Source organism: Nyctibius grandis, chromosome 3 (assembly GCF_013368605.1).
Source record: "Nyctibius grandis isolate bNycGra1 chromosome 3, bNycGra1.pri, whole genome shotgun sequence".
NCBI classification, from domain to species: domain Eukaryota; kingdom Metazoa; phylum Chordata; class Aves; order Nyctibiiformes; family Nyctibiidae; genus Nyctibius; species Nyctibius grandis.
Window position 1 is genome coordinate 101,409,546 of NC_090660.1, and position 102,585 is coordinate 101,512,130.

General features: G+C 43.2%; 1 protein-coding gene across 1 annotated transcript; it reads right to left on the bottom strand.

Moving 5' to 3' along the window:
* Window positions 1-63,144: 63,144 nt before the first annotated feature.
* Window positions 63,145-88,986, bottom strand: CDH17 (cadherin 17). The gene is made up of 17 exons (XM_068396922.1): window positions 88,942-88,986; window positions 86,088-86,186; window positions 85,300-85,437; window positions 83,647-83,785; window positions 82,751-82,909; window positions 81,878-82,077; window positions 80,002-80,133; window positions 78,989-79,139; window positions 78,042-78,257; window positions 76,688-76,764; window positions 74,751-74,942; window positions 73,263-73,507; window positions 71,189-71,319; window positions 69,789-70,025; window positions 67,731-67,847; window positions 67,517-67,633; window positions 63,145-63,254 (listed from the first exon to the last, which is right to left on the bottom strand). The coding sequence occupies exons 1-17, from the start codon at window positions 88,984-88,986 to the stop codon at window positions 63,145-63,147; spliced, it is 2,505 nt and encodes an 834-aa protein (XP_068253023.1).
* Window positions 88,987-102,585: the final 13,599 nt, after the last annotated feature.

Here is a 102,585-nt window from a genome sequence, read left to right on the forward strand (position 1 = left end):
ACACAAGCAGTGATATTTCTGAGAAGTGTGTGACTTTCTAAGTACGGCTGTGACCAGACATGCATCCGTACCTGTGAATGTGGGCAGCCACAAGTGCAAGGTCTGGCTTGCAAGCTCCATACACTGCAGATTTGTGTGCATATTTGTCAGCAGCTATGAGCTTGTTTGGCCACAAGAACATGGTCCAGGGACTTCTCCTGTCCCTTTCCCCAGTGAGCTTGGTCTCCCATGGGGATTTAACTGCGTGTGTCCTTGGGACATGATGATGATCCCAGTCCTGTTGTGATTTTCCTAATCTCAAATAGCTAAGCTTGATTTTTCATTGAGATTAGAGTTATAACAACAATAGAGATATGCTATGAAAATAATAATTAAAAAACCTAGCTAAGTGATCTGACTGCTAGTGGGTGCAGAAAAAAATGTATGCAAATACGGGAAGCTCTTTCTGTACAAGTCACTAAGTAAATGAGCCAATTTGTTTGCTCTTTTTTTCTGAGAGAATAGCGATGAAAGGAAATAAAAGTAAGAATTATAAAATAAAGGTTTTCTTAGAGTCAACCTGTTGATTGTCTTGTCGAGAAGGAATGAATTAGTCATTGTCATTGTCTCTGTGTTTGTGTCACAGAGATAATGAGGGCATGAACAGCTGAAGTACTTGCAGGATTTTATAAATGCATTTGGAGATTGGAATGACTTCCATACCTTTAAGATAAAAGCTATTTTGATCACACTAGGGAGTAAGTTGTTTTAGTAGCAAGTTATTTTTTGACTGCATACTATGGGTTTCTTGTAGCTCTCTCTAAAGCTTATGGTGTTGGCTGTGGAAATGGTACAGAAGCTAGAGAATGATGGAATATGGGAAGAATGGTGCAGTAAATATATAAATATGGTGTATAGATTCATTGGCAATTGTATTCCTGGCTCAGACAATAATCCAAACAAACCTTTCCTGCAGAAGTTTATGTCCCTGTATTGTAATTAATGTAAATTTCTCTTCTTGAAACACTGGCAGAAAGACACCTTATAAAACTCAATACGCATACTGTTCCTCAAAGGAAGAATAAACTACTCTGACCAGTTTGAAAAGAACTAACAAGATAAAGATTTGGAAAATATGTGAGCTGACAGATCTGATTTAGGAGATAAATATTGATATTTGAATGGATAAGCATGAAATTAGGACCATCCTGCCCATCTCTCTGTTTAGGGGATGAACAGGCACTTTGTGACAAGGCATGCATAGGTGTTCTTTTCTTTCAGTTTAAGTTTTGTCTCCATTATTAGTCCTGTGTTTTATGAGAGCTTAATCCTGACACTTTTGAGACATTAACTCCATAATTGTTCTGAAAATAATAGAACTGCTGGTGCTAAATTCAGTCAGAGCTGCTCAGGCAAATGGTGCAGTCTGTAACCCTGATCTCAGCCTAGAAAGAAATCCTGCTCCTCTGCGAGAGAGGCTGATTTTTGAAAGGGAATTTATTGAGATGGCTACAACTGGTCAGAGGCACTTTTAGTGCCTCTGGTAAATCAGATACTGATGGTTATCCTTGTGTTTTGCACTAAATGGACTTCTGACCTCAGCTATCTAAAAATTATTACGTTGCTAAATATGGTCAGCAAAAGTCAGTCTTCCTCTGGGTACCTTATAGGAATCAGGTTCACCTGTAAGGAAGCCAAATAATTTGTTTAATTTACTGATAGTATCCTCTACTGCCTGCCAGAATACCGACAGGGAATTGAGTTCCTGGTGGGTGGGTGCTTTTCAGGTTTTATTTGGCAGGTTTCAGCTTGTTCATCCAACAGCAGAGCCTGGCTCTGAAAGTTGAGGTGGTTGTAGCCTAGGAGATTCAATTATTTCAAGACTGAAAGAATCTCAAATCCTCTGAATTATACATGTGTTCACAAATTTGGAAATAAGCCAGCGCTTCACGAATTTTTCTAAACCTTAATTTTGCTGGTGTTTACATTGCTAAAAAAAAACAGCCACATATCAATAACCATCGTTTTAGCAGAGGTACCACAGCTTTTCCTTAGACGTACACTAGGTGCTAAATGTAGAGTCAGAGAGGAGCACTTTGTTCCCTCTTACTGGCAGCATTGCTACCCTATCTGTGTACCTTTGAAGAGAGACCTAGCCTCAGTTCAGCCTCTTGCTGGTGCTGAAATGCACATCATCATCCTCTCAAACAAAAAATACATTTGCATGATGCCTGGTGTTCTGCCCTTCAGGTCCTTGGCTCCTGGAAGGAAGGAGAAGGGGCTGAGCTGCTGAAGTTACAGGGTAGCCCTGTTGTAGCCGTTGAATTCTGCTTTGAATTTTGAAAAGGTATCTGCGATGTTTGAATTTACCCCATGTCACTGCTTGAAAGCAGCATCTGAACCGCATTTATGTGTATTATTTTTTACATCTGTCATAACGTTTGGCCCAGCTGCTAGCAGGGACTATCTGGAAAAGCTTACCCGGCTCGCAAGCCTAAGTGTGGATGGGCTCTGGCTGGCACGAGCCGAATGACTCAAGTGTCAAGAACGCCTCTCTCCAGACTCAGCCCCGCTTTATAGCATGAGATTGCTTGGCCTTTGCTTTTCAGCTGACATCAAAGGGTGTTAAAATAGATGGGGTTTTGTCTCCAGGTGTTTTCCTTGGTTTAAACTGGAATTCTCAATTGTTTCCATTTCACAGAGCAACAAATACAATATTTTGTGCCCCAAAATTTTTTCCTTACATGGTGCACATTGAGCAGCCATGTCCTTCTCAAGTCCCTACTTTCATCAATTGGCCTTTGCTCTCTTTACTTAATCATGCAAATACTCTTAAAAATATGAACTCTCTGTTACGTTTAAAAACTTCTTTCTGAAGGGAATTATTGGAAACCTCATTACTCAATATTAAATGTAAATATTGTCAATTTTGCTAGAACCAAGACCCATGTCTTTATGGGTGAGGGCTTAATTTTGTTCTCATTTTCTACCTCCCTAGCAGCTTAGGCAGGCAGCAGGTCTCACAGGTGCTGACAGCTCTGATGATAGCTCACGTTAGTTTGTTGGTCCTTCTCGGCACATGAAAAGTTCAAAACAAATTCTAAATTAGTTTTTCATTTATAGTAGGGAAATCATAGAATCATAGAATCATTTTGGTTGGAAAGGACATTTAAGATCAAGTCCAGCCGTCAACCTAGCACTGCCAAGTCCACCACTAAACCATGTCCCTAAGCACCACATCTACACGTCTTTTAAATACCTCCAGGGATGGTGACTCCACCACTTCCCCGGGCAGCCTGTTCCAATGTTTGCTAACCTTTTTGGTGAACAAGTTTTTCCTGATATCCAATCTAAACCTCCCCTGGCACAACTTGAGTCCGTTTCCTCTCATCCTATCATTTGTTACTTGGGAGAAGAGACCAACACCCTCTTCGCTACAACCTCCTTTCAGGTAGTTGTAGACAGTGATAGGGTCTCCCCTCAGCCTCCTTTTCTCCAGGCTAAACAACCCCAGTTCCCTCAGCCGCTCCTCGTAAGACTTGTGCTCTAGACCCTTAAATCCCGATAAGTCTATCAGCTAGCAGCTAGGATGGACAGGTGTCAATCTCCAATAGCGTTTTCTTTCTCTATAGGGAAAACAGTTACAAAGGACAAAAAAAAAGTAGTGAAGGAAAATAAAATAAAGAACAAAAAATAACATAAGCTATGGCAAAAAGCAAAGGGTGGGAGAAGAATGAAATGTATGCCAAAATGAAAACTGCAAGGTTTGGATTAGGAAATTTATTTCAAATAGGCCATTTTTTATACCCAAAACAAAGCACCTGTGTGATACACTCATATATTCCACATGTCTTTTGGTGTGGTACCAATATAGCCTTAATAATTTTAAATTAACACTCATAAAGGGAAGAGTCCTCTCAAGAAATGTTTTTCTTCTGTTTTTAACTATGCGTTTTCTTAAGATTTGTTTGAAGGGCCATTTGTTTCCAGCAGTTTTAAGATAATACTATTATAATGTTCAAAGGCTAATACAAGGATTGGTCTAGGAAAAAGCTATCTATTCAAAACCAAACTGCTTGGTTGCTTACCCACCATTTTGACAAAGATTTTACCTGGAATCATTATGTGAACAGGCTAAAACCATCAGCAGAACCATTAATTTCAAGATCTACATCTCATAGAGAAAGGCAGGATGTAACAGTGATAGAGCTGCTCAGAAGTTTACCAGCATAATCACTTTGCACTGGAAAGTGCTAATTTCTCAAACTGTATATTAGAAAAGGACAATTTCAATCAATTGAAAGCCTCTTTAAAAATGCCTTAAAGTTGTTCACATATCCTACTTCAACTCTTCTGAGTGAGGTTTTTTAAAAGCCTCATTTTAAATTTTAAATTAAGTTTTAGTAAAGTTGAAGCCAAATTGAAACAAGTATTTTGATCATAAAAAGAAAAAAAATGATATGTCCTATCTAAAGTTATTCTTTTGCAGGCTTTCAGTGTCTAAGCATACTTGATACTCTGACTTTTGTTCCTGTTTTGGATGGATGTGATTGTTTAGAAATTTCAACATTTTTTATGGAAGAGGAAATAATTTTCAAATCACCTCTAAATGACCACTTTGTTGCATGAATTTGAACAAATCATCCAGAATGCCCATCTTACAAAATGGGATAATTATGTTTTTGACTGAAGACAGCTGATCAAATCTTGACTCATTGGGGAAGGCAATGACAAAATGCCTGGCTCTTTGATGGTGTCGGGATTTTACCTCCTGCCTCTAAATAAAATGTTTTCCTACTCTTTTTAAACCATTAAGATGTCTTTATATGCCTGTATAATTATACATAGAAGTTAGGTTCTTTTAGTTCCTCTGGGATGTTGCTTGTTTTGTCAGTGCAATGGGAAAAATAAGTTTGAGAGCATTCTTGTCCTACAGTGGCAAGGTGACAACAACTCTCTGAGCCACAAGACGATGCTTTGGTGCAGCCATTTGCTGGGGGAGCTGAGTTTTTCCAGGTATTTTCTGATTTTTTTGTCTTTTGGCTGCATGGTTAGATGGTCCTCACTTTCCTCTCCGTTATCAAACCTTCAGTTACCCTCCCTTGGTCCAGAAATGGGTGACAAATCTCCTCAGTCCTTCAAACTGCTCATACTTCTCTCAGTTTCCCTTCTCCAGTCCTCAGCTTTTGTCCACATGGAAGCTGAAATTTCAGTCTCTAGCAGAGATACCTAGGTATGCAAATTCATGTGTAAGCATGAACAAACCTGGGAGGTAACCATGGTGTCTACAGGTATCAGCAGCTGTAGAGCTGGTTGTCGGCTTCCTCCTGTTCCTTGCAGGAAGCATCCAAATTATGCTCCATGCTTATTCAGCATTAGCTAATACTGTTTCTGCCCACAAAATTTTACTGAAGAAACTCCTCTGGGACAGAGTTTGGGCAATGCCTAATAAAATGGGGCTTGGATCCATAAAGGAGCCACTGGTTGCCACTGCAGTGTAAATACTCAATGCTACTAATAGCAATCAATGTGATCAGAGTCCTACACTGCAAACAAACAGTAATCCTTCCTCATTTTTTAAAGCGAAAATATCCAAAATCAGTACAGGGTACTGCTAGAAGCCTTGAAGAAGTGTTTAAAAAAATGAGGATTGTACAACCTGCTTGGAATATATATTTCATCAGGATGCACAGAGTAGCTTTGATTGCTGTGGAGATAATCACAGCACTCCCTAGAAACACTTTTAACTAAACACAGGAGCAGGTGTCATGTTGGGAAGTTTCTCCTCTGGAGTGCCCTGACATCTCTGGCAGAGTTCAGTGATGCAGAATGGATTTTTATAGGAAATTATTTAATGTAGAAAAATTAAAACACATACACAAGCATTCCTGATTGTCAAAGGTCTGTCTACATCACTTAAGATTGACTTTGACTGGAGTTTTTGGAAAAGAGGCCTTATTCCTTTTGGAAATTTAGCAGTCCCTGGAAGGAAACCAGTGGGATTTGCAGTGTTGGTTTTTACAGCTGGAAGGAGCAAAGCAGCGAAGGAACTGCATTGCAGCTCATCTACCTTGGGTACAGTTTCTCCCACAAGCTGCAGGCTCCAGTAATGAGCATCACAGGGCATTACAGACTTTAAAGGTTGTCATTCAAAATAGTACACATAAGAAATGATTTAAGTATCATGAAGTTACTGTAGTGCAGCCCCAAAAAAATCTGGCGTAATTTGAAGTTATCAGTGTCTTGTGGCATGGATTTAGGTCCTTCCTCTCCCTTTTAAGTGAAGCTGAGCAATTTGGACAACTGTTTACTCAAAGTGGCTATCTGGTGCCTATGGAAATTATTTTCCCCGGGGAAATAACTATTTTTTTTTCCACTCCTTCAGCGCTAGCTTATTGCTGCAGGTCCTCCTGTGGCATACCTGCCAGCTTGGGGCCGGGTTGTGATCATGCCGGGAGAGGGGGAAAAAAACTGTGAGCCATTTCCCTCGCCTTGACTAGAGCTAAGCAGGGGCCGGGAAAAGAGAAGTCTGACAGGGGGCAGCATCTGCTCAGCCAGCGGCCAACGGCCGGGCTCCGGCTGCGCTCCCGGCCGCGCTCCGGCTGCGCTCTGGCCACGCTCCCGCCGCGCTCCGGCTGCGCTCCCTCCGGGCTCCAGCTGCCCTCCGGCTGCGGTGAGGGGAACCTGCAGAGGTAAAAATCCAGCTGTGGTTGCTTGGGTGCAGTCACTTGGATAGTTTGCGAGCACAGGAAAGTTTTGATTCTTTTCCATAAGCTGCAGTAGCTTCTGCGATGGCGGCGGATCAAAGTAACAGCAGCCCCACTGGTGAAGTTGTTATATAGCTATCAAAGCGTTGCGTGGAAGGAAAGCGACTGCTGCATAATTGGTTTTAGCATTCATGGCTGGAAAACTGGATGCTAAAAAAAGAAGTGGGGACAATACATGGAACATCTGACTGTGGACTTTGTAGTATCAGGTATTATCTGGAGCACTGATTTCAGTTAAAGCAGATCAAAAAGTGACAACTAGTCCAGTTTACTGCTAATCCAACAGTTACTTCTTCTCATATACATATAGGCCTTTGTTTGCTGGTGATAGACAGGGTTGTCTATGTAAGGACACAAAGCTGCAGACTGCTGTGACAATTTGAATAACAGAATGCATGTACAGTTATTTTCTTCTGCTGATGATACTGAAAGCCACGGATTAAGGTTTGAATTGCACAAAGAATTGAGTCAATTCCTGAGTCTCCTATAATAGGTACTATACAAAAAGGAACAGCGACAGCTCCTTTCTAGACCATGAGTACCTAAAAATTAGCATCTAACAGCCAGTATCACCAATCCCAAGTACCTTTGTGGAGTTGCGCCTGTGCCAAGCAATTAACACCTATCGTGTAGTTTGTTCTTTCTTTCATCTTATTTCTAAGAACCGTGTAAGCAATGAAGTGTTTGTGGGATGTTTGGTCCTTGAGAGTGCCAGGCTTTGATCACCTCCACCCACCAGAGACAGCAGTCTCCATCACAAGGCAGGCCTCTGCGCTAAGGCCCCAGCTCTCCTTACTGGTGAGTTACAGGTGCTGGATATGTCTGCTGCAGCCTTTTGACTGGGGTGAAGTTAGAGAGTAGCTCTGCAACAGGCTGCATCTTCCTGGAAGAGGGACTATGGCAGAGCCAAGCACTGAGACCCAGAGTCTTGAGCCCAGGTGAGCTTTCCACCCTCCCTCACCAGCCCCTGGGGCTTTGGGCACCCCTTTATCCAACTAGCTGCCAGGTGTTAAGAACCCTGGCAGGTTGCTGCCTGCAGCATTTAAGCAATCGCCAGCTGCGGAGAGGTCTGCTCTGTGCCAAAAGGAAGAGAAGTGTCAGCCGCAGTCTCCATCTTTATGTGGTCTGTTGTGGTCCTGGTCTACGCCATGGAGACCTTCAGAAGTAGGGACAGGAGATTCCCAGGAAGCCAGGGCAGGCTGCTAGGCTGGCACTGATGGGTTTGCAGCAGGGACGGTGCAGTGCTCTCCGGCAGTTTTTTAAGAGGTGATGGCCTTGTGCCGCTCCTCCCCTGTGTTAGCACACTGGGATTCATAATGCAATACACCATTAGAGCCCAGCTGCTTCCTCTGCCAGGACTGGACAACTGATACTGTCCCTTCCACAGCCTGCTGGAGTGCAGGGGAGGTTTGTCATTAACTTGAAATTGGAACAAGATTTGTCCTTGAGGGCTATATTCAGAAATTAATTTAGACAGACTGGAGGTATCTAGTCCAGAAGTAATTTAGTACTTACTCTTCCTAGACATTCCGCTTGAGTTCTTATGCTGCCTGCTGAGATATTCTCAGTCCAGGACAGCAGGTACAGCGTTTCCCTCACAGCCAGGTCAGATTAGGGAAATCAGTGGTGCCGAGTTCACTGAGGCACCCAGTCCAGAAGACACAGAATATACATGTTCGTGGCAAAGGAGATGACAGCACAAAGTGCCAACAGGGCTGCCGCCTTCTTCCCACTGCTTGCAGGACTGTTTCTGCCTCTTGTCTGTGACTGCTTAATAAAAACGACCGTCCATCAATAAACTCCACCTGGAGTACTGCATCCAGCTCTGGGGCCCCCAATAGAAGAAGGACATGTAAAGCAGGGCCATGAAGGTGATGGGAGGGCTGGAACACCTCTCCTATGAAGACAGGCTGAAAGAGTTGGGACTGTTCAGCCTGGAGAAGAGAAGGCTCCAGGGAGACCTCATAGCAGCCTTCCAATACCTGAAGGGAGCTTACAGGAAAGCTGAAGAGGGGCTTTTTACAAGGGCATGTAGTGACAGGTCGAGGGGGAATGATTTTAAACTGCAATAGGGTAGATTTAGATTAGATATTAGGAAGAAACTCTTTCCTGTGAGGGTGGTGAGACACTGGAACAGGTTGCCCAGAGAAGCTGTGGCTGCCCCCTCCCTGGCAGTGTTCAAGGCCAGGTTGGATGGGCTTTGAGCAAGCTGGTCTAGTGGAAACGTGTCCCTGCCTGTGGCGGGGGGGTTGGAACTAGATGATCTTTAAGGTCCCTTCAAACCCAAACCATTCCATGATTCTATGATAATCTCACAAGAGGGAGCCAGTGTTCCCTCATCCTTGTCAAACGCCCTTACCAAAACCATCACTGTTTCTCTAAGTCTTCTCAGTCTCTCTCTCAAGTCCCACATCTCTCCCATCTGACCCTGAAATAGGACGCGGTTTTGACAGAAGGAGGGTTTGTGTCTCTCTCTCTCCTCCCTTCCCGTCACCTGCTTTTGCAGTTATTGCAGCTTCCTGGGAGCTAGAAGATATTTTGAGCTCTGGTCTCTTGCTTCCCAAAGGAGTACTAATCACAAGTCAAACAGCTAAAAAGTGGGTGCTACTTCAAAAGAATACAGTGAATCTTGCTCTGTTCTTTGAAAGAAATGATATAGGTACCTTTTTCTGTGAGGGATTCCTGGCTTTGGGTCCCTCAGGGGTGCAAGCACCTACCTGCAGCCTTGAATTAATCCCCTCAGATCCTCAGAACTGCAGCCTCCTTCCTCTACCTTGATTTTTATTAATAAAAAGTTAGATGCCATACACTTTGTGGGAAGGGGTCAGACATCTCCAAAGAAAGATCCAGAAACCCACTACTCAGAGATGCCTGACCCCATCCCACATGGTGTATGGACATCCAATTTGTAACAGGGAATTCTGTGTTCTGCTCAACAGGTTCAATATTGCCTAAATTCCTTACTGGTTTCCTAGAGTTTTGGGTGTTAGTATTTATATATGCTTTATTTTTTTCCATAGGCTGTTTTAAACTGTTTGTTGGTTGTAGACCCAGTCTACAGCTGTTCTGAACATCTTACCGGGTTAAGCCAAGGGAAGCTAATGGTTTTGTACCAGGCATGAAATGACTCAGTTTCTCCAGCCATCCTCATGGCCCATAACCTATCTCTAGCTTTTTAGTGGCCTCCAGTTAGTCCATCCTCATGTTCAAATAGAAAGAAAAATGCATTACATTACAAAGAAATATCTCTTTCCAGTTCTTTTCCTTGCATAGATTTGAAAACGTGCATAGTAGTGCTGAGAGCAGCCAAAGTGGGACCCAAAGCAGCGTTATTTATGACTTAGGGCTGATGTTTTTGTACATTAGATGCTTATCTATTCCAGTAATGGGGGCACGATGAAATTCTCAAATAGATTTTTTTTCCAATAAGTTAACAAGCCACTGTAAGTAAGCATTTCTAAGATCATATGCTTGTATCATTCTCTACAAAGTTAATTCAAGTAGCTTACACTGCATGACTAGGATCCTAAACTTCAACTGCATGTGCTTAATTTTTTCACATATGGGCCAGGTTGACATAATTCATAAATACCCAATATTATCCTAGCAAACTGCAAGCATGTTTGTTTTTGCATTCAATTTTAATTAGAACAAGACCACTGTGAATCATTTGAAAGGTTCTTGGGGCCCGTTTTAATGACATCCTTTTGTCTGTTTTTCCATGCAAACTTTAGCTGGTGTACTCATGGGAAAGATAATTAGCAATATACAAATATACTCCTCAGAAAGCAAAGTTGTCTTTGTTACTTAGTAAAACAGACAAACAAACACATGGCTCTCATTCAGGCATCGCAATTTTCTAGCTAGCAGGTACGTAAGTGAACAACTGAAGTGAAATGTTTGGTATCTCTCTTTCTGATTTCTTACTCAGGTGTGACATGGGGATCTAGACAAAAAAAAAAAAGACAGGGAGGACTCTTCCCTTCCCGTGAAAGTGCATGGAGGACTCTTCCCTTCCCGTGAAAGTGCATGCTGGAAGAAGACTGCCACTTCCCACCCACAGCTGCTAAAAGGGAAGCAACGACCCCTAGTTAGCTCTGGGGCTGTCTCCATCGGACAGTAGGTACCCACTGTCGCACACCTGTCTGCCCAGAGGAATGTCATCAGCCATTGCCCAACACGGGTTCTTAAATCAGAATTTCTTCTATCCACATTCCTAAAGTGGTCACACGCATGATATACAATGCTGCTTTGCATTAAAAAAAAGTGTGTATGTCGGTATGAGTTGAAACTGGAAAGGACAGACTGCCTTCACCATGCTCTCTGGTACGGTCGTTGACCCGTGCAGTGGAGTGAGGTGCTGGATTATCTTTTACTCCAGTACTTATGGAAGTGTTTTATTGCCAACCTAAGGCAGTAATGTATGGCTTTTCTTCATCTTCTTTAAGAGAATTTACAGAATTTATGCATTTTTCTAAGCATGCACTGGAAGAAGATGTTAACGATTCCAGAGAACAGAGCACAGTCCTGTGTCTTTCTACATTGAGCTCTTGTTCTTTATTAATCACTGCCAGAGTCCTCTGCTCTGGAATAATTCCTTGCTACCATGATGGTTGTTATCTTTTCCCAGTTCATTTACAAATTGGACTATTACCATGGTAAAAGTTAAGTTAAACACTTCACTGTAAACTGCTTCACCAGCAGATCTGTTCTATTTTTCTCAATTAATCTTGTGCACAGGGCTATCTAGATGGCTCGTCTTCCTTGGTTGCTGCTGATAGACTGTACTGTTTTGCAAGCTAACTCCCCTCGTTAATTCTGCCAGGTTGTTTTTGCCAGCAGGACTTGCTAGAGTGCAGACAGTGCCAAAGTTTGCAAAAATTTCCATGTGGCCAAGGGGTATTCTGCAGGGAGGAGGAGGAGATGCGAGAGAAATCACCGTTTATTAGTGCGAGTGTCTTGAATGCAACATACAGAAAAAAGTGCCGTAAGTGGCAGCTACTTTAGTTTCTGATTTTTCTGCAAGGGTGAGCCCTTTATCAAGGAGTCAAAGTGAGTTTCTGGCAAATTTATAGAAAGTCTTTAACTCTTGGAGTGCTAGAAATGTCCTGTCAGATGCATAAAAAACTTTCCTTTCTGAGATTTTGTATTTCAATAGGTGGCCTCCTATATTTACATATGCCACATCTAATACGTCAGCCCTTTTCTCCAGGCCTTTGAAGGGAGCTTCTGATGGAACCTCCTCCACCGTGCAAGCTGACCGTCTGCGCAGGGTGGAGCCTTTAAACTTGTTGTCAGTCGTATAGGAGCCATGGTGGGATGGGTGGGAACGCTCCTCCTAATCCCACTGAAGTCAGAGGAAGGACTCCCATTAACTTCAACAGGCCTTGGATCAGTGCCTGTGGGAAGCTATTTTATAAATCCCAGCTTGCCTTGAGCTGCCTAATAATGCCGACAGTACTTAAAATTTACTAAGACATGTTTTGATACAAAGCCATTCTTTACTTCAGTTTTTCTAGGATTACTTGGAAGAACAAGGTCACCCTGTTGAGCTAAAATTTGGGGTCTTGGAGGTTAGAAGAAACTGGTGGTGGGTCCAGTATTTTCTTTGATGCAGCCCTTTTTCTTTGTGAAGAATGTAAATAGCTCTTTTTTCCCAGAGCACAGCTGGGATCAAGAAGGTTACAACTCTTTTGCTTCTAGCACCAAAGTCTTCTTGCAAAGTCATCTCTCTGTCTTTTAACAAATGCACTCTTATGCCTGTCCACAACGCTGCCGTTGTCTGAGCATGTAGCACTCTCTTGTGCAGTCTGCTTGCTTTCTCTTACAGTACAAATTAGATCCTCACTCACAGAACCTCCCATGGGTGACTATTTCCCTGCTTATCACCTCCTGTTCAGACTCCATTTATGCTGAATATTTATATTTACAGTGCAAGCTTCTGAGGGAAGTGACTATTTTGTGTTCTGGGTTTATACATCAGTGGTCTCTTGGTCCATCATAATGGCAACAGCAATAATAATAAAAATTAAAACATGGTGCTCCCAGTTTCCTGCTACTCTGCCCACCACCCCCTCCACCTGGTCCTGCTCCGGTAACCCTGTCTCAGGTGGTTTTCCTGCTGCAAAAGAGCTAATGGGGTGGCTGTTCCCAGCATCGTATGTTCCAAAGAAGGAGTTAATAGGAAAGTGTCAAAGGGGTAAGGAAAGTTGACAGCAGAAGCGGAAGGGCCTGTAATGGTGTATCTGGCTGTTTCTTTCCCAACTGAAGCCCCTGAAAGGCTGAGCCAATTGATTTAGGTCTGGGGGCAGGAATTCAAGATTCCTGAGAGGAAGGAGGGAAAGGTCCTGGCCAGGACCAGCAGAGCTGTCCCTGTGCATGTGGGCAGCTTGTTTTGAACAGCCAAGTAGTTTCTGAGAAGGATCGAGTTATTAATGTGAGTATATGTAAAAGAAACGCTTGTCAAGCCTGGTGCTGACAGGATTTCCCATCTTAAAGCTTTGTAAGTAACGGGGGGAGACTTTCTGGAAACTTTTTTCCTTGAAGCATGACTGGGCACCAAGGAAAGAATTCACTGTGTTTGCACCGACCTGTCAGAAGGTGAATTTGGACTCATTGCTCTTGCTTATCCTGCTGGAGCGTGGGGTTGATTTGTGAATGTACAGTGTTTACACAGGGGAACGTGAGCCAGGCACATCCAAAGAGGATAGTTACGGTTTGTCAGCATAGTTTCTCTAAAAGGAAGATTATATGCAAACATTTGTAACGTAACTTGGGTGCCAGCCTAACTCAGGGAGTCTGTGGCGTTCATTACAATCACACATTGCATTCCCTAGTGCTGGGAGATCATTTTATCACAGTATTTGAAGTATAAACTGAAGTCAAAGTAGAAACCAGCTTTTTTATTGCTGATGGGAAGGTCATAATGTATCCTGCTGAACAAGAGTTCAGGACACAGCAGAAGGCACCATTAAACAGAGGTACCGATCCGGCCCTCTGATACGGCTGTGCAGGCAGCAAAATTTAACTTCAGCTGGGCAATTGCACTGATGCTTCTCGTACAATCACTGTGCTGCCCAGGGCTCTTGCTCCCCTTGGCTCTTCTCATGGTGGGATTACATGACATGGGGTGGTGCTGTGCTGAGACACCAGCTCTGAAGGAGCTGCCTTGGCTGCTAGGAGCAGTTATAATCGTGTTGATGCAACGCTTGACCTGCGTTAATTGGCCTTTCTGAGAAACTCCATGCAGTTGTCCAACAGGCTCCGTGTTGACATGCCTATTTTGTTTGTACCTTTTGAACTACCTTATCTTCTGCTGAGCCATAGAAACATATTCCTGTACCTACTGTACCCAAGCCATCCTCCATGGCCCTGGGTACTGTGAAAGATGGCCAGTGTCACCGTCTTGCAGATATGAATTAAAAATCATTCACCTTCTCTGTTTATTTCAGAGCGCTTTTGGCCCGCTGATGTTTTGGCCCATGTTCTTCTAGAATATTTGAAACCCTTAACAGTGTGTGTAGGAAAGAATAAGGTTACGCTGAAAACACAGGCCACTGGAGAACAGCTGTATTGTGCCTATCTATCATTAAATAAAGAATAGAGCTCTAAAAGTGTTTACAGATTGTAAAACAAAAGCAGATTGAATATGTTTTAAATTCTAGGAACTAACCTAAAATTTGCTATAAAACAAATATATGGCTTACAGCTGGAAACCTGTCAAAACACCCAAATGATTGCTCTGCACTGTCTGGAAAGAGTTTCTGTGCCCAAAGACTTCAGAACAGCAACAGATGTACTATTGCATAAGAGAGACATCCCTGTTTTGAATTTCAGTTTACAGTACAGAGAGGCATACAGGAGAAGTAAAGTTCTTTTCATCTTACCCAGGTCCCTCTGCTGCCTTCTTAACATCTTGCTCCATGTACTTCTCCTGTGTTAAAGCGATTAGCAGAGATACAGAAAGATGAGAACATACATCGTTATAAGAAGAGAAAAAGCCATCTGGCTCAGTGTTTGTGGCTGTCTCTTAATTCAACCATGTTGGATTTTTCCATGCCCCTCAAGCCCCTCCTTTTCCAGAAACAATCTATGTGATCCCACATCTCTTCTTCAGTAACATGTTCCAGATGGTCAGCTTTGTGCAGAACGGATTTGCCTTAGCTTCTCAGTTTTTCCCTCATTTCTTTGTTTTCAGATTGCTTCCGCTTTCTTTGAAACCCCTTTACCCAATCATCTAGCTCTCTCTGGGGTTTTTCCCTAGTTTTTATAGTATAATCATAAGATATTTGTGTCACACAGACATTTTTATCAAAAACACAGTCCCTACCATGCAAGGATAATGAGGCTTTTCTTGTCTTTAAATGAAGATGTGGAAGAAAGGTTGTGGGAAGCTGTGCGAATAGGCAGTTTTATAAAGATAATTCAATTAATCAGTATGAATTCATCACTTTCATTGAATATTCTATTCAATGGATTAAATAATATTACTAATATCAGTCAGCAGTGTCTCCTCTTGCCCTTTAGGATGGCATCTACACTTCAAAGAGCTTAGCTCTGCAATTCACCTCTATCTCCGTGTTTCCTGGCTGCCCACATGGCACCAGTTTGAGTTCACCCCTAACCCCCCTGGTGCCCTCTGAAACAGTGTGCATGTGGGTCTGGAGGTCTCTTCTCCTTCCTGAGACCCCTCCCAGCAGCCGGGAAGAATGATGCTCACCCAGTTTGGCTGCCTCCCCTTGCACAGCCCTCTGGCAGTATCCTGGCAGCCTCTGCATGCTCAAGCAGCCTCACTTGCTCTCCTGTGCAGCCCAGGACATGCTACATCTACCCTTCATTACATGCTGTAAAAGCCCTCAGCATATTGCTGGGCTGCAGCACAGCCCTCAGAGTTTTTTGGACATTTTAAACTGAAATAACAAATGCCATAAAAGATAATTTCATCACTGGGCACCACACTGGGCTCAATGGGCTGTGTCTGCACTGATGAACAAAATCCCTTGGCGTTGCCCTTCCAGCCCAAGGGCAGGCTGAACATCATGGCAGGCATGGCCAAAGCCCTCACAGCTCAGCTGTCCCTCTTGAGCGGAGCAGTGTTATCCATGCATGTTATCCTGGGTCCCCCAAAGGTACCCAGGCATTGCCCATGAGGGGACCTGATGGCTGGGGCCAACATCGCGCCGGGCAGCTGAGCTGGGCAGGGAGAACAGATGTGTGCCAGTTGTGCATCAGCGTTCAAGCCCTGTTTAGTCTGTTCATATCGGTGGGGCTGAGGAGACTCTATTTACAAGAAATTTTAGAAACTGGAAGTAATTATGAAAACATCCCGAGGCCTCATGGGAGTTCAAGAAGTCTGACGATGGAAAAAAATGGTCTTTTATAATTGGAGTGTTATACCCTCAGTCCTCCCTGCGAAGAAACAGCCTGCTTTCCTGGACAAGAAGTGAGACGAGGATCATTAGGTTAGGAAGATTTCCCACATTTTCCATCTGTTGGTGCAAATTTTTGAGGCAACAAATGTGTGACATTTCACAAAGTTAAGAGACTCTCTCAATCTATAGCTGAGGGCTATTCCTGCTCAATGAAAGCTCAGGCTTTAATGTACAGATTTCCAGGAGAGAAGCGGTCTGCGGCACCACAACAGAACAGCTGGAGACAGACACCCATGCAGGGCCTGTCTCCAGCCCTGCCGTGGCTCGGAGGTCTGCGTGGGAACGGGCTTGTCACCTACCCGACACCCTTCAGCACAAATCCCCCTCTGAGTTGCTGCTTCTCCCTGCCTACAGCCACAGGAGTGCATCAATTAAAATTAGAGGCATAGTAAAATGCAAAATAAGAAAATGCCTTCTATAAATACACCTTGAAACAAATAGACTTTTTTTAACATGGAAAAAAATATTAGCCAAAACAGTGGATATCTCACAGCTCTTATTGTTTAGAAAAAGGGATTTTATTTTTCCAGTCTGCTCTTAATTTTTCCATTCTCTCTTGATTTGGAGTGCAGTGCAAATACAGTACAGCTACATTTCTGTTTTCCATCCTACACCTTGCAGACCACATTGACAACAATTTAAGCAAAAGGATTGCTCGGAGTTACAAGGATCATCTGATTTACGGAAACTCTTAGGCTGGAGACATACCATGCTCTCCTGCAGGAGACCAGAAAAGGAAGAATGTTGTGTGGATTATGTTGCATATTTTTATTAATATCTTTATTGTCTCTCTGAGTTCATACCTGTTATGAAGGAGAAAAAATTTCAGTGTGAAATCTTGCTTTATCAAAGTTGTTAAGTAAGCTCAGTTCCGCATCTTTAAACTCAATGACAAGAACAATCAATCAAACCATCTTTTTAATATTTTTCATCTTCCATGGTGGGAAAGTCTTCCAAAAATTAGTTGTATTTGTGTTCAATACAGGCATTAATAAGACTGAGAGAGCTGCAAATATGAAGATTATTCATAGCAATTTTGTACTGTAGAGTATTCCATGGGCAACTATATCAAGATAAATGCATTGTATACACATGTACTTTTTGAAGGATTATCTCTGCTTTTTTCTAGATTAGTAATTGAGCAAGCACTGCAAGCATGTTCATCTGATTTGAAATAGGACATAAACTGAACCATATTTACAACTGTTTAATTTAATTTACAACATCTTTTGAGCATCTGAGCTTACCTAGCCCAAATACCCAGAAAGTGTTAATGTTAACCTTACCTGTTAAAACAAAAATCCAACTTCAAAATGTATTTTCGGTTGTGATAACGAGCTTTTTCACCATATTGTTGCTGATGAAGATGCCTCCAGCCTCTAATAGAAACCGTGTAACTTTGCCCTCTGTTTCTCTCCCTCTACTTTCCTCTGAGAATGCAACTGAATTGGGAAAATCCATGACTTGGTAACACCCAGATTACATTTACAGTGCTGCAGGATCAGGGCTGCCATTTTGTATACTGGGTGTCTAAGCACTGCTTTCCACAACCTAAGCCACAGCTGTGTTCTTCTTGTGGTTAAATACCCTGATCCACTGTATGATCACCCCCAGGTTCAGACAGTCCCAGATTATGTCTTTTGCAAAATTTTGCCTCCTACACAATGAAGCATGATGGACTTTGCAGCCTGTAAGATGCCCAGAGCTAAGCTGCTGTCTGCTTAGTTTTTGATCTGCAATCAGGGACATGCCTTTGCTCTGAGGTGTTTGCCTTGTGACACACCGTCGTTTTAAAGATTACTTTCTCTATGTTTTCTGACAAAAGAAAGATTTGTTCTTTAATCTGGCAGTTATGCCAAAGCCATAGGGGTCACTCTGATCTGTTAGGAACATGCTCCCTCCATTCAGGAGGACCAGGAGGCTGTGGCAGGTAGATAGGGCAGCTTCTGTGCTCCAGGGAGCAGGGAACAGTGTGTAGGCATTTCCTCTTTTCCCTACATCTGTACATGTCTTGTGCTAGCTTAAGGGTTTGTAACCCTTGTAAAGGTCTTTAACGTCTCTTATAGAGGTGTTTAGGGAGTTGCTGTGGGTGGGCTGACTCTCAATGGGTCGGTTCAGGACTGAACACAGCCTATGTCCAAGGTCTGGGGACCCTGACAGCAGTGGCAGGTGGTGACAACAAGGTCTCACAAGAGACAGAGAAAGTGGCTTCGCAGCAGAGGTGGGGAGCAACAGAAAGGCCAGGAGAAGACACCGTGCTGCAGCCCCTGTGCTCTCACAGCACGGGTCTCCTCTGGTGGGAGCCGTCACAGCAGCCTGGTGACTGCTCCAGCAGCTTTACCAGATCCATGTGACATTAAGTCTTTTGGCAGGGAAAACTTTGTGGAAAAGGCAAAAGTTGCACTGGATCTTGTTTTGATTATTTGTTTCTAACCTCCCTACAAATGGAAAAAATTTCTCTGGCGAGCATCTGCTTGTTATTTTCCTATTGTGTTATCATCCGCCCAGCTCTCAGTAGGGATTAATGATCCCCAAATGCCATCCCAAAGGCTGATGCTTAGGCCAGGTTATAGAGATGGAGCACTAGGGATGGATCTTTTCCTTCTCTTTTATTTATTTCCCTTCACTTTATTCTGCTTCTGCTCCATTCTCTCCTTCTCCTCTTTCTGCGTTTCCAATGACTAAGTGCAACCAGTGGTCCCTTCAGCAAACAACCCCTTCCTCTTCCTCCCAGTTCTGTTTGGAGCTGAGACATACAGTGTGGTTGTGATAAACATGAACATTTCCATAATCAGGACAAGTAAGGTGTACGCAGCTCATCTGTACATAGGCAAGCAATATAAAGTAGGACATTTAGTGAGTATTTTTAAAAAAAAAAAACCCCAACAGGTTTTTAGGAGTAGCAATATAATTTGTAGTAAATTTGCAGCTCCTGAATCAAACTAAGCCAAAGATTATGTTTGAATTGGCCTTTCTTAAATGCATTTGGCCTTTTGAATTTCAGAGACTGAGCAGAAATCTCAGGTAACTGTGGGCTCTACACAAGGAAAAAATTTGCTGTCAAAGAACTGAAATATGGATTTGCTGCTTGAAGGTCAAAGTCTGACATAGGAGGAGATGGGTAATGAGGAGATGAAGGGAAAAGGAACAAGTAAGCTTTTCTGCAACATCAGTGACAGTGCAATTGGATGTCTTATGTCACTGGGCAGATACATTGAGTTTTTTATTAGAGCGGGAGTGTGTTTTTTTAAAGGCAAAGATGTTATTTCAAATCCATAGGATTTTCCATTGGGTAGTAGTTAAAGCCAAGTAAACAGTAACCTCTAAGAAATATTCTTGACATTACGCTGAGAAGTAAATTTATTTCAGGATTGCTTTAGGTTCATAGGATTTCTGTTACAGATGATAGATAAGAGAGACATTACAGTGCCTAAGTCATGTAGGGGGGGATTATGCAATACTTAGCTATATCTAGATCTAAACTTAGGCCTTTTCTCCCTCCCAGTTTAATGTCTTCATTTCAGTAAAAATGTTTGTTACTCTACTTGAAAATACAGAAACATTGAAAACACACTTCTGTTTGTTTTTAGGATTAAAGCACAATTCTTCTTGTTAAAGCTCAGTTTGAAAAATTCATTTATAACATAACATAAACATGAAGAACATAGTAATGCTGCTTCTAATCCCAGCTGCCTCCACCTGTTCTCTGCCTGTCTGAAACAGAAAATAAGCATCCGACGATGGAAGAAAATAGCGCTTGTACCTGATTATTGCTAGCTTTCAAAGCATCTTACAACACATGTGACTGTTGTTGCAAATAGCAACACAAGGTCATGATATCCCAAGTCTCCCAGCTTGCCTGTCTGCTGGACCACACTCTCAGCTCTGTGTCAAGATGCAGACAGTTAGAGAAGTCGAAGGTTAGTTACGGTGCTTTTCCAGATGCGCTCCCCCATCCCACCCCTAAAACCTAAAGGCTGAGCAGTCCCTCAGCTGCCTGCTATTACAGCAAAACAATTCCATTTTGAGGCTGTATCAGCCAACTCTCTTAAAGAGAAGGAGATCTTGGGCGTGTTTCAAAAACTCTACTAGTCAATCAAAATATTTTCAGCCAGATCATAAATTCTGAATTGCCTCTGCTTAATGCCCACCAGACAGAGCAGGACCCTTGCTTCTCCATCCCATTCCTCCCATGGGCAGAGTCCCTTGCCGTATCTCATCTCGCACGATGAGGTACGTCTCCCCTTGCTGAGCTCTCTGGTGCATTCAGGGTGATGTCCTGTGATGAAGAAGTCCAGCCCACAGAGGAGCCTGAATGGAAAACAGCTGAATTTCAACTCCTGCAACTAATGGAATATTGTAACGATATTTCAAAATAGAAAATATTTATGGTCAAAATGTGTTTTTGTTTTTTGTTTGAAGGCATGAACATTTTCCATGGTGGCTACCTATTTTTTGGTGAAGAAATTTGTTTACTCAAAACCCTAATATTCTCAGTAATTTTTTGGGGGTGGGAGACCAATTCCAAACCATGCTGTATTTGTTTACTATGGACTGCATTAGTTCTCTCTGTTAAATTTAAGGATGAGACGTTTGGCCATCAAATTTTGAATTTAATTCCTTGGTTGGGAGAGGGCTGCCATATTCCCACCAGGTTTCTCCAGCCACATCCACTCAGCGCAAATGCTGTGCCGGAGTAGACCACGCGCTGCTGGTTAGACCCAGTTACTCTCTAGGTCTATCACAGAGCTATCAGCCAGTCTGCCCCAGTGTGCATCCATGGGCCAAGACCTCATGTCCTGACTATAAAAAGGCATTTTTAGATGCAAAGTTTGAGTATGGACCTTTCCGTATTTGCTAAGCACCACAGAAAACTGAAACACATTTTACATAAAAGATCTTAACATCACAGAAGAATGCAAATGTCTGAATGGTACTAAAAATCTTTTCTCCTCTGGGAACAAAATATCCCTCTCCCAGTATGCCTCTAGACCTCCTGTTTTGCCAGTCTGATTGCAGGAACTTTAATAGAATAGAATTCTTTTTTTTTAAGCAATTCCTTTCTTTAAAAAGCAAACCACTCTTTTTTTAACTTTTGCTGAACACTAATCTTGGTAAAATCTAGTGCTCATAAAACTACAGCACTGCCCTAGGAATTTTTTGCAAGACTGAGTTATTTCTTCCTGCTGAACTTTCATATTACAAGAAAAATATACTACCCTTTTCTAAAAATATATTCTGCCAGTTACACTCACAAATAAATCTGTCAGCAGGTATCTGACAGATGCAGACTTTACTATTACTAGTTAATAAACAATGAGTTTGTCTTTCCAAATTTTCTTACAGTAACTTATAAATGGTCTGTTTATTTTATCCTTACCTGAGGTTCATTGTTGTGATGTTAGATAAGGAATTATAACTTCCGTTTATTTTCCCTTGTAGTATATTGATTTTTGATACCTTACTGAGGGCACCCTAGCATACGCTTCTAGAAAAAAAATTGATTGAAGTGATATAATATATATATATAAAATACATATTGCTTGTTCAATTTACTGTTGGAAATTGCAATTATGGAATTTCCACTTAAAATATTGTGACCTTCCCAACACCACAGGACTGTCAACACTGCCTGGCTTTATTCCACTTGGGAATTACCAGCAGGGAAATCTGCTTTCCATTTAAGGTAATTTATCTTCTTTTTACAGTAACTACTTTGTGTTTTTTCTCATGATATGAGGGGCAGAGTCAAGCTAAGAGACACATCTTGTGTGAGGTACACATAAAATAGCACATTTTCATTTCCATATGTTTTTCATCTAGAAAAACAACCGTGTGGCGTTTTTTTTTGTTTTGTGATGATAATTAACCCACACAACTTCATCGATTTGCTTCAGATAGTTTTTCTCCTAAAGGTTTCTCTGGATTTCATAAACTGCACAATGTTTCCCAGTGACATAGGAGGTAGCTAGAAAAAAACAGCTCGCAGTAAAACTGGGCGAGCATGAACACACAGGGAAGGTTTAGCCTTCCAAGGGGGAGACACCTCCTTGGATCCAGTGAGTCTCCAGAAACGCAAAGAGGCGTAAGGCAGCCTCCTGAGATCCAACCCACCCTCTTCCAGCTGATTTAGTGATATGCCCTTTGCTTAGAGATATCAAGCAATACTCTCAATTTTAGTTTAAGACTTCCCTTTCAGTCCTTTATACCTTTGATTAAGATAATTGAATATGCCTCAGAGAGAAAATGCCTTTTTGTTTAAATAGCTAAGGGATTATTTTTTTCTTTACAACTGTTTTTTTTGGGAGACCTTTTGGACAAGATTTCATTAAAAGTGATTTTCTTATGAGGTATATGGCAGCAAAAATAAATACCCTGTTTGTAATTTGTTTGCTGCTTCAATCTGTCGGTATGGCTCAAAAGTACAACTTCTTATAGAATTAGATATTAAAAGGAAAAGCATCAGAAATAGCTGTAGACACAGACAGTTTTTATACAGACCAAATAAGAGAGATTCTAGTTTTCAAGGGTGAAAGCTGGCACTCGAAAACTGTATCCTTTCTCAGTTTTGCCTTCGTTCTCTTGCAGAGCCACTGTCAAGATCAAAATTCATGGTTTCCCCCATGGCTGCACAGGAAAACACTATATTTTTCATCATCTGATAAAGCTCATTAAAATGTTGTCTGCAGCACTTTTCTTAGGTTATTTGTTCTCAGTGGCATGTTACACCATTTTAAATTATTCCCAGGGGAAATAAGGGTCCCATTTTTCATCTGTTGGGATGAGAGACAATCTATTGCATTCCAAATGAAAGGAGATATATTAATAAGAAAACAATGAAAGAGTGGTCTGATTTTCACTGATCTAAGGCCCCTTTCCCTTGTTCTTCTTGGGTATAGTATTTAAGGACTGCAAGATTCAGTCCAGTGAACTTCTATTTAATGAATGGTCTCACAGAAAGTGAAATCTGCTCAAATCTGTATTTCTGACTATATCAAATCATGGATGTAACCAGTCAATGGGAGGAATAGCCCAGTGTTACATGGCTGCTCTGATAGGGATCCAAACAGCCCATATGTTCTAGCTCCAGACGGTCATTAAGTCAGCACATTATACCAGGAAGTGTTGCTGCAGCAGAGTCCTACACAACCATCAATATATTAGTGATAAAGGATAAATCACAGAAGCATTTTTGAGTTATCAGTCACAAAAGCATTTCGGAACAGCGCAGTAACCAGGTCCCATTAGTTTCTAAATGAGAATACACGTTTCTGGATGAGGAGAAAGAAGTATGAGAAACAAATGACCTTTTGTCCAGGTTAATTGGGGTCTGTGACTGTTTATTATTGTTGATCATTTGTCAAAAAACCCTTGAAAGCTACAAAAGAATAAGAAACATTTTATTCTTGGTCTTTTAGCCATTTTTACCTGCTTGACACCAATTCAGATTCAAGGGACCCTGACAACTTGGACAGAAGCAGACTCCAAATGGGATGGGAGAGAGAGTGGGAGGGAGGGTTCCTCATGCAATACCATTTGTGTTTGTTGGGTTTTTTCCTAGATAATTAAATGGTGTCTCTCTAAAGTGGTGCCTTCATTAACATAAGTTGCTGCAGAAATAAACCATGAGCCAGAAAGCTTGCATCTCAGGTGGCTTCTTAAAAAACATGCAAGACCGAGGGGTGAAATGTCATTAGGTCTGCAGCCATGGCCTTTAAACTGTAGGGCTTTGTCACTGCAAGGACTGGCAAACGTAAAGTTGCACCTGGAGCCCCCATCGAGGAGTTGAGGCCAGGGATGGACAGCGCTGGCACTCAGCCTAGCTCCAGCAAGCCAAGGGCACGTGAAATTTCACACATGGGTCTTATTGCAACTGTCCTTGAGAGCCTGAGGAGAAGGAAAGGCGGGGCTCGACCAGATCTCTGACAAGAGGTTTGTTCATTCGAGTTTGATTTAATGCTGATGTCTACCAATGTTGTGGTTTTCATCTGCAAGTGTGTCTCAACCTTGGAATACATTTGTATTGTCAAGTTTTAATGTCAAATTAACTTGCCCGAAGTTGAAGCCAGGCTCTTGTGGTATCTAGGCAACTGTTCCAAAACAGTGGTTAACGGGAGGCTGGGATGAGCTGAGCTGGAGGCAGCGAGCGCGGGTAGCTGCACATCCACTGTCTCTAGCTGTTTTGAGCGAGGTCATTTGTACACGTGCACCTGAGGGACTGTGTGACCATCTTTGGACTGGAGTCAGCATCCCGCTCACCGTGGGGCTTTTTTTATTCCAGCTTCCCGTAACAGCCTTTTCTTGACAAAGCAGATTTGAAATATGGTGCTTTCACGGACAACAAGCCTCTGAATCCAGGATCAGAAGCTATAAACCAGGAGTGAGGCAAGTTTTCTTACCCACACTCTACTCAATTCCTTTGCCCTTTTGCCTGGAGCCTCTCCTGATCCTACTTGCCTTTTAGTTGAACCAGAGGAGACAGAAAATACCTATAAACTGTCTCTGACCTTGAAAAGTCTCTTTTTACCCTGGTGACCTGGCAGCAGACACAGCGTGTCAATGTATGTTTCTGCTGTTCTGCGGATCCCTGTTCTCTTCAGAGGCAACCAAACTGCCTGCATTTCAGTTCCTAACTAAGGCTCCAGAGAGGAGAGCTGTTTTTCTTGAGGAGAACTAAAACTCTTTGTGTTTAGTTGATAGAGAAAGATGACACTTGCAGAGGGTAATTTGGGATGCCTATGGCAGGCTCTGGTGCTGAATTCCCCTCTGAAGGTGACCATCTCTCTACACATTACCTGTGTGGGAAACCTGTTGTGCAAGGTTTCCGCTGGTCAGTTGGGTTTCCCAGAGTTGCAAATCCCTGTTGACTTGGTGCTAGCTCCCAGTTTTACCTTGCTGACTTGTCCTGCAAATGTTCTCATTCCCTGAAATGGGTGCATGGATTTATTGTTTCATTTAATCTACACATTAAGTTAGAAATGGGATTTTGGTCTATGCGCAAGGAGAGAGAAAGCACTAGCTAGATGTCAGCTTGCAGCCACAACAGCAAGCATTGTTTAGTTCAAGTAGTCCACCTTCACAAATCATGCGCAATTGTGAAATGTTATGATATTGCCGAATGCATACCATGACACCTCATCACAAGCAATTCAGAGCTCAGCCTAAATGGAGGGAGTAGCTTACATCAACAACAATCTTTGAGGATCATTTAGGAAGAGAACAGTACTGAAAGCTGCAGGCTATTTTGCTTTCTGCCTAGCCCGCAATAACTCTCAAATAAGAATATTGAACTGAACTAGATTGACTTGTATCCTGTACTGTGCTCAATACACTGCTTTCCTGCCTGGCATTTAAGTGGAAATGTCGCTGTTCTACAGCATGGCATGAAGGCTGAACATGACGATGTTCTTACAAATGCTTATATTCAAGTCACCCACCTGGATGATGTGTTGGTGAGTATTAAACCACAGACACCCCCAGCAGTAATTCCCAGTGATGTGGCTCACTGGTGATTATCAAGGCCACAGTAAATGGTCCATGAATCATAAGGGCCTCGTGTTTGGGGGGGGCAGTGCCTGCAGAGCCACGTGGCTGCCTCTCCACTGCTGCAGGAACCCAGGGCCAGCAGCCCTGCAGAATGGGTCCTGGAAAACAAAAAACTGAGAATAATGTGTTTCTCTAGCATATACACACCTGGCACAGAGACTGATCACAAAAGAAGGTAGTCGAAGCATACTACCATCCCAGCCCACAGCATTACTGTCCCTAGGTACATGACTAAGTACTGCTCTTTCTTCCAGACACGAGAGCTCAGATTTGTTTTGTATCTGATTCATCCAAAATAGCTGACAAGGGCAGTAAATCCTGCGTTTGTTTTTTTCTGATGTGATCCCAATGCTTCTGAGTAATTCCCTTTTATAGAGCTGTCTTGTTGAGATACATGTCTCACTCTTAATTTCCACTTCTTCCTACTTCTCCATCTATTTTCTTGCAGAAGATACCAGTGAAGAAGGGAAGAAGCGAGGCGGCTGGGGACATGACATGCAGGCACAGGTTCACTGCAAAACCCTCCCCTACTTGTTCTGCCTGAAGATAACTGAAAGAAAAGACACAAAGCTGGATTTTACACAGTATTTATCAAATGTTGTTAAACTCCCACTTGATACAGTTTATGGCTGCATTCTTTCTTCTGCTCTGAGTTTAAACGATTTTCAGTGGGAGTCCTTTATAGTGGATACTTCAGAGCTGTTGGCACTGACTTTTAAGTAAGTTTCTCATACTTATGGGAAAACACTATGTCCTCGAAAAATGTCTGTGCCAATCTAGATATCTCCAATTTTGACACAAATTAGTATCATATTCGTATCTCCTTCTCTCCTGTATTCTTTTCAGAATTTTGTTTCTGAGATCTGAGTCTTGCCAGCCCCTAAACTGTGCATGCCTGAAGTTAGGGATATGAGTAACTCCATGGAAATGCTATTGCTCACAGACCTAGGCCCTTGCTTTTTAAATTGAAACTTGGAGCATCAGCCTTAAGTTATCTTTCTGTGTGTGAGTCTTGTAAGACATTCTCTTTAGTGATCTTAGTTATTACATCCGGGGCTGTAACAGTATTATAACTTGTTATGTCTGTAACTGGCATGACACAAGCCAGCCTAACAGCCTAACATGTTACCAGCGGGACAGGGATTGCATCTCAGCCATCAGAAAGCAGAGTTCAGCTGCGGGAGGCCATCTTTAATATGATAATTGCATTACCACATGTTGATGACTCAAAACCGCAAAGAGAATGATGGGGCAATTCAAACCCCTGCATCTGGGAGGGTGTCTGTGACCAGCCACCTCCAAACACTCCAGTTCATTGGCAATAATTTTTTTTTCAGTGAAAATGCCCTGAGCCCATTTTGCAAGTGGACTTACAGCTCTGAGTAGAATAATAATACTTTGGGGGCTGAACCCCATGGAAACAACTCAGGCAAGTAGCTTTGATCCACAAGTTACTACTTTGTCTTGAGTACCAGCATCATCCTCATTTTTTTTTGTCTGAGCTTGTCTATCTGGTGTCTCTTTAGCTTTGCCCTGTGTTTTGAACACCAATGATCAGATATTAGTGGTGTATATCCCTGAAGGCATTCTTCTGATCGTTTTTCACCCTTTCCTCAGAGGACAAAGAGTTGTGCTAGGCACAATAAATGATGTCAGTAACCAAACCTTCATAGAAAATGTGGGACATGAGAGAAAAAAGTACAAAACCTACCAAGGACTGAGACTGAGCCCATCCTTGCTAAGGAGAGGTGCCTCCCAGAAATGTAAATCCACACCCCTCCCTGCCCAGTCTTTTCAGATGATGTTAGAAAAGGTCTAATAAAATGTTCTTGTTTTAGTTAATCATTCCTTCAAGCTCTCCCAGCCAAGCTGAGTTGTACTCCATGAGGTCAGCATGCTCCTTGTACTCACAACCAATGTTCCCTTTTTTTATTAGTATATCGACAGTGCAGTTTACTCCAGTACTGCAACAGTATCAGGGCCTCATTTTCCATGGCATGAAACTATTCCCACTTCACATGCTAGCAAACAGAGCTCTGTTTTTTTTTCTGAGTAGACAGACTGTTCCTACCTTGTATGCCTTGACTTTGTCTCGAAAGCTTCTTCAGACAATGTACAGGCCGATTAGTGACTTATTACCCAGTCCCCCAAACTAGCTGATTGTTTTTCCCATGGTGAAGAAGATAATTTAGAAAAAATGTTCTCAAAGGCATCTCGGTTGTGACTGATTTATTATCTACAAACCTTATTACTAGATTGTCATATATGGATACTGCAAAGCTAACAGCAAACTGGGAGGCATGAGTTTAAAATATGTAAGTACCATCAGTGTCTAATGAGTTTTAAAATATCAGGATGATTTTGAAAGTTTTGTGACCCTCTCAGGCTGGAAGAAATGTGCTAATTAAGAAATCAAATAAAACTGCATATTCAGAGAAGCCCACGAGGTGAGGGGAGCAATCGCCCTCTCCCCAGCTGTCAGCGATGGGAAGAAACTCTAAAAATAAGAAGGGATTTTAAGAGTGAAACAAATAAATGAGGCAGAGCAGTTCCACCTTTAACAGAGGAAGGAAAAGGACATAAAAAAAGACGGGAGCTCTAAGTAACCCTGGAAATTGTAGGGGAAAAGAGAGGTTTGAGCCTAGGCTCAGGAAGCTAAATAAAGCACCAGAGCAACTAAGGAGGAGCCTTGCGGATAGACAGGATCTGTAAACGCATTTTCTTATTTGCTGCTTTTCTTTCGCAACAGTGCTTGCAATTGCGATGACTAAAGCGTCATTCTTAGCTTGTTGATGTAGAATAAAATGTGCTCATTTCTTCTGAAATTCATCCAGCATTAAAAACAACTCCAGAGAAATCTGGTGCACCCTAAGATTCCTGGAGATGATGTACCCGAAACGCCATTTTTAGCAGCACTCAGAAAGCAAGACACATTTGAGGCTCCCCAATCTGCAATGTGCTTTCCCTTGAAATTGTGTTTGTGAACTGAAGTAATCAGATGTTGTAGTGAAGGAGAGAAGAGAAGCCTCCCTCACTGGTTGTCACTCATTCCTTCTCCAGCTCGGGAAAGGCAGAGGCACAGCAACCAAAAACTTTGCAAATAAAACTCCTATTGTCACACAATATTACAAAGGAAGAAAAAGGCTAATTTTTTTTTTCCTCCCTTGGTCTTTGGGTGTTGGTTACACACACAGCTGCTATGGTTCTCATTTTGTGGCATTCAGCATTCCCCTTGCACTGGGCTTTGTTTTGGAAGATAAAGCAGAGCGAGCTGGGCTGGCACTGCCACCAGCAGCTGATGGCAGAAAGTAGGGTCAGAAGTAAGAGCACCTGCAAATGGTAAATGCAGAAAAAAATGCAGAGAAAAATGCAGACACTGAGCTGAAATGGAGATGAGTGTAAAAGTCAGGAGATTCAAATGGTCCAGAGAGTTTACAAAGCTGATAAAAGCAATGGCCAAAAAAGGTGATCAAAATAATGAAACTTAAAAAGTAGGATCTGTGGGGAAATCTGAAATCAAAGAGATTGTTAAGTTTTTTTGATCACAATTCCTAATCAGGCAGGAAACTGCCTGAGAGAGACCTCAGAGACCTCTTCAGCCAAACACCCCCAAAGGAGAAAGATTTTATGATTCTACCAGGCAAATGCAGAGATTTAAGAGCATGGAAAATATGCAGGTCCTGCAAAAAGGTGTGGAAATGTTACCTCAGAGCAGCTTTGCTTTTACGTCTTTTTTTTTAATTTAGTAATGGAATTTAAAGAGCCAATAAATATTGGGAGGAGAAAACGAAGTATTCTTAGATTTCCAGAAGACACAGAGCTAACAAGAACTCCACAGCAACCTTTTTCCTAAACTAAGCGAGTGGTGTTGAGCATTTTTCACATGTTAGAATTCAATGAATCTTGAAATAAAGGATAATTCACAGAGTAGGTTTCTGAGCAACCAGTGGGAGGATGGTTGGCTGTTTATGCTGTTTATGTTCAAGTTCTTTGTATGCGTTAAACACATCTCCTTCAGTCCAGTTTCTGCCTGTAGGGGAGCTCAGAGCAGAATATTCTACTGTCAGTTCTTCTGGGACTGTGTTTTCAGCATTGGCAATGCTCTGTTTAGGGAAAGAAGTTACAAAAGGGTGGCAAAACTTAGCAAGATGTTAAATCTGCAGTTGCATAGTTTTTTTCGTCTCTCTTTTTAACACAAAATGCAAAATAACACGTCAGGAATTCTTCAAGCTTGTAAGGACTTATCTTTTTATGCTGAGAGAGTCCCACTGGTGAATATGGAAGTCCCCTGGGTCTTCCCAAGGTGAGTGAAGTGCCGTCAGCTTTGCATTTCCTGGGATGCTTGCACAGGAAAGAAAGAGGTGAACGGTTTTGAGGCAGGATAGCAGCCGGACGTGCGGGTGGCTATGGAAGGAGCTGACCCTGTTCTGGCATGGTTGATACTAAGCTGGGGCTGAAAAGCACTGGGGAGCTGAGCTCTGCCTTGCTGGGTGGTGGCAGGTATTTGCACCCAGAGGACATGTTCCTCAGACTGCTTTGCTGTACTGGTGCCTGCTGACCCAGAGTGGCTGGTGTCTGTGCTACCGATCCCTTTTGTCTCCAACATCCAGGTTGCCTGACCCTGGGAACGGCCCCTAACCACACCATCTCCCAACTTGCCTGGTGTCCCCTGGCAGGATTATTCATCCAAGCCCCGGGGTGCAGGGCATTCACTCAGCTGTACAACAGCTCAGCTAATCTGGTCCTGTTCAATCTACATGTATAGCCAGAGCTGACATATCTCACTCAAAAATACATGGAAAATAGTGTGAGCTGGACAGGGAGCTGTGCTTTAAAGTGGTGTTAAATACATGTCCAAAGTGGTGCTTGCATGACTGCCCCCTTCAAGCTCAGATCAAATTGGTTGTGTGCTTACGGTGGCAGGTCACTAGTTTCCATTGAGATTTCATTGTTGATCACTGAATGTACAGACTAGCCACAGGGTAATTTCTTCTCCCTACTTAATCAAATGGAAACTTTCAATCCATTTTTGCATTCACAGTACAGCCATTGCAGTTTGTTTAAGTAGGTTAAATATAAATCAGCACCAAAAAAACAACCCAGCAGCATAACGATGTCTTCCCCTTCCTTTGCAATATTATCTTTATATTCCTTGGTCTTGTGACTTCTCAGAAGTGTTTCCTTTAGTGCCCATTGGCATTTGTTTGCTAGTGCACAGAGCCCTCTGATTAAAGGCTTCGACTTAGTGCTGGGGCTTCAAGGGCAGCAGTGCAGCAGTCACAGCTCCAGCACGGGGAGGAAGAAGTGGCAGTGTCCTTTCCATGTTAAAATCAGCAGCAAAGCTCTCCATGGACTTTAAATGGAGCACAATGAGGACGATTTTATTTTTTCACTAAATATAGGCAGCACATTCTGGCCTCCAGGTGACTAGAAACAGGCAAAAAGAAGATGTAGGTTTTATACAGTTGGACTCACTTGAGCATGGTGTGATGGAAGGAGGGTGGGGGTGGCTTTTCCAAAGGCACTAGGGAACTCCCCATGTGGGTCATGGCCATGGTGTGCACCTCACAGGAGCACAGGTCAGGGACACTGTAACCACCTGAGGATTTTACCAGTAAAATTGACTGACTGGCTCTGTGGATGGTACAGGGCTGCAGGTCCACCAGGGCCCCGCAGATCTGCACTAGGTGTGGCTGGTGGTTTGGAAAAATTTCTCTTCAGCCAGCGAGGTTGGGGTTGGGGATTTGACATCGTTTCTCGTTTTCATATTCCCTGTTACAGCTCTACACAACATGGAAAATCGAGAGGTGAAAGTGAGGGAGCTGGAGAGATGTCATTTGCGTGAGGAGGTCTGGAGAAGGTTTCTGTCACCACCTGACATGACTTGGCTTCTTGGGTTCTGTAAAACAGAAGAGATGGGAGTAAACTCTTCCCAGCTAGTGAACACTGAGCCATTACAGAATTAAAAGAATGTCAAACAGCTCTCAGGAAGATGTGATTGTTTGATAAACAAGAACATTTTATGGTAATCTCTGTATTTACAAACACAAGGATGGGTCAAATATCTGCTCCTTGGAAATTTCTTTTTTTTCCTAACAGAAATTTCCTTTAAAGCCCAGCAATTAGAAAATGCTTGTGGTAAAAATAACTTATAAAAGGCCTATATCCATGCATTCTCTTTCTCTCACAAAATCCAGTATTTTGCAAGTATTGCTGTTTTTTAGAGCACTCAATATTTTTGCAAGGTAATGTAGACTCCTTATCATTAGATCATAGAGACTGTAAATCTCGGACAACACTTAACTTTAGGCACATCCAGGAAAGATTGCTAATGTAGCATCTGATGCTGTAAACTCAAAGGCATCAAAACAGGAGAGGATGTCAAAGACATCTACCTGTGCAACTTTGGTGACAATATGACCAAGTACTCATACACAGCTGGATATATGTTGACTATTTACAATGTTTTCCTTGAATACACAATTTTAGCTAACAAAATGTCACTTATGAATGTAGGAAAAATTTATAAAGCCATTGAACATATTGTTGAAATTTATTGACAGAATTCAACGCTACATCTGTAGTCTGTGATTATTTAGTCGTATTTTGCAGATCAAACTATAAGAAAGCAGAATTTAAAAATCAATCCTGATTGCTAGGAAAAGATATTTACATTTAAGACATCCTGCCTATGAAATGTTGCATGCTGCTTGGTGTTTTCCATCATTTTAGAAAAACAGAGAGAGATGAAAGACATGATTAAAAGGCCAAGCGATATTCCTCTGATTACCATGGTCCACATCCCATAGTCTCATTTCACTCAAAATTCTGATTGTCTTCAATTCTGCAGTGGAAATTTCATGGAATTATAGGGAATTCTGCCTATTAGGACTGTGTAAAACCCAAGCCACATCTGTAGTGCTTGCCTGGCTTTTTTTGCAGTATGTATTTTGGAAAGTTAATGTTATTGATCTAAAAGATCTTTACAGAAGTTACCACTGTAACTAAATGCTTTTGAGTCCAGCTCTGAATCTGAAATGCACAATAGCCCATGACAATTAGAATTTAATATCCTCAAAGACTTGACAATTTCTGTAGCACATTGAAAAAGTCCATTAATACAGAAAAGCACTGAACAAGATTAGACATAATGATCTCCTCAAATTTGACACTACACTTTTTAGCTAGGAAAAAGTTATTTTGGATTACCCTGCCCTTTCACAATATTTTCTTCATCCAACTGCTTAGATAGTTATTGTTAGCTCTGAGATTTTGTAATGAGGATTCTGTGTATATTTCTAGTAGTTTTGCTGTTAATTTGCTATTGAAACAAATTATGTCATTAAAATTTATATTATTGAAATAACTGTATCACAACTTGATATATGTTAAATAATTTGATTTATTAAAATACCTAATGTATGAACAAGTTTAGAAGTTAAATGTCTTGCTAGAGAGATCCACACAATAAGATTAATGGGACAAGTAAGACAAATGATAATTCCAAAATCGCAACCTGCAAGCTGTGATGCAGCTGATGACTTGAGAATATTACCACTCATTTTAATGTCATGTGTAGGCAAAATTAATTATTTTTCCAAACATAGAGACCTCAGGAAAATATAACTCATTTGAAAAGTGACCTGCTGTATGAGAAGATAGACGATCTATGTTTCCTCTCAGTGTTTTTCTATCGCAACACTACCATCATCTAGAGACACATGTAGAATACTCCCTGTTTTGACAACATCAGAAGGAAGGGAGGGCTCATAAAGAGGAGACTTTTCATGTTAGTTTGTGAATCCATGGTGAGAAGAACATTTTAAGGGGCTTTGTAATTCATCAGGTAACTGAGTAGCCATGTGTGTATAACTCAGCTGGGAGGAAAAGATGAACCCACCTCAGTTAAGCTTGGATTTAGGGAACTGAAGCCAATCTATGATTGCTAGAGCGATGCCTCTGTCTATTCCCTGCCTCAGTCGTTCGTGAGCACTTTTGGGACGTCAGCACATGTGTATGACTACGTACGTGACAGGGCATGAGACAGTGGGCTGTCTTCCATAGAGGACACATGTGATTTCACAGAATCACAGAATCACACAGAATCACAGAATCACAGAATGTTAGGGATTGGAAGGGACCTCGAAAGATCATCTAGTCCAATCCCCCTGCCGGAGCAGGATTGCCTAGACCATATCACATAGGAACGCGTCCAGGCGGGTTTTGAATGTCTCCAGAGAAGGAGACTCCACAACCTCTCTGGGCAGCCTGTTCCAGTGTTCGGTCACCCTCACTGTAAAGAAGTTTTTCCTCATATTTAAGTGGAACCTCCTGTGTTCCAGCTTGCACCCATTGCCCCTTGTCCTGTCAAGGGATGTCACTGAGAAGAGCCTGGCTCCATCCTCATGACACTTGCCCTTTACATATTTATAAACATTAATGAGGTCACCCCTCAGTCTCCTCTTCTCCAAGCTAAAGAGACCCAGCTCCCTCAGCCTCTCCTCATAAGGGAGATGTTCCACCCCCTTAATCATCTTCGTGGCTCTGCGCTGGACTCTCTCTAGCAGTTCCCTGTCCTTCTTGAACTGAGGGGCCCAGAACTGGACACAATACTCCAGATGCGGCCTCACCAGGGCAGAGTAGAGGGGGAGGAGAACCTCTCTCGACCTGCTAACCACACCCCTTCTAATACACCCCAGGATGCCATTGGCCTTCTTGGCCACAAGGGCCCATTGCTGGCTCATGGTCATCCTGCTGTCCACTAGGACCCCCAGGTCCCTTTCCCCTACGCTGGTCTCCAACAGCTCTGCCCCCAACTTGTACTGGTACGTGGGGTTGTTCTTGCCCAGATGCAGGACTCTACACTTGCCCTTGTTATATTTCATTAAATTTCTCCCCGCCCAACTCTCCAGCCTGTCTAGGTCTCTCTGAATGGCTGCGCAGCCTTCCAGCGCGTCAGCCACTCCTCCCAGTTTTGTGTCATCAGCGAACTTGCTGACAGTGCACTCTAATCCCTCATCCAAGTCATTAATGACTATATTGAATAGTACTGGTCCCAGTATCGACCCTTGAGGGACTCCACTAGACACAGGCCTCCAACTGAACTCTGCCCCATTGACCACCACTCTCTGGCTTCTTTCCTTCAGCCAGTTCACAATCCACCTCACTACCCGATCATCCAGACCACACTTCCTCAGTTTAGCTGCGAGGATGCTGTGGGAGACCGTGTCAAACGCTTTACTGAAATCGAGATAGACCACATCCACAGCTTTACCATCATCTATCCACTGGGTTACGTCCTCATAAAAGGCTATCAAGTTGGTTAAGCATGACTTCCCCTTGGTGAAGCCATGCTGAGTGCCCCTAATGATCCCCCTGTCCTTGATGTGCCTAGAGACAGCATCAAGAACAAGTTGTTCCATCACCTTTCCGGGGATGGAGGTGAGGCTGACCGGTCTATAGTTACCCGGGTCCTCCTTCTTCCCCTTTTTGAAGACTGGAGTGACATTCGCTTTCCTCCAGTCCTCAGGCACCTCTCCTGTTGCCCACGACTTAGTAAAGATGATGGAGAGTGGCCTAGCAATGACTTCCGCCAGCTCCCTCAGCACCCGCGGGTGCATCCCATCAGGGCCCATGGATTTATGGACGTCCAGATTGCTTAATTGGTCCCTGACCCAGCCCTCATCTACCAAGACAGATTCCTCCTCTATCCTGACTTCTTCTGGGGCCTCAGGGGTCCGGGGCTCCTCAGGACAGCCTCCAACAGTATAGACAGAGGCAAAGAAGGCATTCAGTAACTCCGCCTTCTTTTTATCCTCTGTCTCCAGGGCCCCCACCTCATTCATCAGTGGGCCTACATTGCCTCTAGTGTTGGCTTTACCTGCAATGTATTTGAAGAAGCCCTTTCTGTTGTCCTTGACCTCTCTTGCAAGGTTTAATTCCAAGGAGGCCTTAGCTTTCCTAGTTGCCTCCCTACATCCTCCGACAACAGACTTATATTCCTCCCAAGTGGCCAGACCCTCCTTCCATGATCTGTACACCCTCTTCTTCCACTTGAGTTTGCCCAGCAGTTCCCTGTTTAACCATGCAGGTCTCCTGGTACCCTTCCTTGACTTCCTACTTGTTGGGATGCTCTGGTCTTGAGCTCGGAAGAAGCAGTCCTTGAATGCTAACCAACTATCTTGGGCCCCCTTACCTTCTAGTACCCTGTCCCATGGGATTTCCCCTAGCAATTGCTTGAAAAGGCCAAAGTTGGCCCTCCTGAAGTCCAGGGTTGTGATTTTGCTAGCTATTCTGTTCCTGCCACATGAGATCCTGAACTCTACCATCTCATGGTCACTACAACCAAGGCTGCCCTCAACCTTCACCTCTTCAACTAGACCCTCCTTGTTAGTGAGGATAAGATCCAGCAGCGCTCCTCTCCTAGTTGGCTCATCCACCATTTGCATCAGAAAGTTATCATCAACGCACTGGAGGAACCTCCTGGACTGAGGATGGCTGGCTGAGTAGGCCTCCCAGCAAATATCAGGGTAGTTGAAATCCCCCATGACAACCAGGCCTTGTAATTGCGAGACTGCTCTCAGCTGCCTGTAGAAGGCCTCATCACCCTCCTCATCCTGATCCGGTGGCCTATAATAGACACCCACAACAGTATCACCCATGCCAGCCTGCCCCTTAGTTTTCACCCACAAACTCTCAACTCGCTCCTGATCCGCCCCTGGACTGAACTCAATACATTCTAGCTGCTCACTCACATAAAGAGCAACTCCACCACCTCTCCTTAGCGGCCTGTCTTTCCTGAACAGGACATAGCCATCCATGACCACATTCCAGTCATGCGAGGCATCCCACCAAGTCTCTGTGATTGCCACTAAATCATAGCCCCCTGACCGAACACGGATTTCTAACTCCTCTTGTTTATTCCCCATGCTGCGTGCATTGGTGTACAGGCATTTCAGGGAGCGAGCTGAGCACACCAATTTCACCCCAGGGGGATGGGAGGCCTCCTGGTCTACCTCAACACTAGAGCGTTGCCCCAGTGGTGCAAGCCCAGCTGCTACCCCATCCCCCTTCGAATCTAGTTTAAAGCTCTCCGAATGAGCCCTGCTAATTCCTGTCCCAGAACCCTTTTGCCCCTACGACATAAACCTTTCCCGTGTATTACAGTCACGCCAGGTGTCTTATAAAACCAGCCATTATCAAAGAACCCAAAGCCCTGCCTGTAGCACCAGTCTCGTAGCCAGGCATTAATAGAGACAATCCTACTATTCCATCCCACGTCATCACCTGAAAATGGAAGGAGGGAGGAGAAAACAACTTGTGCCCCAGACCCTTTCACCAACCGTCCTAGGGCCTTGAAGTCTTTCTTCATCCCCTTTAAGTCATCTTACAAAAAATCTGTGTTCAACCAGTCAGGCAAAGGAAGCAAATCTGAACCTGTGATGGGATGGAGCCCCCTAATACCTTTGTAATAGACTGCATGATCTGCTTTGTTAGAAAGATTGGGCTTGTCTGCCTGAGGTCACCTAATCCATCTTCCTCGTACTTCAAGCAGCCATACTGTAAAGTCTCTTTCCTCATCTCACCACACTTCATCCTGGCACCAACATGCACTATTTGCTCAAACACCATCAAGGGCACAATGAGGCATTTCCCAATACTAGCAAGCTGAAAATCTCTAGCTGGGGAACTCTATCTTTTTTTTACACCGTTCAGAAGAAAGGAGAGTGTCACTGAAAGGACTTCTGCCATGCCAAGTGGCTAATGCACACTGAATATAGAACGCTGGATTGCCAGTTTCTAAAGACTTGTCAGTTGGCAGCAGCTGCAATAAGGGATGCTTGTTGCTACCTTGATTAATTTATAGCAATACTTTATTGCCCATTTTTTCTTGTCAAACTGGGGGCACTGGAAAGATATGCCTCACTGGATTTGGAGAGAGCAGAGAGACACATTAATTGTCAAAGAGCACTGAGAACCTCCTTGCATTTACAGATGTAGGACAACAGTGCTCATTTCCCTGATGTTAATAGCGAGCAGGTAATGCACCTTCACATGCTATGTTCCTCTCCACTCCACCTGTCAAATCACCATTGAAAATTATGATCAATAAAAAACTAACAAGCTATTTCTCATAGTTGGTGTGATGCTCATGAGATGCTGATTTTGGGAAGATTACAAGATAAGGATGAGGTTGACAGCAACAAGGTCCAGTTGTCATTCTTTTCAGGCACGAGTGCTGTGGTACCTGTTTGCCTGTACTGTAAATTATTTGAAGCAAGATAAGTTTCTAAGTTTCTGACCTACAAGGAGTGGCTGAGGGAGCTGGGGTTGTTTAGCCTGGAGAAGAGGAGGCTCAGAGGTGACCTTATTGCAGTCTACAACTACCTGAAGGGAGGTTGTAGTGAAGTGGGAGTCGGCCTCTTCTCCCAGGAAACTAGCGATAGGACAAGAGGACACAGCCTCAAGCTTCACCAGGGGAGGTTCAGGTTGGACATTAGGAAGAATTTCTTTTCAGAAAGGGTTATTAGACATTGGAATGGGCTGCCCAGGGAGGTGGTGGAGTCACCATCTCTGGATGTGTTTAAGAAAAGACTGGACATGGCACTTAGTGCCATGGTCTAGTTGACAAGGTGGTGTCAGGGCAATGGTTGGACTCGATGATCCCTGAGGTCTCTTCCAACCTGGTTGATTCTGTGATTCTGTGATTCTGTAAGGGTTAGAGGATAATTAATTTCCCATCTTCATTTATTCTCTGGCATCTCTTCCTAAAGGTATGCTGGCTTTGATGGGGGCAGTGATTTTGAGCGGTAGACATCTGTATTGTAAAAAGTAGATTCAGAGTGCCACATCTCAGCTCACTAATTCCTCTGTATAGTGATCAGAGGTCAACACCTTCTGTTCAACGCCAGCCTGAGCTGTAAGAGAAGCAATAATGCGGAGGTCAGATGTGTCATAGGTTGTCACCAGCATTGATCTAACCATCACTTTCCAAACAGAATTTAAAACTTAGCCATAAATTGCTTAGGATATGTACAACAGAGAAATATAGTGAAGAGGGTGAAACAAAAACATGCCATTCTTCATCCTACTCATCATGCTGCACAGCTTTCTCCACTTCCATGTTACCTAATATAGTAGGGAGAGATCAGCATTTCATGGCTGCTCCTGCCTCCTTCCCACAGCACTTCAGACTCTATGTCTCAGCTATTACAGCCTGAAAGCATGATGTTTAAGAAGATATACCACCTGCTGGCTTTCAGTTCTCTCTAATGTGGCCAAACATTTTAAATGGGATTGGCTAATTGGCAATGGGGAGCACTATGGATTTATGTTAGACACCACAATAGCTGGTTGATAACATTCAACCAGTATTGTAGTGTACACTGTCAAATGTTTCCTTTATATGGCCAAGGAGATCTGAACGACAGAAAACGTCTCCTTTGAAGACAGAACATGCTAGATGCTTTCTTAGATGAAATTTTCTGATTAGACTGAGAAGCCATTGTTTCCTTATTGTCCTATGTGAAGAGATGAGAAGCAACCAAAGAACTCATTAATTTGATTGGCAAAAGCACAAAATCAGGCAGAAGGTACCTACCAGTGTCTGCTTTCTCAATAAACTTGCTGTTGTGCTTTCCACACATTCACGTAGGTATGGACACGGCTGCTGTTCCTGTGAGGTTCTTCTCTCCATGGAAGATAGTGATCTGTTTTGCTGCTATTCACAGAGGTCACAGGCACATGTCTTTGGGTTTTTTTCAATGCCACAGCTCAACACGTTTGATGGTATTTAGTGACTTAAGAAAAGGTGTCTCTTCCCAAAACACATTGGCAAATCTGTGTGGTTGAGCAATCTCAGAATCCAGAGCTATGGATTCTGACCTGCCTCGGCTGTGGGGTATCATTTATGACAGTGTCCCTGAGCTGTAGGCAGGGAAACACAGAGTTGAAGTCTGTAGCTGTATTTACATCTTGACAAAGAAAAATAAAGCAACATTACAAACTGATCCAGAATAAGTACATGTAACAAAAAACAAATCAGAAGAAGACTCACTAGCAAATAGCGATATTATCTGTGAAATGAAGCAATAGTCCCAGAAGTGGTTGTATCCATCAGAACACAGAGTTAACTTGGTGAACCTCCAAGAGTTTATGTACAAACACATACAGTAACGTACTCCCAAAATGTTAACAAAGAGTTCGCTCGCACTTTTCACCTCAGCCACAGCACATCCCCCAGGAGAAAGGGAAGGGAGCATGGTGGTGAGCCGGAGGGCTGGGGAGGCACCGAGAGCAGCAGGCAGGTGGGAAGGCAGCTGCCCAGAGAAGGGTGCTGGCATGGGATTCCCTACCAGCATCTGAGAAAGGAGTGGATAAATGAAAAGAGATTGAGATGTGGAGAAGCAAGCAAAGAGTTACTGCAAGGGCTAAGGCTTTTTTTGCCACAGGCAGCAGCTTCATTATTGTGGCCCTTTCCAATGGCTTCTCTCCAGGGTGCAGAGCCCACCATGACCCGCGCTGGGCAGGGCAAAGGGGAGTGGTGGGACTTGTCCCAGACACAAGGCACGAAGGAGCTGTGTATGATTTGCTGTGGGACGAGGCATGACCTGGGCCAAGAGGGCCCAGTGACACACGGGAATGGAGCAAGCCCAGGAAAGAGTCCTCCAGAGCAGCAAGCTGCCCACGGGGCTCTATGCATTTAGAGATTTTTTTTTCCTATAGTTTTGGGCTTTGCAAGACTGCATAAACTGGTTCGTATTTCAGAGACTTGGGTGTTCGTCTCTGAGATGGAACATAAAATCCTTCACTAGCCTGACTGCCCTTCTGGTCTTTCCTTGGAGGCACAGCTCTGGCAAGCAGCAAAGGTGACTTGTACCATCTGACGTTTCTAGCTTGCCTTGTGATTTCTTTCAGTGTGCGGTCAAGACTTCCCCTCAAACAGCATGAAAGGTCTGGCACCTGGTTATGGGACCCAGAAGGATACCTCACTTCCCAAGCTGAATGCCTTCTGTGGGCTGAGACACAGGAAAAGAGGAGCTCTCTGCTTCCTACGGCCCCACCATGGTCCTGGAGAGCCAGGGGACAAAACGCCCTTGTTCCTATTCCACCAGAGCCTGGTGCAGGGGTAGGTGCGACTTTCGCTAATAATGATAAAGCAGTGGCTGAATCATAACGATGATCTCAACAACCTTGATTGTTCCTTCTGAGCTGTATAGAATTACCAATCATGTTTTCATACAACACTTAGGTACAGCAGCATCCCCAGGCACTGCTGGGGCAGCGTTGCAACAGGCCCTGTACAAACATGCAGTTAGGCATTGCCTGACCCAGGAGCTCCTGCTCCAAGTAGACCTTCAGAGGTAGAAAGAAAAATAGAGACCCACAGGTGAAGGGATTTATTTTCCTCTGGCCTGCAGTGACCTAAGGTTCAATGTCTTATTAACAGAGTCCTCTTTTTTAAATAATAACTAACATGCAGGAAGATGCTTGTCCAATGCTTTTTCAAGCAGCAAGACACAATAAATTAAGCTTGACATTAGTACGTACATGCAAAGCCTCAATTAAACTTCAAAACACATTTTGTTTACAAAAGCCTTTACATACAACATTTTCTTGGGTGTTTTCTCTGTTAAAAATCATCTACACTCAAAATATTTTTTTCTCTTTAATGGAAAATTGTGGAGTCCCAACCCTGGCTGAAGATCAGCAAGCAAACCTCTCTAAGCTGCCATGCCCTGTGAATAGAGGCCACGGTGCTGGCCAGTGAGTTGTACTGCTTTGCAGAGGTTTGTGCTAGCAGAAAGGTCTCTGCATCAGTCCCAAAGAAGCTCAGACATGGTAGATGACCCAGGACATTGCATTCGATGGGGAAGCAGCTGGAAGATGCTTCTTTTCATGTGTATGTCACACTCACAGAAAGCAGTACTCAAAGTGTACAGCTTCAATGCCGCCCCAATGGTTAGGAGTTCTCCCTAAAACTTAGGATAGCTTGTACAGCACAGCTCACCATGGTCCTTGCTGCCCCTTTATGCTGTTGTAAGAGCCCAGGGCATGGGTCAGAGGGAGGCGTGGATGGGAGGGAGATGTACTGCAACAACCTGCGTGCACCAGTGTAGCAGAAACCCAGGCAACCATCTGTGTTAGCCCCTGGGAGCTCAGAGCAGGGGCACAAAATACCGTCTTAGTCCCAATATCAGTATCTATATTTGGGCATCAGTGAAGTTTTCTATCCCACTGGCTATTTTCCATTTAGCTTTAAAACTTTACAGTTCTGACCAGGCCGTCATTACCACTGTTATTTTTCCACCAGCTGCATTTTGTAGATTACTCACTACTACACTGAGCCAAAGAAATTCACAAGAAATACAAGAAGTTCCATTAATAAAAAAGCAAACTAGAAAGACAGCAGAAATTGCAGTGCGATATCTTAGAAGACTCACACCAGAGGATGAGCTACTTTATGTTCGTTGGGTTTATTCCAGCAACAGTTTCCCTTTGTTTGGAGCTCCTACGGAGAATACTTTCCACTGTACACACTGCACACAGGGTGGACGGGTACAATTTCAGCCTCATTGTTGAGTCGGGGGAGGATCCCTGTTGATCTTGGTGGGCCTGAGGTTCTTTGCTCTTTTTGGGGTTGGTATGGTTAGACAATACAATGGATAACTACACATGCTTTTCATTTTAGTGCATCCTCTGGAGATTTTTGTACGGTGAACACTTAAAGCATAGCACCACTGAGACACCGTCATCTACTGATTTGAAGGTGGCTCCTGAGCTGCCTGAGCTGATGCACATTGCAGTGTAGCTTGGGTAGAGTGTACTCAGGTGAACTCACAAAAAAAGGCCAGGGAGGCTTTAAACTTGACATAAGACAGACAGGACTCGGCTTAATAAACTTTCCAGAACTATCTTGCTTTTGCAGAAGGATGAAGCAGCAAGTCAGTGATGACAGGATGTGAACTGGATAACTAAGAGCGATCTGTTTCAAAGGAGCCCATCTATGAAATGGTGGCTGGCGCCTAAAAAGTGCTGTGCTGGACACAGTCTATGGCTTGATGTTAGCTGGCCCCAGGCTCAGGTCCGTATTTCTGTTTTTTCCATGGAAGTCACATTCTAAATGTCAAAAGGAATGTGAGGACAAGAAAAAGACAAATTAATTTACTCCACTCAAAGCTGGATTTTTGTAATGAAATGAGCAGGGTGTTATAAAACAGAAATTGTCTGATGATGCACAGCAAGGATTCATCTGCTCAGCAGAGATTACAAACAAAAGAGACCTCTGGCTTTGCTGATATTGCCATCCAGTGCCAGGATAAATGGTTATGAGCATTTCCATTGACATAAGGAAAGAAACACTGGTGTAAAGAGAAGGATTTGCAGGACAGGCTTCTTCCCTCTCCTTTGCTGAATGTTCCTGCCAGCAGCTCTGAGTGCAAAGAACCCCCATAGGCTTTACCTCCGTGCTGTGCCATTGCTGTGTCATTGCAAGTGATGGGGACAGACACACGTGGTTCAGACTTGAAATCCAGCTCAGGCACTGAGCCCAGTGTTGTCTCCTGAGGGCTCCCTTGCAGTCTGTAACACCTTGAGCTCTGCCTCCCTGCTGTTGATGTTGTCCCTTTTGTGGGTGATGTTTATTGCCTATCAGGAGCTAGAGGAATACCACTTCTGAAGTGGCCACGTTTAAGTCCTAAAAGCAACTTCTCCTCCTTCCCCACCATGAGGATGGTTAAGGAAAACTACTGAGCCCCTTCCCACAGTGCAGGTGCCCAGCACTTCTTGGAGGAGGCCATCAGTGACAAAGGAAGATCCCACTCACTCAGGTTGGTTTTTAGCATCCACAGGGTAGAGACCAGGGACGCTCTCAGGGCTTATGACCCTGACGGCTCTGCAGAAATCAAGAGCTCTGGTGGGAATGGTACCTCTGGTGCTTGGAGGAGAGACAGCGCTGCCCTAAAGGAGAGCCTCTGGTGTGACACTGGTCCTTGAGTGGTGACACTGCTTGGCATGACAGTGTGTTTTATGAAGCTTTGCTTTATTCAGACATGTTTCTTAGATTTTCCTTCAAAAGTTCATAGAATCATAGAATAGTTAGGGTCGGAAGGGACCTTTAAAGGTCACCTAGTCCAACCCCCCTGCAATGAGCAGCGACATCTTCAACTAGATCAGGTTGCTCAGAGCCCCATACAACCTGACTTTGAATGTTTCCAGGGTTGGGGCATCTACCACCTCTCTGGGCAACCTGTTCCAGTGTCTCACCAGCCTTATTGTAAAAAATTTCTCCCTTATATCTAGTCTAAATCTACCCTCTTTCAGTTTAAAACCATTACCCCTCGTCCTCTTGCAAAAGGCCCTGCTAAAATGTTTGTCCCCATCTTTCTTATAGGCCCCCTTTAAGTGCTGAAAGGCCACAATAAGGTCTTCCAGGAGCTTTCTCTTCTCCATGCTAAAAAAACCCAACTTTCTCAACCTTTCTTCATAGGAGAGGTGCTCTGGCCCTCTGATCATTTTTGTGGCTCTCCTCTGGACCCGCTCCAACAGGTCCATGTCTTTCCTGTGCTGAGGACTCCAGAGCTGGACGCAGTGCTGCAGGTGGGGTCTCACCAGAATGGAGCAAAGGGGCAGAATCACCCCCCTCGACCTGCTGGCCACACTGATTTTGATGCAGCCCAGAATACGGTTGGCTTTCTGGGCTGCAAGTGCACATTGTTGGCTCATGTCCAGCTTCTCATCCACCAGTACCCCCAAGTCCTTCTCCACAGGGCTGTTCTCAATCTATTCATTCCCCAGGCTCTATTGATACCAGGGGTTGCCCCGACGCATGTGCAGGATCTTGCACTTGGCCTTGTTGAACCTCATGATGTTCACACAGGCCCACTTCTCAAGCTTATCCAGGTCCCTCTGGATGGCATCCTGTCCCTCAGGCATGTCAACTGCACCACTCAGCTTGGTGTCATCTGCAAACTTGCTTAGAGTGCACTCAATCCCACTATCTGTGTCACTGGTGAAGATATTGAACAGTACTGGCCCCAATATGGCCCTCTGAGGGACACCACTTGTCACCGATCTCCATCTGGACATTGAGCCATCAACCACTATCCTCTGTGTGTGACCATCCAACCAGTTCCTCATCCACTGAACGGTCCATCCATAAAATCCATATCTCTCCAATTTAGAGACAAGGATGTTGTGGGGGACCATGTCAAAGGCCTTGCAGAAGTCCAGATAGATGACATCCGTAGCTCTTCCCTTGTCCAGTGATGTAGTCACTCCATCACAGAAGGCCACTAGGTTGGTGAGGCAGGACTTGCCCTTGGGGTAGTCATGATGGCTGTCTCGAATCTCCTCCCTGTCCTCCACATGCCTTAGCATAGCTTCTAGTAGGATCTGTTCTGTGATCTTCCAGGCACAGAGGTGAGGTTGACATGGACTCAAGGACAGATACCACATCAAAGACTCAAATTATGAGGAATAAACATTATACAGATTTAAAGATTTTTTTTGGCAAAGATAACACCTGCTAATTTTGAAATATTTGAGGGTTAAGGGACCCTCCTGCTCATATTTTTAGATAGACCCACAAGTTGATTGCTGAACAGCTTTTTTCTTTTTAAGCAGCTACGGACCCATAAATATTTCTGCCAAGGCTTGTCATCTCCACAGCAGTCCCAGCCCCTGTTCAACCGTACCAGCTCTAGTTCCACAAAGGTTTGTGAGGGCAACGTTTACGCCTTCCAGCCACGCTCCAGCGAGGAGCTACGTCACGCTGTTTGCTCTTTCCACTCAGTGAGATTTACAGCTTGCTGCTCCCTCCTGCCACTGCAGAGCAGTCCTCTTGTCGGGCGGTCATCCGCCATCCATCTCATGCGGAAACTGGGGCAGTTTGTGGGACGGCTCACTGGGCTGAGCTGGGTACCGCAGCGAGACATCCTACCCCAGTCCTGACCCCCCTCTTAACGTCATCATAACCTGAAGCCAAATGGTAGCTGGGCTCTGAGTGATGTTTAGCTGTGTTTAACTTTTCCATAACAGATGTTTTTAAACAAGTGCCTGTTTTTAATGCAGAGCTGAAGATGGTTCGAGGGTCACATGGGGGCACTCGACTGGCACGCTCCCCCCTCCCTTACTCGGCTCCTCGGAACGCACATGGCTCTGTGCTACAGACGATTTTTCCACTGCATTTACTGGAATGGCCCTGTCCTCCACCGATGCCTAAGTACTCTGTTAACAAACTCAAGTAACAGCAATAAACCTTTCTCGGGCTCTGCACCAGCACTGCTGGAGCTGTGAACTCACCTGTCTTGGGATGATGTGGAATTAATGGTGCACTCAGAGCACTGGAAACCAAGACCTGCTATGTGCAATAACTCTTTTCCTTGACATACCTGTGTGCAGAGCTTACACTCAACCACCTTGGCTGTTCCTAGAAATCCTCCTCATGTGGGCAGAAGCGGTTAAATCATAAATGCCAGCACCTGCCTCAGGCTTGTGTTATCAGTGCTGCTTGCATGCAGAATTCCTTTAATTGCCAGTAATTGGCACTTATTCAATATTATTCAATTCTGAGGCAGCTGAGGGAACTGCAGAGCAAAAGTGCAGCATAACAAAACGTACTGTGTTTATTGGGGACCAGAGCCTGCCCGCCCCAGCTGGGGTACTCCCATTGCCCGCAGCGAGGCGTCTCCTCTGGCGGGGTGTTAGGATGGGGTCTGTGGTTTGATCCTGCCCCATTGTGCTAGTGCCGTGGTGCAAACGCAGAGCAGGAGGTGGTGGTTGCCCTGAAAACCTGGAGTCTGCAGGGTCTCCTTGGTGGGGAAAGGGTTGGTGTGAAAAAGCCCAGGGTACATACCGCAATGAGCAGAATAGCAGCAAACATATTCTTTCTGCTCCCTTTTCTAGCAGGCAGAGATTTTTTCAGCAGAGGACTAACTGATCAGGACTGGAAAAAAGATACTGAAGAGAGAGAGAAAAGGGTGTGGATGGCCACACAAGAACTAGTCAAATTTTTTTCCAGTGGAAGACTGGTTTTTTGGTCAAACAATGCCATTCATGTCAAAACTGAAACTTTCCGTGGAAACATGGATATGACAAAAGCATTTTATTTTGGAAAAGGAAAGCCTCCGGAAGGCTTTAAGTAGGATGGAATATTTCAGACTGTTTTTTTATTATTATTATTTTATAATTTCAACAGGCAGTTTTAAAAATGGAATTTTTTCTTTTACTTCAGGATAACCTTTTTCAAAATATTTGGGTTTTTTCTTATTGGAAATGCAAAAATCAACATGAAATATTCTTATGGACAGGAAATGGTGGGTTCTCACCAGTATCATTTGCTTTGTGAAAATTTAATGGTGCTCTGTTCCAATTAGAAAAAGAAAGAAATGTCCCCAAACTAATATTCTGGTTCTCACACTGCTCTAGGACCAGTACCAAAACACAGAGACTGGAAAGAAGGAGGAAATCAAAAAATGCAGTAAAGGCATCAGCATGAATCACATGCTCAGCACATCCGGAGGGCCTGCTTAGCCCCTGGACACCAGGCAGCTCTGGGTACCTTCTCCTGACACTGCTTTTTCCTTCTGAGCTCATGGAAAGGGAAAAGGTGGAGGACTGAGTAAATGAGCTCCCACTCTGAAGATGCTTGCTGTTACAAACTCCGTTGCAAACCAGGTGGTCATCTGGGTGTTCAAGGTGTAAAACACTTTCCCTGTTCTTAATCTGCCTTCTGTTCCAAGATAGGAATCACAAAAGAAATTTACATGTGTGCTTAATTTTAGCCTCTTATCCTGAATGCACCGAAGTGTGCTTTAAGTTTAGCACCTGCTTTGCACAGTCAGCAAACCACTTCTGAAGATTTCCGTAATTTTGTGCCTTTTGTTTCCCTTCCCATGAGCTCCAATGGGTGAGTGCTTTTCTCCTTGAATAACTACACCAGCTTCTCCCATACTCACATGCCTTTCTCACTCTGCTTCCTCTGTTTCTTTTCCCTTCTTCCCTGTTTCTTCAGCTACTTTTCCTTTAGTTGCTATCCAAGCTTTCCCTGCTAGGTGTAATTCACCTGCTTCCTCTCATGTCCTATATTCTCTGCCACAAACATTAATATTCTCTTCTTTTTTTCCTAAATCCTGGGCCCGGTGAATCCCAAGTTATTCACACCTTGCAGTGAACATGAAACATGAACATCTGACTCTTGCGGTCCTGTGCCCTGGGCTGGGTACTAGAATAAACCCAAGACTTTTGGGCACATACGTCGCTGTGCGAGATGAGGGATATACAGCCACTCAGTTCCCCACAGCCCAGCAGCCTATTTGCTTAAAAAGGCACAAACTCTAAGAGAGCTGAAGTGGAAGAACAACAGTGACATACAAAGAGAGAAAAATGATTGCTTCCTGTGCAGATTAGTTTCATCCAAGCTTAGACTTCAAAAAGATTTTGTAACTTTTAAACAGAGCAGTTCTCCAAATCACGTCTATGATAAAATGATGGTAGCACTTAATCCGCTTTATGCTTTGTTTCATTTAGACACTAACTGTAGGCTGTTTTTGTTATACTTCACTCACCGTACTACCGAAGACATTTCCTGTTATAAGGAAAATATGTTGCAAAACTATGCAGAGCTTACAGCTTTATTGTATAATGCATGGCGTGTGGAAATACGATTTTTCTGTAACTTAAATAGAGGTAACCTTCCACCACAAGAAGTAGGTACTGTGTAGTCCACAAGGGAATATGAGTTCCTGGCAGTCAAGAGAACTGGCAATCCTAAAAAAGGAGCACAGTATATGTTCCTCCACTGTGGAATGGTGTCAATGGTGCATGTCCGGCAGTGATATAGTATAATCACACAACATATATAACAATGCATAAAGCTTAACAGCTAGATTGATGTGGAGAGCTTCTCGTTCAAAAGGGAGGAATGAATTGTACTGCTAAAGCAGAACAGGAGAGAGAGGCACTGCTGGCTGCACAAGATGAGCACTTTTAGATTTCCACACATACAGCATTTAATTCAAGGACTAGGGAGAACTGCAGAGCTCTAGTTAAACCAGGCTGACAGCTCAGATGCAGAAACCATGGATGGTCATGCCACCAGAAACAGGGGCCTGCCTCCTCCTCCTCCAGGAACACATTGGACCACCAAGTGCAGTCTCCTGCTGCTCAGCCAACCTTGTTGGGCGCATTGCTTCTGTGCAGGGATCCTGCTGCATGTTGGTACCAGGCAAATGTATTGTTCCGCTGCTTCTACTGGGAGGATGTGCCACAATCTTGCTCTTCTGAGTCATAAAACCCAAATTTTATCATCTACACTAATGCTGTTTGTAACTAGTTTAGATTTCCATCTTTTGCTGCTTTCCCTTATATAGCTATTTTTCTTCCCCTGATGTTTACTCTTTCCTGATGTGTTTCTAGAAACGCTTTGTATTCCTTTTCTCTTCTCTGCTTAGCAGGCTCTGGTCCCTCCTGTAGGATAGTGTCCATCAGTCTGATCATTGTCTGCATCTGCTCCCATTTCAATTAATCCTTCTTGACAGGGGATGACCAGAAATGTCTTCAGCATTTCAGATGAGTTCTCACAGTGTCTTGGAGACCAATATTCATGATTTGCTGTCTGCAGTGACAATTATTTCCTCTGATACATGTTAGGCACATATATGCTTTTCTCATGGCTGTGTCACAGCAGTGGTTCATGCTCGTCTAACACCACACTAGTACAGTAGGCTTCTCCCCCAGCCATTCCCATCTGTTGTTTCAGATACAGCAGAAGTTATTTTTGATCCCCAAGTGATGATGCCCTTCATATTATTAACTTTCAACTTATTTCTATTACTTATTTCTCAAGGTCACATTTTATTCCTTTGTGATACTCTGGTTCTGCATTGTGTTGACCATTACAGAGTGTTTGTGTCTCTAGAAAATTACATTGGAAAAATTATAATTTTTGCTGAAATCCCAAAGGAAAATATTTCATTAGATGAAACCAAGACTGATCTTTGACAAACTCTAACAACATACTTCATCCCAGTAGTTTCCTTTTCAACATGGTCTGGTTTTGCCTTCTCTTTGTGAAACTCTGGTAGTATTTGTAATCACACTTCTATCCTCTACCTTCCTCAGTTATATTAACCATTTCCCATTTGACAGTGTATCAAAATATCAGCTGACACTCAGTGGGCTTAGTTTTGTTGTATTTCTCTTTCAGGGGAAATTCATTCTTCTGTCATTCTGGAATAATGAAACTTTGTAAACCCGTATGCCTTTTATCCCATTCAGCAATTATGTTCATGTCTTTAATTATTCTTTCTTTTCAGTTATGCTTGTTCTTTAAAGCCATGCCTACTCCTGAAGTCAGAGTACTGGCTCTGGCCCGGAACACTGTTTTTTCCTTCTTGAAACAAAGGCATCATATTTGCTATTTTTTACTCATAATTGCACCATTTTTACCTTGCTACCAGAACAGTGGCTACTAAAACGGTCGTTGCATATAACTAATTCTTCTAGAATTTAGGAGATGGAAGCCCATTATTAGAGTACCTGAAGTTTTGTTTATGCCTCAAATGCAATAATTTCCTTTAGTTGCCTTGCTTGTTTCCATGCTTTATTTCATTTTTCTTGTTTTTAATTTCCATTGCAGCATCTAAATCTATTCTGATTTTTGGCTTATTCTTACTTTATCTCTGCACATCCTGATGTACAAAACATAGTTTTATTTGCTCATAAGAATGTGTTTGTATTCTTTAAGGACCATGGCTTTATTTGCTCATAAGAATTTGTTTGTATTCTTTAAGGACTATTCCTAACGTCTTCTTTGAGAGGATACTCAGCCAATTAAGTCTGGAGTGCTTCTCTGTAAGTTTGTCTCTCCCTACAAGTAGTTTTTGCATCTTTGACTTAAAGAAGTACCAAGATTGCTCTTCATTCAATTCTCTGAGCTTTTCAGTTCAGCCGTTTCACCATTTTTCTTTATTTTACCAAAGCTCATGTTTTAGGACTTGCAATTTTTGTGTAGACCTATCTTTGGCAGCCTTTCCAGAAAGTATAAAGTTTTAATATTATTGCTAAAGTTATATTTTATAATCAGATGTTCTATAATTTCCTCCCACTTACTGAAGTCAAGTCTAAAATAGTATTGCTTTTGTTTGTTCAGTAACTTTTTGAAAGCATCTTCTTGCTAGTACATCTAGGAACATCTAAGCTCCAGCAGAGTTTTTCCTTCAAACTGAATATGAAAAGTTAGAGTGTGTTCACATGACTGCATCCGTTTGAGTCACTACATCCTAAACATTTAGATTCTGCTTCAATTTGATGACTAAGAAAGACATACACTGATGGTCTGCTACCATTTCTCAGCTCAATTTCTTGAGATTGTATCTTTTCTATACTACTCTCTTTTTGTGGAGATAGTTGCTCTTCTATTCTTCAGTGCAACCACATCCTCTTTACTGCTTTATGTCCTCTTTGCACTCCTGTATAAACTTTTTCTTTTGCTCTTTCTATCTCACTGTTTGTTTTCTTCTCTCAGTAACACACTTCTGCTCCCCTTCTCACACCAGCATCTGCCTTTTTTGTGTGTTCTGTCCATCTTCAGTGTTATCGCTTGCTCACCAGTGTTCTGTTCCATCAACCACATCAGGTGGGGCTTCATACCTGCTGTCAGGTAGCCCCTCTTGCAATTTCTGTCATCTTTGTCATCACATCCATTCCTGGAGCTATCTCCACTCCTGCCTAAAGAACAAATTCAAATTGCCCTCTTTGAATTTCCTCGTCCTTGACATTTTTCTTCACAGTTGTCGCAGGGAACTCTAAGCTCCCTTTTTATAGCTTTTTATTCATTGATTTCCTCTTGTTTCTTCTATGCCTGGTCTAGCCAACCAAGGAAAATCCTTTCCACTCCCCATGTACTGCAGTTAAGTGGCGTGATCCTAGAGCTGCCCTCAGTGTCCTCACATATCATGCAGGTAGTGACAGATCCTGAAATGTGAGGAGTTTCATCCTTTCAGACTCTCCTGATACAGCTGCTGCTGTTACTGTTTACTGCCATACCATTGCCATAGTCAAGACACCTCATACAGTACCTGAGCTAGGATGCTCCTGGCCCTGGGTTTAGAAAGTTAGAAACACAGAACAAATGTTTTTTTTGGGGGGTGGGGGAGCATTGCAGGTATTCTGCCAAATCTTGGACTAGCTGATGCATTGCCATACATAGCATCATATGGTTCTATTGAGTTAACAAGATTGAAGGCACATTTTTTTCCCTTTCTTTATGAACAAGGCCATAACACTCTTTGCTGATGTATCCAGGGATGCTCTGGAATTTGCTAGCGAAAGCTGAAGTTCATACGAAGGGCAAGTCCAGGCTTTTTTAATTTATGTAGACAACAGGACTATGAATCAAGTCAAATCTGGAGAGTTATATCCCCCACTCTTCAGAAATGAAGTATTTCAAAGATAGCAGAAAGCACTGATCTTAAATTTAAGTTGGCTTTCAGGGAACACACCGGCATCTACCAGAGCAGTGAATGGGAGACCATATTCTACAGCTGATACAGATGTTGTGGTATCTTGAAATGTCTTTATATGCTCCAGTGATAATGTTTTAGCGTTAGATTGATATATAGTGACATGATACAATAATCACTCCTTTTCTTGGAAAACTAGAGTAATCTTTACATTTCCTTTACCCTGGGACACCTTTGTCAAGGTAATTTGTCTTTCTAATGCAAACAAAGTGACAGTCATGGTATTTCTGCATAACGACTTCCAAGAGACCATAGACGTTCCTCTTCTGGATCATTGTTTTGATAATGGAAGCTTGGTTGTTGCTCCAACTAATTAAAAAATGCATGCTTCCTTGTTGTCCTATGTTACAGGTTCATCAAAGGCTTTTCAAGTGAGGGGCCCCTCTAGCTGTACTCTCCAAAATGGAGATTAAATGTTCCAGGGAAGTCCATTTTGCTTTGGAGCAGCTGGAGCATATGATCACCTCATCCCTACACGTACACACTGAAACCCAGCAGAGCTCCTCTTTGTGGGGGCAGATGCCTCTAACTCTGCAGTTAAGGCTGTGCTATCAAAGCAACAGGCGGCATGATCCTTGTTCTCCTCCGTGTTTAGATTTCTGTAACTTATCAGCCAAGTAATCAAAACAGCAAGGCAGACACCCAGTAAAGGGCAAATGCAAGTTATACTGTTCTGAGACCTTCCAGTTACAAGAGTGAAAAAATGTGCAATTTATAGAGGTTGTTCTGCTGGAATTATCCTAGTAGGATAGTTCCAGTAAAAATCCTCATACAGATCTTCCCTACCTTGACACAAAAACAGCTACCTTGGATTTAAATTAAGACTTGAAGGCTGCTCTGTAATAAAATTGTGAGATTTCATCCTGGAGGTACAAATTGAGTTGGAAATACTGGAACATGGGCAATTTCTGGTGGCCAGACATGTGAAATCGAGATCTGAATATCTATTGACTCACGTAGTACCAAAGATCACACCAATCGACAGAGGCCCACAGCACTTTGTTCCTTCCAGACATCAGTGACCCTGCCTTCAGACATCATCTCTGAGCTGCCTTGCTCACAAGACTTTGTCTGGTGACCACCATCCTTGGAGATGGATGACTCCATGCAAGGATCCCCTACTGCCCACTGCCCTTTAGAGCATCTGGTTCCCTGCAGTGTCGGTCAGAGTAATTTCAGGCTGAAACCCACACTCATTTCTTATACCTGGCAGTTAATCCTTAGTTTTCTAAACATCGTTTTCAAATCCCTCTACATCGCTCTCTCAATTAGTCCTCTGCATTAGAAATCAGTGTTGGGTAACACCACTGCCTTCTCAAACTTCATCGAAGTGATGTGGTGTAAACCTAACCCTTGACCACACTTGCTCAGGACTATGCCCTCCGTGCCTTCACTTTCCCGGGTGCTTCTTTGTCTGCTGGGGGTTTCCTCCCTGCTTCCACTGTGCACTTACTGATTCTGCTTGAATCCCCAATGCAGCAAAGATGATCAACCACCATGCCAAGAAAGTTTGGCAAGAACACCTGCATTGCTTTTCCTTGATAGCCCTTAATTTTTCAGCTGATAGCTAAGTATTGGAAGTGCTCAAACCATAGACCTACTTGCCACTGTTATCTAAACCTGTTTTCAGCCAAAGCACTGATGGATGCTGTCTTTTCTTGACCAATACTACAAGAGTTCCAGAAAGACTGCCATGTTTCACTGCTTAACCCTTTTCTGTTTGCTCACAGCCTCTTCATTTCCTCTGCATTAGTCACTATCCATGGTCATGATGGCTTTATAGTCAAATACGTCTTGAACCCCAGAGCTCCCATATTCACAAGCTAGGAAGAGTTATGTCATTGCTATCTGCCTGGGCTTTGCAGATATGACCCAGGATCTGTGGGAGACCTGCACCCTCCTGGCCCAGCACCTGTAGGCCAGACAGGATACCCAAGTGCTCCTCAGAAGCAGATTTGGCTGTAGACTTAGGGCTCATATGCATTGGTGACTGCTCCTGATCAGCCTGTTTATCCTGTTCCAGTCACTTTCTTCCCCACCCTCCTTGCTTTTTAGGTTTCCTGACATTTTTGTAACTCCAGACTGCACCCCTGCATTCCCATTGGATTCACCATGCTCAAGGCTCATTGATGTTTTGAACCATGACCTTGCCCTCAACCATGGGCCTGCCTTGTCCACACTTCCACCCTGGCTTTGGTCTCAGTCTGTTTTGATGAAAAACCTGCTGTTTACTTACTTCCATTACTTCTGCTTTCCTCCAATTTCAGCTGGTCCACCCTACATCCTTGGTAACACACATCAGTTGCAACATGTTTGCCTGTCTTTTCACGTCACCACCTTCTGAAAGCATAGTGGTGCACCCTGAGAAACAGTAATGCCACTTCAAGGTTGATTATAGTCATTTTGCTGTGAGCATTGAAAAAAAATGGCACAAGCAGAAGTGGCATAGGGCGCAGCATGATGACGGAGAACTGCTTTGTCTCCCATGCATGTTAGTTTTTACAGGGATGTTTCTTGTGGAAGTGATTTATGGAAAACTTCTTTGTTAAGACAACCTCCAGCTAACATGGCCACATGCAAATCTGTGTGGCTTAAGAGCGTCTTCAGAATATATTTGAGTTGTTCGTCATTTTATTCCTCCTGTCGTGAGCTCTGGTGGCACCCTTCAATACTGCTTTTGGAGAGGGAAGCCCTGTTTTTTACTATAGTGTTAGAAGTGGAACTCCACAGTGGGTGTTGGCAAGAACTCAATTTTCAGGCAAATATTTTGGGCAGTTGCAGTGGTGATGGTGGGTAATTTCTGAAGAGAAGCCATAGTCTTACTGTGGGAATTTAAAACTCTCTGGACCATGGTAAAATGCTGGTATGCAGTGCAGCAGAAAAGTAGCAGTTTGTTTAAGACTCTTAGTGATATGAAAACTACTGACACTGAATAGCCACAGGCCTGTCGGAGAGGCCAAGAGGCTTCTTAGCAGCAAATGAAAACACTGCAAAAGGAAATGAATGTGCTCGGTGCCTATGCAGGAATGCACATCAAAGGCAGGCTGAGGCTGGGGGATAGGCCCTGGCGAATCACACAGGCTTGGAAGATTGCTAGTATCAATAATATTTAAATGTCCAGGGTATCTTTCACTCTGAATATTCTGGGAAAGTGGCTGCCATCACAGCTCCGCTGTGATAACGCCTCCCTGAGCCCCTGGGAAAACAGCTCTTTCCACATCTCTGCAAACTGAACATCCTTTGTAGGGCACCCACGGAGTCACTCGGTGTCTCGATGGCTCTGGCCAAGCTCTCTCCCTCCCCAGCATCAATGTTATCCCAGGCAGGGCTCCTCGCTGCTCCGGGGTGCTCTGCTGGGGCAGCCACCCCACCTTGGGCCACCGCACTACCGCTTTTGCTCGTTGCTTCTTATGTCAGGCGTTCACTTAGTCCGTACAGAGTTGTCTTTGATGTCAGAGCTGGGTACATCATCCACACAAACAGTGTGAAAGGAGCTGTTTGGTGGCTTCAGCCCTGCAGGTGAGCAGGAGGCAGGGTCTGCCTGAGCCAGCAGCCCAGCGAGGGCTCTCTGGGGGATGCCCACAGACCCGCGCAGGTGATGAAATACCACAAGTTGACTTAAAAGGCATTTCTCAGCAGGTCTGAGTTTTGCAGATGAGGCATGCACCTGGCAGAGAAGATGTCTGCTCTTGTAACTATATCTTACAGCTTTCAGGAGCTAGGCCCTGAAAAAAATGAGACAAGCACATGGGCTGATGTCTGCAGAGCAAACAAGTGACCAACACAGAAGAGACGCAAGTAGGGGACGTTGTAACATGCCCTAACTTGGGGGCATTTAGAGTCCTTCTGTCCTCAGGATCACCCTCTCCTGCACCATCACAGAGCTCTGGAAAAGTAAGAGACATCATTAGCAGGTGACAAACCTGCAAGCCCAACATCCAGGGTCCTCCTAAAATACAAGATATTTATAACTAAATGACTTGTTAGTACTGGTTAGTAGTTGGTTTACTAATTCTTGAACCCACATAGCCAGAAGCATGAGCAAACACAGGCACTGCCTAGGGCTTCCCATGTGTCCCCTTCTCATTTCCTTCTTATCTTAACTAATTAGGCACCATTCAGCTTTCTTTTGGCCTCAGCTCCCCTGATGTAAGCATGTAGGAAGCTGCCCTATCTCTTATTCATTCACCCTGTCTGCTAGCTCACACTAACAGCCTGACTTACACAGAAATAACAAACCCCTCTTAGCTGTGCCTCGTGTGAAAGAAGTGCACTGTGCATCATGGAAAAAAAAAGAACGGGAGCCCAGCAAAACACTTCATGACTGGGACCTAAGACAATAAACGTAAGGCTCTAAAAATTAGACTTGGCAAAAGGCGTTGAAGATAAAATCAATAAGGAAAGGATAAGAATATATTAACACAAAATATTTCCTGGGGAAATGGAAAAAGTTTCATAAGAGTAGATTTTAACATCAACAGAGTTATCCAAAGGGCAAGAAAAAAATCTGTCTCCTTTCAGATATTGGCCAAAACTGAAAGAAAAAACAGGCGCCTTCTCAGTCAGGTCTGGCAGCAGCAGCCACCAGCAAAAGGAGCTCAAGGGGGTGACAACTGGAAATCCCCTGGCTTCTGAAGCCGCTGGCACTTGCTGCCTCTAACCCCCACCTCTAACCCAGACCTGGAAGGAAGTATGTGCATCCCAAAGTTCACTGACCTCCTTCCAGGTAGGAAAGACAGTGGTGGTTCAGAGGAGCTGTACAGCCTTCAGGCATGGCCACTCATGCAGGTCTTCATCTGGGGCTCAGAGTACGCTTCTGCTCTCATTTTTTTGACATGTGTTTCTTGACGCTGCCTTCTTATTCCTTCTGCCCTCTGGTACTCTCCCACCATCACCTCTTCTGGTAACCCTTTGCTGTCTAGATTGAATGTGTGAAAGCAACACAGCACCAGCTATGCCAGTCCCTACCTCTTGTTAGTCTGCTCAGCCGGCTGGGACAAGTTGGTTTTGAAAGATTTCTTGAGTGGTAACTCAGGTAAATCAAGTCAGTAAATATTTACTGGCTCCGCTCTAGTACTGCGATTCCTCCACTGCCTTCCCACAGTGGTCTTTCAGTGCTGAGTGAGGACAGACAAGTCACTTTGCTGGGAAGGGACAAGCAGCTCAGGTGAGCTTGCTGCTGTGTGCAGAGGGATGCAATAAATGACAGAAGGTGTGCCTATGCTGACTGTTCGCAACTGGATGCCAACCCCAGCTCTTTACCTGGCCATGGGGTTTTGCACCAGAGAACACCCCTGGTTTGTAGCTTCCAGCTTCTGTTCTTCCTGCTCAGTTCTGAGAACCAGGAATGATGTGCTAGACCTACACTTCCCTAGAGGACTTGCAAGTTAAATGTTAGTCCTGAGGAGCAGTGCACTGGAAGAGGAGGTTGTGGAAACATGTTTCTTGACCATATTCAGCATTAACATATGTCTTACAGAATGCTTCAGGAATGGCGAGATGAGTCCACTTATGATACTGATATCATAACCAGATGAACTGGATGTAAGAAGGCATGCAGCTCATGGCAATCATATTTGTCATATTCCTAGCTGCAAATGCATGATACTTCTTCCCCTTGAGCTCATCTGTGGCATAATATCCTTTTGCAACTGTACTTGTAGCCTATCTTTGGCCCCCAGGCTGTAAACAGAACAGGCTCGAGTAGTTCATCTCCCTGCACTGTACAATCTTTCACTATCCGTGGAGGAACATGCTGTTCAGCTGTGAGTTCAAAGATCTGCTGCTGGTTTGCTTTTAATGTTCTGTTTTGCTTTTGAAATATGCCATTAAAAAACTGGAAGTGTTTTTCCTGGCTTAGGATCCTTGACATGATGATGCTGTCCATCTTTCTGAACTTTTCCATGGTATTTTACTGCACTAATGGATGCTCATGTACATCATCATAACCCTTTGGTCACAGGCTATGGTGCCTCCCTTCTCTAAGCTCCATCCATAGAGGACGTTCCTCTGCTGTTGCAGCAACCTGTAGCTCTAGGACTTTGTCTTGTAGTTTAAGCTGCAAATTTCTGGGTCCTCTGTTCAAGGCCCAAAGTCAGTCAATGGGGAAGGAGGACTTCTCTGAGGGGGTGAATGACATTGAAATAACGTTTAGAGACTGGGCACAAGATCTCTGGTGTCTAGAAGGAGTGGTAACTACAGATTATGTTCCTTGTTCTAGTTTGCACAAACAATTAGCTAATTTCAGCTCGCAGTTCTGGCAAATCTGTGGGAAATAACACTAGGAATAAATGTGTTTATTTTTTTTAAAGTCAATTCTTCTCTAACTCCGAGTGAGGTGCATCTAGGATTAGCTGCTACACAGAGGGAATGGGAGAGCATCCATCCTCTTTCAGCCAAAACCAGTTCCCTTTTACAGGTCAGCTTCCTAATCCCACCTAAGTGCCTTCTGTGCTCCTCTGCATGATGCTTGCCTACCCCAAGAGCACAGCTCACTACAGAGCTGTTTTACAGGTGAAGACACACTTCTGCCTGCATTCCACAGGTACAGATGTCCCACACTGTCTGAAGAGAGTCTGTGCCTCTGCTAGTGCCAGTGGCTCCAGACGGCCAGGCAGCATCACAGTCCAAGCCACGATGCTGGCACGCAGCCCTCCCCACCCATCGCTGTGCCACTGGGGGCTGCCGTATCGTTATCCCCATTAATAGGCAAAGCAGTAGCTATGCATGGTGGATGCAGCCTTGCGCGTTTGATCGTGTGAGCAGAGCTGTTGAACTATACTTCAAAACACGGATTAAGGACACTTTTTTTTCCCCAAGAGCTGCAGTTCTGTGGCATTTGTTCTATGAACCCAGATAAGAATCTTTTTTGTCCTTTTCAAGTCTGTATTTACAACAGAGTTGAAAAATAGGCATAATGACAGTTTAATTAATGTGTGTCATTAATCCTGGAGATAATCAAACTCCTGACAAGTCTCTAATCTTGTAAAAAAGAATTAGAAAGCACTGAAACATCTTTTGGTATCTGTGAACCTTGTAATGAGATGCTGCATGCTTGGAGGAGGAGCCATGGAAAGGAACGGCGCCAGAGGACATATTCTCAGCAGATTTCATCACTGGACTTCTTGGGTGATATTGTTCTTGGCAGAAAGGTTGTAACAGGAGTCCAAAGCCACCAACACTGTTTTCAAAATTTGTCCCTCTGCTATCAATGTATAAAGTTCTTCTAATAATTTGTGGCTATAAACTGGAAGAGCTTTAGCTTCTCTACCATTTTCTTTTACGTATCATGCACTTAAAGCACTAATTCAGTTTTAATGCTTGCAGACCTTACTAGTTTCTTCGTAGTGAATCATGTATGTGTGCAAATCATGGTGGTATACTATATCTATTATTCAAGTACAAAAAAAACAAATACAAGCCAATATTTCAAAGTTGCTTAAAAAAAAATAATGTGGCCAATTTCAGAGAACTATTTTTTGGAGGTTTGACCCCAACTGGAGTACTGCGTTCAGCTCTGGAGTCCACAACATAAGAAGGACATGGACCTGTTGAAGCAAGTCCAGAGGAGGGCCACGAAGATGATCAGAGGGCTGGAGCACCTCTCCTATGACGACAGGCTGAGAGAGTTGGGGCTGTTCAGCCTGGAGAAGAGAAGGCTCCAGGGAGACCTCACAGCAGCCTTCCAGTACCTGAAGGGGGCCTACAGGAAAATGGGAGAGGGGCTTTTTACAAGGACAAGTAGTGACAGGATGAGGGGGAATGGCTTTAAACTGAAAGAGGGTAGATTTAGATTAGATATTAGGTAGAAATTCTTTCCTGTGAGGGTGGTGAGACACTGGAACAGGTTGCCCGGAGCAGCTGTGGCTGCCTCCTCCCTGGCAGTGTTCAAGGCCAGGTTGGATGGGGCTTTGAGCAAGCTGGTCTGGTGGAAAGATGTCCCTGCCTGTGACAGCGGGGTTGGAGCTAGATGATCTTTAAGGTCCCTTCCAACCAAAACCATTCTATGATTCTCTGATTCTATGATTGTGTTAAATTCTGTTCTCAGTGCTGTCTCCCTCTTTACACTTTTACATGTGAAGTGCAGTTTATGTGTTGTTAGTTCTTACCAAGAAGTGTCAGTGAAACTACTTTGGAGAATGCAGTGACTAACGGACATTGACAGGAATTTGAGGAGCTCAAAAAGAAGAGCTCATCCTTTAAAACTTGAATTCAGAGCAAAGATGTAATGTACAAGGGCAAAATGTCCTAGTATCTGCTGCTCCTGCAGGGACCTGGGAACAAGCTGTGGCTGGTGGGAAGCATGGTGGGAAGGAACAATATTAAGTATTGCTTCTCTTCCTCTCCAGAGACCCAAAGAAAAGTGAATTTGTCCTCTGGAAAGGAGGCCGGGGACAGCAGTCTGCTGTGGGGGGAGGGTTAAGGCTGGGTGAGAGCTTTTGTCTGGCTCCCAAAAGAGACTGAACCACTAGAGAAGCCAGAGCAGGACTGGGTTAAATAAACCTCCGGAGGGCTGGGGGGGGAACTCCTGGCAGGCAGGCAGGAGAAGGGTGAAGAAAACGAGAATATTTGTGGCAGGGTTGGAAATGTTGTTTTTCTTTTTTTTTTTTTTTTTTAGGATAGGACTAATGCACAGTACAAGAAGCACTAAGAAGTGCCTGGTGCCCCGTCTGCAGGTTAGCTACAGCTGCATTGCTTAGGTAATGCCCATGCAAGCATGAACATGACATATCCCTGGAGTGCAGGGGACTTTGGGCAAGCGGGGTGGGGAACGGGATGCTGGTCAGCGGTGGGGTGAGGTGCTCAGGGTGCTGTGGGTCCTGGCTGTGCTCTGCTGCAGGCAGGAGCATGGGCTGTCAGGGGGTCATTGCAGCAGCAAGGGAAAACATGCTCAGCCCCTAGAGATGCTCACTCAGGGCAGATACCCCAGAGGGAGCACCCTGAGGCGGTTTCGTTCAGACCTCTCCTACCATACACGAAACACTTTTTGCAGATTAATGTTTGCAGAAGGAGTGACCCTTGATGCACCGAGAATGGAATTCTTGAAGACTGAAGACGTGGTCAAGACCTCAAGGAGGGGGGAATTTTTTGTTTGTCCTGGAACTCTGCTATCCACCGGTCTAAGGGCATCCGGGCAGTGAATTACCCCATGAGATGCAAGAAATTGCGGCAATGCCTCTTTAGGATGAGGAAAGGGATAAGGTCCTGCTATCAAACCAGCCATGAATGTAGGTAAATAAGACAAGAAATTTTTGACCTTTCTCCAGAGATGTGTTTGAGTACAATTAGCAAACAGAAGAGACAGGTCAGGGAGATAAAGCAAAGTGGAGCTTCTGCACATTTTCCCCATCTTCAGATAAAGCCGTTCTGGTATACACAAGTACAATGACTCCTGAACTTTGGCTTCTTTATTTATAAAACAATATACTAATCCCAATCCGTGGATACACTGACGTAACTGAATGTCATACTTTCCAAATATAATGGATTGCATTCCCATCATAAAATAAATACATTCCAGCAGTGAGCCCCACAGCAAATAACAGAACTCCAACAACTGGGAAGCTGGGGTAAGAGGTACAACAATTGGGTTGTGTTGCTGAAGCCCAAAAGCAAAGTTTTTGCTGGCAGCATTCTAGGAAAACCTATTATAATGCAATGCTACCAAAAAAGTGCTCTTTTCTTTCTAGTTCTTTGTTGCATGCAAAAGCTATTAAAAAAAAACTGTGTAAACAAACGTATTCTTTTCCATATGACCTTTTCTTCACTGTTTTCAAAAGTATATTGTCTTTTCAATTTAACACAATATTTGTCAGCTTTTATTTATAGCTTAAAAGAAAAGCCTCCCTCAAACTGTCACCAAAAATGTCCTTCTATAGGCATACAGTCAGCAGAAAGGCTTTTCTTCTCCGAGTGTCATCCTGGGCTCAAATACATTTTACTAAAACCAAGATACATGTGCCTCCAGCAATCACAGCATCTTGGATCAGCCGGATATGTATCACTCTGGCCTGAGAGCCATTTTTAATCTGTATTACATGAAAGTGAGGGTTAAATACAATAAATAACCAAGCAGCAATGGTCTGCTTTCATGCACCCTCTCTCTTTTTTTTTAATAAAATAAGCAGACACTAAAACCTTTAAAGAACATTTTAATTTTTATCTAATGTGTAGGGGACAAGAACAATATTTGCAGCAGTATGATAAAATAGCACATTACCCAATTCCGCATGACTCAGTATGTATTTTTTAACTTAGAAACTGTAATGAAAGGCCATGGTGCTTCACAAACTGGTTATACTCTGTGGATATTAAAAAAGAAAAACTGAAATGTCACATTGCTAGTGAATACTGCAAGCACAGATTCACCAGCATCATGTAAGCAGGCATGACCCAGGGCAGATTACAGATTGCAATAAGTTTGGGAGCTCCTTTGCTGACAGTCAGAGAGATTCCTGTAGCTTCATGAGACGTCTTCAAATGTAGCACAGGACTTTATTCCCCATTCTGCTATTCAGTAACTTATTGAGATGGAAAGAGCCAAAGATGTGCATTTAGGTAAAATGTAGTCCTCTGGCAAGTCTGTATTTACTTCAGCTGCCAAATAAAGAAGGTTGGTTCCATGTCTTGATCCTCGCAGGAGCTCAGCATTTGGTGTCATCATGAGCTAACACTTCAGTCAAAGCTGATATTCTTATAATGTCTGCTGCTGAAGTCTACGTGCATTTTATGTTTTGTAACTGAATAATATTGCCTACAAAAGTGAGGACAAAACCCTGGGAGCCTGCTTTTCCATGTTTGTATCTTCAGTTTGTGATAGTACAATTCTGGGCTTTGGGAGCTACAAAGTTCTCTCATTCCCAACCCAAAGGGCATTTTTGTCCCTTGATGAAACAGTCATTAAGCCAGTCTATTGAGTTCAGAATTATCCATCGCATCTTTCTGATGGTTCTTCTTTTCATTTTTCTGTTTGTATCTCATGTGAAGAAAAACACCCCCTATAATGAAACCTGAAAAACAGGGAGCACTCATCAGTAAAGGGAAGAGAAATCTTTCTGAAAAGGTATTTCAGCAAAGGATATGACACCCGCACTGTAATATCCATACTGCTTTACCTCTTGAACAGAAGCAAACGGCTTTGGGGAATGATCATGTAGCGTTGGATCAACAGTGTGTTCAGGGACCCGAGGCACTGGTGAGCAGGATCAGATGCCTCAGGGTTCAGGAGACTACCCCAAAGGAGAACTTCTCCTCCGGCATCTGGCCAGACAGCAAAGTGTCTTTTTTAGCCCCTCTCCCTTTGAGTAATGATTTGTCATGTGTGTCTTGAATTGTAGTCCTTAGATTTTTTTCCCAATGGAATGGCAATTCTGTTACAGCAAAGCTGAGACTACTGACAGCAAAATTGTTCTTTGGGAACTCCTTGGTATCTGTTAGGAATAGCTGATGGACCACAGAGATTTGTGCACCTATGGCTGAGAATGACTGAGATTTTCTTCAGGTCTGGATTAGAAGCATTTATACCCTTTATCATCACTTGTCATACCCAGTCTAAGGTGTCTAGATGTCTTCATATGCATGCATACATATATATTTGTATATATACACACAAAATATCTCAAGAGATCTCCCGTCATTGGTGCCCAGCGACAGGGCAAGGGGCAACGGGCACAAACTGAAACATGGGAAGTTCCATCTGAATATGAGGAAAACCTTCTTTACTTTGAGGGTGACAGAGCACTGGAACAGGCTGCCCAGGGAGGCTGTGGAGTCTCCTTCTCTGGAGATACTCAAAACCCACCTGGACATGACCCTGTGCAACATGCTCTAGGTGAATCTGCTTTGGCAGGGGTTTGGACTAGATGATCTCCAGAGGTCCCTTCCAACCCTAACCATTTGTGATTCTGTGATCACAGGCTGAGGGTTTGGGGTGTATTTTTTGTGTTTTTTTGTATTTTTTTTCCAGTGTCTATGCTCTGTGTTTTCTTTTAAAGAAAGTAAGACTACAGAGGATCCTTGCTTTTGGAACGAAAGGTGCTGAGGTCTGAGAGAATCCTTAGCTCATGTGGGAATTCATTCTGGTGTCAGACAGGCCCCCAGGAGACTGCTGTTTTTATGGTCATATCTTCTGATCTTCAAGGCCAAACTCAGTGTTTGTAATTTCCCCATGTTTCATAAAATCTTTAGATACTTCTCATTTGTTTTTTGTTGCCCATCTCTGATCCTTGTTAAATCCACCTGAGAGTCTATCATCTCGTTTTGCCTTTACAGTGAAAAAAAACTTGCTATTGAAAAAACCTGCACATTCATTTCAGGAATTCTTTTAAAAATCCTTTATAAGCTACAAACACCGTGTTTTTTAGAAGTCATAAAGCAGTAGTAGCAACATTTACTGTGCTGTCTGAAGCTGACCAGCTCTCTTGTAATGCAAACATCTTTAGTCAGTTATCCAACATAATTTTCCCTTAAATGTGGCATTATACTAAGTGAGGGATCAGACTAAGACATTGTGCAGAAATAAGTGATGTGAGAAACTTGAACAGAGATGATAAAGAGGCAGTTTGAGGGGTTTCTCTGTCAATCATATGGTTTGAGTATGGCTTCTTCCCTTTTAAGTTCTTTGAATTATTTTTTTTTTCCTCTTTTATCTTCAAAAGACAAACACATATGCATCACATATGCATCAGTATTTTCTCTTGCTTTTGGGGTTTGTGTATTACAAAAGAAAGTCAACACAGAACTTTGGTTTTGTCTTTTTAGGTACTGAACTTGTTCTTGTGGCCTTGTTCTCTTTTCTTTTAGAATTGAAGTAATGGTAATTTACATAAGTTCGTTGTTTCTTTCCCTTTTATTCTCTAATTTAATCCAACTCCTTTGAATATGAGTTCTGTAACATATTTAATTCCTTTTCTTTGATTTTCTCCATGGGTCTTTCACACTCCTTCCCCTCTCTACAGCTGAGTCACAGTTTCCCAGTCTGGCTCTTGTGACCATCACGTTCAAAAATCACACAGGACTGAGCACGGAATTCTTCTTGCTCTTTGCTTCCTGGGGGACTAGATCCCATCAACAGTCATCCTCACTACTTTTGCACTTACATTGATAAAAAGAGTACTGAAGGAGCTAGAGAATGTTATGGCAGGACCCATCTTGATCATCTACCAAAGGTCTTGGGAGTCTGGGGAGGTCCCTGCTGAGTAGAAGCTAGACAATGCTATTACAGTCTACAAAAAGGGCATGAGGGAAGACCCAGGGAACTACAGACCTATTAGTCTAACCTCAGTGCCTGGAAAAATTATGGATATCATACTGGGTACTACTGAAAGGCATTTAAAGAATAATGCAATCACCAGGCACCATTAACATGGATTCACAAAGGGAAAGTCCTGTTTAACTAATTTGATATCCTTCTGTGATAAGGTCACCTGCCTAGTGGATGAAGGGAAGGCAGTGGATACAGTTTTTCTGGATTTTAGTAAGGCTTTTGATACTGTCCCTCACAGCATCCTTCTGGATAAGTTGTTCAACTGTGGGATGAGCGGGTTCATGGTGAGCTGGGTGAAGAACTGGCTGAAGGACAGAGCTCAAAGAGTTGTAGTGAATGGGGCTACATCTGCCTGGCAATTGATCACCAGTGGTGTTCCTCAGGGCTCATTTCTAGGGCTAGTCCTTTTCAACATATTTATCAATGATCTGGATGCAGGAGTTGAATGCACCATTAGAAAGTTTGCTGATGATACCAAACTGGGAGGTGCTGTTGACTTTTTTGAGGTACAAGAGGCCTTGCGGAGGGATCTAGATAGATTGGAGTGTTGGGCAATGATTAAAGGGATGAAATTTAACCAGTCCAAGTGCTAGATTCTACCCCTAGGACGCAGTACCACCGGGCACAAGTATGAATTGGGAAAGGAGTGGCTGGAGAGCAGCCCTGCAGAAAGGGACCTGGGGGTGCTGGTTGACATTAAGCTCAATATGAGTCAGCAGTGTGACCTGGCAGCCAAGGGGGCAAATTACATCCTGGGGTGCATCAAACATAGTGTAACCAGCCAGTCAAAAGAAGTGATTATCCCCCTGTATTCAGTGTTGGTGTGGCCTCACCTTGAGCACTGTATGCAGTTCTGGGCCCCACAATTTAAGAAAGATATGAAGGTCCTTGAATGCATCCAGAGGAGGGCAACAAAGCTGGTGACAGAGCTGGAAGGCATATCCTACAAGGATCAGGGCTTGTCTAGTTTGGAGAAAAGGAGGCTGAGGAGTGACCTCATTGCTCTCTACAGCTTCCTGAGGAGGGGACGTGGAGAGGAAGGTGCTGAGCTCTTCTCCTTGGTATCTAGTGACAGGATGCGTGGAAATGGTTCAAAGCTGTGCCGGGGGAGGCTCAGACTGGACATCAGAAAGCATTTATCTACTGAGAGGGTGGTCAAACACTGGAACAGGCTTCCTAGAGAGGTGGTCAATGGCCCAAGCATGTCAATGTTTGAGTGGCATTTGGACAATGCTCTTAATAACATGCTTTAACTTTTGGTCAGCCCTAAAGTGGTCAGGGAGTTGGACTAGATGATCATTGTAGATCTCCTCCAACTGAAATGATTCTATTCTATTCTATTCTATTCTCTTCTAATACAAAAAAAAAAAGATTTTGTCTTGTTTTGGAAAAAGTTTTAAGCTACATGTTGAAGTTGCATCAGCTCATGCCTATAAGAACATAATACTGCTTGCTCCGCTTAACAATATAACTGTACTTTGTTCATGTAAATGCCAGTTTCCCACAGCTCAAAGCAATTCTCCATAGCTCAAAGCAATTCTCCATATGAAAAATAGAAATCTAAAAAGCTGAAATAGGTGAATAAAATCATAATTGTAAGCTATAGGTACAGATATTGTAAGTATGACATCCCCGGATGCTTCACTATTTTCACTATAATCTGGAAGCCAAAGACAAGGCTTCAATCCCTTCCCTGACAGGGAAAAGGCAGTAGGTAGCAATGAAGTGACAATATGCTACAAATGCAGCTTTTTCTTCTGTCATAGCTGCTTGCTGTGCCGTTGTATATGCATTCAGAAGCACAGGCCAAAGAAAGCTATCCCTATGACCAAAAACTTACAAGTTTGCATCAATCATGATACACAATCATGAGATCTTCCCTCTTTTGCTCATTCTGCAACATTCATGACATCTTTTCACCAAACAAGTGAATCAATGTCAGAAATGCAGCAGCACCATCATATCTTGGAGACCTGGCTTCATATCAACCAAGAAAAAGTGACATACCAATGACGAGTAGGACCCCAACAAGAATCCCAATTGCCTGGCCGGTGCTTGGCCAGAAGTGGTCACGCTGTACTTCGATAAAACACGAATTTTCACTTGAACACTTGCAGATGTTTACTGCAAAAAGAAATGCCATGAGGTTAATGAGAAGTTTAGTAGTCCAGTTTGATTATTCGAAAATGTAACTGTTGTCTTGAAATGAATATTTCTGTACCTTCAAGATTCACTTTTCCTTCCAAAGGTGGTTTTCCATTGTCATTAATTATTATTGGAACACTATACACCTTCTCTTCAAAGTTGGTATGTTTCGGAGAGAGGTAAGCATGAGTAGCTGTAAGTAGGAATGGAACATTCGTATCAGCACAAGAAAGAAATTTAGCACAACATTCCTAGCACCTGCAAATGCTCTTTTTTAAGGCTGCTTTGCACATGATGGTAGTTTCTTTTTTCCCCCATGTCTTCCCAGGTTTCATTGATTTGCAGACATTAAGTCAAAAGGGACCCTCTGAATGCCTAGTCTGGCTTTCAGCATAATATGGTCAGAGAATTTCATTCCTAATTTCTGCAGCAGGCCAAATCTGATCTTGTGATGCTACACTGATAGCATCACATCTAAACCAAGAATATCACCCCATACTCATAGAAGCCATAACCAGCTTAAATTGTTCCCAAGATAACTTAGAAGGACAGACCATCCTTCTAGCACACTTACACTGTCACATCTAAGACTCTTCAAAACTTGGAAAAGTAAGACTATAACACCCATTTCTATCGATGTCAGTATCTTGTCTCTAGAATAAGTGGAGATTGCAATTAAAAGGCAAGCACGTATTTTATTTTCTCCTAATGCTCTCCCAGCTTTCAACCATTTTCAGCTCCGGGACTTCTGGAGCAAGATGTAATTTCTTGCTTTGACCTTGTAGAAGTTTTCTACATAGACAACACCCTGTGGCAACAAGTTCCACAGTCAACTACCTCCTCCTTCTATCTGCACTGGAAATAACTCCCATAAGCTTCATTTGAGGCTCCCAGGTTTGTGTACTGGTAGAGAGGGCAAATGATGAACCTCTGGCCACCCTGACCATAGCATTCATTATTTTATAGACCTCTATTGTATTTTTTTCCCTACTCTCTTCCAAGCTAAGAAGTAGTAGCTTACTTTGCTTCTTCCATACACTTTCTTATACCAGGCTATTCCATAACTCTGATTATTCTTGTTGCCCTATCTGAACCTATTTCCAGTTCTACTGCATCTTTTTGGCAATGGAGAGAATGGAGTTAAAGATTTGAACAAATCATGGATTTATACACATAATGATGTTCTCTGATTTCTTCTCTGGTCCTCTCCTAGTAATTCCCAATATTTGATCTGCTTTTCTGAACACTGCTGATAATTTGATCTCACATTTTCACAGAATTCCTTACAGGTCTCACTCCTGACTTGTAATGGCCAGCTCAGCACCCATGATTTCATATGTGAATTTGGGAGTCTGGGGCTCATTTGAATCTGGCATTTTATTGTTCAACCAACTCAGTCTTGCAAGGATGTTCTGCAATTCTTCACACTTGGTTCCTGCTCAAATAACTTTGTATAATGAGTAAACTTTGCCTCCTCATTGCACACCTATATTTATTGACCTACACAGGTCTTAGCAAAAACCCTTTTGGAAAACCACACATGAACTCCCTTCAGTGCAAGAGCTGACCATTTACTCCAGCTCCTGAATTTTAAATTATTATTTATCCTTTCAAAACTTGTCCCTTTCACATTGTGGCAACCCAGCTTTCTCTAGTGGGACATTTCATCAAATGTCTTTTAGGAATCCAGACAGGGTCTATTGGCCAAACACTTATCCATGTGCTTACTGATCCCCTTCAAAGAACTACAGTTGGTTTGTGAGGCATGACTTCCCTTTGCACATGAAATGTCAGAAACAGACAGTTTGCAAACTGCTTTATTTCTTTGGCAGAAGTGATTTGTATTCATTTAAGCACACAATACAATTTATTCTTACGTTTCTTCTCTCATAAGTACTAGTGAAATTTTAGCTTGCAACATACTACATGTAATCTCTTGAAAAAAATTATTAATGACTTAGATGTTCAAATAAATACATGCTAAAATGCATGCCATTTCTCAACAATCTACTTTTTTCTACATGGAATACTGGATATGCAGTAGTAGGAATGAAAAGGAATTCAATATTTCTTTATATTTCCCAGAGTACTTAGGGAGTCCCATATCATTACAAGAATAACTTTATTAACTTACCGTTGACTTTTGAGATTTCCCAATTATTTCTTGTATTCATATCATCCGCAAGAGAAAAAGTAAATGTTGAAAAATACCACTGTTCATCAGCATCAGTAGCTTGAATGAGAGCTCTCTCCCCTCCTCTGAGTGGGTGGCAGAAGAAAGGAGGATAATCCATAACTAACTGTGGAGGGTTGTCATTCACATCATGTAAGTGTAGTACGAAGGTTGTTTTGGATTTCTGAACTGCATTATCTGTAGAGTTTAACAGAATGCAAAGTTACATGCACGTCTTGGACTTAGATGCTGGGTTGTTGCATTTGCAGCTATGGTATAGGCACACCATCAGGCAGGCAGTGGGAAGTGGTATTCTGTCTGCAGGTTGCAGAGGCAAGGTCTCAGGAGGTCCTGAGGGACTCGTGGTAGCTGCCACCACTTTTTAAAAAGTGTGGTTTCTTTACCCACAACTCTTACTAACTACAGAACATTAGCAAGTGAAAGGAGTCAGATAGGCCATGGTATCTAGTAAGCGGTCATTTCCAAGGTGACCAGTGCTCTTTGGAGCTCTCTTTTAAGCACAAAACTCCTTAAGTTTACCATCTCTCTACTGTATATAGGAAATACAAGTCAATGTTCTGCCTTGGGGCCAAGACAAGGAGCCCAAGAAGAGCTTTCAGAGTCCTGTTATTTCTCCAGCCTATTCCTGCACGAACACTCCCACTCCATCTCGGTGCTCGAGGAAGCACTCCTTTTTCCTGACATACAGGAACTGCATCTTTACCCATATCCCCCAAAACAGTGGCTAGTATTATTGTTTATCTATGTTTAACAATGTAAATTTAGATTTATACCTCATTCAATCAGATATAATCCAGAGTTTTTAGCCCCCGTTCAACGTAAATCACATAATGAAATCTCCCCAGATGGACTATCTGAAAGATTCTAATGACTGGAACTAGGAGCCCTAATACATTTCAGGCTAACTAGTATATTAGTTTTATTCATAATAAAATGAAATTCTGTACAAGGTTACAAGTTACTCTCCAGGTGTGTTTTCAGGAAACATAATCATGCCTACAAGAAGGACTAAAATCTTTATAGCTATAGAGGAAAAAGGTGGCAGAAAATGTTGATGCTGAAAACACTGAAGAAATTCTAACCTCTATATGCCATGTGGCTCAAGCAAATATAATGGCATATGACAGCTAACTTCAGGAAAGGTATTTTAATCCTCATTACCTACAACATCAAGATTTCTTTTAATAAAGTTAAATTCGTAAGAAATATATACTTCTAAGGATACATCACATATTCCTGTACTTTTCATGGGTTTAGTCATGGGAAGTATGATAATTTCTCATAAAGCAGTAAGGGCAGGGGATTCCTCTGTGTGTATATATAGTTGTTTCATTGATTACTTAGCTCTGATGCAACAACATCAACAGTGTAGATTTCTTGCTGTTCTCGATCCAAAGCAGAAGCAGCGTATATCTGCCCAGTGTTTGAATCAATTCTCAGCCATTTCCTTGTGTCACCTTCTAAGGAGTATCTTTGGAAAGAAATAAGAAAAAGTCACATATACTATTCCAAATCAGGAAAAACTGCTGACAAATCAAATACTTCTTTATTGATTTTAGGCAAGCAGCTTGATTACAATTGTGCTCAAAGAGAGGGCTCTTGGAAGAGTCACAGTACAACAGCCAAACAGGAGAGACAGATAGAGGAAAGGAGGCCAAAATCACTGCAAGTAACGAGTGAGAGCAGAACCGTGGGAATGCCACCGCTCCTTCAGCCTGTGTGCTGCAACTCCACCTTCCTTCTCACTGGGAAACCTGGGGTGTTCCTGAGCTTTTGGTCCAGAAGTGTGTTCTGTCCCAACCCCATGTCCCTCACTCCCCATCACATCTCCCACGTCTTTGTTTTGATGGGGGCACAAGACAAAGGCTGGAGGGCAGAGGGAGCAGTGCAGCCAGGCACCCTTTTTTGGATCAGCAAGGGACCAGGACCCCAAGGTAGACTGCAGTGGTCATCTGCTGCCAGTTTGAAGCAGCCTGTAATTACCATCAGGGCAACCTTGGAACACAGAGTGCTTTAAACATCACCACATAATTGCCTTTATATTATTGTTTTAAAAAAACCCAAAGTCTCTGGGTATTTACTTATACAAATTTAACTATAGACATATGACCCAGTTAAAGCACAGGCATTTGCTTGAGTAGATGTGACCTGACCTTCTCAATAAATACTTTTGTTCTTTCAGTACCCCATGCAGTAAAAACAGCATGCTGACATGCTTGTGCATCTTTCACTTCTTATACTTTTTATTTTATGTCCTTTAACCTATTTTTTTAGCAGAAATGTGGTTTATGTAAATATGAATTCCTGTCATCTGTCTCTGTCATCATCCCCCAGAGCTTCTGGACTATGTGGCTCACTTTCAAACCAGTTTGACAGAAGGCCAAACATGCTAAGTTCCCAAAAGTTAGGGAAAGTAGAAAGCCAGATAAGAAACCTCTGGGAATAAAAATCCACTGGAGGCCTAACAGTCATATCCTGCAATTCCACTAACTACTTGGTGTTTTGCTGAATTTTAGTTAAATTTCAAGGATTGTTTGTTTTGGGTTTATCTGTTCAGCATCCCAGCTGGGAATCGTGGAGCAAGAGCCACAAATAATCTTCTGTCCAACTCTACTGTGTAAGGTACATTTATACCATGCAACACAGCACTGTGCATAGATCCATGAGATGGCAGAGTCTCGAGGTGACTTGACCATACAGCATGGCGTTGGGCCACCGAGTGAACCAGTTTGAGGTTTTGCATTCCACTCACAAGCATAGGAGTTGTCTTGCACAGAGCTTTGCATCTATGCAAGGGGGTTTGGACTATATGACCTTTAAAGGTCCCTTCCAACCCAAACTATTCTATGAGTCTATGACTGAAAGACATCCGCAGTGGAAGCAGGCATATCATCTTTAGCAGTTGGAAAATAAAATGCTTTAATTGTCAATTATAGACTTGAGCTTTACTACAAGTTGTGTGTTTTGGTGGAGAAAAAGCCCTCTGCAGTTTCCTGCGCAACATGAAAAACAGCTACTGTCCTACTAGTTCCTAGGGGTACGCAGTACATGCTTCATTCACCTGTTAAAGGCATTATGGGTATGGAGACCATATTCTCAGACCAGCTCTGCCTTTTTCCTGGGTACATGTGTTGGCCTTCCTCCCTTTTAGTTTCCTGGCTCAAGGGCCCCACTGGCTGATGCTTGTCACAGCACAGAGAGAAAGCCAGTTAGAAAAGCACTGCCCAGCAGCCTGCTGCAGGTGGGTCACCGGCCACCACCCCACCATACCTCCGCCTTCTACTAGGAGATGAGACTTTTGTAAAAAAGTCTTTTCCTGCATGCAAAATATTGGGCATGTTTTTCTTGTACCTCTTTTAGAACATTTTTCTAAATCCTAAATTCAAGAAATAAATCATGGTCACTCTTTTTTACCGTACAGTATCCCCCTCAGGATCATAGGCCTCCACCGTCACGAGCAGGGTATTAACAGGAACGTCTTCAGACACTTCTGCTTTGTAAACCGTCTTGTGGAAAACAGGTGGCTCATCCACATTTGTTACAAAAACTTTAAACAAGGTCAGGGAGCTTGAGTCGTACTGCACACCTGGCACCAACGGTTCAGGGTTCGTGGCGTTGATCACCAGGTTGTACACTGGAACTGCTTCAAAATCAAGAGCCTGGATAAATTAGAAAAAAAGGGTGCTTTAAGCAATGGTCCTGCTGCTGTGGGGAGCTCCCATGGGAAACCACAAAGTCTGTCTCTTCTCAAGGAGGAGATTGCATCCCAGACACAGACGAAATAAGGGAGAACTGTCAGGAGCAAAGTGACACTGGGAACCATCAATTTAAATGAAACCATATGCCCATTTGGAGGCCTCCTCAGCAACTGTATTTCCTAATAATGTTGCCACCTGCCTGACTAAGTTTAATAACTATATCCTGTTTACAGCAATAATATTTATAGCTCTGTATGAGAAGGCCTCGGGTGACCTCTGGGTGACAAAAGTCATGTGAGGGTTGTTACACCACAGAGTTTCTCACAATTGCCTCCTTGTGAAAAAATGATGCTAAGGTTGAGCCTGAGGATGATCCACCAAACTCTCCATCTGCCTGCCCTTGGCCTGGCCAGTGGCAGGTGAACCGGATGCACACAACATGTCACGCCTTGGAAAATGAATGATAGGTTTTCTGGACCAATAGGTCAAGAGCCTTCGAGAAGGTTCATTTCAAAGGGAGAGCACTTTTGCTATTGAAATTCATGGATGCAGCAGAAAGTGTTCCTTATATTCCTGTCTCCAGCATTCAACATATGGGATGTATCACCCACCACAGCACGTGCTGTCCTTGGCTTTGTTGCAGTTAACGTTTGCCTCAGCAGGAACAAACTGCCTCTCCATCCTGACATTGAGACATGTTTGTCTTACTTGTACCTCCCATTGAAAAGCCACCAACAGCCTGGAGCACCAGCAGGGAGGAGGATCTGCCCCGTGTCATACCACCACCATGACCACAGCCCGTGGAAGCATTTAGTTGGCTTTCTCTTTTCCTGAAACACTGCTGCAAAATCACTCAAAAAATGCTATTTTTTTTTCTTTATGGTGCATAAAGACCAACTTCATCGGCCAGAGCCTGCTCTGCTGGAGAAGGGGCCAGCAGCAGAGCCAGCAGAAGGAGCTGCTGGTGGCGGGGTTGGGTAGGGGACAGCAAAGTCAGGAGGATAGGTGTGCCTGAGCACTGCATAGGCACAGCTCCTGAGTCCAAAAGTGCGGTCTCCTGCAGCCTGCACCATACTTAGGGTGTCCACTCCCCACCACCAGTCAATCCCCCCTCTCTGCAAGTCATCACCAGGACAGTTACTGTTTATGACAGATATATATGTGTATATATATATAAAGGAGAAGAATAAACCCATCTATTCACCTTGTTAATCTTGACGAACCCTCGGTTTGTTTCAGAATCTGTCTCTATTATGAATGTGTTGTTTGGATCCCCTTCCTTCACTTGGTAAATGATGTAGGAACTCCCCGTGGCAGGCTCGTCTCCATCGGTAGCTTGAATTTCTAATATCACTGTTCCCACTGGGAGACTTTCTGCAACAGTCACATTGTGATACTGAGGAGAAAGAGATCATTGAAACATGACACACCATCTGCAGATAAAAACTTTAGGGCTACAAGAAGCTTGCGACCCACAAGAACAGATGTATTTTAACCCACAGCAGCCATGTGAGGGAGGGAAGCAGTGGGTGCACTTCACAGCAGAGATGTAACCAGGTTAGGGAGGTGTACACAAGCATTAGTGAAATGCATTGCAGCAGTACAGGTGAGCTACCTCGTTGCCCAGGGGAACCCAGAGCTGCAAGATGGGCACTAGAGGCTCTGTAAAGTTTCTATATCCCCCTTTTTAGTCATACATTTATCAAAGATAATGGGATCTCTGTCAGTGGGTAAGCTACTAGTATAGCAACAGTCCCTTTACCCCCTCTGTTAAAGCCACTCCACGTTCATGCAATGCTCACAGCAGTAGGGACAATACAGCTCCTCTGTACCCAGTGAGCACCCTAGCCACTGACTGTTAAATATTTAATTCCTCCATGCACCATAGGCTGTTGCCACATTAGCAGCCCAGCTCCATTTATTCTGTTTGATGTGTGCCCTGACCCAGCAGTCTCATCTTGAGACTAGGTCCTGGACTGAGACCTTGAGGTGAGAAAGTCAACAGCCTGCCATGTAGGCACCAAGTCTAAATGTGTCTAAGCTCCTGTTATCATCAACAGAGAGCTGGGCAATGCAGTCAGCAAAGCTCAAAAACCAACACAGCTTCCCCAAGAGGACACCTACACCTGATGGGCCAGACAGCTCTCCTGAGACCACCACCTACATTGCCTACAAGTACGGTGGGAGCTTAGACACCTAAATGTAGACACTCTGGCCACTGCAGTGTCTGCAGGGTAGCTCAGGCCAGCAGGCAGAAGTCATGAAAGGTCAGCAGGTCTCTCTGCCAGATGCCAGCACCTCCACCAGAGGAAAAGGCAAGAACCTGACATGCGTTCCAGAACCAAGGGCCAATAGGTATGCATTTGGGCATGGATCACTGGACCACTGTTTCTGGTTAAAGCAAATACAGCCTTTGATTTCCATTAACCTTTTGGCTTTTCTGGATACATTAATACTGTGTTTGGAAGGGAACTTGAGAGATGTTAGCTTTTTTCCAGTTAGCTACTTTAATTAATTTTAAAGCCTTTTCTTGCCCCTTTCCCTCCAGGACTTACATTTCTGGAATAAACTGCTTTAATAGAATAATTTCATTCTGTACACATAGTTTTATAGAATCATAGAATCATAGAATGGTTTGGGTTGGAAGGGACCCTAAAGATCATCTAGTTGCAACCCCCCTGCCACAGGCAGTGACACCTTTCCTCAAGACCAGGTTGCTCAAAGCCTCATCCAACCTGGCCTTAAACACAGCCAGGGAGGGGGCAGCCACAACTTCTCTGGGCAACCTGTTCCAGTGTCTCACCACCCTCACAGGAAAGAATTTCTTCCTAATATCTAATCTAAATCTACCTTCTTTCAGTTTAAAACCATTCCCCCTCGTCCTGTCACTACTTGCCCTTGTAACTGAGCAAATTACCTTATATTTCAGAATTAACTATGAGTCAGTCCCAGTATTCACTGTTCAGATGGAGCTTATATGCAGGCTTTGCAGCAATACCTTGCCTTTATTTTCACTAGTGGATTGCTCTGCTACATGTTCTGTAAATGGTTAGTTTCCCGACATTCTATAGACATTGAACGTATGCTCAAACATTTGCCAGAAGTTATTGGGACATCAAAAACAGTGTTAAAAATACTCACATCTGATTTTTCAAAGATGGGGATCTGATCATTGATGTCGATGACATGTATTTGCACATCACAGATTGTCTGGAATACTGCATGGAAAGAGAACAAACGACGTCACGGCAACCCTTCTGCTGAAAATAACTTTTCCCTGGAAGGATTCACTGTGAGCAAAAGTGAGCGCTGCCAAATTGCCCAATCCAAGCAAAGTCCTGCCATTGTGCGAAGCACTTGATTTCCAATATCTCTTAGTCAGTGACAGCCTCACTCTCTATCTTACTATCTACCTTCGCAATAGCTTCAGCATTGTCCCATCCTGTTTCATTTAATTTCCCTCACTTTTTTTAACCATATCCCTTTACTAGGACAATGATAGCTATGAATTGTGTTAGCTTTCTCAACATCACTTTTTCATGTCAAAAAGTAAACCGCAGATTATTATGCCGCCTTGTCCTCATGGTGGGCCATCAAGCAGCACTCTCATTTTTATTACAGCCAGACTTAAACTTCAGATCTATGTAAATCTAAGCACTACCTTAGAGCAGGGGTACCCATAGCAACAGGGATTTGTGATTTTAAAAGCATACTCTGTCTGGTCATGCGCTATTCATATGTAGCTGGATTTTAGTGTTTTATGGATGTGCTTCATGAGCTGAAAGTTAAGGAATATTCTAAACAAAACTGTTTGGATGGAATTCAAATAAGCATCCAAAACAAATCACCAGCTTCTTCCTCTGCAAGGTTTTCATATAATCTGCCTAAGTGATGCTATTTAATTTACAGATATGTCACAGTGTTTTCTTTACATACCAGTTCCTCCACCCACAAGTTTTGCCTGACTATAAGGATTCCAGCACAAAGCTTTAAGCTTTAGCATGGAGTTTGATTTCCTTTCCATGCAGTGAACCACAAAGGACTCCTGAGAACTTACATAATGGGCAAGATTCTTTCTGTAGATTAATTTCAGCTCCTAATCTTTTAAAATACATTATCTGGACTCTCTGAGCAGCTGTGTTTAATTTCTTGATTTTTTTTCAGTGAGTCCTTTGAAAGATTTTGAGGGAAAACATGATATCTTCATTTTTTTCCCCTGTGGAAGGAAATCTGTTACTGGCATACTTGTTAACAAGTTTCCCAGTTTATCCACGCTCTGCCCTAGAGCTGGTTTCCTTCCGTACTTGCATTATGAATCATGATTAACCTCCCTGCATCTCGAGAACAAGGCAGTACTGTGCCAGAGCAAGCCAGCTCTCAGTGCTTCTGCCTGTCCAGTGAATCCTCCAGGTCTCTTCTCACCCTTGGACACAGAGCATGGGGGATGCCAGTGTGAATAAAATTATTCTGATGTATAACCGCAGGCATTACATACCTGCATCTGTCACCAGCACCTTCAAGGAATAGTTGGATGCAATGCGCTTGTTTAACGAACGGCTAGTTAACTGCAAAATCCCAGTGTCTTGCTGAATAAAGAACAGATTACTTGCAGGGACAGCAGGAACCTGACTTTCGATTTTGAACTGCAGACGAGAGTTAAGGGTATCCTTCTCATCCCTGTCCGTAGCAAACAGCGTGCCAATATTACTTCCTGCGGCAGAGGAGAGACCAGAGTCAGTCAGATAATGCAGTGGTCCTATTCCTCCACAGAGGTACACACTGACAACAGCGATACCAATGCAAAGAGCAGAGGGGCAATAAAAATACAGCTATGTGGAAAACATTGCAATGGACACAATCATTTGACTTCTGGGAGTTTTTCCTTTAGCATCCCAACTAGCTGTTCTGGGCTTGGGGCAGTCCAAAAGGACTGGGCTACGTGTTTTGATCAGAAGAAGTGACTGTAACAACAGACACTTCAGCTTGAAACCAAAAAACTGACATGAAGACTTAGGGACACATTTCAGTAACGGTCTGCTGAAGTCAAACACATTATGCTGGAGGAGCATCTGGATGAGGGAAAACGGGCTCATGCGACTGTTAAGCAGTATTTCTTTTATTAGTAATAAAAGGGGTGTTTTTGGTTTTGTATTCTAAGCAGTTGTCCAAAACTGTGGTTGTGGGAAAATGCAATTTTATATTTTAAATGGAACAGCATTTTTTAAGTAGGGGTCTTGGGTCCGTCCTTCTCAGGTTATTGAAATCCTTTCCACATGAATTATTGAAGCAAAAACGACAGAGCTATTTGCACAGGAAAACATTTCTCTAGGAGAGCTATATTTTACTCTTTGGGATCAGAATTTCTAGCTTTAGTTGCACCCAGCTGGAAACAATAACAAGACTGGAATGATGTGGATAAATGAGTAGAAGCTTTTTTCTTACCTCCACCTTCATTTTCTTGAACTTCAATTACAGTGAGGGCCTGCTGGCACACGGGGGGATTGTCATTAATGTCTTCCACAATAACATGAATCTGCAGAGGCTTGTCCACCAGTTCTCCCGTGTTATCTTTTGTGACCACAAAGAAAGTATACTGCAATAAAATATTGAGATTAGATGTGTTGAATGTCCACTGTGACAATATTTTGCATTTAAATGTATAACTATGGGAGTGTTCCATGGAAATGAAATACCCTCTCACATGTTTGTTCAGCATTTTTGCTCTCTTTAATTCAGAACTTTTCCATCACCCCTTAGTGCCTGAGGTCTGGGTTTTCAAAAGAATTTAGAAGTCCTGAACATTGCACTGTGAACATGCTCTCGCAAAAATTCAAGAAAAGCAGGAATATCTCATTTTTGTCACTTTGCAAATTCATCTGTCACACAGACCCAGAGGATTCCTCCAGCATATCTGATCTCTGGCCTATTCTGTGCCTGAATTTCCTCCAAGAACAAAAGGGGACAGAGGGTTTTCTGTCTGAAAGACCCCCAGATGGGGAACTTCAGAGTAACTTTATAGTTGCAACTGCAAGTTAAACTATGTTTCTGCTGTGGAAAGTTCCCTGAGGCCCCTGGGATCTGGAGTAGACCGGAAACATCCAAATCTCCTGCCCTCCACAAATGTCACTGCCTACCTCTTGCTCATGCACCTACGATCCTGCCATGGTTGGTCTGCGTTGTACATTATACTTATGCTGTGGGCAGTGATGGCTACTGCCTGACCCATGGAGAAATGCTGTAGGGTACCAAACTGAAGGTTGTTTACAGTGTAGTAGATGAATGTACTTTCATATCTATCTAGTGATTCCCAAACAGAAATGACAAGAAACAAAGCTTTTATTTCTTTTTCCACCCCTCTGTCCTTTCTAGTGAGCTTTCTCGTATTTACTCCCACACCAATAATCAGCTTCCTGGTATGGTCTCTCCCATTGGTGAGGTTTTATGTGTTTACTTACAGTATCCTTTTCTTCCCTGTCCAATGGTTCGGTCACATAAATAACCCCGTTATGATCGATGGAAAATGGGAGCCTGGACAGCTTTTCTTTTTCAAAAAGGTCATAAATTACATCTGGCTCATTTGAGTGCACCTAAAACCACAAAAATAAGTCAGGATAGGAAGTCAGAAGTGTAGACTGAGATTTAACAGGGATTGTTTCTGGATCACAAACAGAAAAGATTGCATTCCTGTTAGCTTCATAAACCAGAAAATTAACAGTTTGGCAGGCTCTTGGGACGAGCTGCAGAAAACCAGACTGATAATCCACCTCTGCTCTCTGAACTGTTGTAGTGAAGCCATTTTACAGCAGGTTCTCCAGCTGTCCAGATAAGCTACAACACTTATGTTTTTATGGAAGGGTTTTGGGATGTGGAGCTAAACGGTGATACATGAGAAGAAAGCATTGTATGTATTTTAATGTCTTGACACTAATTTACTCCATCTCCTTACACTGTCTGTTCCTGCCTGTTGTTTTGGTTTATCTAATTCAGAGATATGGAACAACAAAACAAATATCCAGTACCTATCTGCACATATGTGTGTGCATGCTCTTTACATGCATCAAAGTCTGTGATGAAGGATCTTTAGTGGGGTGCTTCAGGTTTAAAATGAAATACAGTAAACCTGCTGCCAAATTAATGAAGGAGTCAGTATTACTGTTTATGTTTTATATTATACAGCAGCAACTGCATTTCATTTTCCCCTAGGCAGAATCAACATGTCATTGGCTGCCACGTGAAATTTATGTACAAGTGACCCTACAATAGGAGCACTGTTGCATGTTGTTTTTCTTCCACCTGTTTTCACTCTGGACTTCCTCAGGCTGTCACTGAGGCCAGTGGGAATAGCACAGAGTCAGTTACTCTTGCAAACAGGATCCGAGGAATCCTGCCATGTCCAAGGGATGACGGCATTAGGGGTGTCAGTGCCAAGGCATTTTTTAAAGTCAAACATTTCTGAAAGGCTGCTGGCCTGTTAGTTAATATTTACTGTTGTTAATATCGCTATCAGTCTGCAGTTATTGGCAAAATATTTTGCATTTGCACTGTGAAAAGAGGAATACTGTGGGAATGCAGGATGCTGAAGGAGGGCACTTCAGTCCTTCCTAGGTACTTTTGATACAGTAGGTGTGCTGCATCACACAAAATTGGTCAGAGCAGATGTCACTGAGTGTGGGGGTACTGCCCAGAGCAGGGTGGCTGTGGAGCTGGTCCCCTGCCAGGCTCTTCTGTGGATGGAAGAAGCTAACATCAAAATAACCTTCAACAGGTTTGCTCTTGGTTTGCCCAAAGCCTGGAGGGCCCGTGGTGTTAGAAAAAGGCTGGAAGTGTCAAAAAAAACACAACAGGAGAGAAGAGCAGCACTGCTGCAGAGGCAGTCAACTGCCACATGTCTGTCTGGGAGCTCCCTTGGGGTGTCTCAAGAGCTTTATCTTCCATATTGTGCCAAATAGCCTTGTAAAGCACCCTTTTTCTTCCAGTCATTATGCTGTAACAAAATTCTCCAAATGTTTCCTCTATCCATGGGATTTTCTCACACACAGGCAGTGCTAACAGCGTCTCCAAACCGAAGGGCAAAGTCCAGTCACTCTAATGTTTGTATTGACTGTATCTCAGTCACCTTCAAACCATTAACTTTCATACTAACTATAAGTTAATGAGACCTGCACTAAAGATAATTTCCAAAGGATACCATATAAAAAATAACTGGGAGGTACCAAAGTCCTTCTGAAGAGCCTGGTGTTGAATGCAGTGGGGACGCATTCACAGTTAGCTGGGAGAAAATGACTTTGAGGCATAAAGGAGAGGTGCAGGGAGAGTGGCCAAGGGCCCTACCTGGCTGATGTTGACAGGGTGGACCTGGGTTGAGTTTTCTTGGATGTGGATGGTGGGGGGAGCTTTCCACAGGCTCTCCTTCACAGTGATGATCACATCAGCACTGCTGGTGAAAGCATTCATTGTCATCCCTGCCATGTCTTTCACAGTGACGACAAGTGTGAAGGTGTCCTGCTTTTGAGGATCTAGGTAATAAGAGCCTAGAGACAGAGAAAAGAGCCAAGTGAAATGAAGCAGAGGCTGTGGAGGTGGTTCATCTGCCCATTGCCTCCTACATGCACCATGCTGCTTCATCTGCTCCAGGCTCACTCCTTAGACGAGCCTCTGTGCCAAATCTCAGCAAGCCAGTTCCTCTGGCTTCTCTGAACAATGCAGCACAGCATCACGTGGACATAATGATATGAGACATTTGTGCTGTCATGTCATGTTGTGCAGGTGCATCACTGAACAGCCCTCACTCCAGTTAGGCACTTGTTCAGCCCAGCAGAAGAGAGAGGGTTTTTAAAACATTGCAGTTTAGTTGGGATCACGTGGCTGGCTGAGTTTTCTCTGCATTTTTCATGTTACTGCTTTTGGTTTTCTAGATTTCAAGGAAGAGAAATAATCCCAAGATAGGACTCAGCATAGTCCTGAGGGCCAAAGGATCTACCTCTCCTCTCAATGTACTTTTAGATCCAAATCTCCATTTCCACTAACTTCCCTTGAATTTGGTGGGACACAAGCAAAGTTCCCCAAAAGCAGGGCCTCAGAGGAGTATGTCGCACTGATTACGTTTATTCAGAATTTAACATCAGACCTGTATTGCTGTTTTGTTCCTAGGTACACCCAAGAACACATGCTTGCTTTTTGACAAACAAGAATCGTTTTACATACCCATCTTACTTGGTGAGATTGCTCCAGTTACATTATCGATCTGGAAAAGCATTTCTGTATAAGGGTTGGGAAAATGATGGAGAATGCTGTATGTCAGCTGTGCATGGGGAGTTGTAGGATCATCTCGGTCAGTGGCGTGGACGTGCATGAAGGGCTTGCCTGCTCAGATTAGAGAAAAAACAGTGGTAAGAGGATACTGAATACTCAATACGTAGGCCATTCGAGCAGAGCTCTCAAGCCAGGAAGGCAGCTTATGGGGAGATGCCGTTGTTTCGTAATGCATCTCTCATGGTAAGCCACACTTGTGTGTTGACGTGTGTGGAGGTTGCATTGCTTCCATACCATCCCACAGGTCCCCCCTCCACCAGCTCTTCTTAGTAGGATCACAATAGGTGTGAAGACTAGTTGATGAAGAAGGTGACAGAGCTAAACTAAAGGAACAATCATACAGTGAAAAAAATATTTTTGCCTTTTGATCACCAATGAAACATTCAAAATCTTTTTGACTTGGATGCAGTTGAAGAATACAGTAAAACATTGCAGAATGGTTTTCTGCCTTTAAACTCCTTCTAGCATAGGGACTTTTTTCAGTGCAATGGAGAGGGCAGCAATATTTGCCTCTGAAGTGATACTTGCAAAGCAACAAGTACTATGAAATATTTCTGATTACACTCATCCCTTTACACCACATAGTGGTCACCTCTTTGGCCATTAATTATATTATACGTGCTTGTATCCTTACTTTGTACAATCCTGTGGGAAGGAAAACTGATCTTTTTTCAGCTTCATCTTGTTGAAGTATAGCACCTACTTTATCTTCCTGTTTAACTAATCTACTTAGCTTCCTATTAACTATAATATTTAATTATTATCATAATCATCATTATGATGGTTACCTGGACGAGAGTTCTGTCTCACTACTCCAGTGTACTTGATCTGGTCAAATTCTGGTGGGTTGTCATTGATATCCTCCACATATATTGTAACAGCGTATGGACCCTTCACTACGTTTCCCCTTTCATCCAGACTTTCCACCTTGATTTGGAAAAAAGAAGGAACAGCAAAGAAATATTTTAATGTAGATAAATTAAAAGACATAAATGAACATCAGGATGTCAAATGCCAAGTCATTCTTACTGTGACGCAAATCTAGTGAGAGCCGTCACTGGGTGGTTCCATCTACAAGGACAAATTTAGCACAGTAGCTCACTGACAATAATTCACCACAATATATAATGCCAACAAAATAAAACAACCTACTCCTGCTTCTGATGACACTTTTCAGAGTGCAATTTGTCACTTGCAGTCTCAGCAGACTACTTGTATTCTTGCACAGATTAGATTTCATGCTTTACTTAAATAGAAATAGATACCTCCTAAAGAACAAGGAGAAAACCCAACAAGATATAGTGGACTCAAGTGTGCTATTGTAAATATCAACCAGAAAAACAGGATGATCTAAGGGCTTACAAAGAAAACTTAATTCTTAGTTCTGATTACATTTTTTTCGAAACAATTTGACTTCTTATTTTTCAGCCTTCTTTGACTTTAAAGCACCAAGTATATATTATGTCTGTCAGACTTTATTTTGTTTGCATGTAATAGGTCAAATATGATTATTTATGCCTAAATAAGTATAATTTTTCAGTTCTGTCATCACTTCATCTTGTCTGTAAAGAATTCCCATGCTTAGGGTTAATAACCTATGGTGCTAGAAAATTGTCCTCTCTAATTCCATTCCAAGGGTGCTTTAGAGCTGAGAACATGAAATCATTAAACTTGAAGTGCTAGACTTTATAAAGATAGTTAAGGCTATGTACTTTGTCTGTTCAGATATTGATCCTCTCATGATCATCTCCTCCTCAGTTGCTGGTGCCTCAGAAAAAGACAATACCATTTTTGACAGAGAGTAAGAGCATAAGGCTCTACTGAGACCAACAGATCGCCTGCTCACTGTCCCACTCCCAACAGGGTTTACGATGAGATCCTTATGAAAAGAGTATAATAGCAGGACAAGCACACACTGCTCTTTCCTCTAATAGCCTCTGACACCTGCCAAACAGCTTTCTGCTGATATCTAACAGAGGTTAGATCAGTGCCTCTGTGTCTAAATGTCATTAACTCACACCATTTGCTACTAAATATATTATAATATATTACAATAGTCTATTTTCCCATTCCAGCCATGGAATTCACCCTGTCAGTCTTCAGGGATAACAAGAGAATCGCATTCATGCAGCCAGATTTCACTTCCAGTCAAATGTCTTCCTCATATTAGGAGAACCAAAGGATTTGTGCTGGCATCAGGGTAATTTTTGTTTCTCAACATAAACTTCCTGTGCTAAGGAGCATTTTCCTGTGCAAAGTCTTTCAGAGCTATAAAACCATGCATCTTTCAGCAAAGCTCAATATTAAAAATGAAAAAGCTGTCTGCAAACATAGACAAAAGAAAGAATTTGAAATTTCAACAGTTTTCCATTAATTTCAGGTTTACCAAAAAAGAGTGAATATGAATAACCTTCCCTTCCTATTTTTCATTGAGTTTTTACCTGCAGCCTGTGCATTGTTTTGGTCTCCCAGTCCAGAGACCCATTGAGATATAGGATGCCTGTCCTTGGCGCAATGTCAATTATTCCATCTTTTTCACCAGTTGCTCTGAAACTCACAGCAGGTGGCTCGGACGTGAACTAGAATGGGCAAAAATCAAAGGGAAAATAATCCTTTTTTCAGCATTTTCACCATAATCTAAATAATTTCATGCTTTTGTGTCTTTTAAAATCTATTGCCAACAGTGTGCTTGGCTGGGGGAATGATATTCCAAGAGTCTGCTCAAACAAATCTGCCCTTTTCTGATCCTCAACAGAGGAGTTTTCACATTATTTCCTGAATGCTGCAGGAAATCCCAACTGTGGCTTCTTTCCAAAGCAAACGTCTGCTTAGGACAGGGCTTTGTCTGAGCACGAGAATGGAAAAGTGACACACATCCTCCATTTGGCTGGGAGCTGGATCTGTCCTTCTGTGGTTATGGCTTTGGAAGAAAACCTCAGGGATGAAGGAAAATAATGACACAAGTTACATGGAAACCCATTCTCTAGGAATGCTGATTTCATTAATTCCTGTCTTTGGATATGTTAAAATGTGTTTGAGACAAGGGGTTGTCTCCTGCTTTTTGCATGTAGACTCTTGAATTCCCAGATAGAGGAATTCAAAGTTAATTTCAGATCTTCTCAGGGGACTGTTCTTCCCACCAGCACAGATGACAACACTGCCCATGAGGTCAGTGTGTGCAAGCTATGGGGTTTTTGACCGGAGTGGCTACCAAGAGACACTCGATTACCTGGTAAATGAAGCGCACTCCCCCTCCTTCTGGAATAGAGAAATCCATGTCCTTCAGAGGCCCAGTTACATGCAGGTCCCCCAAATTCTGGCACATAGCCTGTGAGAAAGAGAGAAAAGGATGGAGGAAAGCAGCTGAGGGATGTCTGCTGTCACCACGCATGCACAGTAGCTCCCCATCACTGAGCCTCTTGCAAGTTGTTTTGCTGTAGTGTAATGAAGTAGACTCTTGCTGTTTTGCACTGAACATCTTGAGGTTCTTTAATGCACATCCATTTTTAAAAGCAGTGTTATTTACTAATTAGTTTGAAAACAAACATTTGGACCCTGCCCTTTTCTAACCACTCCATAATTAAATGAGATTTTATCTACCTTCGAGAGTAAACAGAAGCACCAAAGAGCTGAGGATATACTGAGAGCAAGAGGAAATTCATAAAAGTATTTCTGGATCACCCATGTGTCCCCAGCAGGACCAGCCACTTCCTATCCAGGAGCCACACAGTCCTGTGGCCACAAGTGTGACAGGAGACCGGATGACACACCTGGGGATGGGAAGGAATTGGGGCTGCACCCCTTGTGAGTTCCTCAGTAAATTCAAACCTTTTCTGTAAGGGAAAAAGGTGGACATCCCCAGGTCCCCTACCCCACCATCCTCAGTGCCCTGGTGATTTGGGCAAGCCACTTGGGCCTGTGCCTTCACATCAGTGGCATATGAGTGCAAACCACAGCCAGAGCAAACACATCCTGCTGATCTTTAGTGTCTACCTCATGGCAAAAATGCCAAGCAAATCTGTCTCAGCCTCTGTTTTCTTCCTAATGGCTGATAATGCCTTCACATGATGTTTTTTCTGGCAAAGTTTTTATGAGTTTTATAAGAGTTTTATAAACACCCCCTTCCTAGTGCCCAAAGACCTCCAGACAAACTCCTGCCCTAATGTTTCAGGGATGTTCTTGCTTTCAAACAAAAAAAGCAAAGCAAAAATCAGCCTCCAAAGCAGCCCTTGCACAGAAGACAACTCAGCCTATGCTTCAGATAAACCACCTGCTTCTCCAAAGGCAAGACCAAACTCCCCTGAATGTCTACTCTTCTCTCCCTGTCACCAAGATCTTGCCAATGTTGAGAAGCTGCCTGACAGAATTAGGGCTCCGTCATTTGGCTGCACAGGTAAAACTCCCTTTCTTCTGGTATAAAAATTACTTTATTCTGCTTTATAGATTCGGAGTGCCATTACCACCCTGTCCATCACTCCATGGAGTCGGGCTCTGGGAGTGCGTGCTCTCTGCTGCATGACTTTTCCCCTGGATTTGGTCCTATTGCTTCTGGGACAGCTATTTGGCCTCTCACAGAAAAGCACAGCTTACATATTACCAAGGGAAAACTTAATTCTGGCTATGACAAAAACACAGCTAAGTTCAGTGCAATTTACCCTAAAGCGCTGCTCTGTGTGTGTGTGTCACAAGTAGTGTTTCAATAACACCAGATTCTGCTTAATGACAGCCAGGGATGCTGCCTTCCTCGCCTACAAGGGTTTGTGACTCTTTTTGCAAACAGGAAAACTAGAATATTGTGAGAATTGGGGAAGGAGGGGGAGGGATGCTAGCAAACACTAGTGACAGTAGAAAAATATCAAAAAAAGCCATGTAACAGGTATGCATACCAGGAAAGAGTACTTTACACCTACCCTTTACTATTTTTGCTAAATGCTGACTGCTGGCCTCTGCCAGGGACAAGATAGCAGGACTCTGGATCTGACCTGCTACAGCTGTTCCCATGTCGCACCGGTGGGCACAACCTGGCTCCTGGAGGTTTTTCCCAGGGCCATTTAGTGGAGGGGTTTTGCTTGGTCATTTCCTTGCCGTGGAGGAACAAAGGCTGATGCTATAAAACCCAACAGGTTCAAAGTGCAGTCTATGAAGCAAGTAAGAGATATCTCTTCCTGTCGATTAAAATTACTTTATGTGGACCATAAATATTTCAAAACGCATGAATCACTACTCAGAGGGAAACAGGGCTTTCTCCTTGGCCCCAATCTGGCTGGCATCCCTTTTGAAGGTGGCTGTAATGGCTGCGGAGTGGCTTCACGGGAGTTGGCACTGACGTGGCAGAAACTCTTGAAATGAGAAGGAAAAGGAGATACTCGCTACTGCACATCATCCCCACACCCAGGGTCTCCATATGCTGAGGAATTTTATTTGTAGACTTGAATTTGACTCATTTTTTACCTTTTCTGTTTATTTCAATTGTAAAGTAGAAGCCACCCCTGTAGCATTTATAGACATTAGTCAATCATCTATTGAATTTAATAGATGAGGTCAATAAATAGCATAATTAATACATTTCAGTTCCAGAAAATGCTCTGAAAAGGGATTCACATAGATGGAATAATGAGGATAAATAATTAATATGCATGGTTTAAGCTATGTGCCATTATATGTCTTAGAATACATTTAATATGTCAGCACATATATGGATTATAATACACATGAACACGATACAGATGTCTTCTCTGTTTCACAATTTGTTGCAGTATTTTTAAATCTTTTCTAGCATGAAATTCACTTACTGGAAAAAGTAATACCTAGGGAGGAACTACAAGAGGCAAAATAGGTAAATTGGTTTCTTCTAGGTTTTTTAAAGTTTTTTTCCTAATGATGGACACGTCTTCTTAACTTTTGGCCATGGGGTCGCACACGTGTCGGGGCTGCACTCCCAAGCCCCGAGTTACAGCCGCTCTGCCAGCACATGCTGCCAGCCTGACCTGCAGACTGGGACATCCTGCGGGTTAGAGCTCAGAGGCTCGCAGGCAACCTTTGCCATTTGCTCCCAGATAAACAAAGGAAAAGCTGTAACTCACCAAGTGAATGACAAGCAGAAATTGAAGTCCACACAGCTTAAACATACTGGAATATGCTTTTCTTCAGCTCCTGTAAAGAAGAGGTGATAGTCACTTTAACCCCATAGAGTTGGCCCAATCTATTTGCTAATAAAGGCTACAGCTAAGCTTTCCCAAAGCTGTAGGGAGAGAGCAGCCGAAGGGTGAGCTCTGAAGGACCAGGTGCAGCTCTGCCCATGGGAGGTGAGACCATTGGCATCACCAGGCTGGCTGGTCATGCCCATCAGGTCTCTCCCCAGTAGCGCAGGAGGTGCCACATGCTGTAAGAGCCTCAAACAACTGTCAGAGGATGAAACTAGCACAAAACTGCAAGCCTTACGACCTTGCTGTTGCAATGATCCTATGTCACGCAAGCTCCATTTTCATTTCTGTTTACTGAAGGCAACAACACGTTCACAGGAAACACTATAACCACAAGAAGATGAAGGTCTTGCAGGGACCATCCTGAGGCTTCTGTCTTCCAGTTACAAAAAACAACTGTTTTCGGTGCAGCTTGCAGAGGCAGAGGAAGACAGAGGTGTCTGCACCCTTAAACCAACATGGTTACTGGAAACGAAATTTCCCAGTCCAAGGAGCACTGCCTGCTGTAAATTTCAAAAAAATGCTGAGCACACACTGCAGTGATTCATGTTACATCTTCCTGGAAACTAGGTGGGTTCTTAAATCTTGCTTTCTCACTACTTCTAGATTTTAACAAAAAAGGACGAGGCTGGTGAAGCTGGCGTACAGTGCTGCCATCTTCAGTGGTGCTCCATGTTACTTAGCTCACACCTACAGGTGTCCTTCAGCCATCACAGCTCTGTCTCATGGAGGCACCAAGGAGAAGACAGCAGTGTGGAGGCAGAGCTCCCTCCGGATGCCTTCCTGCTTGTGCTTCCCATCATATCTTTTTTTTACCCTTCCTTTTCTTTCCTCAACTGTTGATCAAAAAGGGGACCTGTAAATAAAGAAACTGCTGCCCACACTGCTATTGTCTCCAGCGCTCATTTTAGGACATGCCACAAGATCTTGCAAATCCCATTCTGAGCAGGGTCTTTCTGTTTGTGCAACTAAGCCCTTTGAAATTACGGGGCTCTTTCCTTGGGCTAGCTATGTGGGTACTGGAAGAAAATAAAATTACACTCCTTCAAACCAGAGGTAATCAGGATAATAATTAAATTTGTCAGGAAACAAGGGCTGAAGGTGAACCCCCTGTAGCTGTCTGCAGTCAGAGGAACTAGGGCCTGGCACAGGCAAGACAGAGGGGTAGAGAAGACACTTTGAACCTCCTGAGAAGACACTGAACCAAGACAGTTGTTGATATTTCAGTTAGATAGTCAACGGAAATTCGTTCGGTTCCTTTGTCTGTCCGACAGCCTCTCTGCTCCCCTCCTCCTGGTCTCTTCCGAATACATTGGCCAGTTTCAGCCACACTTAATAGCAGGGTGGGAACTTCAAAAACCTAATTCCTTATTAATCTGGGGTGGCAGGTGGGACAGAGGACCTGTGGTGTTCCTGTGGAGGAACACCAGGGAGTGAAAATTCCTGGGGGGAGGCCAGCAAGAGGTGAGGAAAAAGGGTATGGGGTGGTCTGGGGATACCATGGTCTGGATTCAGAGAAAAGAGAGGGAGCAAGACCTACTATGATGAGGAGAAAATTTAAGGAAGGGACACATCCAGCCTTAGTGTAGGGGACAGAAAACACTGGAAAACACTCTCATTCATGTGGCCATCCCACCGCGCTGTGTCTCGGCCAGGTGTCTGTCCAGATCCAACTACGAAACACAGCAGTGGAAATACAGACATTTTGTAGGTTACGAGTTTGCATGATAAGTGCCTTTGCTGTTCCTTTCTCTTTGAATATAGATATCATTCTCCAATGTCGCGCCACTTGTGGTGCCTATTGCAAGGCCAGGATGAGTGGCTTGATCAGCCCTCGGACATTCATTTTTGCCTGGAAGCTGCTACCAAGTCTCATGAAGCATCGCACTGCCAAGGACCAAAGCCCCACAATACATACTCCTCTGTCACTCAGAATAGAGTTTCAGTATATATAAAGTCATACAAAAGTTTTCAGTAATAGACAGTTTCAGGATTAGAATAGAATCAGCTTAAATAAAAGCAGCCCGAGATCTGGCTGAGGACAGGAGCCATATTTTCCCCTTCATTTCTTAGTTTCATCTCAGTGCTATATCCCTAATAATCCCTTATGGTTCCCCTGCCTGAACAGAAATTTCTAGGATAACCAACATACAAATATCCCAGCGACTTTCAATAATAAACATTCAGAGAACAAAGAATATTCCCGGAGGTTAAAGATCAGTAACAATCACAAGTATTCGGTTGCATGAAAAAAAATGTTGATTTTTCTTTAAATGATTGATTTCAGATGTTCTAATTCAGTAAAGAGAAAACAGAGGAAGTTGCTCCAAATCAAATACAAACCAGACTAAGCCTTAGCACAGCAGTCATCCATTTTACAAGGACAGCTGAGTTCCTAACACTGCCAGAAAAGCCTTCTGCAAAAACCCTTCTTCAGCTTTTAAAATCTTTCCATGAAATGACAGTTAGATCGTCCCTTACCTGTAACACGAAAAGCTTATTTTGCTCTAAAAATGCTTCTTTCTTTCAGCTGTGGGAATCACCTTTGCTCAGGTTGGTAGTGTCTGTCTATGCCTCTCCACACCGTTTATAGCTCCTCAGGCTCGCCCTAGAGCTTCAGTGGCTCAAACATTAACAGCACGGAGAATTATTGATTCTTAATGACTAGGTGTGGTATGAAACGGCAGCCATGTAAGGAAGCAATGTAGCTCTGAGATAATTTATGACCTTCTATATTTTTATGTCCTTTGGGATTTTCTTTCTGAATTCAGTTTCTTCAGTTGGGCTGAGAGAAATGAATACACGGGGTACGGGTTGGAGCCGCAGGAGGAAAGTTGTCTTTCTGTAGGAGAGGAGGTGGAAAGCAGAGGGCATGGGCCTTGGGTGGCGATAACGTTTGCTGCTTGCCTAATCACAGGGATAATTCCCATTCAGAAGACAAGAATTTGGACATAAAGGTGACTTGTTTTCACAGCAGATCTGTGCATGGGAAGGACCCAGCCTGGCTATGAGAATAATTCATCAGTCAGCAGCTCAGAAAGTTCAAATTCTGTCTGAGCTCTGCAGCAAATTTACTTTGGGTAACTTTGAGCAAATCACTCTCTTTGAGCATTTCCAGATACTCATCTCATAATGGATGTAATAATTCCTTTCCCTCGTGTGTGATCTTTCATGTCTGTTTGGGTTTTCAGTCCTTCAAGGGAACCAGTCCCTGCTAGTCTCTGTGTTATAGCACCTGTAGTAAGGGGAACTGAAATCAACTGGACTGTAAAGGACCATGGTAAAACAAATAATAAACAAAATATATTTGGAAAAAACAGATGTTTTTAAAAAATCACAATCCTTAAAACGTGATGCTTTCTGCTAACTCACTTTTTAATATCATGCTTATTTCAGAAGTTTTGAACAGGCTTATTTTATTCTCTCATGAAATGTTACTTTTCATCCAGGTTCTAACTTCTGCTTTCAATTTCCTCAGTATGTTAGATTGCTCTTGAACATTGCTAAAATTTGTGCAACGCATTAAGTATTTAGCATTCAAAGAAAGAAGCATCTAGAATCTATTAGAGCTGGAAGGTGTACAGTTCTGGGAAAGGTGAGCTTTCTGTTTGTGCTTCAGATCCCGCTTTTTCCTCGAAATCAGCATTTGTTTCTCCAAGAAAAAGCCTCTAGACTGTGCTTTCAGCATGCTTCCAAGCACAACTGTTCTCCATTTGCTGATGCACTCAGAATGATTCAGACTTTCTCAAAGCTTCCTGCTAGCAGTGAGTTATCTTTAGAGCACAGCTCAAAACCAACAGTTTCCATTAAAGCACTAGAACTCATTGTTAATGATTTCAAAGTAAATATAATAAGGGGGAGGAAATTGAACTTTCTTGGAAATATGTTGACTTTAAGTGACTTACATGCAGATTAATTGTGTACTAGTTGGATACGAATGAGAAGCGCTTTCAGCGTGAAGTATAAATTTCAAAACAGCCAGAATTCATACCACAATAACAAATTCACATAAACAAATTCCTAATGTCATTTTTAGCCCACATGTACATGACAAGTGCAGAATAACTCAAGTCATGATGTCAGAAGTCAGAGCCTCATAGACAAGTTAGGCATTTGTCTTTCAAATGCTAGAGTCTCTGCTTGAAAGTCAAATTGGGGTACTTGATATACAAATTTAAGGTATCTAATATGCTTAACTGAATGCCTTTATTTTTTAAAGACACTGGAAGAGGTGAGCCTGCTCATCCCTAGTGTCTTTCTCTGGCTGAAACAATTTCCCAGCTGCAGAGCAACTGCTTACGGGTTGTAACCACACAGGAAAAAAAAATCTCCCATGTCAAATACATTACAAAGTCCAGAAGCACTTAAGGCTTTACAACAGTCACTACATGGTGCCACTGGTAAAATCACAAGAAGAAACTCAGCAGTGAGACTGGTGCCTTGAGCCAGCAGTTTTTCTGAGTAAATGTGATGAAAAGGCGGCAAACGTCCAGGTGTTTATTGTGTGAATCATTGTTCCACGAGTCAGTTTTTCCAGAAACAACTCTTCTCATATCATTAGTCACATCCTTTTCACGCTTCCCATTTATCAGCTTTGTCCTTCCTCCCTCGCTCCTTTTTCATTGTTTCTCGTTGTCTTCTTACTTTTACTCCTTGTTTCAATTCACCTGATGTCTCTCCATGTACCTCTTCCATTTCCAAAACTCCCGGGACCTCCCTGACCTCATCTTCTTTCCCTTTCTGCTTGTTTAGAAAATATTTCTTTAATGGATCTCTTAGGGCATGATAATTTCACAACATCATCAATATGTGTCAAAATGATCTAGCACCAGTAAAGGAAAAAGAAGCATAAAAAATAATGCTTAAAAGAAACTCAAGTTTCTGGTTATCTAGTTCCTTTACTTCTCCTGAGGCAGAATCAGCTACACCTGCAACTTCCCTGATTGTAAAAAATGCAAAAAATGGCCACTCCTAGTCTCCATAGGTAATCCACTGTGGTACCTCCAAACATCTGCTCATTCACATTGTTGTGCTCTGGATGCTACTCAGTCACTCTCCACCTTTGCTGATGAGCTGTGCCCCAGATTCTCCCAGGTGAGACTTCCCAGTGCTGCTGAGGACAGGCTCTTACAAACAGTATTTCCCGAGCAATGCAACTCTTACCAATGCACTTATAAAGTATTATGTTATCTTCATTGCATTGGTAGTTGCACTTCCATAAGTCTGATTTTGTGTGGTTTTGCCTATGCTATATACTCACCTTTAGTGGGGTAACCTACTTATGACTGTCTTTCTGCTTCCTTTGTGAGTTTGAGGACACTGAAGAGATCTGATTTAGCAAAGTTATTCTTACTACCCTTCCTAATACTGTTATTGCATTGGGACATATTATGCCCTTCATTTCATTTATACAGAGACTTGGTCATTCCTGATAACGCTTTTCTTTGGTTTGTTTCCTATGAAATTCTTCTTATCAATAATCTTATTTTACAGAAATCTGCTTTTTTCAAGTCCATTGCAATTTTTTTCCTTTTCCCTCTTTCCCTTTGCAAGGACTGTGGATTCTCATCATGGTATAATTACCAGACACTTAAATCACTCCTATCTATCTCCTGTACTCTGCACCTCAAAATAAACATATTCATCCTCATTAACATTTTTTTTCTGACAGCACTTTCTGAAGCACTTTACCCTTCTATACAAACAGTCCAGTGTCACAGAATCACAGAATCACACAGAATCACAGAATCAACCAGGCTGGAAGACACCTCAGTGATCATCAAGTCCAACCGTTGCCATGACACCACCATGTCAACTAGACCATGGCTCTAAGTGCCATGTCCAGTCTTTTCTTAAACACATCCAGAGATGGTGACTCCACCACCTCCCTGGGCAGCCCATTCCAATGTCTAATAACCCTTTCTGAAAAGAAATTCTTCCTAATGTCCAACCTGAACCTCCCCTGGCGAATGCACAGATGCACTGTGCTGTGTGTGGGGGCTGGCAGGGCTGGAGGTCACCTACTGCTTCCTGAGGAACACGCCTCCCAAAAGGCAGCAGGCAGCATTGAGTCCTGCACAGGCATTCAAAATGACATGTTTCAACCACATATGGTAGAAAAGGAGGCAGTACTGCTCTCAGCATGCAGAGGGCAAACTGAGATACGTGTTTGTTAAGCAGTCTAGCTATAATCGGATCTGAAGTCAAGGAAGGGGTCAGGAATAAAATTAAGACGTCATCCTTAACCCTGAGGTTGCTGTAAGCTCAGAGGAGCCTCTTTCCAACTGAATTCTATGCATGAAATTACTTTTTCAGAGGCAATGTGAGTCAGATAGTGGATCTACATGCTATTTCATGGCTTGTAGCCATTTTTAATGGCTTTTGGTAATCTGGACCACAAGCTATGGAAGAGGTTGCCTATATGACCTGAATGGAAAAGTTACACTTACAAAGAAATTTGATTTTCCTCCATCCAACGTGCCTCCAGCTCTAAGCAGTTTAGAGAAAAGTCTGTATTTAGTCTCAATACAGTATCTTGTTTCAGTGTGTGCCAAAGTGCAAAGAATATTTCCAGGCCCCACCCACTGGACAAAAGAGCACACCTTAAAGAGAGTACCAGATGGACCAGGTGAAACCATGACATATTTCCTGTTCATGGAGGAGAATGACATAACAGAATCACAGAATCACACAGAATCACAGAATCAACCAGGCTGGAAGAGACCTCAGGGATCATCGAGTCCAACCGTTGCCCCTACACCACCATGTCAACTAGACCATGGCTCTAAGTGCCATGTCCAGTCTTTTCTTAAACACATCCAGAGATGGTGACTCCACCACCTCCCTGGGCAGCCCATTCCAATGTCTAATAACCCTTTCTGAAAAGAAATTCTTCCTAATGTCCAACCTGAACCTCCCCTGGCGAAGCTTGAGGCTGTGTCCTCTTGTCCTATTGCTAGTTGCCCGGGAGAAGAGGCCAACTCCCACTTCACTACAACCTCCCTTCAGGTAGGTGTAGACTGCAATAAGGTCACCTCGGAGCCTCCTCTTCTCCAAGCTAAACAACCCCAGCTCCCTCAGCCATTCCTCATAGGTCAGACCCTCCAGACCCTTCACCAGCTTGGTCGCCCTCCTCTGGACTCGCTCCAACACCTCAACATCTTTCTTGAAGTGCGGGGCCCAGAACTGAACACAGTACTCAAGATGCGGCCTCACCAGTGCCGAGTAGAGAGGGACGATCACTTCCCTAGACCGGCTGGCTACACTATTCCTAATAGAGGCCAGGGTGCCATTGGCCTTCTTGGCCACCTGGGCACACTGCTGGCTCATGTTTAGCTGACTGTCAATCAGCACCCCCAGGTCTCTTTCCACCGGGCCGCTTTCTAACCACTCTTCCCCCAGCCTGTAGAGCTGCATGGGGTTGTTGTGGCCGAAGTGTAAGACCCGGCACTTGTTCTTGTTGAACCTCATGCCGTTGGTCTCAGCCCATCTATCTAACCTGTCCAAATCCCTCTGAAGGGCCTTCCTACCCTCCAGCAGATCGACACTCCCACCCAGCTTGGTGTCATCTGCAAATTTGCTGAGGGTGCACTCAATCCCTACGTCTAGATCATCTATAAAGATATTGAACAGCACCGGCCCCAGAACTGAGCCCTGGGGAACACCGCTAGTGACCGGCCGCCAGTTGGACTTTGCCCCATTCACCACCACTCTCTGGGCTCGGCCATCCAGCCAGTTTTTAACCCATTTAAGAGTCCACCCATCCAAGCCCCGGGCAGCCAGTTTGTCTAGGAGGATGCTGTGGGAGACAGTGTCGAATGCCTTACTGAAGTCCAGATAGACTACATCCACAGCCCTGCCCTCATCTTCTAAGCGGGTCACTTGTTCAGCCAAATCTCTGTGGTTCTCAAAATCTTGAGAACATATTAACTGTTACAGGGCCCATATTACTTGCATTTAAGGTGTTCTCCAGATCTTCATTTTACATCTCTCACTCTATTTTGATAGCCTTGCCCTTTCTACTGTTTATACCCCTGTTCACATTGAAATAATTTATGTTTATACAGTGGTGCAAGATGTGGTGTTGGGGAGAGAGAACTTGGACAAAAATCACAAACCAAGAAAATCAGACAGACACAGCTTTGTAAGCAATCATCCATAACAAAAGGCACCATGGTAAAGGGGATAAGGGGGGCAAACTATGTAGGCACGTGTTGGGATAGGAACAAAGCATGACACTGACTGTTCAGCAAGTTCCCTGCATGATTTTTGTACTGTGGGACTTCAGCATCGGCCCCGTTTGATCCTCGTTTAAACCTTTCTTGCTCACTTAGCCAACAGGAGCACAAAAAGAGTAAGGAGATGTATCCAGCAGTTCACAGTACTAATAATTGATGGTCAGGGTCAATGAAGCTACACCACCTGTGCAACCCTCTTCCCTGCTCAGGAGATAGGGTCCTTGAATGCCTTTGCCTTGGATGAGGAAAATCTTACCTGAATCATCCCTGTTCCCAGAACTTGATACTCAGTTTTGACCTGTTAACATTAACTCTTGGCCAGATTCTTAGTGCCTGTCTGGGGGAGCAGGTAACAGCACCAGGAGCTCAGGTGAGCTACCTAAAATGGGCACTACCTCAGAAGCAGAGACACTCTCTGCTTACTTTCTTCCTCAGAGCTGTCATTGTGAATTGCTCATCTGCTGTAAGACATGGGCTCTGTCCTTCCTCTGGGAAGCTCGCAGACCGTTTCCACCCTGATCCTTCCCCACTGTTGCTGCTCTGTGTCTCCAGCATCTTCATTTGGCTATCTTGGAGGACTCCATGTCCATTATACTGATGAAATTCTCCCAGCCACTGATGCATCTCAGCCTAGCCACCTCCTCCAGTAGCCGTTCACCCATGTGGTACCTTGTTCCCATCTCACATTAACACTAATGCTACCTCGCAGTTCAATAAATCCCCACCAGGACCTGGGCAGAAATACCCCAAGCTGGTTTCATTTGCAGGTTCCTCAAAGCAGCAGGAAGTTGAATCAGCAGCATGCCTGGCTCCGATGAGGCAGGACATACCCACCTTTTTTCCCAGAGGGTCTTCTTGAAGGCCTTGGTCAGACCCAGCCCTGCATAAGTTGCTCCACACATGGCGTCCATCTCCCCCAGGCATAGACATGACCTCTCCCACTGCACCAAACAGACCGTACTGGCTTGCCTTCATTGTTGACAGAGGGTGCCTGTTGACAAGTTCCCCCATTTGCTGCCATCAGGTCCTTGCCCCTGTTAGGTGCTGAGCTAATGCTGTTAAACTCCTGGGCTATTAAACTTGCCCAGGTCAAGATGACAGATGTTAGTTTCCCTTTTTCTTCTTGCAAACAATGACATAATGGAACCAAATGGCTCTTCTGGAATAAACAATGCATATTCTAGAGATTACTTGTGTTTACACTACTTATTGCAAGACCTCCAAAGGAGATTAAAACTTGAGCTCTGTACTGAAGCACAGGGAAATTCACTTTCTTTCAGCGTGCTGGTGTCCTGTGGTTAATTCTCATGATGTCTTAGGGTGGCATATGCATTAGAAGTTATGAACTGCATATTTCAAAATCACATTTTTTTCCTTATAAATGCAGAAGAAGCAATTTTTTTACGTCTTTCATTCATTACTCAATAAAGACATGTCCACAATTTGCTCAGCTCAAACTACAGAACAGTGTGTCAAAACAAAATAGGAAACCCAAATAATTTTTCAGCTATAGTCTGTTTAGAAAGCATGATATTATGACATGAAACAACCGTCAAGCTGGCAGGCTGATACTATTTTGTTTATTCACACACATATATAAATGCAGATGGCCATAGGGTCCATGAAGCAGATAGTGTTAAAGCACTCTATCATCCAGATGTACATGCCCACCTGTAAGATGTTGAAATAGGCATGATAAAACAAACTAGTCTCTAGGGCTTTGTTTATCACTGTGATCTCAGATTCTGCTGCCTGGACTGTTACATATAGCAGTCACTGGATAAAAATCAGAAAGAAACCCAGGAGCAAAGCCCAGATGCCAAGATTCCCCCTTCAAACTGAAGCAGCACTTGGGTGCTCTTCATTTCCCTTCCAAATTCATCAGAAATCATGGCAAGGCAATCCCCACGGGCCCTGGGGGGAGATCTGGGGCTCTGGGTCCCGGGTGTAGCAACAAACACTTTCCTGCAGGTATCCAAGTCTCAGAGCAGGGGCTCATGTCCAGCCCTGTGTTTAGCCTTCCCTGGTCCCCAGCAGTGTGCAGCTCACTGCTTTGCCTCCTCACCTCCTGGGTTTGCCCTCCCGAGGTGTTTCACTGTCCCTATTAGCTGGGTCAGGAATAAGGTCCTGGAGCTTTGGGGTTGGATTTTACTCCAAGTGCTTGAGAAAAAAGCCCTGCAGTGTTTAATCTTTTTCTTATATCTGGTTCTCAGCCTCTTTATTAAAAACTACTATTACAATATGCAATATGCATGTGGTGCAATATGCATGTGGTGCATACACGTATAAGCAATGTGTATATGGTGACTGGCTTACAAAGTAAAACCAAACTGAAATTCACTGCACCATACACACCAGTCTGCAGTGCCTGGGCAGCCCCATGTTCCACAGCTCAGCTGTGAACCTGGAAAACTGGCCTTTGAATGAAAATATCTTTCAAAAACCAGCACAAGCCACTGGAAGCTGATGCCATTTGTTTCCCCTCCCACCCACCCAGCTTTGAATACAAAATGAGCTTCTGCTGCTCAGGCTTTCCTGACTCTCACTTTGCCCTGGCTGTGTAAAACCAGCAACAGGGCATCAGTCCAAGACCCTCATCTCAAGTTTGATGAGTCCTCTAAATGGTGGGATTTATTGTTGCCGTGCTAATATAAACCTAAGACATGGAGAGCTTGACCAGTGAAGGTAGAGCTGCTTCAGCTTTATAGTTTATAACCAGCTTGTTCTGCTGGGATGGGTTAAAAGAAATCACGCTCTTTCCCTAAGCAAGGATCGGACAATCCTGGCTCATTTTCCCCTGGTTTTAGCTCTTCTCTTCCCCACGTAGCCAGTGTTCAGACTGATGCTGCTTTACATCACAGGGTGGAACTTTCACAGCCTGATAAGATACCAAGTGACTCCCTCGAGCACAGTACATCTCATAAATATTTCTCCCAGCAACTGTAATAGTGAGAAGAGCAGCAAACTTCAGCTCATCAGGAATTCTTACTGATAGCTGAATTCCCAGAGTACATTTCCCTAAACAATACCTGCATTTCCAACCAAGCCAATTGAATTGGCTTCCTTAAAGGCTTTGATAAGGGTAGGAATTGGTAGCAGGGGACTGAATATTTGCATTGATTTTGACTAGCAATGAAGGTATGTTATATCTAAATATCAAATTCAGGATTCGTTTTAGTGCACATTCTTTTCAGAGGAACTGACAGATGGCCATAAATGCAATTCCTGCTGGAAAAATTGTCACAAATCGGTTCTGTTACCTCTCATCTCAGGTGGACCATGAAGTCTAGTTGCAGCTGTGCCTTCCACTAGAAGTATTATGAACTCCCAGAGAAGTGCTAGAAGTGGACTTGAGCCTTCTAGGGATCTGGCTATTTCATTTCAGAGTCAAGTTATATGGCTCACATCATAAACCTGAATCAATGCTGAGACTGACCTTTATCCATTGGAAGGAATTTTACATGCATTAGAGGCCAAGCCAAACATAAATAGTCACATTTATTTCAATTACTTACTTTGGTGATCAAGACCCAGTCACACGGACAAGCCATTAGAAGATAAGGCCTATGGTCTGCAACAGAGGACTGTGCACGTTTTGCGTTGCAGCCGCCTACAACGAACATTATTTAAAGTACTAATTCCTGTGCTTAGAATAGAAAATGCCAGAAATACCGCATAATTTTAACTTCTGCCAACAGTGGATAACCAGCTTTCATTGGCACACCATACGAAGCTGGGACCTCAAGGGACTATTTCTGTGACAAAATAGCTGTGGTATTGGGCTATCAGTGTATGTACTTCATGTTCGTTTCTTCTGTACTTCCAAAGACTGCAGTGCAACCATTTTAGCTCTTTCCCTGCCTCATTTGTGACTTATATGGAAATGCCTCCCTGAACATACACCTCTGTTTGCTTGACATTAATGGAAACTGCATGACTTAATGCCCTCCCTCATCTCCCACCTTAAAGTCTCAAACTTGCATCTGCCTCATTGCCTTTCAAGTTAAAAGGGCAGTCAGTAGGATAAATTCATCAATTCAGAGCTACCTCTGCCTTTTTGCATCTCAAGGTCTGTGCAGCCAGAGGATGAACCAGTGCTTTTAACATCGCAGTGCCCATGAGCAGAGGTGCAGCAGTGCTGGCCTGGGCTGCTGGTACCAACGTCCATCCTAGACCACAGGGAACCAGGACCAGCAAAGCTGAAACTAAATGCTGTGCATTCAGGGGTTAATTTCACGGTCAAAGACAACAGGAACACAGGACAGACTTCCTCCTAAGGAGCCCAAACACGAGGTTAAAGGTTTCATTAAGAAACAGAAGTGCAAAGCCACTTCCTTTTACCCCAAGACTCCAGCGAGCTGTTGCAATTGGCTGGGCTTAGGTCAGAGCAGTGTCTCCAGTCTGCTTTCAGGTTGGCGTTTCCTTTCCATAGCTACTTCCCAGACCATATCTCCAGCACAGGTACACTAGGGCAGGGCTGAGCAAACAAGCGCCCAGTGCCCAGCAAGCTCACTGCTGCGGGGCGGATTCTCCTCCCAGTCCAAAGGGAGACCAGCACACTTTAGTAGCACATCTATAAAATAAAAAAAAACTTGTTGAAATGCAGTTTGCCTGAACTTCTTGGTTTTAATGGGTCTTCTGTAAGTGCTGAGTGGACCCAGCAGTTCATGGGATATTGAATAAATTATATCAATTAGTGGCTAATGATACATTTATATTTAGATAATTCATTATAGGAGTTCCAAGTATTTTGCAGACTTGGATTAATCCAATTCTGCAAGATCTCTGTAAGAAAAATTACCTTCTTTCCACAAAAGTAGTGCTGCCACCAGTTCCAGGAATTCAAAACCCATAATTCAGGCCCCAAAATACCAGGACAGGCTTAAAAAGGTCTGAATAAGAACAATATGAAATAATGTCTTTTTATTCACATTTTGCTGGGTGACTCAAAATGTTTCTTTGTAATTATGAAGATTAGGCTTTTTTTGAACAAAAGGAAACTTCTCACATAGTCATAGAATTGTAGAAGCTATCAAACAAAAAATAAAATTGTTTCAACACAGCATGCTGAAAAAACCAAAAATATAACTTTGAACTTTCTATGTATTCTTCAAATGAATTAGTATGCTGTTTGGAACTACAGAGTTATTAACTCCTATATTTAACTAATCTAAAGGATAAAGAGGTTCTTATCAGTCTAAGAACTTTGAGTTATGTTTGTGAAACAGTAGTGCTGGTAGTAAGTTTTTATGAATTATTTTTGCTGAGAAGTTAAACAGCACCATGG

Coding starts and splice junctions, on each gene's coding strand:
- CDH17 (XM_068396922.1), bottom strand. CDS start 88,986: ATGTTTAAGCTGTGTGGACTTCAATTTCTGCTTGTCATTCACTTG. Junction 76,765..78,041: donor GGTGCTGGTGACAGATGCAG/GTATGTAATGCC, acceptor CTTTCCATGCAG/TATTCCAGACAATCTGTGAT. Junction 70,026..71,188: donor TGTTGTTGCATCAGAGCTAA/GTAATCAATGAA, acceptor TAAACTCTACAG/ATAATGCAGTTCAGAAATCC.